Here is a 136,463-nt window from a genome sequence, read left to right as displayed (position 1 = left end):
TAAGTGCTACAACATCCTGGCTGCCATGTGGACACTGGTGCCCCCATTGCTGCTCCTTGGGCTGGTGGTGACTGGAGCGCTGCACCTATCTCGGCTGGCCAAAGACTCTGCAGCTTTCTTCACCACCAAGTTTGACGATGAGGACTATAACTGAGAGCTCCGAGCCTGTCCTGAACCAAGGACGAGGATGCCAGGTCACTGACCCCAGGTGCCTACCACAGCACCTTGATCCCTGCCCAACCATGACCCCAGAGGCCACCCTCTTGTCTACCATGTGTCATCGACACTGACCCACTCAGACCCTTAGACTTTACCTAGAGGGTCCTCGGCACCTGGCTTTGCCCCTTCCCCCTGACTTACCAGGCTGAGCCTCCATTCATGATTAAAGGTGGCAGATTCCAGAAATGTGTGTGGGTTCCTCCTTCCTGGTGGTAGTTATGTAGGAAGCCCCCTGCACGAAATCCTCTGGCCAACCCCCAGGCATCTGATTCCCTCTGCCTGGCTGCCCTTGGCGACTGCTTTTGCTTAGCTCTAGGGCAGCCTGTGGCTTCTGGGGTGGAGGAGCCTAAGTATTTTAGGATGAAGTTCGGGAACTCGGGCCTTTGATTCCTGCTGTCCTGTGGTTTGATGGCCTGTGTCCCAGAACATGTGAGGGTGTGCCCTGACTCCCCATACTCCCCAGTGGTCTTCTTCCCTCCTGGGTCAGTAAAGGCTGTGGGGAAGGTAGGCAGGGTCCATTTCCTGGACTCCATCCACACACAGACATACAAATACAGCCTTCTTTCCTCCTTCCCTCACACATAGTCGGAGGGAGACAGGCAGTGGGTATGGAGAACCTCGGAGCCACCAGTGGTACTATGGGCATGTTCTCACATTATTCTCCTCCCTATGTGTCACGTGCCCCTGGCTTCTACACCAGATCCAGCAGACACACAGACACACCCCTCATGAGGCTGCAGGGAGCCCTTCCCCCACCCCGACCCAGGTTCTTACTGCGGTCAGCTTACAGCAGAGCAGGTTAACTGCATGGGTCTTAACCAAAAGTAGGCTCCGGGGTTGAGCACCCCACCCAGGTCCCTTTCCTTCCCAGGAGCCCCCTCTTCCTGCCAGCTCTTTCTAGGCTGGAGGTCTCTGCTTAGCTGCCCTACTCAGAGAGCTGAGGCCGCTCGGCATACTGCCACGTGCCTGTAGCCAAACGCTGGCCTTGAGGAGCTCCAGGCTACTGACTTTGGCCAAGCCGATCCCTAGAGATAGGGGCACAGGCTGACCTGTGTTTGGAGATAAAGCTAGTGTTGAGTACTAGTCCTCTTGTGGACAAGGGACAAGGACAGTGTGTGGCTGTGCTTCGACAAAGATAGAAACCCTGTGCTGACATGAGCCCCTGGCCTAGTTCAAGAAAAGGTCAGCTCCTGCTGCCTACAGGGACTTATCTGTTCCTGGGTAGTTGTCCCCAAACATGGGATGTTTTGCCAGCCTCCATATATAATTTGGGACTGGATTGCCTGGTTTGTGCCCTGGTGCTGAGGACAGTGTGTGGTCAAGCCAGTGAGGCAGCAGCAGCAGCAGCAGCAGCAGCAGCAGCTTCCCCTGCCCCAGGCTGCTTAGACCCAATCAGCTGTGCCATGTTCTATCACCCCCACGGCCCCAGAAGCTTCCATGCTAAATGCACAGAAGAGACCACACGCACAGGTACTGGGCTACATCTAGTCTTTGGGTGAAGTGTCACCAACCAACCCTGGCTTTGAGGCAGCAGATGAATATCTACTTCTGCCAGATAAGCTCCTGGCCCACCATAAAGAAGGTGGAGGAAGACACAAGGGCCCCACCTTGCTCCTGAGCTTTGAAAGCACATCACCACTCAGCCCCAGGTGCAAAGGGACATGAATCCATCACACACCTGACTTCAGGAGCTTTTGCTCGCATGGACTTTAATGAGCCAACTTGGCTTGGTCCAGGGGCACAGGATTTACCAGGATCCTGGCCCTATTCTATGCACCTTGTTCTGGGGAAACACTGATAAAGCATGCCAGGAACTGAGGACCAGGAGTGAAGCCTGGGTAGCTCCTTGGCACAGATGGCCAGGACTACGGCCTGGAACCCTGCCCATTTGACTCCAGTTTCTCTGGTCACCAGCCAGGAACTCCGTGGTCTCTGACGTTCATCTACCTCGTCCTCTGGTGATAGCGCGGCCTTGCTTCTCACAGGCTGCATGGTTAAGGAGTCTTGCCCTAGCCCACTATGCTAAATGCCATTGACGTCAACAGGAGTCACAGAATAGGAAGTTCAAAGTCACAAACCAGCCCTGTCGGGTCCCAACCACATGCCACAGGAAGCTCTTGTTTGGGGCAGCTAAGCCCCTGACTCCATGACCCACCTGCTGGCCACCTTCTCAGCAGGTGGCCATTCCCTACCCAGCTTTGACCAGAGCAATCCAGAGACCAGAGGTGAGCGAGGAAGTTAAGGCCTAGGGAGACAGCAAAATGAGGAGCTGAAGGGTAGGGGGCTGGGGTCAGCCCCAAAGCAACGATTGTATGAAGCTCTAGGTAGATAGCCCAGTACTGGAGGTGGTGAGGAGAGGAAGGAGGAAGGGGAAGTGCAGAGGGAACACCCTAAGCCTTAATGGCTTAGGGCAGGATCCAGATTCAGAGACTGGGGTTGTGGGGAATGCAGCTGAGGGCCCAAAAGTGTCCCAGAGGTCCTGGAACGGGGTTCTAATGTCAAAACACTGAAGAGTTGGAATTGCTGGGCAGCTAAGGGGATGCTTTTTGTATCCGGCCAGCTGAGTGGGGAAAGGAGACTTTATGTCCTGAAAGAGAGAAGGTTAATCCTTTAGGGCATGCACCAAGACTTCTGGGTCACATGTCCAAAGGCTTTTCCTTACCTGGTGGCAAGGGGAGCCGGGCCAGGGATGGCCACAGCTCAGCTTCTAGCAGGGGTGCCCAGGGCTCTGCGCGGGCTGTGACCTCAAGTGTCACAGAGTCCTTGGAAAAGGTGAAGTTAAACTTGTTCCCCAGGTAGGAGATGCCAGAGACAGACACTCCGGAGACCAGGTCTGGACACAGGGGGTCAAAGGTCACACCTGTCTCAGTGATCCTGTGGGGGAAGAGCTGTGTGAAGAAGGTCGGGACAGGTGGGAATTGGCTGCCGGGTCACTGCACTCACCTGAATCCTGTGCACCCAAAGAGTGCTGTCTGAAGAAAGCCGCCCATGCCTGTCAAGAAGTTCACGGCCCCAGACCCATCCGCGTTCTCTGTCCACACCTGCAGGCAGTGACAGGGGGCTACCAGCCGAAGCAGGCCCCTCCCCCTGCTGAGACTACCACAGTGGGAGAAGGGAGAGGCAGTGGGGGGTGGGTGGGAGCCAGGCTGACCTTGAAGGGCTCGGTGACGTTGATGAAACTCCTGCTCAGGAGGACCTGGGCCGTGGAGGGGTCCTTCAGCTCCATCCAGCCCACAGCAAACATACTCTGGGGTCAGAATGCAGATCTGAAGCAGCGAGACTCACCACCACGTGGGGAGGTAAGTGAGGACAGAAGGGTGAGACTACCCGCCAGGCTCCTCACCCAGGTCATAGCAGGGCCCTGGGCCGATGTCACAGCCTCATAAATCTCCAAATTGTTTCTTCGGATGTCCGGTGGCAGGGGAAAGGGGATTGGGTATCCCAGGAGCACAACATCCGCCTGCTTCACTTCTTCTCCTGATTTGGGGGGCGGGGCAGCAGGATGGGGATGGGCTCTTGGGCGAAGAGATGAGGGTATGCCACGGTGAAGGGGTGGGGGGCGGGTGACCAAGCAGAAGGGCCCTTGAAGGACTCAGCACCACTCACCACGCTCATAGCCGTCAAACTCAGGGTGGAAGTTCTGCTCAGAGTCAAATGGCACCTTGATCCTGTCAGCCACCTCCAGCCACTGGTTGGGGACAGGCAGACCCAGGTCCTTGGCCAATGCGGCAGCAAAGCGCAGGCTGGGGAGAGTACAGGCTATAGTTGCATGGCTTCTGACTGGACCCCGTCTGCTGTGCTGGGTTAGGGGAGGGGAGGTCTATGTCTGACCTGTTCTGGACCACGACGTTGGTGTACACAGAGTTGTTGACTCCTGAGTGGTACTCATCAGGGGGCATGACTCCTGGTCACATGGGGCCACCATGACAGTTAGTGTAGGGGCTCAGGACACGCCTTTCCATGGTAACCGTCCACGCTGAGCTGGCCACCATGCTCCCTAGTCCTCACCTTTCAGGTGGTACATCTTCTCCTGGGGGCTCCATTCTACACGGCTGCACCAAAACTCAGCCACGGCACTGACCACATCCCAGCCACCAGCCTCTTGGAAGAGCTGCAGGTCCTGGGGAGCGAGAGCAGGGCAAAGCACCGGGCATAGAAGGGGGCCACTGCGCAGGGCCAGGGTCTACCCTTTGAACACCCAGGGAGCGATGCCTGGCTTCCAAAGACCCTCTTCACACAACTTCCCGGGGTCCCAGGGTAGAGTGTGGCCCCGAGAGGTGCATGGGCACACACGGGATATGACGGGGCCTCACCCGAGTGCAGTGGTAGTACAACTGGAAGGCCAACACCACGGCTCCATTCACATGGACCTCCTGGGTCCCATAAATGTCCTCAGGGCAGACCTCTAGGCCAGTGCGTGCGCTCTCCCAGGCAAACTTGGCTCCCTGTGAGGAAAGACGAGGGAACGGTCAGGTCTTGATCTGGAGGGGTAGCCCAGTCCTACCAGGGGTGCAGTCCTTTGTGGAGGAAAGGAAAGAGGAGGTATGGGGGTCTGGTGCTCACAGAATGGCTCTGGGAAGACCCTGGGCCAGGGGCCCTATAGGATGGTGCCCAGGCCCCATTACCTGGTAGCCTAGGTTCTGGGCATTCTTCAGGGCCCCTCCCAGTGTACGGACTCGGTACTCCAGGATGGCCCTGGCAGCCTCTGGGTGGAACATCAGGATATTTGGGAACATCCAGAGGTCCTAAGAGGATGAACCATTCTGGGGTTAAACAGAAGTCCATACTTCCTCCCTCCCTCACTGCCCACATCCCACCCCGCCACGGCTTCCAGCAAGTAAGACAGCTGGAGGCTTCCTCTCCCCTACCCTCTGGCGGTCCCTCCGCCTCTCTCTGGGGTCCTCATCTCATGCTCACCAGGCCCACCCGGGCCCTCCCCCACCTGCCCACGCCAGTGCTCTCCCTCCAGCCTAGACAGCGCAGAGTTCTGGTCCTCAGCCCAGGCAGCATCAGGAGATGCTAATGGCCTAGTTTGTCTCCATCAGGGTCCAGGCCTTGTTCTAGGCTCCCTGGCTGCCTGGCCTCCGCTTCCTTTGGCTTTAACTGCCAAGTGGGCCACAGCACAGACTTCACAATGGCCCTGAGCCTTCCCCCTCAATACTTCCCCACCCACGGCCGCTGAACGCCATACGCTACATCCTTGGCCTCTCCAGCCTTGCTTCCCATCACCCAGCTACTCCTGGCAGATCTTTCCAGACTGTATCTCCACCTGCGTCCTTCCTCTCAAAAGTCTCTACGGCTTTCTTAGTCCTCTGGCGGGCTCCAGGCTGGTACCCAGTTCACTCTGAGGCTCTGGTGGTCTTGGCCTGCTGTTCTTCCCACCTCAGTGAGGCACCTTCTGTTGCTCTAACCTGGATCACTTTTCCACCAAACTCCTACACATCTCTCTTCTGAGAAACCACCTCTTCCAGGAAGCCCTCCTGTCTGTTGCCCCTGTGCTTTCTATAGTATTGATTTCAAGTAGTTCAAAGCCACGCCCCAAACGATTCCACACAGCTCTTCCTGTGTAACCGGTGCAGGGGGTACCTGATCCCAGAAGATGTGACCCCAGTAGCACTCTTCCTGACTCCCATTAGCGAGGCCTCCGGGGCTGAGCCCATGGCTGATTGATCCTTGGGTGCCAGGCTGGGGAAGCTCACTGAGCAAGTAGTAAAGAGAACCACGAAGGGCCTGGCGCAGGGCCAGGGGCCCAGCCACATCCAGGCCACAGCCTGCCCAGAGCTGGGCCCAAGTGTCTGCATGGGCTGTATACAGAACACCCTGAGTCTGCAGCTGCAGGGCCTCAGCAAAGCAGCCCTGGGCCTCAGCCTGGCTGCCACCAACCACCGTCAGGAAGTCCCAGGTTCTGTCCTGCTCCTCTTCCCCAAGGGTCAAGGCTGGGGGAACTGGCATCCATAGCATGTGTACTTCCAGCTGAGGCTCTCCTGGCTGCTCAGGGGTGAGTGTGTGGCCATGTAGGTACCTGCAAGAGCGTAAGTGAGTCTCAGGGAAGGACTCCCCGTCTGGGCTTCCTAGATTTACCCAGGATGCTCCTTACCGGGCTCCCTGGAAGTCGGGCCCCTCATGTAGGTCCAGGTCTGGGCTTTCTGGAGTGAAGGACGACTGTAGCGGCACTGTGATAGGCTTGTTCCCTGCAGCCAAGCGTGTGATGGACACGCTGAAGGCCAGGACATGGGGTAACACACGGTGAGCATAGATGCATTGGGAAGCCCGGAAGCTGGGGCCTTCCAGGGTGTGCAGGAAGGAACCTAGGGAGGGTTGGGAGCCTCGGTCATCCTGGGGAAGGTCAGACGGACTCTAAGCTGTGGACTCCCAACACCATGGAGCACCATGACCCTTCTGGGCTGGGAGAGGGGTCCTCAGACCTCAGGTTGCCCCTCCCGACTGTGGAGTGGGCCCACCCAGATGAAAGGAAAGCAAGACAAACCAGAGGCCTCATCTTGGGAGGCAGCTTTTTACGCTTAATTTCTTTCTTAAATTAAAGGCCATGTGTTTATTATTTTTGAGATGGATCTTGTTATGTACCTGAGGCTGTCCTCCAATTCTCCACCTTCCTGCCCCAGCCTCCTCAGTGCTGAGATTACAGACTTGAGTCACATACGGGCTTTTGTGGTCCCTTTCCCTTGTGAGACTCCATGGACCAGCGAGGAGGTCCCTCTCACCCTGAGCCACAGCTTGACCAGGACTGGCGGCAGCTAACCTGTGTTAGTATCCAAGGCAAAGGTCTCAGTCAGCTGTTCTGTTCCTGCAGGGGCCTCCAGCTGGACATTGAGGGGGCTGGGCAGAACTGCCCGGTGAGTGTGCCCTCCAGCTCCATTGTACACACCGTTTACATGTATGGTGTCATGATACACACGTGTACCCAGGTATGAGTTGGTGACAGTGGCCCAGAACCTGGGGTCACTGGGCAGACAGTGGGTACTGAATATGGTCGGGTCGTCTTCAGAATTGTCCATGGACAGCTCTGTCTCAGTCCGGGAGGCCTGGAGAAGGCGAGTTGACAGTGACTAGCTGGGCTTCGCTCGGCACACTGAACAGTAAACCCCCAAGTCTCCAGGGACCTTGGACGATCCTGAGACCGGTGAGGGGAGTGAGGGGCTAGCTTAGGGTAGCAGTACTTCCAAAGCCTCCACTTAGGGGCTGCGCCGAGAACACACCCTTCACTCAAGAGGACCGCTAGGGATTCAGCTGAATCTGCAAACCGGATCCCTCAGCACCCGCAACAGGTCTCCCTCTCGCGAGGTCCCGACCCATCTTGCCGAGCTAGAAATTGCTGAGAGTGGAAACAGGGAGTTCCGCGCTGACCCTGAACCCTCCGGGAGCCGGGACGGTGGAGGCAGAGGAACTGGTGGGGGGTAGCGAGGGGAGCCGTGGGGTGGGAGAGGAGGAACCGGATGTGGTGGAGGACAGTGACGGGAGTGGTGGTGGCCGGGGACCGTAAACTGGGACTTAGTTGGGGACTGGAAAGAGGAAGCCAGTGTGTGGGCGGGGGGAGGGGCCGGAGAGGAGAGGAGCGGGGTGACAGGCAGGCTAGGAGACAAGGGTGTGAAGGGACGAAAGAGAATGTCGAGTATTTGGTGGAAGAGGGTGAGGGCCGGTTGGGAAAGGGGGGTGGGGGTGGGTGGGCGGCGGGGACGGGCAGTTTCGGCGACTCACCGCAGCCCGGCTCCAGACAGTGCGGGCCCCGGTATAAGTAGACTCGGTCGGCGCGGTGCGAGCTGCCCCTGGCGGGAGGAAGGAGAAGCGGCCCTGCCGCGTGGCGGGTGGGCGGGGCTGGGTCTAGGCGGAACCCGGGAAGTGTCTTGGTCTCTGAGGCGAGTGCCCGTGCTAAGTCGTACTGGAAGTGGGATTAGTTGAGTTTGGGCTCTAAGATGTTGTAAGGGTAGGTTGGGCTGAGATCCCACTCTACAGTGACGTTTAGTCACTAGGAGGGACACTGGCCAGTCCTCTTGGACAGTCCTTCCCTTTGCTGAGGACCCCACCCCATTGATCTCCATCTGCCCACCTTCCTGGCTGCACCTGGGGCTGTCTTGTCCCTGCCTCTCATCAGTTCCCTGGTCTGCCTCAGACTCCTTATTTGCGCACCAGTCCAGTCAGACCTGGGCTTCACCTGCTCCAGAATCTGTTTCTGCTGTCCAGCTGCCCAGATCAAAACCCTCTTTACCTTGTCTCGGTGCCACCAATGGCCAGTGTGGAGCCCAGGCTTCCTAGATCCACCGTAGAGACTGCTGCTGCTGTTTCCAGTGCCCACCCAGGGCAGCAGCCAGCAAGCAGGGAGGGTTAGGTCACACCCCCGTTTACACCCAGAGGTTTGCAGCTGGCTACCTCACCTGACTTCACCTCCCTAAATACTCTTCTGCCTGCTTTGGTTTTCCAATCCATTTTCCATCCTCTCCTATTGAACAGGCACCACCTGTTAGGCCCCAAGAAATTCCTTTTCCCAAGGTCTGGCGTTTAGACAAAAGCCAGAATTCCCTTAGGGACTTGAGAAGATAGTTTCTACCTTATCTTTGGCAAAAGGGACACATGTCACCTCTATGGCTCCTCTGTTAAGTATGCCTGGTGCCTATTGGCATCTCAAGGTCCATGCCAGCCTCTGGGCTCCCCCAGTCCCTATCCATAAGTACCTGTACAGAGACATCCTGGCTGGCATCCCTTGCCCCCACCCTAAACCTCCAGCCCCTGAGCTTCGTCTCTTTCCTATATAACCCAGACATTTTGGCTATGAGCTATCTTGGTCTCTTGGTTGTCATGTGCTCTCTCCCTCTACCCCCCCCCATCCCCCACCTCTCCTCTCATGGTCTAGTCTGCTGGCCCAGTTCAGTCTGGACCCTTCCAGAAAAAATTTTCTTCTCAATCATACCCAGGCTTCCTTAGTATTGTTTTTTTTTAAACTTATTTATTTTTATGTGCATTGGTGTTTTGCCTGCATGTATGCATGTCCATGTGAGGATGCCAGATCACCTGGAACTGGAGTTACAGACAGTTGTGAGCTGCCATGTGGGTGCTGGGAATTGAACCCAAGTCCTTTGGAAGAACAGCCAATGCTCTTAACCACTGAGCCATCTCTCCAGCGTCAACTTCCTTAGTAGTTCTGATACTTTCCAAGCTGCTCCCTTCCCTTACTATATTCCTTCTCTTTCTCTCTTCTCAAGCACCTCCTCTTTGAAAATCTCCCTGGCGGAGCCTTTGTGAGCCAGCAGTCCTTGGCTTTAGTCTCTCCAGCCCTCAGTGCACACTGCCGTCCTCTACAGCCTATAGCAGCAAGGCCTGCCCGTGTTGTAGGGAGCCAAAGCCCCGTGTTGGAGCGGTAGGCCCAGTTCCATCTTGGGGACCACCACCCAGGTAAAGTGAGGTCAAGTCCACTGCAGAAAAGAATTTCAGGACAAGTCAATGTGGAAGCACATCTGTATAAGAGAGTAAGAAGTCAGAAGAAGACATATAAAGTGACCTAATACAGCAGGAGAGGAGACTGAAAAGGACTTCATCAGAATTAACATATGAAAGAAGCCAGTTGGCTGTGAAAGACTGGATACTCTTCCCTCTTGGCTGGTTTCCCTTAGGCTGGATACAACAAATAGAGCTGCCAGGGACAGTTTGCCAAGACTGGAAGCCCTTTTCCTCACCTGACTTCATTTAAGGAACAGAACATGTGTGAAAAAAGCCTGCTACATATGAACATGAGAGAGGTAAGTGCTGTGTAAAGACCCTATAAAGGGTCACACATCTCACAAACAGCTGCTTTTTGGATTTTTCCCTTAGCCCACTGGACCTTTCCTATTTAGGGAAATGATTTTATTTTTAAAGATTTATTTATTATGTATACAGTGTTCTGTCTGCACGTATGCCTGTATGCCAGAAGAGGGCACCAGATCTCATTATAGATGGTTGTGAGCCACCATGTGGTTGCTGGGAATTGAACTCAGGACCTCTGGAAAAGCAACCAGGGCTCTTAACCTCTGAGCCATCTCTCCAGTCCTTATCTTTATTTTTTATTTTATGTTTTTGAGTGGTTGGCCTGGAACTTGCTATGAAAACCAAGCTAGCCTCAAACTCATAGAGATCCAACCTATTTCTTCTTCCTGAGTGCTGGGGTTAAAGATGTGCACCACTACACCTAGCTATCATTTATTTTTATCTAGTTAAAATATAATTACATAATTTTCACCTTCTGTCCTACTCCTCCACCTATGTCCCTCCCAAATTTTTAACCATTGTTGTTACATATACATATAAATGAATAAATATAGAAACACAACCTGCTGAGTCTGTTCAGTGTTGATGTAAATCCTACCCATTGAGAATAAATCCACTACTACAATTTAAAGCCAAATTTGAAGCTAGTTTTAATTAAATACTGCCCAGGTGGATGGGCTCTGGCTAGGTCTATCTCTGGATCTCCAGAAAATGGACCCGAATCACATTTTGCAAGGGCTTAACAAGAAAAATCCATAATTCATTACATTTCTCATCAGATCTAATCAGGGGCAAGCATACATCCTGATGTACCTCCAGCCTCCATCCAATCAGGGACAAGCACACATCCTGATGTATTTCCTGCCTGTGAACCTCCTGCCTACATGTGATCAAGCACATCAGTGCAGATGGGACAAACAAGCTTGTTTGTTTATTTATCTCCCATAAACAATAGCCTCCAGCATTTCAGGAACTATCTGTCCTTGGGCAAGGGGCTTGTAGATCAGAGACATTTTTGTTTCATGGATCTCTTAGGCATAGTAATTAAAACTTAAAGTGTGACCTTGACTCTCACATTGCCTTCCAGTATATGTTCCTAGTATATTGGAACACCAATAGGAGTGTGAAATTAAAACAGGAGCCACATTGTTGTTAAGGAGGCCTGTTGTTATACATTGTTATTAAGTCTCCATACCTTACAAGCAGAAGTTTCTGTTTCCTAAGCCTAATGGAGCCTGCAAACCTGTTTTTCTTTTCTTTTTTGGTTTTTCAAGACAAGCTTTCTCTGTGTTAACAGTCTTGGCTGTCCTAGAACTCGCTTTGTAGACCAGGCTGGCCTTGAACTCACTGAGATCCACCTGCCTCTGCCTCCCAAGTGCTGGGATTAAAGGGGTGCACCACCATGCCTCTTAACCTGGGTCTGTCACTTACGGTGGCTGTGGGGTCCCTGGAAGAAAGAGGAATTCTATTTTTGTTCTAGATTTTAATTATTCTTATTTTATGTGTCTGGAGTGTTTTGTCTGCACATATGTCTGCACACCGTGTGTGTTCAGGAGGTCAGAAGAGGGCACTGAGGTCCTCTGCCAGAGTCACATGGGCTCTTAACCGCTCAGCCATCTCTCCAGTCCTAGCTTTAGAGTTTCTTAGTCTCATTAATAAAAGAATCTGGGTACACTTTAATTCCAGCCTTGGGAAGGCAGAGGCAGGCAGATCTTTGTGAGTTTGAGGCCAGTCTGGTCTACAGAGTGAGTTCCAGGACAGCCAGGGCTGCACAGAGAAACCCTGTCTTAAAAAAACAGAGAGAGAAATATAGAGAGAGAAGACTCAAAGAGACACTCAAGGACAATTTTATTAGATTTTAAAAGAAAACCCTAGGCCAGGCCAGCTGCAAACCTCAGCAGCCCCTATCCAGAGGAGGAAGATGCAGGAGAGAAGGACAAAAGCCATGCCACTTATGCTGGCATGGAGGTTAGACACATGGCTGATAAGCGGCCACATGGCAGGTAGAAGGCTTTAGAGAAAGTCCAAAATGTTGTGTGTTTGTGTGGGAAGCCCAAAGTATTAAGGAAAACATGCTTAGAAAAGAGATGAGGAGCTGGAGAGATGGCTCAGAGGTTAAGAGCACTGGCTGCTCTTCTAGAGGTCCTGAATTCAGTTCCCAGCAACCACATGGTGGCTCGCAACCACATGGTGGCTCACAACCATCTATAATGAGATCTTGTTCCCTCTTCTGGCATGCAGGCATACATGCAGGCAGAACACTGTATACATAATAAATAAATCTTAAAAAATAAACAAATAAAAGAGGTGAAAGGAGAGGAAAAGTCATTATGCTTTTCTGGATAATTCAGAAGATTGGGTGCACTTAGACCCCCAAATGGCTGTGGCCTCTAAACTACTGCACTGGAGACAGGGATTCTGGGGAGGAAAAGCACAATATCCCACTAAATGGCTTATTATTTGGCCTATCTCATAACTTAAGGTGAGCCTGCCGTTCCGGGCCTGGCAGAGAGAATGACACAGCCCAACCGGAATGTTAGACCTCTATCCTGGTCACAGATTCTGTTCTATTGACCAGGAGGGTTTTTCTCTTTTCTCTTCTTTACTTGTTTATTTATATTTCATGTGCACTCGTGTTTTTGCCTGCATGCATGTCAGTATAAGGGTGTTGGATCCCCTGGAACTGAGTTAGCAGACAGTTGTGAGCCACCATGTGGGTGCTGGGCATTGAACCTGGGTCCTCTGGAAGAGCAGCCAGTGCTCTTAACCACTGAGCTATCTCCCCAGCCCTGATCAGGAGATTTTTTTATTCTAACAAGAGGACAACTTTTGGGAGTCAGTTCTCTCCTACTATGTGGATCCAGGGATCAAACTCAGAGCATCAGCCTTGGCAGCAAGCTTCTTCACCCACGGAGTCATTTTTCTGGCCCCATTTTTTTTCAACTAAAAATCTGTACACTGATTTATTTAGTGTATGTGTGTGGGCATGCACTTGTGTGTACTCCTGTGGCCAGAGGACTACCTGTGGGAGTTGGTTCTGTCCTTCCACCGTGTGGGGGCCAGGGATCTAACACACATGGGAAGACTTGGCAAGTGTTCGTACCCACCACGCTGTCTCGCTGGCCTTATCTCCTTCCTCGACCCTCTAGATGTTCTTACTCTTGCTGACGTCACCCGCCTCCCACCCTCTCCCATCCCCACCCTCACCTCTTCATCCATCCCCACTGTCTTTTGCCCTGCAGCTTGCTGACCTCCATTGCTGAACCTGCCTGCTTTCTTGGACCCTAAGACGAAAGAGATTGACCTTCTTTTCCCATCTCCCTTTTCCTGTAAGATTTACAGCTTGCTTGCTGAGATCGCTAATCTTGGTTGCCAACTTGACTACATCTGGAATCAACTGAAACCCAAGCAGTTAGGCACACCTGTGAGGGATTTTCTTTGTGGTGGTATATTGTGCACCCTAATAAACTTGCCTGAGGATCAGAGGACAGAGCCGGCCACTAGATTAGACATAGAGGCCAGGCAGTGGTGGCACACACTTTTAATCCCAGCATTTGAGAATTCATGCCGTTGCTTGGGAAGTACACATGCCTTTAATCCCAGGAAGTAGTATGGCAGGGCAGAGAAAGGTATATAAGGCGTGAGGAAACAGGTACTCTCTTTAGGCTGAGGATTTCTTAGAGGTAAGAACTAGTGACTGCTTCTCAGATCATTCAGCTTTCACCTTGACATCTGGCTCTGAGTTTTTTTTTTTTAATTATTATTATAGGACCATCTAAGATTCGAACAACATCTCTTGATTAGATCATTTGAGGTGGGAGCCCCATCCTAAATCAGGGATAGTTGAGGTAAGAATATCTACCTTAAATCTGAGCCACACCAACCTGTGACAGACTACATAAAAGGACATGGTAACTAGCTGGTATTAGAGCCTACTTCTTCAGGATTCCAACATAGACTGAAGACCAGCAGAGACATGCAGCCTCATGGACTGAACAACTACCAGATTCTTGGGCTTTCCACCAGGCGACAACCATTGTTGGACTAGCTGGACCATAGCCATGATACATAAAACACGGTAAATACCTATATAATATAAGTATACATGAAACATAGTAAATACTTATATGATACAGGTACCTGTATCATGCTTATACATCACACATATTTACATATTATGTACCATGTATTTACTGGATGCTCTTCATATATTATCTATGTACTTATTGTCTGTCTCTTTGCTAGGTCCAGGAAGGCAGGAGTGGTAGTTTTAATGGGAAATAGCTTCCATAGATTTGGGTATTTGAACACTTGGATCCTAGTTGGTGGCAAAGGGTCACAAACAGACTGGTTACACACCATGTGCTAAGCCGCGGGTTTGCTCCATAGCACGGCTTAAACCACACAGTGACGCTTTGTAATCACAGTGGTGTAGAGGTAGAAGGAAGATCAGAAGTTCAAGGCCATCTTCTATATATACAGTGAGCCAGAGGCCAGCCTGGGCTGTATGAGACCCTGCTTTAAAACAAAACAACTCACAAACAGTCTGGCCCTAAGAAATTACATTGCACTTGTTTATGAAATTCTTACTTGAGAGTGTAGGAGAGATGGCTCCGTGGGTAAAGTGCTTGCTGTGCAAGCCTGAGGACCTGAGTTTGAATCCCCAGCCCCCACACAGCCTGTGCTCTTAACCACTGAACCATCTATTCAGACACATTTCTAATTTGAGACGTCTCAAGAAGAGAAAAACTGTCTTTGTAGGTGAGGTTCATTTGGGCAGTTGTGTTGAAAATCTTGATTCTTTAGCCAGACATAGTGGTGCAAGTGTGGATCTCTGTGAGTTTGAGGCCAGCCTGGTCTGCCTTGTCAGTTCCAGTACGTCCAGGGTCACATACACCCTGTCTCATAAGCCAAAAAGAAAGAAGAAAGTCTTGACTTTCAACAAGCAGAAAATACAAACTAGACCGTGAGTCCTCTTTCTCTTTCAATGTCTTCTCAATTCCCCATCTTTCCATACGTACTTATTATATTCTGTCTTAATCTAGTGTGTGTGTGTGTGTGTGTGTGTGTGTGTGTGTGTGTGTGTGTGTATCACACACTGTATCTTTTTTTTTTTTTTTTTGGTTTTTTTGAGACAGGGTTTCTCTGTGCAGCTTTGTGTCTTTCCTGGAACTCACTCTGTAGACCAGGCTGGCCTCGAACTCACAGAGATCCACCTGGCTCTGCCTCCCAAGTTTTGGGATTAAGGGCGTGCACCACCCCCGCCTGGCTCACACTGTATCTTGTTTGTGTATTTCACATGCACTTGATGTATCACACACCTACTTATTGCATGTTTCAGACATACATTTAGTATATTATGTACTATATATTACTGTATTTTGTTTCTGTATTATATAGGTATTTACCATATTTTAAGTATCAATACATGATTATACATCATACATATTTACATGTTATGTATTTAGGTATCACATATTTACTGAATGATATTCATAATATCCTCTATGTACTTATTGTCTGTCTCTCTGCTAGGTCCAGCACACTAGCTCCAGGAAGGTAGGTGAGGTGGTTTTAATTAGAAATGTTCCCCAGCTAGGCGGTGGTGACATGTGCCTTTAATCCCAGCACTCGGGAGGCAGAGGCAGGTGGATCTCTGTGATTTCAAGGCCAGCCTGGTCTATAGAGTGAGATCCAGGACAGTCAGGACTGTTTCACAGAGAAACTCTGTCTCAAAACAAGACAACAACAAAACAAAACAAAAAACCCAAAAACAAACAAACAAAAAAAAGAAATGTTCCCCCACAGACTCGGGCATTTGAACACTCAGATCCTTATTGGTGGTGTCCAACACTTGAACACTTGGATCCCACTATTTAGGAAGGTTTAGGAGGTGCAGTCTTGCTGGAAGAAGTATGTCGCTGGGGGTGGGCGTTAAGGGATTATATCTTCCTCTCTCTACTTCATGCTTGCCTGTGAAGATGTGAGCTCTTAGTATTCTGTTCCTGCCACTGTGCCTGCCGGGTGCTGCTGGGCTTCCCTGCCATGAGGGACTCCTGTTCCTCTGGAACTGTAAGCAAAATGCAAAAATGAACAATATCTTCTTTTGGTTGCCTTTGGGCATGTTTTTACTCTTTTTTTTTTTTTTTTTTTTTTTTGTCACAGTAACTAATACAGAAATTGGTACCAGGAATGGGATTTTTCTTCAAAGAACCTGACCATGTTGGGTTTTAGAATGCAGAAGACTCTGGAACTTTAGACTAGAAAAATGGTTGAATGCTTTAAGTAGAGCTTAAAGGGCCATTCTAGTCAGACCCTAAAAGACAGTAGTACTGAGAGCAATTTAGATTGTAGAGGTCGGTCCAGCTCAAGCAATTTCAGAGGAGAACAATATTGCCAACTGGGCTAGAAGCCATTTGTGTGATAATTTGACAAAGAAGCTGGTTGCTTTCTGCCCTTGTCCTAAAAACTTGTCTGAGGTCAAATTTTAAAGTAATGGGCTAATTTCTCTAGTGGGGGAAATTTCAAGACAACATAATATTGAGTCTGTGCATGGTTGTTACTGATAACACTTAGGCAGGTCTACAGTGAAAAAGAGCAAGCGGGCAAAAATAAATACAAAAAGTACAGTTTGCAGAGGAAGGAGCACTGGGAAGCCTAATGCTGTAGCCAAGGCTTGTGCTGGAAGAGAGAACTGTAATTGTTAAGGAAGCTAGAGTGTCACTGAGGGTACCACTCTTTTTTTGTTGTTGTTTTGTTTTTCGAGACAGGGTTTCTCTGTGTAGCTTTGCACCTTTCCTGGAACTCACTTGGTAGACCAGGCTGGCCTCAAACTCACAGAGATCTGCCTGCCTCTGCCTCCCGAGTGCTGGGATTAAAGGTGTGCGCCGCCGCCGCCGCCGCCGCCGCCGCCGCCGCCGCCGCCGCCGCCGCCGCCGCCGCCGCCACCACCACCCGGTTTTTTTTTTTTTTTTTTTTTGAATTTTTTTCTAAGATTTATTTATTTGTTATGTATCGCCTGGCTTTTTTTTTTGTTGTTGTTGTTGTTGAAATTTTTTTCCCTAAGATTTATTTGTTATGTATACAGTGTTCTACCTGCATATATGCCTGCAGGCCAGAAGAGGGCACCAGACCTCATTACAGATGGTTGTGAGGCATCATGTGGTTGCTGGGAATTGAACTCAGGACCTCTGGAAGAGCAGCCAGTGTTCTTCACCTCTGAGGCATTTCTCCAGCCCCAAGGGTACCACTCTTGCTGGGTGGTGATGGCAAGCCTAGCCTACAAGGCCAGCCTGATCTACAGAGCAAGTTCCTGTACAGCCAGGGCTATACAGAGAAACCCTGTGTTGGAAAGCCAAAAACAAAAACCCAAAACAAACAAACAAAAAACCACCAAAACCAACCAACCAACAACAAAACAAAACAAAAAACAACCAAACAAAAACAAAACAAAACAAAACAAAACAAAAAACCCAGGAGGTAACACTGAGATGTTGTAAGGTTAAAAAATAAATTTACATGCAGGCCAAACTTACAGTCTCCCCAATAACAGGAGGCTAACGCAGTCAAGACTAAAAGCAGGGGAGCCTCTTTACAGCAGGTGAGCAAGTGATTACGGAAGTGGAATTGTGCAGTTACTTTTATTATGATGGGAAAAGAACTGTTATGGGTTTATGGCCAGACAGTTTCAGTAACATACCATGAAACAACTGGAACAGTTTACGACATGTTAATCACAAGATCATAGAAGAAGAATGAATTAAAAAACCAAACAAACAAGTTGACTGTTCGATTAATCTTTAGCTTGGGGCATGATTAAAGCAAACACTATAGGGAACAACACAGAAATAAATGAAGATTTAACTAAAAGGAAAATGGAGTAATGTGGGATATTAGTTAAAGATATGTTACATTCTTTTGTGCTGTGGAATATTTGTTTAATGATGCAAAGATGTGTTGCATTTTTTTATGTTGCATTTGTTTAACTCTGTAAAACTGTGTTACTCTGCCTGTCTAAAACACCTAACCAGTCTAATAAAGAGCTGAGTGGTCAATAGGTAGGCAGGAGAGAGAAATAGGCAGGGCTGGCAAGCAGAGAGAATAAAAAGAAGAAGAGAGGAGGAGGAGGAGAAGAATGAGTGAGAAAAGGAGATAGAGAAAGGACACCAGGGTCCAGCCACCTATCTATACAGCAAGCCGCGGAGTAAGTGGTAAAGACAGGTATACAGAACAGAGAAGGAGAAAATCCCAGAGGCAAAAGGTAGATGGGATAATTAAAAAAAAAAAATTGGCTAGAAACAAGTCAAGCTAAGGCCAGGCATTCATAAGAAAGAATAAGTCTCTGTGTGATTATTTGGGAGCTAAGTGGTGGGCCCCCAAAGAGCAAAGAGTAAAGAGAAAACAACAACAACAACAACAAAAACTACAGAGTAAGCTGTTCCTTAATGGTGAGTACCACTCTGCCCTGGAACAAGGGAGGGCTGCCCTCAGGGTAAGACCTTACACAACTAAGCTTCCAACTAAGGAGTTTTCTGTTAATTAATAAACAAACACTGTTGCTAGTATGATCCAAGGGCCCACGGTCCACACCAGTCCTGGCATTGTTGTTCACATGGTACTAGCTTTAGAGACACAAAGGATTCGAGAGTAAAGGGGTCATGATTTTTTTTTTAATTTTTATTTTGTATGAATAATTGTATGCATGTAATTTTATTTTGTTTTGCCTGCAAGTATGTCTGTGCGTGTGCGTGTGCGTGTGCGTGTGCGTGTGCGTGTGCGTGTGTGTGTATGCCTAGAACTTGCAGAGCACTGGATCCCCTGGAAAAGGAGTTATAGACAGTTGTGAGATGCTGTATGGGTGCTGGGAACAGAACCTGGATCCTCTGGAAGAGCAGCAAGTGTTCCTAACTGCTGAGACATCTCTCCAATCCTAGGGAGCATGAATTCTTACTTGGCAGTTTCAGAGAGCCACTGAGGCCAGGCAACATGTGGCAAGGAATTCCCTGCAAGGAGGCAATGAGAGATTGTGTGTAAAGCTGTGAAAGTGGAGCCTGGGCTGCAGGGGAGACCCCAAGATGTTGGAGACTGCAAAGTTGTGAGACGTCTGCCCAAGAGAGAGACATATGTCGCCGGCAGCAAAACTGGATGCGCAAAGTAAACCAAGCTCTTTAAAACTTTAGTCCTACACAGTGAACATTGAACTGCAGGATTTGATGTTTTCTCTGCTGAGTGTGGTCTCGCTTTGGTCCAGTATTTCCTGACTCTACCATATCTTCCCTGTTGCAATAGGAAGGTATATTCTGTGCCATTATATGTTGGAAGTTTGCAGTTTGGTTTGTTGTTTTTTTTTTCCCCAGGGAACTATATTATAAGAGACTGCCTTCAGTCTCAGAAGACACTTTGGATGTTTAAACAATGGTGAGACTGTAAAGGACTATGGGAATTTTGGAAATTGGACTAAAAGTATTTCGAATTATGATGTGGCCAGGAGCCTATGAAGGCCAGGGAGTGGAACGCTGTGGTTTGAATGAAAAATGTCCCCCGTAGGCTTGGACATTTGAACACTTGGTTCCAGTTGGTGGCGGTGTTTGGGGAGGTTAGGAGGTGCAGCCTTGCTGAAGAAGTGTGGAGGTAGGCTTTGAGAGATTGGAAGAAGAGAGATTGGAGAAGGGTCTCCACTTCCAGTTTGTTCTCTCTGATCCAGGCTTGCCTTTTAACACGTGAGCTCTCACCTTCTAGTTCCCACCACTATGCCTGCCAGCTGCTGCCATGCTTGCCCACCAAGGACTCTAGTCCTTCTGGGACCAGGTGGCGATTTTAATCATAAATGTCCCCCGAAGGCTTGGGTATTTGTCTTAGTTACTGTTCCATTGCAGTGAAGAGATACCATGACCAAGGCCGCTTATAGAAGGAAATGTTTAATTGGCCCTTGCTTACAGTTTCTGGGGATTTGTCCATGATCATCATGGCGGGGAGTATGGCAGCAGGCAGACAGGCATGGTGCTGGAGAAGTAACTGAGAGCTCACATCTGATCTGCAAGTTGGAGGCAGAGAGGGAGAGAACAAGGCTGGTCCTGGCATGGGCTTTTGAAATCTCACCCCCCATCCACCCCAATGACACACCTCCTCCCACAAGACCACACTTTCTAATCCTTCCCAAACAGTTCGGCCAACCGGGAACTAGACATTCAAATTACGAGCCTCTGGGGGCATTCCCATTCAAACTACCACAATATTTGCACACTTAATTTCCAGTTGGTGGCACTGTCTGGGGAGGCTTAGGGAGTGTGGCCTCTTGGAGAAAGTGTGTCACTGGAGGCGGGCTTTGAGAGTTTAGAGACAAGTGCCGTTTCCAGCTCATTCTTTGCTTTGTGCTTGTGGTTCAAGGTGTGAACCCTCAGTTTCTGCTCCGGTTGACATAGGTGCTGCATGTGGCCATGCTTCTCAGCCTTACTGGGCCCTTATCCCTCTGGAACCGTAAGCCCGGGCCAACTCTTCATTCTATAAGTTGCTTCCAGCCATGGCGTTGTATTACTCTAATAGAAAAGTAACTGGCGCAGCAGGTTCTGTGTTGCTCATTTAAGGAGATAGAGACTGTGGAGGGATTTCCCCTGGGAAGTAAACGGGCTCACTGCGGAGCGCCCCAAGCCCAGAGTGCTGAGCAGAGAAGACTCAGTTCTGGGGCATCCATGGCTTGCCCTGGCCCGCAAGGCCACACCTCTCTTGCAGGCTCTGCAGTCAGGCCAGCATGCCAAGCCCACTTCTTCAGTGGTGGACTATGGATTAAACCTTGCCCTGTACACGTGGTTGCAGGAAAGATCGTGTCAGCACCACTTTGATACCTTGACAACTGTTACAGAGATCAGTGAAAGGGAATCCAAAAGAAAATGTATTGTGGCGGAGACATCCACTGTGTTGCCCCAGCTCCCATCATCCAAGTCAGCTGTCACTCCTCTGGCTCCTTGCCTGTATCTCTCAGGCAGCAAGTGGGTCCCTCGGGGCTAAAGCCCCAAGGTTTTAGGAATGGCATTCTTCCAAAAGCCAACACCCCAAATTCCAGGTTGGAATGGTGATCCACCTACTTTCTGCCTACAGAGGGTGGTACTCTGGGGGCCCGCATCCACCCATACAACAGATGTGGGCCAGATCAAAGATGAGTAACACCATTAAACAGTATGCTCAATTATTGAATATTCTTATTACGGCTGGGATTATCTGCAAGGGACAGATTGGAGGGCCCAGAAAGGAAGGCAGCAGTAGTTGTGGGGTTGGGGAAGAGTAACCTCAGAGTGTTCAAGGCAGGGCATGTGCCAGGCCCATCCAGGAGCTATCAAGGCCCTTTATCTACCTGGGTCCTTTGCTTGCCCTTCTGTGGCTTCTTGGCTTGAGAGACTTGCCTGGACGGAGAAGCTGGCATCCTCCTGCTTTTGAATGGGGAGGCCATCTTCATAAGGGCTTTGGCTACAGCATCCTTCCCCTGTTCTGGCCTCCAGGGTCTCAGAAGACCCTGCTTCATCCCTTGAGAGGCTTTGTGTCTAGTTTTGAATGGAGGATGGTCAGATCTGGCTTTGATGTCTTCACAGCTTGAAGCTCCCTCAGTGACACGTCACTCAGCTCCACAGAGGTCAGACTGCAGCCACATGGGTAAGACAGAAGGGACAGGGGTCAATTAGGGGCAAAGGTCGATCAGCTGGGGGAAAGAACCCAGGTGAGAGTGGGGTGGTTGGAGTTGTCTGCTTAGCTATAGCAAAGACACAAGTACTAGAAGCACTGGAATCTATAAAAGTTGAGGGCCACATCAATTCCCAGCAACCACATGGTGGCTCACAACCATCTGTAACGAGATCTGGTGCCCTCTTCTGGCCCGCAGTCATACATGCTGTATACATAATAAATAAATAAATAAATAAATAAATAAATAAATAAATAAATAAATAAATAAATAAATAAATCTTAAAAAAAAAAGTTGAGGGCTGTTGAGGGAAGATAGATGAGGACTCATGGGCTCAGACTGTCTCCGTAGGCTAGGGGTATTTGTTTGAGACCCAGAGTTTTGGGTAGGACCACAGAGGGTTAGTCTTTGTAGGCTGGGTACCCAGATCTGTGTGTGAGCTTGGTCTCAGAAGGAACTTACTCTAACCTAGGGTTGATAGGCTATGTCCTCAGCACCATGCCTCCCCCGGCCTTCACCTGAGTGTCTTTAGGCAGCATGTAGGGTACTTCAGGGCTGAACACAGGCAGGACACCATGTAGCCAAGCAGCTGACAGCCACTGAGATCCAGGGTGGTCAGGGCCCGGCTCTGCTGGAGCACGATGACCAGGTACTGGATTGCTTCTTGGAGGCTAGGCAGTTGCACCCTGTGGGAAGGGCTGAGCTCAGAGGCTGCAGGAGGTGGTATCCCCTACCTCCATCCTTCCAAAACCAGGCCTCACCTGAGTGTCTGCACCTGGCACTTGGGCCAAGCCAGCCCTTCACACAGTAAACGCAGGCCTGCCTCAGTGAGCCGGTTCTGGAGGAGGCCCAGCTCCTTTAGGGCAGGCGCTACCTTCAGGGCCTCAGAGAGGTCTCGGCAAACTGTATCAGGGAGTTTGCAGTGTGACAAGCTTCGGTAAAAAAAAAAAAAAAAAAAAAGCAGGTGGATTGGTCTGTAAGCCCGTGACCACGTTTTCACCTCCAGCTGAACCAACTACCCATTCCCTCATAGCCTGATGTTTAGTCAAGAAATGTACAGTTTTTCATAATTACCCTTTATTAATTATGGCCACCACCCCCAATGGCTGTGCAAGTCTGCTGGTTCTGATTTTTTTTTTTTTCTTATTACAAATCATGAAGTGAGCACCTTCATGTACTTCGTTTTCTGGTAGAATTTCTGGGCCCAAATGTGACTATCTTTTTGGCTTCTTTTGTTTTATTTTCAGATTGCTGGACCCTGCCCTCCACAAAGCCAGTTTCCCACCTCATCCTCTATTGACCTATGATTATCTGCTTCACTGTGGCCTGCCACTATCCGTTCCTATAACTTTCCTAACTTCCCACTCAACAGTGACAGCTAAGAGGGATAGGACACCTGCCATATTCGAAGAACTCTACCCAGGGAGCCTCAGTAAATCTTACCAACCCTCTGAGGTAGGATTGCTGGCTATAGCTTACAGGGAGGAAACCAAAGCATAGGCAGGCGACTTGCTCAAGGGCACAAAGAGGCAGCTGCACCAGGGGCCACCCCCTCTGAATGCTTCCCTGCAAAGAGACGGTGTAGCGACTCCAGCAGCACTTGGGAGCTTTCTTCAAAAGGAAAACACTGTTGCTTTTTCTGTCTCTTCCCCCGAGCTGTGCTGAACTCCGTTTCCCACAAAGCCTAGCGCCAGCCTTTTCCTGCCAGCACTTAATAGTGATGGATCCGGGTTAGTCTCTCAGCCTATGTCCTCCACCTCCCCCAAAAAGCTAATTCCGTCTCTGTACAGGGCACCCAGCTCATGAATCCCCTCCATGCGGAGGCATGGTGACTCACATCAGAATACTCAGGCCACAATGTTGGGCAGTCATGGCCTCACAGAGTGGACGCAGCAGAGAGACTGGGGTTTGTTTCGTGGTGTTTTGAGAACTGCAGGGAGAGAAAGAAAGAGGTTGATGGCCATAGTGCTCCTTCTAGGCCTTTCTAGAAAGTACTCAATTTTTCCTACCTGAGGATCTGGGGTTCCAGAACTGTCCCTGCCACTTATCCCGTATCCCTTGCATTGCCTCCCCCAACAAACTTGAACAAAACCCAAGAGTGGGCCTGCAGCTCCCTAGGACCAGGTCCTGCCATCATCCTGGTGTATGTTCTCAACAGAAGGCAAGTCTTGGGATGAGTATTGAATAGAACCAGTTCATGGAAAGTAAATGTCCGTGTCCCTGCAGGAACCTAGGATCTGGTGGAGGCTGGGAGGGGAGGAGGATATGGAATAGTGTGGTCAGTGCCTTGGGGCCAGCAGTTGGACCCAAGTGGGGGAGCCAGGGTAGACTTTGAAGATAGACAGCAAATAGTGTTGGGGTGGAGGTACAAGGCTCAGCACACAGAGGACATGGCATTATTCCAGAACATATGAAAAAGTGCAACAGGGAGGGGCCTAGGCCGCTTCCTCGAACTCCGTTGGCTGTGCTGGGAAGGTTGCCTTGATCTACATGACTAAAAGTAGGTATGGTGAGGTCACTCTAGGGAAGAAGAGGGACAGCTGCTTGCAAAGGGGTGGGTAAAGCGGTCCGGAAGTCCTCTCTGCCATGTGGGTTATCGGGTGTGGATATGCTTCCCAGCCCAAGTGGGCATGGGCACATGGGTGCAAGTTGCCCTGGTGAGGACAACCTTGCCCTCTAGACTCACCCCGTCAGCCGCTTCACCAGACTCTTTTTTTTCTTTTGCTTTGCCTCCACCAGCCCACAGTTGACCAGTCTCAGAGCCTGCCCGGGCGGGCAGCACTGCACACAGTAGCTCAGGACCTCCAGGTCCATGCGAGTGAACCGAATTCGCTCCAGGACCATCTCTGGAAGGCTGCCGAGAGCCTGTCGAACGAAGGCGTCCTCTTGTGTCTCATACAGGCAGTACAACAGCTCCAGTCCAAAATCGAGATCCTCCTCTTCCTCCTCTGCTTCCTCAGTGTCCTCCAGCTCCTCCTTCTTGTCTGCCCCTACGGGTGCCACCTTGGGGTGGCCCTGTCCTTGTACCCACCGCAGGGTGTCCTGTTTCACACGCGGCGGCACTACACAGCCAAAATGTCGTTCAATGTCACGAATCCTCTCTGCACTCAGTAGTCCAAAGAGGAAGCGAGTGGTGAGTGCAAGATAACCACGCAACTCTACGTCAGAGTTCAGGAGCATCTGCACACCTCCCCCTGGTGCCCCCGGAGCCCCCTCGGCCTCCAATAGGTAGGACAAGGCAGCCAAGAACTCTTGGAAGCTCTGGTCAACGAACTGGTAGGTGACCTCCTTTTCTAGCACGCCCAGCAATTCCTTCTTGCTGAGAAACAGTGCCTGAACTTGGGAGCCCTGAAGCTTCAACCGCTCGATCTCATTTTCTGAGAACTGTGCTTGATGCTTCAAGATGCCCTCCCGGGCCAGGCGGCACAGTGTGCGCAGTTCTCCCTGTACCCGGGGTCCATTGGCGCCTGCAGATTTCAGCATGCTGGCGATGAAGAGCAGGTACACCGATGTCGTGGTCTTGGAAGTACGAGACAGATCCCGGCCCAGCTCCAGCTGCTGCTGCAGCACAGTACACACGATCCAGCACACGAAAGGCACGAAGCACAGTGCGAACAGCGTCTCGTTCTCTTTCACGAAGCGGTAAGCGCGCTCGGCCTTCCTCTCGTCCTGGAAGAACTTGAAGAAATACTTCTTCTTGTCTTTGTCTGAGAAGCCGCGCACTTCTGCGCACTGTGGCGAGCACAGTCTGCCCTGCAGCCTCCCGGAGGCGACATTGCGTGTAGTGACCAGCAAGCGAGCCAAGGGCAGCAGCTCCTGGCTCAGCAGTCCGCTCAGCACTCTCAAGCCACTCGTAGCCTCAAAAGGGTCTGTGCAGGGCGCGGCCTCCGGGGCTACTACAGCAGGCAACTCATCCGCACCGTCCAGGATAAACAGCAGGCGCTGGGGATGCGCCAGCATCTGCCGCACCGGCGCCTTGCGGTCCGGACACTGGTCCAGGATCAGGTCTGCCAAGCTGCGCGTACCCGGCCTCTCCAGCAGCTCGCCGCACGGCATGAAGAAGGCGAAGTCCACCTGGCCGTGGTAGAGCTTGCCTGACGCCCAGTCGTAGAGGATTTTCTTGGCGGCCATGGTCTTGCCAATGCCTGCCGGGCCCTGCAGCACCACGGTCAGCGGCCGCAGGCCCTGGTCATCTCCCCGGAAGAGCCGATTGAAGGTGTGAGTGTCAGAGCGCCTCGCACGCTCAGGCTCAGGCTCCTCCGACCGCCCCAGCAGCTCGTCCTCCCCGGCGCCGCTCCCCGGCGCGATGAGCAGCTTGGTGAAGCGCTTGTTGATCTTCACCGAGCGGGCGTTCCTCTCCTTCACCTTGGCGTGCTGTAGCAGCACGTGCTCGCGGTATTTCTTCTTGTACTCTGTAAGGTGTGAGACCATGGAAGGTAGGGATGGAGTTGCCGCCACCCTGGAACCAATGCCCTGCCTCACTTTCCTTTATTGTGTCACGGCCTCCTCCGGATATCTCACATCCAAGGACCCCCAAGCAACACCAGGAAATGGGCTCCCTGAGGAGTCCAATAGGACCTCTCACTTGTGTGCCCCGCGGAACTTACCGGACACGGAGAGAACTGCTGAGCTGGGGCCGAGCCCTGGAAGGAAAACCCAACGTGAGGCTCACTGAGCGTGAGCGATGGGGCAAGGCATTTCCCTGGGAGCCTCTGGAACTGCTCCTCCCCCCCCCCCCCCGTGTATGGGGGAAAGCATGCCGAGTCAACCGATTCCACCCCATCCTACCCCATCCAGCTTACGCTGCAGCTGCTGTTCCTTGAGCCGCATGGCCACATCTCGAGCATCCGCCTTCTTCAGGATCTTTCGGGTCACGTCCACCGCTGGCTCTGACCCGTAAAACTGGGTCAGCTTGTCGACGAGGTCCACGGGGTCTGAGTTCTCCAGTCGCCCCCACGGGATGCTCCGGCCCTCCAGGGGTGCATCCCGCAGCTTGTGGCGAAAGCGCTTCAGTTGCTCCTGGCTCAGATCCTCTAGTGCGGCCAGAAGCAGCTCCCTCGCCAATGCCTCCGAGCTGGGGATGGGCAGGATTATTACTGATGCCACTTGCATGGGACCTCTTCTCGGACCTCCAAAGCCCCGGGTCACACCTGGCACATGCTCCACATGGAGCCCCAGCACAGTACACCTCTAATTCCTAACTGCTTGTGGTGAGGTGAATCACGCTATAGCTAGCCTCCCCGCGTCCTTCCTTTCACACACCTGACCACACCAGATAAAGCCAGTTAAGGTCCCTCCATGGGTCTGTGCTCTCCTTTGTCTCTCCCTCTGATAGGGCTGCTCTAGCACAGCTCACCTCAGGAACAGTGAGCAGACAGGCCAGGCCCTGGCGGGGTTCCTAAATTCGCCACTCCAAGCTCATAGCACACTTGGGTAAGTCCTTTCTGGACTGCCTGCACCAGGGGCTAGGTCTGAGTCCCTTGTAAATGCCCTGGCTTGGGGAGGGGGGTGGCATAGAAGATGGGCTTGACTCAGCAGCCCAGGACAGGCTCTAGAGGGCCAGCTTAACTTGAAAGTTCTCCCTGGAAGCCACACTCACCTGGAGCAGGAGGCTCCAGCCACATCCATGGAGTCTTATCCCAGGACCTAATAATGCTCAGAGGTAGAGGCAGGGAGCAGAGGTGATCCTTCCCCAGCTAAACAGGTCTCATCCTGGGAGTGGGGGGGAGGGGGTTGCTCAGCCTTGTCCATTCCAGCTTAGCTAGAGTCTTGCCGACAGTCACAAGGCTCCCACACTTAAGCACAGTTCCCATTTAAAGTGCTCTACCAGGCGACCTTTGCTTTTTCTTCTATTTTATTCGATCGATACTCCTCCTCTTACTGGGTGTGGCATCCCATGCAGCTGTGAGAAGGTGATTCAGAATGAGTGTGTGACTCACAACTGGGTCTTCAGAAATGGCCTTAGGTGGCTGAAATTTTCAGACAGGGTGTGAGAACAAAGGGGGAGTGTGCGGGCAGGGCTTTGTGGGAAGGTTCACACCAGGGGGAGGGGGGGCAGACCCTGAGCTCTGCAGCTGGTTAATCCTCCTACACGAAGCTACGGGGCAGAGATGGGATGTTTCTGACCTTAGGACCCGCAAGTGACTACAGGGATGTGGAGTTCCAATGTCTGTGTGGGATGAATGTGCGTATAGGCACGTGTGTGTACCTCCACATGGCAAAGTTAACATGGTGTTTGAGTGCAGGTATTTGTAGTGGACTAAGTTACAGCCCTTGAAGACAGCTCATTCAGGCAAAGCTGGGCAGCCCTTTAATGCACACCTTTTCCTGCCAGTTCCTGAAAGCAGGTTTGCTTTGTCTCCCTGCCATCATATTGAAGGAAGACAACGCAAAGCTAGGATCGGTGAGGTGACCCTCTCGGGGATGGCGCTCACCCGACAACCCGAGTTCCAACCTTGGAACCTCCATAAAGATGGAAGGAGAGAACCAATGCCACGAAGCTGTCCTCTTGACCCCCACACCTAAGCTGTGGATGCATGCCCCCACCCCTGCAATAAATGTTTAAAACAGGGGAGGCCGGGGAGACAGACAGACTGGCACTTAAGAGCTGTTCCTGCAGAGACTAGTTCGGTTTCACCCAGATTGAGTGGCTAACAACCACCTATAACTTCAGCTTCAGGTCATCCACCTCCCTCCTCTGGCCTCTGCAGGTACCCACACACAACTCTCTGTGTGTGTGTGTGTGTGTGTGTGTGTGTGTGTGTGTGTGTGTGTGTGTCCACCACATGCATGCCTAAATAAAAAGAAAGAAGGGAAGAACCACAAAGCCAAGATGGTCTTCGATAAACTACTCAACAGCAGTGTGACCTTGAACAAGCTGTTTTTTGTTTTTTGTTTTTTTTCTTTCTTCCGTTTTTTCGAGACAGGGTTTCTCTGCGTAGTTTTGGTGCCTGTCCTGGATCTCGCTCTGTAGACCAGGCTGGCCTCAAACTCTTGGAGATCCACTTGCCTCTGCCTCCTGAGTGCTGGGATCAAAGGCGTGCGCCCCCACTGCCTGGTACAAATTGCTTCGCTTCTGTGCCTCCACTTCCTGTTCTGTGAAATGTGACACTCACAGGAGATTGGAGAGTTGGCTCAACAGTTAAAAACACTGACTGTGTGCTGGGCAGTGAAGGTGCACCTTTTTTTTTTTTTTTTAAATTTTTAAAACCCATTTTACATACCAACCACAGATTCCCCCTCTCATCCCTCCTCCTCCTCCCCTTCCCCATTTCTCCCCCGATCCCCCAACCTGGTGCACACTTTTAATCCTAGCACTCTGGGAGGCAGAGGCAGGTGGATCTCTGAGTTCAAGGCCAGCCTGGTCTACAGAGTTCCAGGACAGCCAGAGCTGTTATACAGAGAAACTCCGTGTGGAAACAAACGAACAAACAAAAACCACAAAAAAACAAAACAAAACAAAACAAAGATGACGACAACAAAAACTGACTGTTCTCCCAGAGGACTCAGGTTCAATTCCTAGCACCCACATGACAATGCAAAATCATCTGTAAGTCCAATTCCTGGAGTTCTGACAACCCTCTTCTGGACTCTGCAGACACCAGGAACACACAGACATACATGCATAAAATACACATACACATTTTTAAAAAAATGAGGCGGGCAGTGACGGTGCACATCTTTAATCCTAGTACTCAGAAGGCAGAGGCAGGTGGATCTCTGTGAGTTCAAGGCCATCTTGGTCTACAGAGCAAGTTCCAAGACAGCCAGGGTAGTTACAGAGAGAAACCCTGTCTCAAAAAACCAAAACCAACCAACCAACCAAACACTCATGGTACTCCTGCCTCACGGGCGTAGGGTCTGGGGTGATGGCTCAGCCCGTAAAGCACTTTCTGTGTAAGTCTGAGGATGGGTATAAGCTTGAGGACCAGGGTTTGAATCCCCAGAGCCCATGTTAAAATAAAGGCAAATTAAGTTCAAAATCATTATGGAAAAAAGAAAATAATAAAATTCAGGACAAAAATCAACGAAACTGACAGTAGAAATTAATAAAAGCCAGCTGGTTCTTTGGGAAGAATAAGTATTATCAAATCCTAGCTGAACAGAAGAAGAGAAAAAAAAAAGGAGATAAAATACAAGCTACTAACATTAGGACTGGAGAGGATTCATTACAACTGATTCCGTGAGTTCAAGAATAATCAGGGAACACTCTGAACAGCCCTGTCTATAAATGTGACATAATGTACCAGTCTTTTTGTTGTTTTGAGACAGGGTCTCACTACGAGCCTTAGTTGGCTTGGAACTTGCTATGTAGATCAGGCTAGCACTGAACTCAAGAGATCCACCTGCCTCTACCTCCCAAGTACTAGAATTAAAGATGTGTACCTCCAAGCCCAGCTATGTACCAGTTTCTTGAAAAATAAAATCTTCCAAAACCCATACAAGAAATCAACCAGAGAAATAGCCCTAACTGGTGGATTGAATGAGATGTCTGACATATTTCCTAGCTTTGAACTTGGTCTCCAGTTGGTGGTCCTGTTTGGGCAGGATTAGGAGCTGTGGCCTTAAAGGAGGGGGTGGGTTTTGAGAGCCATTTTGAGCTGGCTCTTGCCTATATCTATTGATAAATTAATTGAGTCAATACCTTGTAACTTTCCAAACATAAGCATAGGCTCTGATTGTTTCACTGATGAATTCTAAGAAACATTTAAAGAAGTGAATAAGAATTGTTTAAGTATAAGAGAAGAAACATTTCCTAAGTCACCTGATGAAGCCAGTAAAGTCTTAATATGAAAACCTAACAGAGATCCCAAAACAAGAAAACTGTAGACTAGTATCTCTCAGGAACACAGACATAATCATCTTCCATTAAGTACCAACAAGTGAAATCCACCTTGCTCTGGAACAATCGTTTTCTACACTATGAATATGTATTACTCTCATTGGTTAATAAAAAGCTGACAGGCCAGTAGCTGAGCAGGAAGTTAGGTGGGAAAACTAAACTGAGAATGATGGGAAGAAGGAGGGTGGAGTCAGAATAGATGCCAGTCAGGGGCCCGAACAAGCAGGATGTGTAAAAAATGAGGTAATAAGCTATGAGCCACATGGCAAGCATAAATAGAAATTTGGGTTAATTTAAGTGTAAGAGTTAGCTAGTAACAAGCCTGAGCTATCAGCCAAGCATTTGTAAGTAGTATTCAGCCTCTGTGTTGGTTAACTGGGAGCAGGCAGTCAGGACAGGAAATATCTGTTTATACTACCTTGTGTAAAATAAAATTATATCACGGGTAAGTGGAATTTGTTTCTAGCAATAAAGCCTGCTTTAACATTCAGATATCTGTTAATGCAGTCCATCACATTACATGATCATGTTGGCAGAGGCAGGAAAGGACTTGAAGCTGGATGTGGAATCCCAGTTCTCAGAAAGTTGAAGCAAAAAAAAAAAAAAAAGGAAGTTTGAGGCTAGCCTGGGCTACATAGCAAGACTGTCCAAAACAAAGGGCATTTGTGAAAACTTCAAAACTGTTCTTGACTTAAAAACAAACAAACAAACAAACAAACAAATGCTTAGTAAAGGGCCAGGCCTGATGATTCATGTCTTTAATTCTAGCACTTGTGAGGCAGGGGCAGGTGGATCTCACTGAGTTTGAGGCCAACTTAGTCTTCATAGTGAGTTCTAGGCCAGTCAGGGGTACATAATGAGACTTGGTCTTAAAAACAAACAAAGAAAGAAAAACTTAGTAGAGTAAGAATGAAATGGAACTTTCTCAACTTGGTGAAGAATATCTGCAAAATTCTCAGAGTTAACATCATACTTATTGGTGACAAACTGGATATATATTCCCTATAGAACTGAGAAGAAGACAAGGATTGTCTCTCACACCCCTGTCAACGTTGTACTAGAAGTCTTAAGCCTGGGCAGTAGAACAAGTAAAAGAAACACAGGACACACAGAGTGGGAAGAAAGACCTGCTGTATTTGTTTATATACAGCGTATATATGTAGAAAATGCCAGATACTGAAAACATTTCTAGAACTAGTGAACTATTACAGTGAGGTTGTAGAACACATGGATCATCTGCAAGCTGTTTGATTTCCTGTGTACTAGTAACAAATAATCAGAATTTAAAATATAACATACTCAGCTAGAGAGATGGCTCAGGAGTAAGAACATGTACTGATCTTGCCGAGGACCTGAATTTGGTGGCTAGCACCAATGTTGGAAAGCTCACAATTACCTATAACTCCAGATCCAGGGGATCTAACACCCTCTTCTAGACTCTGTGGGCACCTGCACTCACATACCACCCCTCCACATATACACATAATTACAGATAAAATAAATCTTAAAAAAAAAACTCCCCTTAAAATTTTTCCATTTACATTGGCATCAAAAAAGTGAAATACTTAGATATAAATATATCAAAATACATAAAGTTCTATGTGAGATTAACTATAAGTTGTATGAAAGAAATTAAAGATCTAAATGTTTGTGGAAACAAAATTTTAATATCATTAAGATGTTCTTTCCAACTTGACTTAAGTGTCAATGCAACCAAAATAAAAATTTCCGAAAGGAGTTTTGTAGTTACCAAAAGTTCAATTCTGCCAGGCGGTGGTGGCACACACCTTTAATCTCAGCACTTGGAAGGCAGAGGCAGGTGGATCTCTGTGAGTTGGAGGCCAGCCTGGTCTGCAGAGTGAGATCCAGGACAGGTGCTAAAACTACACAGAGAAACCCTGTCTCAAAACACACAAACAAACAAACAAACCAAAACAAAACAAAACAAAAAACCAAAAAAAATCAGTTCTAAAGTTTCTATGAAAAGGCAAAGGATTCACAGGATCATTGTCTCTGTCTCCCGGTCCCCTGAGATGTGAAGGAGCAGCTGTCACACATTCATTCCCACTGCACAGAGCTTCCCACCACATAGCCTACCTACCTCGTGATAGGTTACCTCCCCTCAAAGGATGATCTAAACAAATCTCTTCTTCAGGCTGCTTCTTGATAGGTGGTTGGGCACAGCAATGAGAAAAGTAACTGTACAGCTATAGTTTAAAATGTAGCCAACAGCCAGGTGCAGGGCACATAGCTTTAATCCCAGCACCCGGGAGGCAGAGGCAGGTGGATCTCCATGAGTTTGAGGCCAACATGGTCTAAATAGCTAGTTCCAGGCCAGCCAGGACTACATAGTAAGACTCTGCTTAAAAATAAATAAATAAGCCGGGCGGTGGTGGCACACGCCTTTAATCCCAGCACTCCGGAGGCAGAGCCAGGTGGATCTCTGTGAGTTCGAGGCCAGCCTGGTCTCCAAAGTGAGTTCCAGGAAAGGCGCAAAGCTACACAGAGAAACCCTGTCTCGAAAAAAAACAAACAAAACAAAAACAAAACAAAAAAAAAAACCCCAACAAAAACAAAACAAAACAAAAAAAAAAACCCTTCCTCTGCCAGGCGGTGGTGGCTCACGCCTTTAATCCCCGTACTCGGGAGGCAGAGCCAGGCGAATATCTGTGAGTTCGAGGCCAGCCTGGTCTCCAAAGTGAGTTCCAGGAAAGGCGCAAAGCTACACAGAGAAACCCTGTCTTGAAAAACCAAAAATAAATAAATAAATAAATAAATAAATAAATAAATAAATAAATAAATAAATAAATGAAGGAAGGAAGGGGGAAGAGAGAGAGAGAGAGAGAGAGAGAGAGAGAGAGAGAGGCAGACCTGTGGACAGTAACACATGGTGGTGAGCACGTGGGAAGTCAGTGCTCTTGCACATTACTGGTTGTGAAAATGGTGCAGCCGTCTTAGAAAACAATTTTTTTTTTTAATGTCAAATGTTGTTGAGCATAGTGGTACACGCCTTCCATCCTAGCTCTCAGGAGGTAGGGCAAGAGGATCTCCGTGGGTTCAAAGTCAGCTTGGTCTAAAGAGTTCCAAGCCAGCCAGGGCTACATAAGTGAGACCATGTCTCAAACAAACAAACAAACAAACAAAGTTAAAATTTTGCTTATGTTACCACATGATCCAGTAATTAACTCAGAGGCTCCTACCTAAGAGAAAGGGAAGTCCACAGGATGGGAGAGGACGACTCCTCGTGGGAACAGACTGAGTCCTGGAATGGAGTCAGTTCTGAGCGTCCACTGAGCTGACAGGCGCTCAGCTCTATGAATGACAAGAACAAACCAGCGAACGAACAAACCCACACCGAGCTATTCACAGAAAGTTTGCAAGTTACAGTTTTTTGAAAGATTGTTTTTGTTTTTGATTTTTCAAGACAGAGTTTCTCCGTGTAGCCCTGGCTGTCCTGAAACTCAGTCTGTAGACCAGGCTGACCTCAAAACCACAGAGATCCACCTGCCTCTGCTTCCTGAGTGCTGGGATTAAAGGCGTGCGCCACCACTGCTCGGCATTTCCCAAAAGATCTTAAAAAACACAGTCTACTTTTTGATGTGTCAACAAAGAGATCTATTAAAAAAACCCAAGACCCAAGTCGTCACTCAGACTCCTCAGATTCTTCTCTCTTTGCCTCCATGTTCTTCCCCTCAGCTGAGGCAGCGCTGGTGGAGAGGGAGGGCAGCTGGTGAGGCCCCAGTCACAGGGCTGCTCTGCCTGCTCTGATGGTGCAGATGAGGCTCCCGGTGTTGACACTGGCCAGGGCCTTTGCAAACGAGCCAGACTAAAATGGCTTAACATTGACACCAGCTGCCTTAACGCAGGCGACAATCCCACCCTCTGAGGCTCATCACTGCGGTGCAGGATGACGCAGGCGAGCTTGGAGATGGAGGCCGAGGTGAGGCCTGCTGGCTATGGTGCTCGTGTCTGGATGGAGCAGGGCCTCATCCCAGTGTGGTCTCAGCTTCCTTGGAAGAACTCAGCACCTTGGCAGCAGCTGAGGAAAACTCCCAGGGTGTTTTGAAAGGATCGTTTCCAGTCTGCAGTTTCTTGAGGGTTTCTGTTCCGCAGCTGAAATCCAGTGACCCTGGCAGCCCCAGGAAGCCTCGGTTTCCATGCAGCAGATTTCGACAGCTTGGCAGCTGGACTGTCAGTGCAGCTCTGGTGACAGCTCTGTCGCAGACATTAACCTCAACAATCAGTCCTGAGCAGTATAAGGTCAGGTACTAGCTGTCTCCATCTGGGGCACCTCCCTCTTCTGGGTGATCAGGTCTCAAGTGGGGGAGTGGGGAGACAAGGGGCATGGCACACCCTTCTCTGTAGGGTGCAACCGGAGTTCACACAGGTTGTTTCTTCTTACCTCAGACCGGAATCACTCCTGGCCCTACCAGCTGTAAAGGAGTTACATACACACGCCAGCATAAAAGTCACAGGTCCAGCTCCATCACAAATCCGTCTCTCGAAATGTCACACTTCTGACTCCTCCAGGCTTTTCATTCTTGGATGTATTAATGAACCCGCGGCTCCACTCTGGGGAATCAACAGGGTCCTGAGTCTGAGTGGTGCTGGAGACACAATGCCCTGGCTCGGGTGTAGAGAGCTGATACCAGTTCAAGAGGCAGCCAAGATCAAATTTAGGTCCCAGATCCTGGAGGACCCTCTGGTGAGACCCACATAAGCTGAACAGCCTAGAGGCTAAGGGCTACGGCCTCCTTGAGAACCCTTGGTCCAGCCTTCAGCCTCAGTGCACAGTGGCACCTGCATCCAAGCGTCTTTCAAGGCCGGAGAATGTCCCCAAGGGAAACCTTGTCCTCAGAGCTCACTTCCATGTCCCCTCAGACCATTTCTTCTGTCCCCTCTCCTATCCCCACAAGGGCTGAAAAGTAGCCTCAATGGAAGGACCAAATGTCTTCAGACAACCTTGAGCAATCACAGGCCTAGTATGTGCCTGGATTTCATCCCCTGAACCCATTTTAGCGAGGCTAAAAGTAAATTAGTAAAAAATAAAATAAAGGGCAGCATTGGAAAGGAAGGAATCCGCATTCTAACCCTGATGGCCCTTGAGGATAGTACCTTGAGGGCATGAACCAGAGGTAGGACAAGTACTGGAGAATTACTTCTAGGAGTTTCCTGGAGTCCTCACCTCAGATCTCCAGAAACAGAAAGTGAGATTGGGTGCCAGGTGCTGGGCGGATGTGTGTGCGCGCACGTGTATGTGTGTGTGTCGGGGGGGGGGGGGGGGGGAGCGGAGTGTCAGTGCTTGCTGAGGACAGGGTTCGGCTTTTGAAGATAGCAAGTTCTGGAGCCGGATGGTGGCAATGACTAACTGTACAACACTGTGATGTGCTTTCACGACACCGAGCTGTGCACTCGGATGTGGGCAAGATGGGAAAAAAAATGTGTTTTTATTTTATTGTAAAAATTTGTCCTTACATTTATTTGTGTGAGTGTGCATGTGAGTGTTGTGTATGGGCACGTGTGCCACAGTGTGTATGTGTGTAGAGGTCAGAGGATAACCTGCAGGAATCAGTTCTCTCCATCTCCTCTGTAGGTTCTAGGGATTGAATTCCGGTCGTCAGATGGCCTCAAAGGCCTTTACTCACTGAGCCATTTTGCTGGCTCCAAAACTTTGTTTTTTTTATTAGTTATAAAAAATGATGTAAGAAGTAATGGGTTTCACGAGAGGATTTTCATAGGCTCCATTCTTGTTGATCTTCTCCCCTGGCCCCCCTCTCCTGACCACAGGCCCTTCTGTTGGTCCCCCTCTGCCCCGTCTGCCCCCTCTGCCCCGTCTGCCCCCTCTGCCCCGTCTGCCCCCCTCTGCCCTGTCTGCCCCCTCTGCCCTCCTCTGGCCCCCCCTGCCCTGTCTGCCCCCTCTGCCCTGTCTGCCCCCTCTGCCCCCCTCTGCCCTTTCTGCCCCCTCTGCCCCCCCCACCCCCCCGCGTGCCAAGTGTTCTGTACTTTATTTTAACCTTCTTTTCCCTTCCTCAGCTCTCCCTTAGGATCTCTTTTCCTCTTTCCTGGCTCCCCTTCCAGTATGATGACTTATACTCTACATTCCCTCATCATCATAAGACAGACAGACAGACAGACAGACAGACAGACACACACACACACACTGAACCAGGATCCACACAAGAGAAAACACAGCATTTGTCTTTTTAAATCTAGGATACCTCAGATAATAATTACCACTTCTACCTATTTTCCTGTGCGTGTCATGATTTGTTTTTTCTTTAAGACTGGGTAAAACTTCAGCTACATGGATTTACTATAATTAGATGTGGCTCTTTGGAAGATTGCATGCTTAGGATGTTCAAGACCCTGGATCCTGTTCCAAGAACTGTCAATGAATAAATAAAAAAATACAAAGGGAGTCATTACATCCAAAGTCTGGTTAATTATTAGCTCCAGTGTTCTCCCCAGGGCCCCTGTTGCATGTATGGGAAAGGCTGAAACCAAGACCTTAGGTACAGTAATTGTGCTGTCCCCTTGGGAGAACAGGGCCATAAAAATCGACCCTTGTCACCCTCAGAAGGCAGGAACAAGTTCATGTCTGCTTCCCTCCTAATCCAGGCTGGCAAGAACCCTGAACCCTCCTCAAGGCTGAAGTAATCACCATTGCTAACAGAGCACTCTCCATCAGACTGGCACTCCTGTGGGTGGGGGTCATGGGGAGCCACACTTGAAGCTTCTAGACAGCCCTTGCTGGCCTTAGCAGGCAGACGGAAGAGAGCTTCCTTTCAAGTGCACTGGCTCAATCCTTCTATGTCTTAGGACAAAGGGTGGGAACAAATAGCCTGGTAGTGCCAGGGCAGAATGCCCTCAGGGCACACAGACTCATTCCCTGAGGTGAGGGAACAAATCCCCATGTTGTATAGCAGGACTGAGGATCTCCCAGATGCTAAGACTCTGGGGACCTTCGTGTCACACGGGGAAACCACCCCTAGGACCAAACTTCAGCCTCCCCTCCTCATAGAGCTGGGGTGCTCAGGGCCTCTGCCTTGTCCTCCACCCTTGGGGTCTTGTTGGCCTAGCAGCCCCACGCCATCCCAGGCTGGCACTCTGACTGTAGTGAAGGGTGGCGGGCATCCAGCCTTGCACACCTTAAAGTGCTGACTCCTGTGTCTTCTTCCCATGTTCACCGAGCTGCTCTGTTCCTTCCCTCTTCAGCTTACCTCATTCCTAGAGGCCTCTGGCCCTACATGTCCCCACTCCTGTACTGCTGGGTGGGCAGCTGGGTCTGACATGGGGCTCTGCTGCTCATTGGCTGATCTGTGACTCACTGTGACATGCCCCTGACCTGTCCTGGGCTGGAGTCATGAAAGTTTTCCTCTTTGGTTGTGAGTTTGAAAGAAGTAATCATGAAGCAGCTAAGACCCGTTCCTAAGTGAGAATGTCACTCACCCCACACCATATAAATCAGCTCAGCTTAGACCAATGCCCTATTTCAATAGCTACAACCACAAAACCCTTAATAAAAACATGGGAAAATCTTGTCTGGATTTGACAGTGAATCCTCAGACACAGTATTAAAAGTGTGAGTGAACAGCCCGTAAGAACCTCAGTAGGGGGGTTGGGGATTTAGCTCAGTGGGTTCGGTCCTCAGCTCTGAAAAAAAAAAAGACCCTCAGTATGTAGAAGTGCTAGTCATACAACCCTGACAGCCTGAGCTGGCTCCTCCGAAGCCACACAAAGGTGGAAGGAGCGAATCAACTCTGTATGTTTTTCTCTGACTTCCACGCGTGTGTGTGGCATGGGCATGCACATTCATGTATAAATAACAACAACAACAACAACAACAACAAATAAGTTTAAAAGTATAAGCAAAGAAAGAAAAAATAAGAATTTGAAACTGGGCATGGTGATGAAGCTACAGTTATTGGAATTGAAGTTATTGCTTGATGGGTAAAGGGTCTCTGTTTGCGGTGATAAGAATTTCATAAATAGGGCATGCCTTTGAGTCCAGCACCGTGGAGGCAGAAGCAGAAGGATCTCTGTGAAATTGAGGCCAGCTTGGTCTACAGAGTGAGTTCCAGGACAGCCAGGGCTATACAGAAAAACCTTGTCTCAAAAACAAAACAAAAATAATTTTATGAATAGGTTTTTAACAATATTTTAGGTGTAATTAATGCCACTGAACTGTGTGTACCTCCTCAATGGGAGGAAGCAATAGGGAGGATTGAGAGTTCAAGACCACCCTCAGCTACATAGCAAGTTCAAGGCTAAACTTGACTACATGAGACCCTGTCTCAAAATACATACATAAAGAGTGATGGTCTGAGTGTGAATGCTTGGTCCCTAGTTGGTGGAACTGTTTGGAAAGGATTAGGAGGTGTGGCCTTGCTGGAGGAGGTGTGTCACTGAGGGTGGGCTCTGGGTTTCACAAGTCCACACCATTCCCAGTTAGTGTCTTTCCCACCCACCCACCCTCCTCCCCACACCTCCGGCTTGTGGATCAGATGTAAGGTCTCAGCTCCTGTTCTGGAGCCATGCCTGACTGCCTGTTGCCATGCTCCCTGCCATGATGCCCATGGACTCACTCTCTGAACTGTAAGCAAGCCCCCAGTTAAATACAACTTTACAAGTTGTCTTAACAATAGACAAGTAACTAAGACATGGTATTTAGTCAGAATTAAAACACTTTGTGCATAGAAGGACACTGGAAAGGTACCAACAGCAGAGGAGGAAAGAACACTTTGAGTTGACCAATCTGTTATGGGATCAATACCTAGACTACACAAACAACACCTACAAGTCAGTAAGAAAACCCCAACCAACCCAATTAAAAACGTGTGAAAACGAGGCTGGACAGACGGCTTAGGAGATAAGAGCCCTTGTTCCCTTTGCAGAGAATGCATGTCGGTTTCCCCACACCCACATGGAGGCTTATAACCATCTGTGACTTCAGTTCCGGGGGCGGGGGGGGGGGCACTGCCTCTTCTGCCTCCTTGGGCACCAGGCACTCAATGGCATACTTGTGCACATACAGGCAAAACTCTCCTATGTTGTTTTAGTCAGGGGTTCTATTACTGTGATAAAACACCGTGACTGAAAGCAACTTGGAAAGAAGAATTTATTTCATCTTAACACTCAGGCCACACTCTCCCTACCACTGGGGGAAGTCAGGGCAGGAGCTCAAAGCAGGACCCTGAAAGCAGGACCTAACGTAGAAGCCATGAAGGGATGCTGCTTACTGGCTTGCTCCCTGAGACGTACTCAGCCTGCTTTTACAACTCAGGACTATCTACCCAGGGTTGGCACCATCCATAAAAGGCTGGGCCTTCCGTCTATCAACAATCAAAAAATACCCCACAGGCTTGCCCACAGGCCAGTCTGGTGGGAACATTTTCTCAATTGAGGCTCCCTCTTCACAAATGACTCTAGGTCAAAAAAACACTGGCCAGCACATACACATGAAACAAAAATAAAAATTCTGAGCAGTGTGTGCTCCTTAAACTGTTGGAATTATTATTATTATTATTATTGTTGTTGTTGTTGTTATTTTATGTTTTGATTGTTTTGCCTGCATATAAATCTGTGTATCATGTATGTTCCTGGTGCCATTGGAAACCAGAAGAGGGCTTCTAGTCATCTGAGAATGGAGTTATAGACATTTATGAGGTGTGAAGTAGTTATTGGGAATCAAACCCAGGTCCTCTGGAAGAGTAGCCAGTGCTCTTAACTGCTGAGCCATCTCTCCAGCCCCTAATAAAGTATTTTTTTTTAATAAGAAAAAAGAAAAAGGCAGCAGACTTAAATGGATGTATCTACTGGGGAAGGCTAACTTTAAAAAAGTAAAAGAGCTGGGCATGGTGGTGCACTCCATTAATCCTAGCACTTGCCGAGGCAGAGGCAGAGGGGCATTGAGGCAGAGAGGCAGAGGGAGATCTCTTTGAGTTAGAGGCCAGCCTGGTGTACATAGTAAAGTTCCAGGACAGCCAGGATTACATAGAGAGACCTGTTCTCAAAATAAAATAAAATAAAATAAAATAAAATAAAATAAAATAAAATAAAATAAAATAAAATAAAATAAAATAAAATAAAATAAAGTACAAATAGGAAATAAAGGAAAAGGAAAAAAAAAGACAAAAACAAAACACACACACACACACACACACACACACACACACACAAACACACTGCTGAACCCACAGAAAACAATGCAACCACTGTGGGTAATTTTTGTGTTTGTTGAAAGAAATGAAAACAGGAACTCAGTATTTGTAGTTTCTGAGTGAGGCAAACGTCTTTTACAATGAATGCATTGTCAAATATGTTCAGGACCAAAATGGGATGTTGTTCACCCACAAAAATGAAGACATTTCTGACAGGTTCCTGGATGTGGGCAAACCTTGAGCTAGATGATCCAGCACAAAGGAGCAAATGTAGGAATCTACTAATCTGCATAAGTGAAACTCACAGAACAGGCAAATTCAAAGAGACATAAAGTAGTGAAAAGCTGAGGCAGGAGGATTGATTTGATTTCGAGGCCAGCCTGGGGTACATAGTAAGACCTTGTCTCAAGCAAACAAACACCCAAAACAACTAACCTGCAACAACAAAAACCCACAAACAACACAGCAATAACAAATTCAATCAAAACAAACAAACAACCCTCCAAAATGATGGGAAGTAGGGAGAACCTGGAATTACTGCTTGATGGGTAAGGGGTCTCTGAGGTGATAAGAATTTTATAAATAGTAGTGATGATTGCATAATATTCTGGGTGCCATTAACACCACAGAACTGTCCTTAAAATGGCAAAAACAAGCCTTGCACCTTCTCTCTTACCTTCCCACACATCCTAGCTCCATCCGCCCAAACTACTCCCTCACCTCCACCCCGCCCTCCTTGCACCCTGGCGACCTCCACTTTTCGTATTATCCGTGTTTCTGCACCTCTCTATCAATTCCTCCAGCTTCCCTGAGGCATCTGTCTACAAAGAGTCCGGTCTCTGTCAACCGTCACCGCAAGGACCTGTCGCTGTCATAGTCCCAGATTCACAGGATACATATCAGCGTGCCCTCAGTGCTCTCAGGCCTGCATCCTGCACCTTGTAATTTGCCACATCCTGCAGCACACCGTGCACTGCAGATCCTGGCACTTTGAGTGCACACGTCTGCACTCTGAACTCTGAGGTTTCTCTCAACCCTGCCCACACCCTGAAGCTCTACTGGGGATCTCCAAGGTGAAGCACTGACTCAGTTCCCGCCAGGAGGCCACGCTCAGATAACAGTCCGACAGCTCCACCTGCAGGTCACAAAGGAGAATTCCTAGGTCGCCGGCAGGAGTACTAGATTCTTGGCGGCTGTGGATTTCTTCTCTCTTAGATAGCATCTTATTAATTCTATTCTCATAACAGACTCTCAGCACCTCCCGACTCTGCCTCGGCTCATGCCTCAGCTAACACCTAGGCAGAATGAGCTTGTAAAAGTGGTTGTCCCGCCACACATCTTTTCTCCTCAAGCCCCCAACCCCCCTCCAAGAGCGATGGCGTGCAAACCCTCAGGTCCTGCGAATCTCCGCTCTCCCTTCACCGCTCCTCCTGTTTTGTTTTGCTCACAGGCACAGTCCCTGGTAGGCAGTAGTAGGCAGGCTGTGCACAGGTGAGCCCGTGGTTCCAACAGTCAAGGGGTAGGTTTGCCCTTGAGACATTTAATTTCGGTTATTGTTTAACAGAAGAGTTTATCTGGCTTCCAGCTGGGAAGCAGCGGCAAGACTGGCTGGAATGGTGGCAGGACCAAGACGCTGAGCGCTTATATCTTGAACAGCAAGCACGGAGCTGAGAGCGATATTTTAAATTAAAACTATTTTTTAAAAGATTTATTTATGAGTATGATTGTTTGGTCTATATGTACATATGTGTATCACATGTGTGCCGGATGCCCATCAGAGGTCAGAAAAGGGCAGAACTCTTGGAAGTGGAGTGACAGATGGTTGTGAGCCACTGTGAGGGTGCTGGGAACGCAACCCAGGTCCTCTGTAAGAGCAACAAGTGCTTTTACCCACATAGCCATCTCCAGCCCAAAATGCAGACATTTAAAATCTTACAAGCAGTGGCTGTATCACCTTTAAGCAAGACATATGAAATAGGAAATTAAGTATTAAGCATTTTAAGAAATTAATATGAAAAATTAACATGAACCTCCCCCCCCCACATACTTGTTGATCTGATTCTGTCCATGTCAAGCCTGCCTCAGTCATCCATATCCTCTGCCTGTTTGTCTTAGAATCCACTTTTAAACTCCCAGTGACTGAAAAAATCTCTTGGAATTTTCTTAGAATTGCACTCACTAAAACCATGGTATAATTTGGAGAAACTGGCATTGGTAAAAATCACATTTTTTAAAGTTCATGAATGCAAATATTTATGGTTTCATTAACTTTCCTCCAGAATATTTTTTTACAGTTGTCACATCTTCTGATATTTCTGATGTTTGTAAGCTGTCAATGTTTGCTGTTTAGATATTTATCTTATCCAAAAATACTCTCAAGGACAAGGACTTAGAATAACAATGTTTGAATGAATGTCTGACACATAAAATGAATCATTGTACCATGTAATTTTTTTCTTGCTTGCTTTTTGTATTGCTGGCTTTCAGGCTGGGACTCTGCACACAATGGGGTAAGGTGTTGGTAATGGGAACGGTGTCGGCTGCAGGAAAACCCTTCCCTAATCACAGCTTATCTGTATGCCTAAAATCTTCTTTAAAAAAACAAAACAACAACAACATAGGCCAGGTGGTGTGGTGGACACCTTTAATCCCAGCACTCAGGAGGCAGAGGTAGGTGGATCTCTGAGTTCCAGGACAGCCTACAGCGTGAGTTCCAGGACAGCTAGGGCTACACAGAGAAACACTTTCTCAGAAAACAAAGCAAAACAAAACCCAACAACTTTTTAAGAACCCAGAGAGATCTGAAGCATGAGGGATTCACTCATTTGTCTTGAACTAGCAGCACATGGAGCCACACATGGATGGGCCCTGCCAGGAGGCCCTCAGACAGCCTTAGCAGTGAGGATGGTGTGTCAACAGCCTGCTAGAAAATGGGGCTCAGACTAGTCCTTCAATAGTGAGGGCTCTGCCAGGAAGCAGAGCTGGGAAGAGGACCTCAGGCTTAAAAGAACACGGTTTGGCTGATACTGTGAAATCACCTGGTAAGACCCAGGGAGGGACCCAGTTTACCTGGACGTGGCTTTGACCCACAGAAGCCTAGATTTTGATACGCACACTGTTTCCAGTTGCTAAGTTGGTGGCCACTTGCATGGGGACTGATACTCCCTGGTACGACAGATGCACAGGATCTTTGAAGATGAAATGTCCCGTGGCTGTGGTACATGGTGATCGGGTTACATTTGACACCATTTAATATGTCAGACAGAAATGGAGGATCAATGACTTCATTGCAGAGTGAAAGGACAGAAGAGCTACTCTTTTTTATGACTCAGTTTCCTCAACTGCGTCAGTTCAGTTGGGAGTCTGCAGGGCCATGGAACCAGCAGAAGGAAGAGCAGGAGGAGGAAGGGAGGGAAAAAGGAGAGGCAGGTGGGTTTTAGGAATTGGATTCCTTGATTGTGGGCTTGGAGGGCCCAGAGGCTGATGGGGAAGCTGGCAGGTCCAGGTCCAGGGAGAGCCAACTTTGCACCCACACCCAAAGCTGTCGGGAGGCAGAACTCTCTTGCTCAAGGAAAGTCAGACTTTGATCAATGCCTTCAAGGGACCACGAGGCCCATTCACATTATTTATGTAAGGTCATTTGCTTCACCAAAGTCCACCAGCTTGCCTGCTACTGTCACCACAAAAACATTCTCGAAGAGATAGCTAGAATAATGTTGACCAAATAGCTAGGTTTCAGAGTCCAGCCAGATTGACACATAAAGTTAACCATTATGTTAACAAAACTGTGGGGGTTTTGAAACTGTGGCTAGGTCCATAGGGCACATTCCTGTGAAGAGAATTTGAGTTAGATTGCCTTCCATGGAGGGAAATCATAGCATGGGTGTACAAAGGTTAGAAGTGCTGAAAATCACACTGACGAGCCAGTGATCCATTGTGAATAAATTCCCCAAAGACAGACGGCAGAGGTAGTTTATTAAATACACTTCAGCAGTAGAGGAGAACTAGAGTCTAAGAGCTGCTTAATTTTCTTATCTATCATCTATCTATCTATCTATCTATCTATCTATCTATCTATCTATCTATCTATCTATCTATCTATCCATCCATCCACTCACCCATCCATCTAATGAGACAGGGTTTCTCTGTGTGGCCTGGCTGTCCTGGAACTCACTCTGCAGATCAGGCTGGTCTCAAACCCAAAGATCCACTTGCCTCGCCTCCCGAGTGCTGGGATTAAAGGCATGCACCATCACTGCCTGGCTTTTTTTTTTTCCTTTAAACTTTTTAATGTTTGATTTTAATTTTTAAAAATTATTTATTTACTGGGAGGCTGCACAAACCATAGCCCGCCTGTGGAGGTCAGAGAAGAGTTGTGGGAGTCTGTGTCCTCCTTCTACCACGTGGGTTGTAGGGACTGAACTCATGTCACTACACTGATCCATCTTGCTGGCTACTGTTTTGCTGTTTCTGAAACAGGATCTTATGCATCCCCCTAGGCTGGCCTTGTGCTCTCTATGTGACTGAGGATGGCCTTGAACCTATGATCCTCCTGATATCTCCCCAGTACTGGGATAACTATATATCACCATGCCAGGTTTATGTGGTGCTGGCGATGCAACTCAGGGCTTCCGACATGAAAGTGCTCAACCGACTGTTTCTGCACCCCCACCCCGGAAAGGCTCATTTTATGGGGGGAGGGTTCCTGTAGGAGCTTTCAGCCTGTGTTTCAATGTCACGGTGCCTTGGCTGTTCAGGTTGTATCAGGTAGGGCTCGTATCTGGATGGCTGGGTGGACATCTTCGCTGAATGTATTAGTTCCTTTTCTTGGTGATTTGACAAAATACTTACCAAAACAACTTTAGGAAGAAGTGCTTATGTTGGCTCCCAGTTTGATGGTACAGTCCATCATGGTGGAGAGGCATGGCAAAAAGAAAATGAGGCGGCTCATTAAATTTTCATTACTAGGAAGCAGAGAAGACCGCTGATACTCAGCTGGCTTCCTCCTCCTTCAGTCAGGGGTTCCAGCACACTGGATGGTGCTGCCCATATTCAAGGCAGGTCTTCTTCACTTAAACCTTTTTAGAAACATCCATGTCTTAGTCGGGGTTTCTATTGCTGTGAAGAGACACCATGACCACAGCAACTCTTATAAAGGAAAACATTTAATTGGGGTGGTTCCCTTACAGTTCAAAGGTTCAGTCCATTATCATCATGGTGGGTGGGACATGGCGCTGGAGAAGGAGCAGAGTCCTATATCTTTCAGGCAACAGGAAGCGGTTTGAGTGTCACACTGAGTGTGGCTTGAGCATGTATGAGACCTCAAAGCCCACTTCCACAGTGACACACTTCCTCCAACAATGCTACACTCACCCCAACAAGGCCACACCTCCTGATAGTGCCACTCCCCTTGGGGGGCATTTTCTTTCAACTACCACAATCCACATAGACAAATCCAGAGTATGTCTCTATGGTGACTTTAAATCCAATCAGTAAGACTAACCTTCCCATCGAGGAATACATTTTTACACAGTGGACTTTCATACTGAGGCTTGCTGCCCATGCAAGGCAGCACGGGTTACTAGGAGCCAGACATGTGAGGGTCTGAGCCTGTTCATGAAAGAGGAGAAACAGCGGCCTCAATGCCCTAAGAGAAACTGCAGCCAGGGCTTGGTAAGTTATTCTCTGTGGTCTTGTAGCAAGGACCCTGCTCTGAGCTCAACCTTCTTTGAGGCCAAAGTGGCTTCCCTCATTCTGAGGTTAGCTCAGCAGTCATCCCTTCTAGAGCAGCATCCAAAACACACACACACACACACACACACACACATACACACACACACACACACCACAACCCACCACCACCACCACCAAAAGCTACACCCCGTGTAAGAACACTGCCCTTAGTTTTCTCTAATTCTAGTAAATACCTCAAGTATTCAGTGGGAGCATGACTTTGCAGATAAAGGGAAAAGACTGAGTCTCACCTGGGCAAGCCTTGAATATTTCTGAAAGTGGCTGATGTGAATAAGTGTGAAGCGCTGTTTTTATTGGTTTTAATTATGTACTTAAATGTATGCACGTGTGACTTTTTGCTGCACACGAGTGGGCACCTACAGTGTGGGTCGTTGTGCATTCACAGAGGCCAGAAGAGGGCTTCAGACCCCTTTCACCCGGAGTTACGGGCCACTGTGGAATACCAGGCTTTGTTACCTGGGATCTGAACTCCAATACTTGTGCTTGCACAGCAAGTGTTTCTAACCACAGAGCCATCTCTCCAGCCCAATCACCACAGTTCTTTCTGTGACATGAAAATGGTGATGTAAAATGTGCAACAAACCTGCAGGCCTATAATAAATCTATCTACTCTAAACACCTCCAGGAGAACCTGCTGTGCCAGAGGCTGGTCTGTCCCAGAGCGTGAGATTTCCCTCTAGCTGGTTTCCAGGGGCTGCTGGTGCAGACACCACACTCTGGGAACCTGTTTCTGAGATGTAAATAGAAGCCCAACATGGTTAGGATCCTATCCTAGAGGCGCCCGATAGGTAAAGCATCCCTTTAGAGTTTCAAGGAACACTACCTCCTCCCCCATTCTCCGCTCACTAACCCCAGCAGCAGCTGCACTTCTAAGTCTGGGCACAGGGTGGTGCCCTATGTCCACACTTATCCACTCAGATCTCCAGCGGTCCTGCAGAGGTGACCTTCAGTTTCACAGGGTGTTCAGGCTGTAGGTCCTCTCACACTTCTGAGCATAAGGACAGGGACAGGGCCGTGCCCTGTTTGAATGCTAAAGACTTGAGCAGAAGGGCAGCTTGTCCACCAGATACCCGAGAGAGACACACATGTTCAATTTGTCCACCAGACACCCAGAGAGACACTCATGTTCAGCTTGTCCACCAGACACCCAGAGAGACACTCATGTTCAGCTTGTCCACCAGACACCCAGAGAGACACTCATGTTCAGCTTGTCCACCAGACACCCAGAGAGACACTCATGTTCAGCTTGTCCACCAGACATGCAGAGAGACACGAATGTTCAATTTGTCCACCAGTTACCCGGGAGAGACACGCATGTTCAGGCCAACCCAGGGTAGGCTGGCCTGTACTGTGACTTCTCAATGGCTCCGTGTTCTTAGCAGCTCCACAGGGCCTTGACCTCTACCCTAGACTGCACTTGGCTGTCTGCTTCTTCTCCTGGCAATGCTGTTTCCTTTAAGTAAAAGGCAGACCAAGGAGGAGGGGCAGCCACTTCCCTGCTGGAGTATCAGGATAGAGACCACTTCAGGGAGGAATGAAGAGGGTTGGCTTGTGCCTGAAAAGTTCTGGAAGGTCAGAAAGTCTGGGGAGGTATGGGAAGGGAGTGGAGGGTTATAGGCCCACCTGGGCTCTAGCAGGGCCTGTGAACCCTCTTGACTGTAATTCCTTGCATTGCCCACCCACTCCAACCCTGCCCTCCCTGAGGCCTCATCCACCATGGCTAGGCTAAGAGATGCTGGGAAGCCTGAAGCTATGGAGGATGGTAGGTCTTTCTACCCCATATCCTGTCTGAAGTGCTTTTGTAGTGTTGGGTGGGCATCAAGGCCCGGACCTTCCACCTACTACTGTTAGTAATGGGAAGAGGGTGGGTCACATGGAAACACTCTGTCCCATCTTTACAACTTTTCTGTAAGCCTAAAATTTCTCCTTAAAAAATAAAGTAGCAGACAGATGGGAAACAGGAGATTCACTTGTCTCGACGTTGCTAACAGAACTTGGAGTCACTCTGAGAAGGGGGGCATGATGCGGGTCTAGGGCAGTCTTGAGAGCTGAGGACAGTCCTGCCAATGGCCAGCCAGAAAATGACCCAGGCCCAAGGAGCAGAGATGGGAATCTGTGCCAGAAGCCGGCCTGTGACAGGTTAGGGACAGGTCTTACTTGTAAGAGAAGAAATATCACTGGCAGAGCGAGCCTCTCAACAATTTGTTCAGGTCCACAACCTTATCCATGACTGGACCCCAAGGCTATAATTAAAGGTTTAGGCGGAAGAGATTATTCCAGAGGAGGGAAGCAGCTCCCCCCGCAAGCCTGAGGCTGGAATCTGGAGCTCAGTGATGGTGAAAATAATATTTAGGACACTTCCCTACCAAAGCCCTCCCTCTGACCTCCTTGGACTTGGCTCCTTGCTGAAGACTGGACTGGGGGAGCTTAAGGAGGAGTCCCACGTACACAGCAAATGTAGTTTCCAGGAAAGAATAAAAATAAAGTTCCTAGTGAAACAGATTCACATTATCATCATTTCTAAGCAAATAAGGGCACAATTGTTCCCAGCAAGGGTTGTGACCACTGCCAACTCTAGGGGCGCAGACAAAGGCCAAGGATGAGGCTGAATGCTCAGTGATCACGTCTCATCTTGGGCTTGGGCTCACACTAATATTGTCTGAAAGCAACCAAGGAACACACTGGGCTGTAGCCTTTATCAGCTGTGACAATACCCTGGAACTTCTGATAACGGAACATTTTCCCTGCAGATGACTCAACTTTGTATCCCCAAATCTAGCTCAGTGCCTGGTGGATCTATCTATACACCAGAAATACCATCTATCATTGCATCTCCTTGCCCAACTGACTACCCACCTACTCATCCATCCATCCCCATTGCCTAACACTGGCCAAACAAATCTACTAAGCCATGGTACACTTCAGATGACATTTGAACAAAGCCTCATGACCGAACAGAAGGGAAAGTGTCCAGTAAAAGGGACTAGTGTGTGTTGACAGTGTTGGGTACATCACTTGGTCTTGGGGGCTGTGGAAGAGGTAGTACATGGAGCCTGGTGCAGAATGTAGAGCATAGGTAGTAATGATGACTGCTTTCCAAGAATTGTCTGAGATAATGTAGAGAGAGGCCAAAGTAGAGATGGTTGGGGTTAGATCTTGGGAAGATGGGGGGTTTATCTCCCTGGGGTGTGGCATTATGGGTGGGTTGGGAGTGGAACATGAACCCCAGAGGGAAGAGGCTGCTGCTGGGGAAGGAACACTTGAGGGCCAGAGAACTTGTCCCTGAGGTGCAGAGAGCCAGCAGTGGTTAATTCATCTCAGATCACAACTGAGAAGCTGGCAGTGCTAACAGACTGGTCCAGGGCCAAAGGAGGTCTGAAAAGATCAGATGGAGACCTGAAGAGCTTGGAGCTAACCAGAGGTCAGGAAGAGGCCGAAGGAGCTTGGGAGGAAAACCAGCAGCCAAGCAAAGCAAGGCCGAGACCGTGCTGGAAACCTGGCCTTTGCATTTGGCAAGTCAGGTGGGGAAGAGGAGGCGGCTGCTGCCTGGGGACAGAACAGACAAGCACATGGGAGGGGGAGTTGGGTCTACACTGGGAAGAGGGTGACAGGGAGCAGGATAACATGGCACTAGTGCAAGTCTGGGCAGAAATGGACAGCACACTATCTGCAGACAGGCCTGAGTGCTGAGAGCTCACCCAGCCTGGTGCCTTGACTGCGGACAAGGCTCCTGCCCACAGACGGCACTCGGAAAGCGCCTGCTCTTTGTTGGACTTTTGTTCCTTTGCAGCACAGCTGTGAGGCCATTCACCATGCAGAGGTATATGGCTCCCTGTCAGAACTCCCCAGCGGTGCCTCGACCTACAATGAACAGACTCAAGACAACAGGGCTATTGGTTCAGTGTACCACGTGGGAATGGGAAGGCCAGTGGCTCACCCAGGAACCATGTCACAGAACGTCAATGCAGGTTCTGTATGTTACTGTTTGGCTGATACCCCAAGATTTTTTGTTGTAGCTTTGTTTTGAGACAGGGTTTCTCTTTGTATCCCTAGTCGTCCTGGAACTCTCTCTGTAGACCAGGTTGGCCTCGAACTCACAGAGATCCACCTGCCTCTGCCTTCCGAGTGCTGAGATTAAAGGTGTGCACCACCACACCACACCTAGCTGATACGACAAGAGGTAAGGTTCACTTTTAAAGTATGCCACATGTCTTGCATTTTAAGCCTGACTTTCCTGGGCCTATCCCAGTAAGGTCTTTTTTCTGCAAAGAAGTGAATCTTATTTAGAAGGGCCCATGTCATATACCTACATTTTGAGGGACTCACAGCAGGATCACAGGGCAGACTGATTCTCTCCCAGCTACCAACAGGCACTTTCTGCCAAGTCTTGTGACAGGAGACAGCTGCAGTTCCCCAGCCCAGCTATAAAAAGCCCTAACTGCCCAAGTGAGCAGAGGACGTACAGCGGGCACCCAGGGTACCTCGTTGGGGCCAAGGAAGGAGCGCAACCTGAGAATCATGCCAAGGCTTCCCCCTGTCCTGCGGCTGCTCCAAGCTCCTGTGAAGTATACAGTGGTTCCCAAAGCCCATGTCTCTGCCAAGCCAGCCCAAACCCCCACTTCCGGTATGGTGAGTAACTTCTAAGGTAGCATTTCCTGGGTTTCAGGGCAACAGGGAAGATTAAGTGATAAAGGAGAGGTGAATGCAGTGCTAGGTATCAGTGTTTTATGCCAAGATAGTGTCTGAATGCCAAGAGGGGTTCTGGCACCACCGTTTGGGGCCAGGCTCTCAAAGGGCTACAAATGGTGGGGTGGGATTTTCCTCAGGCCTTGCCTCGGGCCAAGGTCAACAGTGACAGAACTAGGGGGCAGAGTCCAAGTGGGGTGCAGGGTTCAGGTCAGAGTGTGTATTCTACTGTTACAGGGAAAGGTGGGCTGCTCTGAGTGCGGAACTACAACAGCAGCATACTCAATGGAGTCCACATATGAAGTGTGTTTATCTTAAGTATGACTCAATCGAAGAAGCAGGCCATCTGGTCACAGACATACAGCTATGACACAGTACAGACTAAGATTCCTATTCTATGCCAAATTTGCTTAAATTCAGGACCTAGGCTTGTTTCATGGGGAAACTTGGTACCATGCAGTTGGTGCCTCAGAATCTGCTTTGCTAAGTAAAGTTACTGAGGACATAGGGCTCCTAATGGGGTCACTACTGCACACATTAGACTCCCATGCAGGCAGGTCTGACTTCACCCAGCTTGGCTGCTGAGTGGAACTGCTTTCAGAGAAAGGCTCTGTGCTTGTTTCTAACAACAGAAACCTTAATTGTCCTACCACTCAGCACAGCACCTGGAACACAGGGCTGTGATCACAGGAGCCGAGTGAACCTTTGCCTTGCTGGCAGCTGCTGTAGCTAGGCAGGATCTTGGGCTCTGAAGCCCAAGGCTGTTTCTCCTGGTTTCTGAGGTCATTCTCCCCGTAAGGACTCGAGGCTGCCAAGCTCACTGACACAGCAGGGCCTGCTTGCTCACAGGACTTCCTAGAGGAGAAGACAATGGGGACTGGCTGGCCATCCTAGAGAGGGGAAGCAATGCAGTCATCTGTAGCCATGGACCATTTCTAGCTGAGGCAGAAGCTCCACGCTGCAGGAAGTTTCCCTGGCCACTGGCCAGGCCCAAGTCTTCTAATGGCCATGGATTCATGTTTGCTTGTCTTTCCACAGGAGCAGGCTGTGGGGATCCTGACCATATTCGTCGGCTTCATGGTTCCTGCAGGATGGGTCTTATCTCACTTGGAGAGCTATAAAAAAAGCTCCACAGCATAACCTGGCACAGCCCTGAAAGATTAAACTCTTCCATCCACCTAGTCTTGTGTTGACTCTGGTGCTTGCTACTTAGAACATGCAGTGTCGCAGTGATGCCAGGAGGTAAGCGTGGGTGCCTGCACCTGGGAAAGCACTGAAGAGGACTGCAAAGGAACCAGCGCCTCCCTGTCCGCCAGGACGGGACGCTCTGCCTGCTGGCAAGCCCGTGTGTGGTGGGAGGGGAGGAGTGAGGCTAAGCCCCACCAACCTGGGGCTTCAGCTGAAGTGTTCCTCTTCAGGCACAGGCCTGCCCGAGAACAGAAGTGTCCGCAGAAGAAAGCAAAGGCATTTATTATAGGAGCATTCTCAGACCACACTGGAAAAGGTCCACTCAAGTGGACTGGGTGGAGACTACTCTGTCCCTAGTCCCATTCTTGCCCTTCCTCATCACCTAGAGTTTCCCTCCCACCCCACAGAGGAGCCTTCTCCAAGCAGTCAAACCCCCATCAATGAAAGATCTCTGCTTTTATAGCAAGAACAGTTCCCACTCCTAGCAGGATCCCAAACTCCATCCCAATTCAATAGAGATCTCTGCTGACGGTCTCAGGGGCCACAGAAATGCCTTGCGAGGCGAGGCAGGGTCCGCAGGACACGGGGGCCCTAGGTGAGGATGTCTTGGGCCTGGTGTTCCACCAGCATCTCCATGCTCTTCACATCAGTGCACCACAGCTCCAGACGGTCCTTCATCCCCCTGATCTAAAGACAAACCAGGGTCACATGGGTATCAGGCTACAAGGGAGCCGCAGGCCCTAAGTGGTGGAGCTAAATCTCTAGTTCTTTCTTGGGAAAATGCTAAGGGCAACAGAGCTAAAGGTGGAGGTGTGACAGAATCACCGTGCCAATTCTTATCACAAGGACATTCTAAAAACTCACATGAAAGAAAAAGAATGGAGGAAATCACAGGATTAAATGACTAGAAAATATGAGTAAGGATATGGGATTAAGTCACAAACCAGGAACACGTTTGATCAGAGTACCAATTTTAAGATTAGAAGGCATCACCCGCACTGCCAGCACTGTTGTCCTGGTAAGCCTCTAAATGCAGGGTTCAGACCTCGGGTGTGCATTACCGAGGTCTCTACAGCAGTAATCCCATCTGCAATACCTCATGTGGACTAGTGTCTTCTTCCTACATGGCTTCTGTCCACAGGAAACAGGACAGCATTGGTATAACCCAAGTCCACACAGGTGGGCAGGAGCTCAGTCTTCTTACCTGCTGCAAATCCAGCACGCGAGGCTGCACCCAGGTCATATGAACCCGCTTGTCCACTTCGTCTATGCTGCCTCTCACCAGCCCCACTGAGAGTGCCTTCATCACCAGCAACTCCACCTGAGCAGAGGGGCTTGCATGAGACACGCCGGAGCACAGTGCTCAAGGCCAGACATCTGCCGGGGGGTGGGGGTGGGGTGGGGGGGTGGGGAAGCTCTGCTGTGTGATAACCTACGTCCAAGAACTATACCTTGTTCACAGTGATTTTGGCACTTTTGGCAATTTCTTCAAAAGTGAGTTGTCTGTGGTTGGCAGGTCGTGTGAAAGTCATCTGAAAAACAAAACCATTTTTCTAAGCAAAAGTGGTCAGAGGATTTTTTTTTTTTAAGAATTTTTTGGTCAAAAGTTGAGAGTTGTTCTGTGGGCATGGTTGCACACGCCTTTAATCCCAGTACTCAGAAGGCAGAGATGGGCAGATCTCTGTGAGTTGAGATCAGTTTGGTCTACATAGCAAATTCCACGTTGGGGTCAGGATGACATAGTGAGAGCTGTCTTTAAAAACCAACCAACCAAACAAACAAAAAAACAAACAAACAAAAAAAAACTGCTGGGTGGTGGTGGAGCATGTCTTTAATCCCAGCACTTGGGAGGCGGAGCTAGGCGGATCTCTGTGAGTTTGAGGCCAGCCTGGTCTACAGAGTGAGATCCAGGACAGGCACCAAAACAACACAGAGAAACCCTGTCTCAAAAACCAAAAACCAAAATAAACAAACAAAAAAGCTCTGAAGATACAGCAGATTATCTTATTTATTAGCCCCATACTTAAGTACTCATGTTTTCCTAACCTCGCGTCCACTACAAACAAGTTGGAAATGCTCAGGGGGGGCTAAAGGAAGAAACAAACTGTAGAGGAGTCTGACAGGAACAAATGTGCACTCCTTGACCAGGTAGGTGAGGCCACCAAGTCCCTTGTACAGGGACCACTTTAGGAAACTGGAAATGCGCGCTGCAACTCCTCCAGAAGCTCACGTGCTATGGGAGAAAACAGAAAACTACATGGACAGAAGGAGTGTGTCACAAGGTTAGCGGCAGGAAGAGACAGTGGCTTCAGGCTACACAGGCAGGATGACTTGTGAAGTGTCTAAGGGAGCCTGTCTCCCAGGCCAGGGAGATGGTTCAGTGGGTACAGGCACTTGCTGTCAACCTGACAACCCACAATTCGATCCTCAGAGGGAGAGAAGTGACTCCTGTGAGTTAGTCTCTGACAGCTCCCCCACAAAGAACAAACAAACAAACAGCCCTGTAAGGTCCAAAGTCAAACGTAAATGAGCAGAGGCAAAGGGAAGACACAGCTAAGAGCGGGGGCGTGAGGAGGGAGTACTCAGGAGAGGCGGGCAAGCTCACAGTGCGCACAGCTAGCCCACGAGCACTGTCAGGTACCAGGACAGGGACCCCTGGGTGCTTCCTTACCTCCATAAGGCACAACAACTGGATCTTCCTCAGAAGCTGGGCCTCGTTGGCTGCTAAGTCAGGCTGGGAAGCACAGAAAGACAGAAACACGGGCTCTGAAACTCCACTCTGGGTCAACAGAAGAAACCCGGCAAGCCCAAGCACTCTACAGTGTTGGAAGCTGAGGCTCACTGCTCCAACTGATACTAAATCCCTTTTTCTCTGAGAACTTAAAGAAGTAACTGACTTAGGGGTTGGGGATTTAGCTTAGTGTTAGAGCGCTTGCCTAGCAAGCTCAAGGCCCTGGGTTCGGTCCTCAGCTCCAGGGGGGAAAAATGTGGTGGTGGTGCAAGCCTTTAATCCCAAAACTTGGGAGACAGAGGCAGGTGTATCTCTGTGAGTTCGAGACAGGCCTGGTCTACAGAGTGAGTTCCAGGAAAGGCACCAAAACTACAACAGAGAAACTCTGTCTCAAAAAAAAAAAAAAAAAAGAAGTAACTGACTCTGACTCACAGGCTGTCTCCTAAGACAGGAGTGTCTGAAACAGGATTTACACTGGTGTTACAAACACCACAAACAGGAACCTCTAGACTCCTGGTGGAGGCACCACCAGCAAAGATCAAGTCTTGTGTCTCAAAAGGTTGTTGAGTGGCACTGCCTGCTGGTCAGCACAACACAAGCAGAGTCTGCTAAAGGTAGGCAAGGCCTAGTGGCTTCCGCTGAGTCAAGAGCCAGTGATAACCTCACAACAGAAAATCTTACTGCCGTGAGAATGAAAACACATTCTTTACCAAGTCTGCAGCTGACATGACATCATACCTATGGTTCCAGCACTTTGGAGCTGAGGCAGGAGGATTACTTGAGCCTAGGAGTTCAAGACAAACCCAAACAACATGGGGAGACAATGTTTCAGAATAAAAATAAAAACAGGTCATCTTCTGCCAAGGAAAGTTTCAGTAGGGACACTTCTGTAGACAGCCCTGACTCTTTTCTTCTTATAAATTGCTACAGCAAGCCAGTCTGTCTGTCTGTCTGTCTTTCCTTTTTTTGAGTTAGGGGGTCTCATTCATTATGTTGCCTAGGCTGGTCTTCAAGTCCTAGTCTCAAGCAATCCTGACCTCAGCTGGGACTAGAGGCATGAACCACAGTCCCTGGCTCCACCTTCCTTTGTCGGGGAAATGTTTTGCTGACATGTCAACCCACAATCAGACTACAGTGAAGTCTTGCTAGATCTGGTGCTATCTTCTCAAAATCCCTTCACTCATCCCCACCCCACTCTATTACACATACATTTTACAAGTTTGTTATTAAACATTAGGAAAGTTCAACGTTTCAGGAAAGTACAAGAAGAATGTAACTGTAATTCCTACCACACTTAATATTTTAGAAATATTTACTTCTAGTAACTTCATTTTAAAAGAGATGTGACTAGGCTGTGAGAAGGATCAGAGATTAGAGTGTCTGTCATATGAACAAGAGGACCAGACTTCAGATCCTCAGAAGCCCAGTGAATGCCAGGTGAGCCACCAGGGGGCATGGCTGCTTACCTGTAATCCAACCTGAATAGGCAAAGGCAGGGCTCTCCGGAACAAACTGGCTAGCAAGACTAGCCAGCCAGGCAAGTTCTGGCTAGTGACAGACCCTACTGCTGCGGAAAACTTGTTTAACTATACAAAGATGTGTTGCATTTGTGTTACTATGTGAAGATGTGCTGCTGTTTTATCTTGCCTGCCTAAGGCACCTAATTGGTCTAATAAAAAGCTGAATGGTCAACAGTGAGGGAGGAGGTGTGGTGGGACTTCCAGGCAGGGAGAGTAAGTAAGAGGAAGAATTTAGGCTCGGAAGAAGAAAAAAAGAGACACCAGGGGCCAGTCAGCCAGACATGGAGGAAGCAGGAAAAGTAAAACATACAGAATAAAAGAAAGGCAAAAAGCCCTAAGGCAAAATGTAGATGAATAGAAACCAATTAAACTGGGTTGGAGAGATGGCTCAGGGGTTAAGAGCACTGGCTGCTCTTCTAGAGGTCCTGAGTTCAATTCCCAGCAACCACATGGTGGCTCACAACCATCTATCATGAGATATGGTGCCTTTTTCTGGTCTGCAGGCATACATGCAGGCAGAACACTGTACACAAAATAAATAAATATTTTTTTTTTAAAAAAGAAATAGTTAAATTAAGTTAAAAGAGCTAGTGGGACAAGCTTAAGTTTAGGCTGACCATTCATAATTAATAATATGTCTTTGTGTCTTTATTTGGGAGCTGGTTGGCAGCCTAAAGAAAATTCCAACCACACCTTATCTCAATGAATAAGGTAGAATGTGACTGAAAAAGATTCCTGATATCAACTTTGTGCCCCACATGCACTTACACAAATATGTGAACATGCACAAACACATATGAATGCATACTACACATATAAACATAAGACAAACGCAAAATAAAGAAACAAAATAAAAAAGGCTTGACTTACTGTTAAGCACCTTTGACTAACTACTACTACTTATTTTGGCTTCTTTATTCAGTGTCTATCCCTGCTCTGCTCTCCTTGCTACACTGTGCCCCTGGGGACAGCCTACTCATGTTGATCCTACACACTTTTCAGTTCAACAAGTGTGCTAAGTTTCCTTTTCCTCTGTTTCCCCTATATCTCTTCACTCATTCAAGATCATACAGACACCACTTCCCTTGGGAGGCCTATGACGTACCTTACTCAGCACAGAGGAGCACACTGTGCCTTTCATGAGTGACTCAGACCTCTAATGCTCTGTTTATGGGAGATCCAGCCTGGCCTGCCAATGTTCTATCTATGCCTAGATTCTCCTGGGTATCTGGTGAGGCTTAGTGAATCCTTGTTGGAAAAGTAGACACAGGTGTACATAAAACCTACCTGCTGGCCCCAGGCAGACTTCAGTGTCTGGAACCTATCTACATCACCACTATTGAAAGCATATAGAGTGTCGATCAGCCACTGCCTGTCGGTGTCCCTCAGTGAATCCAGCACAGGGTGCATGAGCTGTGGGGACAGAGACAGTAAGCTAGCACAAAGTCAAATTTTCTCTTCCCACACTGTTAAGGAATCAGTGCCAGGCCAACTTACAAGTTCTCCGAAGTTAAAAACTCCCTCGCCAAGAAGTCCAGCAAGCCCCAATGTGAAGGCTCTCTCCTGTTGCTCTGACACTACAAAATGACACAGCCAGTCATGTCCCAGTCTCGTTTGGCCTTATAAAACTCACATAACCATTATCAGAATGGTTCTAGTACCAACCCCAGTATAAGCCACCTCCCTCTCAAAAGTGCTGGAATTCAGGCTATACTAGGAACCATGTATATGTAAATTTGGTAGAAATACCACTTGTATTTACTCCATAGAGACATGCAATCTATTTTTCTTTCAGCTTGCAGGATTTACTGGAGTACTAAGACCTTTTACCCCAATCCTGCCACTCAGCTGCCTCACTGTTATACCAGTCTGCAGTACTTTAGACTAGAATGAGTCTGCTTTCTCTTCTCTTGGCCACAGCAGTTGCTTTTCTAAGTATTTCTGTTGAGATACAGAAATCAAAGCTTTACCAGCATTTTTAGGAGTTGCCAGTCTTCTTACCACCACAGCACATTCAAGAAAATACTGAAAACTTCTTTCAAACACACCCTCCTTTTATTTTCATCAAAACTCTACTTTTCCTTCTCGTCTCAGATTTTCAAAAGACTCTGTAATTTACTCCCACAGTATGAACTCCTTATAGAGCAAAGGTCTCAGCTATGGGGATTTCATTTGCCCTTCACCCTGTAGAGGGTTGGAGAGGCACATCACTACAATACCTATAGGATCTGACTTAGCTACTAAGATGGACCTACGGAAGAGTGAAGGGGCTGGGAAAGTTGAGCTTGCATGGGATTTGAATTAACACCAGAGACGCACAGGATGTAAAATCTAAAATGTACACAATGCTTTCCATTTTAAAAGTGATGAGCACCTGACAGAGCTAAGACCTCCCTTCAGCACCTCATAGCCGCTATGCTCAGCCAAGGACTCCCTGAGTGCCAAGAAGTGTGAGGGCCAGCCGTGTGTTACCTGGCAGATCCCTGATGTCGACACAGCCCAGAAACCGTAGAGCATCTTTATAGTAGGAGGCGTGGTTTCCGATTGTTTGGTAGTATTTACTGGAGAGATCATAGAAACGACTGTGAACTGACGTCACACCAGGGAGATTGTTGAGCATCTCTTCAACATCTTCAATGGTTTCCTATACACAAGAAGTAGAATTGCCTTCCAGTTTAAAAGATCTTTAAAGTAACACAAAAATAAAAACTCTAAGCTACCAGGGAAGATTGATAACATTAGTTAGACCGACTACACTAAAACGAAAAACTCTGGTTCATTCAAAACGCAGAAGAAAATATGAAGACAAGCTATAGACTGATAAAAGATGCTTATAGGATGTGTAACTGCACATCCTATAGGGGTAATGAGCAAGAAAATATGAAGGACACAGTAGAAAAACAGCAAAAGACAGTAACAGGCAATTAACAGAAGCAGAGATGGGAGTGGGGTTGCAACTGAGAAATGTCAAGTTAAACCACTACCACTTGACCTCCACTGGGTCACGAAGAATTAAATAGCGTGAAAACATCCAAGACTGCAAACAGGGAGCTTCAGAGATGCCCGTAAGGTTTTGTAGAACACCTCACACAACTACCTTCAGACACATACCCAGAGGACTGCCCAAGCACAAGGAGACCAGGCAAGAAATGCTAACATGAACAGCACTTGTAATACAATAAATGGCCTAAGTCTCTTTATAGAAGAACAGATATATATGCTGTAAAACACATAGACAATGGGATACCATACAGGGGTAAAAATGAATGGCCTACACATATCAACTCACAAACCTGGCCACAAAGCCCAAGGTATTTATATGTATCTCCAGTGATGGTTAACTTATTGATTTGAGAGGACCTAGACTCACCTAGGAGACAACCTCTGAGCATGTCTATAAGGGACTTTCCAGATTGGGGTAACTGAGGAAGGAAGACCCACCCTAAATGTGGGCACCATCCCAAGAGCAGGGGTCCTGGACTGAAAGAAATGAAGAAACTGCTGAGTACCAGCATCTCTTTAACTCTTGTTTTCCGATTCTCGACTCGATGTAACGAAACACTTTTTGCTCCTGCTTCCAAGCCTTCCCTGCTACAATGGGCTGTACCCCTCAAATTATAAGACAAAATAAACTTCATCCCATAAGTTTCTTCTTGTCAGGTATGTGGTGATGGCAACAAGAACAGTAACTAGTGTACATGGGTGAGATGGGCCCACTGGGGACTAGCACAGACTGACGACATATGGTCTGCCTGTGTGCTAGTCTACTCCTGGACCGGCTGAAGTCTAAGGGTGCCCATTACGGCACTCCTCAGTGTGACATAGCTTTCAATGTGTCTTAAATACCTCAAAACAAAATGTAATCAGGATGCATGTGATCTGGAACTAGGAAGCAGTAAGTACTTTTTAGGCCAATGAAAACATAAACACTTTCAACCATCACTTCCAAAGCAAAAGTCAACCAAAACAAAAGCACTTGCAGTCTCTAGATAAACATGGTGGACTGGCAATATATGTTGGTCTCACTGCTACCTCTATTTATGCCTGTCTCTCAAACTGGACAAAAACTTAAAAAGGCATAAATGGGGCTAAAGAGATGGCCTAGCCATTAAGAGTACTCATTGCTCTTGCTGAGGACCTAGCTTCAGTTCTGGCACCCACATGGCAGCTCCCATCTGGCTATAATCTCAGTTTCAGAGGATGCAATGCTCTCTTCAAGCCTCCATTGGCACTGCATGCATGTGGTGCACAGACATACATGCAGGCACACACCAAAATACATAAAACAAACAAACAAAAAAAAAAAAAACAAAAAAAAAACCTCTCTCTTTTAAAGGCATAAATACAGACAGGAAACTTCAACAACTCAAGAGGAAGAAAGAGGACAGGGAAACATATTGTCTGGCATGATGAAAATCCACAAGGAGTCCTGACTGAATGGACACAGGGAATACTTTTTGTTTAAGAGTAAACGTCTTATCAACAGCTCAACCTTAAATGGGAAAACAAAACAAGCAACCGACAAAACAGAGGGGTGGAATATATAACACAAGGTGGCAGCAAGCAAACAATGGGGACATCTAGGTTGGAATGAGGTCTTTGGTTTCCCCTGTACTTTATTTTAAAGAACAGTCAAAGAGGAAGCATCTATATGTGCTCTCACCTTTGTAGCCTGCAGATCTCCAATGTTTAATTTCAGAGCTCCGATAGCTGTTTTACATAAGATCACTGCTTCATCACTACTTTTTACCTGAAGAGATTAAAAAAAAAGGAGGGGAGGGGACCTCAGAAATGTAGGCAGCAAACTTGCAAAGTGAGCTGCTCCTTGGGCACTGACTTGACCCTAAAACCAGAAACATGACGTCTACAAATGTAGATATAAACCACAAATCATATATATATACACCAGAAAACACTTTTCAAAGTTCATATTCACCTTCTCACGAGTCTTTTCCAGAAAAGTAAGAGCCACATTAGGATCTAGAATAGACACAAGAACAAAGTCAGACCCACCACCAGAAGCTTTTTACCAGCTAAGACATCTTTAGGCGGGATAATCAGCAACGTTTCTCTCTCTGTGACAAAAATCTCCCAATATACCCTATGCTGGCCCGGGACTATGAGATCAGGCTGTGATCACTGCTTCACCCAGTGCTGGGACATCGGTGGGCATCACTAAACCTGGCCAATTTGGTACTTTCTATTACAAAACAAACAGAGGCTTACCGGTCATCTGTCTAACCACATGAAGAATTATTTCTACCAGGGACAAAGGGTTTACCCTGAAATAAAAACCACCAGTTTTTCAGTGTTAAAAAGCACCAATGCATTAATTTTCAAAGTAAAAAACTGAAAAAGGGGATTACCTGTGTTCAAATTCACTGATGAAGTTTTCATAAAGCTGCAAAACCGAAGACGAAGAATTAGTACAGAATGAGCTTCACTCTGTGAAACCAGACTCTGAAAGCTGCTTCTGTATAGAGAGAGGTGCAGCACTAAGACTGTCAAGTGCAAGTGTGCAAACCACAATGCCCATCACATAGAAAGCACCGCCTAAACCTCTGCTGAATGATGGGAGAACCATATCAGGTCTTATTGGAGTCCACATAAATTATTGCCAATGGATTATTGAAGAAAACCAGAGCTCCTAGCTTTGAGACTCAGAACACTGGTCTATAAGTGTTTCCTACATAGCCAGGTGGTAGTGGAGCACGCCTTTAATCCCTGCACTTCGGAGGCAGAGGCAGGTGGATCTCTGATTTCGAAGCCAGCCTGGTCTATAGAGCTAGCTAGTTCCAGGTCACCCAGCGCTACATAGAGGGACTCTTGTCTTGAAAAATATTATTAAAAAATAATAAAATAAAATATAATAATCAGGGGCTGGAGAGATGGCTTAGCAGTCAAGAGCACTGGCTGCTTGTTCAGGGGTCCTGAGTTCAATTCCAGCCAACTACATAGTGGCTCACAACCATCTATAGTGGGATCTGATGCTCTTTTCTGGCATAAAGTCATACATGTAGATAAAGCACTCATTTACATAAAATAAATAAATAAATCTTTAAAAAAAGAAACTTCTAAATATCAATTCCTACATTCTTCCCCCAAGGTGCTTCAAGTACAACAGCTGGAGCAGAGGGAAGTGTTCCTAATCAAACAGAATAGAGTTCCTTCAGATTTCGGAAGGCTATAGGCCTTCTAGAGGCCTGCAATACCAAATTTCTTAGCCATTCAGTGCGCACAAGTACCCCCTCAGACATGGAGGCCAGTACCACAGACACAACATGTGTGGCAAATGCTGAGCTTCTCAGATGCTCCTGGACTACTGGAGAAGACAGAACAAATGACAATATTCTTAGTTTAAGAAACACAGAAAGGGACTGGAGAGGTGGCTCAGTGGTTAAGAGCATGTGTTGCTATTGCAGAGAACCTGGGTTAAGTTCTCCCCCACACCCCCCACATTATGGTTTCCAACCATCTGTAACACCTGTTCCAAGGATCTGATGTCCTCTTCTAACCTCTGAGGGCACCAAGCATGCCCATGGTGTACACACACACACACACACACACACACACACACACACACACAAACACACACACACACACACACACACACACACACACACACACACACGGAGACAAAACATTCTTATACATAAAAGCTTCCTCAAAAAGAAACAAAGAAGGGGGGCATATCAGCTGAAGATTAGAAAGAAAGGAATAAATATAAACTATGTAACACTATGATACAGAACATGCAATGTGTCTGATTTACCATTTTTCCATATGATCGGAAGACAGAATGCCCAGCAAAATCTTTAGGTTTACAAGTGACTACAAATTCTTAAGAGTGGTAAAATGTCAAACTGAGAAGTAAAAACCCTAAGAAAATCTTAAAACCCCAGGAGGTGAGGTAGTAAGTGGTAAGCTTCATTGTGTGCATTACAATGTATTCAGGAGAAATAACTCAAGCTACCATTACATGCTAACTATCCCTTTCAAAATCAGATGATGACAGAAAGATTTCAGAAAAGAGGCTTGTGGTGAGAAAATTCATGGGTATTCCTCAGAGAATCTGATGAAGCATGAGAAAGAGTGTGTATTTCTATCTTTTCTGCTAACAAAATTCTAAAAGTGCTCTATTACGGAGACAACATATTACGCAGTCCCCCTCCAATTCTCTCACCTTTGAATGAAGAGACATTCTCTTTTCTATACTACTCTCAATAGAAATCTCTGAGCAAGTGGAAATAGCATGCATGTATGGCTCGGAGAGCTGGGAAGTGAGAGAAGCTGTTTAAATGGTCCCTCTCCTTACTAACTTTGCTGTATAACCCAGGCTAGTCTTGAACTAATGATCTTCCTGCCTCAAGTTTCTAAGTGCTGGGATTACAGGTATGCCACCGTCCAGGTTTGTTTTTGTTTGCTTATTTTTGGTGGTGTATGTAAGGCTCAGAAGGCCTTGTGGATGTTAAGCACGTACTTCATTGAGCTATGTTCCCAGCTCCAGGCTAAATTTTTAGAAACCAAGTCTGTTTCAATGCAGTGATTTATTAGCTGTGACCTATGGTGATTCATCTATGTCTGCTATTACATTAAAGAGAGAGAGAGATAGATTAAAAGTATTTCCCCAGTGCTGTCATAAAGAGCATAGTGCTTACAATATAGTCTTTGACACAAAGTGACTGCTGAAAAGATACAGCTTACTGTGACCACCATAAAGGCCATCTTTTTTCTTTAAAAGTTCATGAGCAGAGCTCATGGTAGCACATGCCTTTAATGCCAGCACCTGGGAGGCGTAGTAGACTGTGAATTTGATCCCAGCCTGGTCTACACAGCAAGTTCCAGGCCAGTCAGAGCCTATCTCAAACAAACAAACAACCCCCAAACAAATAGAAAACTACAAGCAGGGGCTGGAGAGACAGCTCAGAGACAGTTAACAGCATTTTGAGGACTCAAACTGCACTCCTAGTACCTCTATCAGCTGGCTCACACTGCCTGCAACTCCAGATCCAGATTTCTTCTGGTCTCCTCAGGCATCAACACACATGTGCGCACACACAACTCTCTCTAACACTCTCTCTCTCTCTCTCTCTCTGATGCACACATACACATTAAAATTAAACAAATAAAAGTCTGCGACTATACCCAATATAATCTGACCTAGTATGGCAAGTTATTACCTTAATGAGACCATCTCCTTGGGCAAAGCATGGGTCCTGCACAAAATCAAGCACCTGAAGTGTGAGCTGATGCCACAATCTAAAAAATAAAAAACAAAAAGCCCTTCAGACCCATAAACTAATAGGAAATAACAGATACCTTCAGCTTTGATGGTCCCATCAAGCATCAAGTTCTATTTAGGTCCTACTCCACAGTAGAGTAGTGAAAGCCACTGTAAAGTCATTCAAGTTCATTTCTTGACTCTGATACCTCTTGGTCACTTATCCTAAGACTCAGTTTTCTTAGGTAACAACGAAGAACATTTTTTTTTCAAGACTGCTTCAACACTCACTATGAATGTCAACTGGAAGAATTTTGCAATCCTACAGCTATATTTTGAACTCCATGCTCTCTTACTTATTAGCTGAATATCTCATGGAGGACAGAAAACTGATCTTCATCTCCTCATCTGTGGATGGGATGAAGGAAGTATGAAATATACAAATCTTTAGGACACTTACATAGTACATTTCACACAAAGACTAAAGACTAATATCTAATAGTGCAGATAAAGTGCTTTGAAAAATACAAAATGTTATCCCACACAGGCAGTTACGTACTAAACACTGAAGATTTTTCTCTTGAAAACACTAATAGAAAACTGTTGAACCATCAAAACACATGAATGTCTAAGAAAGCTCTAGATCAACGTCAGCAATTTGTAACTGCACTGAAGTTCACTCTGTTTCCAATCAAACTCAAACACTAAGAACCCTCCAGTGGCAAAAAGGCCAATGTGAAATATAACAGAAAGTAGGGGCAGTGGGGGACGAATCAACGGTTGTAGAATCAAGAAGAAATTACAGGCTGTAGACAATCACACCATGGCTTAGTTCAAGTTACCAGGGCCCGTGCCTCAAATGGGGTAGCATCCTAGCCTCAAAACTCTTGCTTGTTTGAATTAAGAGCTAGCATCACAGGCCAGCCCAGGGCCCCCCTTTAATCAAGACCATACGGAAAGACAAAGCTTAGCAGCCTGTCCCAGCCGGTAAAGTTGGAAAGCGGAGAGTCTAGATTCAGAACCCCGGCAACAGCTCTGTTTCGTTGGTTGTCGCCCCTTTTCTTCCCTATCCCCGACCCTCTCGGGACTGCTCAGAGTCTTCTGGCGCTCCCAGAGCCCTCTCCCTCCCGCCCACGCCTCAGAGCTCACTTCTTCGTGTACAGCTCCTCCAAACGGTGCCAAACGGCGGCCTGGCCCGGCCCGGAGCTCTGGCTCTGCTGTAAGAAGGCCGGCACATCCTTCATGATCGCAGAGAGCTGAGAACACAAACACCAAGCAGTCGGAACCGGCAGGGATGGCGGACGGAAGTGCTCGCTCACTTCCGGCACCGCGCCGCGCGGGGCATGCCGGGAGCGTCCCAGTAGTCCCCGCCGGTCGCGGTCGTCAAGGTAACCGCGTTCTTGGCTTCGGCCGCACTTCTCCCGCGTCTTTGGCCCTGCCCTCGAGGCATTAAAGAGTAGAGGTGCCTGGGGGACAGCTGTGGTCACTGAGTGGTCACGTAGCCTCAAGCCTTCAAACGTGGCTCCTTTCAAATAGGGATGGCGTCTGGCGAGGACTAGGTGTGATGAAATTCCTGACCGCAGTCAGCGCTCAGAGCGCGTTCGCTATCAACTGCACGGACCAGAAGGTCGAGCGCAGGGTAAAATGATGAGGCCTCCGAGTTTGGCTTCCCAACCAATACACCAGAGTCCCACAGAGCGGGAAGCTGCCTGCACCGGGCATAGGCCACCCACTTCGGCACGTCGAGTTAACCTGCCGGGGGCTGGCAGGGCCGGGCCCCGCGTGAAAGGCAGAGTGCTGGTGCCGGGGCCGGGGGGCGGGACTTGACGCGAGGGGGCGGGGATAAGAGTGTCGGGCGGGGCTTGGCGCACGGGGGCGGGGACTCGGCTGGCACTTGACCCTCTAGGCGCCGTCTCCCTGCAGAGAGCATCATGGCGCTGGGCGGTCGTCTGGCCTTGGCCGCGCTCAGAGTGTGGGGCCCCGGAGGTGAGCCACGGCAGGGAAGCCACGGGGTCCCCTAGATAGGCTGTCGGAGGTGTTTTAGGGGCGGGCAGCTAAAAGCATTTGCGGTAGTGAGAACCTGGCAGGTGCGCTCTTCCACCAGGCTCTACTGATCGGCCTCATCTGTACATCTTTTTAAAGATGTTTTTTTTTATGCAGCTATTTCCATTGGAGCACAGTCTTTGAACTGCCTTGTGGAAGTTCATTGTATGGATGTCTCATATTTATGTCACCGTTTCCTTATCGAAATACTTTCTAATCTCATATTATTACAAATAACGTCGTGTTGAATAACCTTGTTTGCACCCCATTTTGAGGATGAATTCCCAAGAGACTGGCTTGTGTAAAGTCATATGGTTTGTGTTGTTTTGAGACATACTGGCCTCCAGCTGGCTGTGTGAAGAAGGATGACCTTGAACTCCCGCTCCTGCTGCTTCCACCTCCAGCTGCTGAGATTACAGTCATGTGCCACCACATACGGCTGTTATTTATGTTTTAATTGTCCCCGTAAAGGTTGTGAGATTAAAATTTCACTAACAGTCATGCTGTCTGCAAAATAGTAACATGTTTTGTATAGTCCTGAGAATGATCTAGGATAGGAATATTTTCAGTTTCAAATGAGTGAGTTTATTAAGAGAGAGAAAAATCATCACATTGTATATTCAAAAAAATCCAACAGAAATCTACTGAGGAAATCCCTTTAAGGTAACCAGGTGGAGCTTCTAGTAAAGAGAGTCTTGGGCAGAACAGAGTGACCCCTTTGGTGAGATTTTTCAGTAAAGGAACAAATAGCAATAGAGAGAGATAATATCACATTGGACACTTCCTGCATCCAACAAAAACTGACAGGGAAAGTTGAGATAGTCAGCTGGAGTTCCCAGATGGGCTTTTTCTCAGTGTCTGAGCATGTCTTCTGGCCATGCTTCCAGCTTCTCCTCCCCACCACAGATGCTTTTACATGCTGGGATAAACATAGTAACCTTTGTTGGAAATGGTTCACCTTCTAGCTGTTCTCCTGGGCACAGTGTTTTTACTCTTGGGTTGTTTTGCTGTTCTTTTTCCTTCTATTGTACAGTTAGGGGAGCCAGCCCATCCAGACCTTGGACTTTGAGACAAACTTGGGTTTGAAATGGGAGGTGTCAACCCTGCCTCCAAAGCCAGCTTCTCAGTGAGTTCAAACAACACATAACAGTTTGCCAATATGATGTAAGAGTTTGGATTTTTTTTTTTTTTTTTTTTTTTTTTTTGTGCTGGGGATCAAACTCAGGCCTTGCACTTCTCTGGTAGGCCAGCACTATACCTCCAAACCACATACCCACTCTGGAGTCCTTCCATTTTTAGGGCCCACAGTTGTTAGCAAATTAATTCAAGTGCCCAATAACAGATGAATATCTGGGTAAACGATGGTCTATCCACTTGCTGTGTGGAAGACTTTAATAAAGAGGTGTGCATTTAGGCTACTGCCACAGAACTTTCTCTGCAGCAGACTTTTGGGTGCTAAGGATAGAATAGGGATCAGGAAAGACATTCAGATTCATGGAGGCATTTCTAGTATCAGGTCATCTGTCATTAAAACCCAACACAGGAACCCCGGGGATGTCTATGAGGAGGAGTGCCTTTACAGAACATTTCCTCTCTTGATTTTAGATTTTGGGACTCGTAGGTGACTTCATCCTTTTGTCTCTTTGCGGTGTCTCGGGCATCACTCAATGCTAGCGTCTGGGTCTCTTCATCCCAGGAGCTTTCCATACCATGTAGATGTACTTTAAGTTATACCTTAAGTATGTTGTAGCTATTTGGCAAAAATTTGTTCACATGTATGTCAGTGACTTGCAAACATTTTTTGTACTAGGTGACTAAGAAATGTTCTTCATGTGCCCCGATATGGATATCTGTCAGTTTGGCAGGTTCTCAGCAATGGTCACAACTTTTCTCTTGACCTTTCTATATTCTCATATGGTTGGTATTTAAGAGGAGTTCAGGAAATATCAGGGCAAGAACTGTAAGTGAACTGTTCTCGGTGCCATGTGAGATGGGGGTATTTGATGGGAGGGGGGTGGTTTTGGAGCCAGAACTTTCTTTTTCTCATTCTTCATTGTTTTCATCAGGAGCCCCCTTGGAGAGTTTCACTGACTTAGCTCAGAAGAGGGACCTTGGTAAAGGGCTTTTATACCCTACTCTGATACAGCAGGACCTTCAGAAGCATTGGCCCATCTCTGCAGTGTGGGAGGAGATGAGGCCTTTCTCCTGGTTTTTGTTTGTTTGTTTGTTTTCTTGTGTATTTCCTGTACTCTCTGGTGAGAGGTTTATAAACATAGGTTCCTCCTAATCAGACTAAGAATTAGAGATGAGGATGTAATTCTGGAATAAAGCTCTTACCTCTCCATGCCCAGCACAACAAAACACCCCAGTCATCTTTGGCCTCTTTGCTTTGAGCTTTGTCGGCTGAGGCTCAGGGTGATGGAGGATTCCTCCTGGCTTGCTGGATAACTGAACACGGACTGTGTGGATAGGGCAGCTGTGTACTGCAGCTGCGTAGAGTGGGGAGCCCACAGGCACCCTAACAGGAGAGGGAGCCAGCACTGTTGCCTTCAAGAGGAGGGCCAAAGATTGTCCTTGGAATTAAGCAAGCATTTAACCTTGTGGGATTGTGGTACTCTGAAATGGAGATCATGCTTCTTAGGCAGAATATGCTGGATGGGAAAAGGGTTACTTAGAACCACTAGGATTTAGGACATAAAAACAAAGAAGCCTTTTGTTTGGCTAAAACGAGGTATTAAAGCTATCACTAGAATGGCAATGATGTGAGGAGAGCTTCTGGGAAAGCAGGTGAAGAAAGTGACTAGAGCAAACTGTTGAGATCGTCCTGCTAGAAGACAGCTTCTGCACTGTCCTGTCTGAAGATGTACTGCTAGCATCTTTATTTCTTGTATTATGAGTAAAAGACATACTCTTAGTTGCCTGTTTGTGTCTGTATTAACTTTAAACTGGTCATTTATTTGGGGAAGGTCAATTTGATCTGTTTAATGTGTTCCAACCAATGTGAAGAGGTCTCTATACTGGTCATTAGGGCCATCTGATGGGAGAATTGACCCAATGTCCCAGCTCTCAGGGTGTGAGGAAAAGTTTCTGTGGCCTGAGGCTTGGTCCTGAATTCAGGGCAGATTGCCGTGGTGATGGAGACATTGCAGCTTGGTTAGATACCAAGGAAGCCCTGAGTCAAGGCTGTAGACTCAGGAACCTTCCAGGGCTATGTGAAGCTGCAGTGCCCAGTGTTTCCCGGGCTGCAGAATTTAGTGGGGGCATTTTCAGACCAGGTTGCAGGTTCTGTGTTGTTTATATTGCTTTTCTTGTGTGTGCATGTGTCTCTCTGTGTGTGTGTATTCATGTGAGTGAATACATGTGTGTGTTTGTGGAGGCCATAGATTGATGTAGGAAGTCTTTGTCAATCACTTTCTGCCTTTTTAAAAAATCATTTAAAAAAGTTTATGTATTTTATGTGTATGGGTGTTTGCCTTGCATGTATGTCTATGCACCATAAGCATGCAGTGCCTGTTATGGCCAGAAGTGGGGAAGGGATCCCCTGGGACTGGAGTTACAGATGGTTGTGAATCACCTCGTAGGTACTAGAAGTTTAACCTAGGTCCTCTGGAAGAGCAGTGTATACTCTTAACTGCTGAGCCATCTCTTCAGCCTCTCTACCTTTCTTTAATTTTTAATTTTATTATTTTTAGTTATATGTGGTCTGCACATGGGTATGTTCACATGGATGCAAGTGCCGGAAAAGGACAGAAGCATCAGATCCTTTAGAGCTGGAGTTATAGATAATTGTGAGCTGCCATGTGGATGCTGGCAATTGAAACTGGGTCCTCAGGAAGAGCAGCCAGTGCTCCTAACTTTTGAGCCATCTCTCCAGCCCCCTACTTTGTTTTTTGAGACATGGTCTCCTACCAATTTGGCTAGGTTGATTGGCCAGTGAGCTCCAGGGATCTTCTTGTCTCCACTTTTCCAAAGCACACTTGGTTTTTACGTGGATGCCAGGGCTCCAGCTTTTCTTCCAGTTAAATTTCTAGGCATTGCATCATTTATATACTCTTGATGCCAATGGGAAGAGGCCAGAAATTGATAATGTGCCTGCACCTTCCAAAGCCTCCCCCTCTGTCTCTTCCCTCATAAATTATCCTGCTGTTTCTTTATATGTAAACAAAAAAGCTGGAATTGTTAAAACCCGGGCTACATACTGCTCAAGTCATGCCCATTTGTAGCTGTGTCTGTCCACCCTCATAACTGATTCTGTGTACAGGCCCCACACCACCAGATTCCAATCTATCCCAGAGTACCAAAGATACATCCTATACAATGGATATGTATTAATTAAGTGGGCCCCTCAAACCAATTCTCCCACATCCTCAAAGTCACACATTTCTTCACAATGCAATACATTCTCATCCTCCTCTGCTGCTTGGGAATAAGACTCAACCTGAATATAAGTCACATACTATTGATTCATCGACCACGTGGCATAGGACCTCCATCTTCCCCTAAAACCTGTAAGAAGGTACCCCCACTATTCTTCATGGGCAAGAATTCTCTCACAGTTCTTCCATCATCTTGTCTTTTCATGGTGTTAATAACGCTAGGATTTAATCTCCTACACAATGTCCCCTCTGAACCTCAAACCCAAGACTTTTCAGTGACTGTATTTTTGGTCTTTATTCCTTACTTAGAACTTACGTACATTTTAATATTTGATTGGGATTTTGGTGCTTTGTCTGATTCAATTTATAATAGCTCTTAATACATTAATACACTAATGCTTTCCCTTATGTAAGATATGTTTCAATTTTTTTTTTTTTATATTTTTGAGACAGGGTCTCACTGTGTAGGACTGGCTGTCCTGGAATTCCTTATATCAGCTAGGCTGACCCTGAACTCAGAGATCCACCTCTCTGCCTCATTAATTTCTCGTTTTTTGGTTGTAGAACATAGCGATAGAATAACTTTTCTTTTTTTTTTTTTCTTTTTTTTTTTTTTTGGTTTTTCGAGACAGGGTTTCTCTTGTGTAGCTTTGCGCCTTTCCTGGAACTCACTTGGTAGCCCAGGCTGGCCTCGAACTCACAGAGATCCGCCTGGCTCTGCCTCCCGAGTGCTGGGATTAAAGGCGTGCGCCACCACCGCCCGGCCAGAATAACTTTTCTTACAATTTTGATTCTTACAACTTTTTTTTTTGTTTTTTGCTTTTTGCTTTTTCTGAGACAGGGTCTCTTTACATAGCCCTGGCTGTCCTGGAACTCACTATGTAGACCAGGCTAGCCTTGAACCCTCAGAGATCTTCCTGCCTTTACCTAATGAGTGCTGAGATTAAAGGCACTGGTTAGCACACCTGACTAATTCTTTTTTTTGTTTGTTTTGTTTTGTAAGACAGGGTATTTCTGTGTAGCCTTAGCTGTCCTGGAACTTGCTTTGTAGACCAGGCTGGCCTCCAACTCACAGAGATCTGCCTGGCTCTGCCTCCTGAGTGCTGGGATTATTAAACTTGTATTTTTCCTGAATGAAAAACCTCCTGAGGCATCATTGAAGACTATCATTTGTACATTGCCTTCTGTATACTCTCCCTTTGAAAAATGAGTTCTTACTCTTCTTACTATTTTCTGGCATTTGAAGGTGACCCTAGAACCCTTTTAGAGCTGTGTGGGAAGAGTCTTGATTTGCTGGATGCCATGGTCTTGCTTGATTGTATAGGTTTGATTGCTGAGTCGTGGAAGCTGCCCTGTGTTGTTTGAATCTTAGATGGTCCTTTTTGGTTTTTTGAGACAGAGTTTCTCTGTGTAGCTTTGGAGCCTGTTCTGGAACTTGCTCTGTAGAACAGGCTGGCCTCAAACTCAGAGATCCTCCTGGCTCTGCCTCCTGAGTGCTGAGATTAAAGGTGTACACCACCACTGCCTGGCTTAGATGATCTTTTAATAAAAAACCCAGAGCACTCGGGAGGCAGAGCCAGGTGGATCTCTGTGAGTTCGAGGCCAGCCTGGTCTACAGAGCAAGATCCAGGATAGGCACCAAAACTACACAGAGAAACTCTGTCTCGAAAAAAAAACAAAACCAAAACAAAACAAAAAAACAAACAAACAAAAAAAACCAACCAAAAAAACTAAAAAACAAAACAAAACCCAGAGCCAGATAATCAGGGTGAAAGCTGAAAGATCAGAGAAGCAGAACAGCCAGCCACTAGTTCTTACATCTACAAAATCCTCAGCCTAGAGAGAGAGAGTTCCTATTGCCTCACACCTTATATACCTTTCTCTGCCCTGCCATATTACTTCCTGGGATTAGAGGCATGTGTGCTTCCCAAGCAAAGGTGTAAGATCTCAAGTGCTGGGATCAAAGGTGTGTGCTACCACTGCCTGACCTCTATGTCTAATCTAGTGGCTGGCTCTGTCCTCTGATCCTCAGACAAGTTTGTTAGGGTACATAATATATCATCACAGCCCTGATGTGCTATCTGCAGCAGTACCCCTAGCTCTCATGGTGTGGATGTTTCTTTCTGGAGTCATCTCTAGATCCTCATTTTTATCCTGGTTACATAATGGTGTAAAGTCTGAGCTTTTTAATGTTCTTTAAGCTTCATGGTATCTATCACATCCTTGTGGGAATATCTTTGATACTACAGCACACAGCACAGAGTGACTTCCTTGCTGTTAACAGGCATCCTTAGCATCAGCATCTGTCTTTCTATAGTCTTCAAAGGAGGCTTTCCCCCAATCTGCCCAATGAAGTTGTCCATCTGCCTTGTCAGTAATTGAATTAGGCAGTGATGATCTGAAATTCTTCAGAAGATCCCAGAAGTCCTGATATGTATTAGGAAACCCATAATCAAAAATTCCATTCCAGGTTTTCTTCCTCTAGGCTTTATCTTTTTATTTTTTTGAGGGGTGAACTTTATTGTTATTTTCTTATATATTTGGCAATTCTTTGCAATCCCAAGGTCATAGAGAGATTTCTCTGTGATTTTTCTTGGAACACTTTTTGTTCTACACTAATGATGCATTATCTTTTGAGATGAGATTTTGCCATATTGCTAAGGATGGCTTTGAACTCCTAGTCTTTTTTTTTTTTTTTTTTTTCCCAAGACAGGGTTTCTCCGTGTAGTTTTGGTGCCTGTTCTGGATCTCACTCTGTAGACCAGGCTGGTCTTGAACTCACAGAGATCCACCTGGCTCTGCCTCCCAAGTGCTGGGATTAAAGGCATGAGCCACTGCCGCCTGGCTGATGGCTGAACTCCTAGTCTTTTTTTTTTTTTTTTTTTTTTGGTTTTTTGAGATAGGGTTTATCTGTGTAGCTTTGCGCCTTTCCTGGAACTCACTTGGTAGACCAGACTGGCCTCGAACTCACAGAGATCCGCCTGCCTCTGCCTCTCAAGTGCTGGGATTAAAGGAGTGTGCCACCACTGCCCCGCGTTTTGTTTTGTTTTGGTTTTGGTTTTTCGAGACAGGGTTTCTCTGTGTAGCTTTGGTGCCTGTCCTGGAACTCACTCTGTAGCCCATGCTGTCCTCAAACTCACAAAGATCCGCCTGCCTCTGCCTCCCAAGTGCTGGGATTAAAGGTGTGTGCCACCGCCATCCCTGAACTCCTAGTCTTAAATGGCTCACCTGCCTCAGCCTCCTAAGTAGCCATGATTACAGGATATGCCATTGTGCTTAGCTTATTTCAAATCAGTTTTTGTATATGGTGAAGGAGGGTGTCAAATGTGATTTTTTTTCTCATATTGATATCTAATTATTCCAGCATTTAAATATAAAACAGCAGCAACACAACAGACTTTTCCCCATTGAAAAGCACTGGATACTTTGACTGTTGCAAATCAAATCACTTTGTGGGGTCTATTTCTGGATTCTGGATTCTGTTTTGTGGTATGAGTCCAACAACTCTACCCACTTTTTCCACAGTTGTCCTTTGCACACAGGCTTTATCCTAAAAGAGGCGTCTTAGTCACTGTTCTATTTCTGTGAAGAGACAACATGACCATGGCAACTCTTATAAAGGAAAGCATTTAACTGGGACTGGCTTACAGTTTCAGAGAGTTAGTCCATTATCATCATGGTAGGGAGCATGGTGGTATGTAGGTAGACACGGTGCTGGAGAAGTAGCTGAGAGTTTCATCCTGACCCGAAAACAGAGAGAGACTGGGCCTGGCATGGGCTTTTGAAACTTCAAAGCCCACCCCCAGTGACACACTTCCTGCAACAAGGCCACACCTCCTAATCTTTCTCAAGTAGTGCCACTCCTTCAAATATATGAGCCTATGGAGGCCATCCTTATTCAAACCACCACAGAGGTTATAACAATCTTTTCCTTTGATATGGAATTTTTTGCTTTCTGAGACAGTCTTTCTATTTAGTCCTGGTTGTCCTGGAACTTACTGTGTAGACTAGGCTGGCCTAGAAATAACAGGGATCTGCCTGCCTCTGCCTCCTGAGCACTGGGATTAAAGGGGTGCACTGCCATACTGGCTCTGATACAGCATTTTCTTCCTTTTGGAGGTTACTGGATAAGACAGGAAAGGGTGATAATGAAGAAGAGGCACCAGGCGATGGTGCTGCATGCCTTTAATCCCAGCCCTCGGAAGGCAGAGGCAGGAGGATCTCTGTGAGTTTGAGGCCAGCCTGGTCTATAGAGTGAGATCCAGGAAAGCCAGGAGAACCTTTTTTTGAAAAACACAAACAAACGAGACAAAGTCAGGAAGGAAGGAAGGAAGGAGACAGTGGTAGAGAGAAGACTGTGGTGGAGGAGAGGGACCAGGTTGTAATAAGCAAGAGACAGACAAATAAACAAATAAATAGAATAAACATTTTAAAAGGGTAGGAGTTCTGGGAGAAAAATTGTGAAAATGCTGGGAAACAAAGATTGTGATGAACGCTCTGTTACAGATGCCCTGCAACAGCAAGAGGCTACCCAGTCCAGTGCTCAGATAGGCCAGCGGACCATCAGTCAGTCAGCAAGAGGCTACCCAGTCCAGTGCTCAGATAGGCCAGTGGACCATCAGTCAGTCAGCAAGAGGCTACCCAGTCCAGTGCTCAGATAGGCCAGTGGACCATCAGTCAGTCAAAAGTAGGTCTAGACTCAGGACACTCTCCCATGTCTACCCGAGGAGGTGACACAGATAGTTGGGCACAGAAGGCCCAATATGGCACTTGGCGCTGATCCTGATGAGACTGGATCATGGGGGGAGGGGGTCTCACATTGAGTGCATATACTGTTGACACAAAGCACAGCTCTTGCTTCAAAGGGAATAAGGCATAGTTTATTCTGAGCCCAGTATGAGTGGCCATGCCCTGGAAATCCAGACTCAGGTTACTCCAAGTAAAATTTCTCTCATGGAAGGAATTATACAAACTTTCAATCATAGAACATTAGACAGTCAGAAATTAGTTTATTTACTGAATATACTGATGGGGACATCAGGTAGGTGGGTTACAGTAAATCTCTACTATAGGTTTCAGATACTATCTAATGACATCTTTAGCTCCTGGGATAGTGGAAGCTTGTGTTCTTTGAAGTCAATACATTCCAAAGGTCTTACTTCATAATCAAAAACATGTTAGGTATCCTACCCAAGGGTCTAAAAGATAGCCCAAGGTAAGTTTAGCTCTTGATCTGCCACATTGCAACTCTAAGGTTCTAACTTGTCAGCCAGCCTGCAGAACCGTCCAAGCTGTGGCCTTTTCAGAGCATCCCAGCTCACACCTCTGATGATGGGGCTGCTGTGGTGCTTCCCTGATGCGTGCAGTGTCTGTAAACCGGAAGGGTTCTTTGCCCCCAAAGAATCTCAATTTCTGATACAAGACGACCTTCTGCTTTAGTTGGTAGTTATGCACGGTGGGAAGGTGATTATTTGGATGACACTAGAGAAGTGCACTCGGCCTTGGATGGTGGGAAGAGTACGGCTGTGCTCACTCTTGCTAGCGTAAGACTGATGGCCCTGGCTGCCTGTCTTCTGTGCTCTTGCTGTCAGTGTTACAGGTGGGAGAAGGCCCATCTCCCTCTCTGTGGGAGCCTCAATTGGCTTTGGACGCGGGGGCAACGGTGAGAAGGTGAAGCTGTCTCTGCAGGATGTAGCTGAGCTACTTCGGACCAGAGCCTGCCAGAGGGTCGTGGTCATGGTGGGGGCCGGCATCAGCACACCCAGTGGCATCCCGGACTTCAGGTACGCCGCCTTAGGTCCCTCTGATGTCATCCCCCACTCTCCTGCAGGGCTCAGCCTTCCCCTTCTGTCTCTACAGATCCCCAGGGAGTGGCCTCTACAACAACCTCCAGCAGTATAACATCCCATACCCGGAGGCCATCTTCGAACTTGACTTTTTCTTTCATAACCCCAAGCCCTTTTTCACGTTGGCCAAGGAGCTGTACCCTGGGCACTACAGGCCTAATGTCACTCACTACTTCCTCCGACTGCTCCACGACAAGGAGCTGCTTCTGCGGCTCTACACACAGAACATCGATGGGCTTGAGAGAGGTGAGTGCGCCTTTTGCTCCTTGCATGTCTGTGCCTGCTCCTAAGGAGGACTGTCTGTGCCTGCTCCTAAGGAGGACTGTCTGTGCCTGCTCCTAAGGAGGACTGTCTGTGCCTGCTCCTAAGGAGGACTGTCTGTGCCTGCTCCTAAGGAGGACTGTCTGTGCCTGCTCCTAAGGAGGACTGTCTGTGCCTGCTCCTAAGGAGGACTGTCTGTGCCTGCTCCTAAGGAGGACTGTCTGTGCCTGCTCCTAAGGAGGACCGTCTGTGGCCCAGTGTTTATCTGCCGTCCCTGGGACTGGGGCCAGGCAGCTGGTCACGCCTTTACCGCGTCCGTGTTTGAGGCCCCAGCAGAAACCTCTCTATAGCCTGTCTCCCACACACCTTCTGGGTTTGAGTTTTGGATGGAACTAAAGTTCATATTATTTTGAGTCTGGTGTGGATCTCCTTCTCTCTCTTTACCCCTCTTCCTTTCCCCTCTACCCTTTTCTTCCCCTTTCCTTCCCTCTCTGCCTCCCTCCCTGCTAACGACCCCATGTCCTTTCCCTCAGTGTCGCTTACTGACACGTGGCCAGGCCTCGTTCTCTGTTCTCCCCACCTCCTCTCTCACCCTCAGGTTGCTTTCAGGCAGATCCTCACATCGTAGCGTTGACATAGAAACAGTGTCTAGATAGCTCTGGAAGATACAGCCTTGTTAAAGCTTAGCTCTGGTGCCCTTATGCTGAGGAACCACCAACATTTTAGTCACACAGTGACAGCAGCAATGAGGGAGAACTTGCTGGTGCTTTCCCAAGATGCACTCTGCATCCATGACAGTACCCGGTGAACAGCAGCCACTCTGCTGTCTGCAGGGATGCTGTGGTCTGAAGAACAGCAGCACCTTACTCCAGGGACAGGCTTCTTCTGAGGAGGAATCTGCAGCTCAGAAGCACAGAGAGAGCAGTGGCTACCCCACCAAGGCTGCCTTTTCCCCCAAACAGAAGGGCAGGTTTGGGGGGAAGGTAGGAATTTCCTGGCTTTGGGGTTCAGCACTGCAGTTAGCAAATAGCAGCAATGAACTTGATGAGAATCTTTGGCTGAGGAGAAGGTTCTGCTATTGCCCAGGCTGGCCCTCACTTCTTCACTACCTCAGTTACTCATTTACTAACTCTCAGTTCTTTAGCCTCAGCTGGGATTCCGGGCGGGAGCCACCACACCCGACAGAGAAGCTGCTTTGATTACCAGCCATGCAGTGTTTGGAAACCTAGTTTTGTCAAGCCCAGAGCTTGTGCTTGTGCACGTGCTTAGCCATCTCAGGGGCTGCAACACTGAGCTTTGGTTTGAATTGCAGCGTCTGGTATCCCTGCCTCAAAGCTGGTTGAAGCTCATGGGTCCTTTGCATCAGCTACATGTACGGTCTGTCGAAGGTCCTTCCCGGGGGAGGACATGTGGGTGAGTTACCTCATGAAATGGTCTCTGCCTTCTGCAGTCTTTGGGGGTGGAGATCTATAATAGTGGTATTTTATGCTTGTTCATTTGTTTGTTTTTGAAATGGGATATTCACAGTGGTCTGAAACTCACCAGGTTACCTAGGCTGGCCGGCCAGGGAACCCTAGGGACCCACCTGTGTGTGCTTCCCCAGTGCTGCGATTATGTCACCAGCCTGGCTTTTGTTTGTTTGTTTGAGACAGGGACTCACTATTTAGGCCAGGCTGGCCTGGAACTCATGGAGATCCGCCTGCTTCTTTTGGGATTAAGTGCTCCACCATGCCTGGCTCCTTTATTTTTAATAATAAAAAAAATACATGCTCGTAGAAGAACCCAGGCTGGCTGAGGCTGCAGCTCAATGGTGGAATGCTTGCCTGGCACACACAAGGCCCTGGGTCCCATCGCCAGCACTTCCTCTAGTCCCAAACTGCAAGTCAGAAACATACAGGGCGTGAATCTCCCAAGTCAGGTGTGGTGGCGCACACCTTCAATCCCAGCGCTTGGGGAGAAACAGGCAGATCTCCGAGAGGTCGAGCCCAGTCTGGTCTACACAGTGAGTTCCAGGACAGCCAGAGCTACACAGTGAGACTCAAACTCCCTCCCCCAACAAAAAAGGGAAAAAAATGAATCTCCTTTTAACTTACCTTTTGCTTACCTTTCATGATTTGATGAATAATGTGAGATATTATTTGTACATATAAGCATGCATGCACATATATAAACACCTACAAATATTAAAATTACTTCATTGACTCCTCTTAGGTTTTCTTTTCTAAGTTCTCTACACTCCAGTGCAGTTTAATGGGCGTCTAGTGTTGACGTCGGAGCCCTGTTTACTCCTTTTGATACTTAGCTTTGTTTTTGGGGACAGGGTTTTTCTGTGTAGCTTTGGAGCCTGTCCTCTTTCATTACTTATGTAAGGCACTTTCAATGTGTCTAATTTTTGCTATTAAAAAGAATACAGGAGGGTATAGGGAGAGGGATGAGTAGATAATGTGCTAGCCATATAAACGCTGGGCAGGCGTGTCAGCCCACCAGTAATCCCGAGTCCTGGAACAAGCTGAGAGCTAGACTAGCTCTGCTAAGCCCAAGGACCTGCGTTCAGATCCCCAACACCCTTGTAAAAGTTGTGGCCCCTGGGCTGAGTGGGTGGAGACATGTGTATCCGTGGAGCTCATTAGCCAGTCAGCCTAGCCTAACGGGTGAGCTGCAGCTGATAAGACTGTCTCATAACATAAGGTGGAGCCAGGTGTGGTGGTGCATGCCTTTAATCCCAGCACTTGAGGCAGAGGGAGAGGCAGGCAGATCTCTGTGAATTGAAGGCCAGTTCGGTCTACATTACTGAGCTCCAGGACAGCCAGGATTAGATAGAGACCCTGTCTCAAAACACACATGCACACATATATATGGTGGAGAGTGACTGAAGAAGGTGCTCAGCATCTCCCTCTGCCTTCCACATGCATGTGTACATGTGTGAGTCCATAGCCACAATACGTTCCTGTAAGGTCCAAAGAATCATTTACAGTAGCTGTGCTTTCTGTTTCACCAGGCCTGACAACTTGTTTGAACTGTTTTTATCATTTCTTTCCTTCATCTCTCCTTTCCTTTCTCCATTCTTCCATTCCTTTGTAGGACATCAGTTTGGAAGTTGTTACAGTTGAAAGCAAATGTCCAAACAGGGTCCACAAACACCCAGTCTGCAGTCAGTGCTGCTGTGTTAGGAGGTTGTAGAGCCTTTGGGATATGAGGCCTGGCTGACAGACATAGGTCCCTTGGGTGGGCCTTTGAAGGCTATACCAGCTTCAGGTTCTGGCCTTTGCTTTTGGCTTCCTGGTTGGCTACAATATGAAAAGCAGCAGCCATAGATTCCTATCTTCACAAATGAAGCCTGTCTTAGTTAGGGTTTTTATTGCTGTGAAGAGACACCATGACCACAGCAACTCTTATAAAGGAGAGCATTTAACTGGGGCTGGCTTATGGTTCAGAGGTTCAGCTCATTATTGTCATGGTTGGAAGCATGGTGGTACTTAGGCAGACATGGTGCTGGAGAGGTAGCTGACAGTTCTACATCTGAATCACCAGGCAGCAGGAAAAGACTGAGACACACTAGGCCTGGCTTGAGCTTCTGAAACCTCAAAGCCTACCCCCAGTGACATGCTTCCTCCAACAATGTCACACCTACTTCAACAAGGCCACACCTCCCAATAGTGCCACTCCCTATGAGCCCATGGGGCCATTTTCAAACTACCACAGAGCTAATCCTGGTACCACGATGAACTGCAATCCTGTTCAGACCGTGCGTTTTATCCCTTAAGTTGTTCTGCCAGGCATTGGTCATAGTACTGAGAAGAGTGCTGTGACCTAAGCTATAGAATCTCTTCTATAGTGTTCTTAGTAGTGACGAACAAGTACATACTTTCTTTGGTTCACATTTCAAATATTTACTAGCTGAGTTGTGGTATATACTTGTAATTCTAGCATTCAAGGGCTAGAAGCTGGAGGATTATGAGCTCAGGGGTATCCTAGACTACATAGTGAAGCTCTCTCTCTCAAAAAAAAAAAAAACTCAAACTCATAAAAATCTTCTTTAAGATGTTTCATTGTGGTAAACATATAACACAAAAGTCATTATTCAAATAATTTTAATAATATTTATTTCATATATATGTGTGTGTGTGGTTATTGAGAGTATGAATGTGGGTGTGCAGATCTCTCTCTGAGACTCTGCTTACAATTCTTTTCATTATATTCCTAGGTGTGAAATTGTATCCTGTGGTAAACCTACCTCTTAATCTTTTGGGGGTTTCATTGAGCTTTTTCACAGAGGCTGTACCACTTACGTCCTATCCATTGTCTCCTGCACTGCTGTTCCTCTGCTAACATTGTCCACCTTGCACAGAGCTTTGTGGCTTTAATGCTGTCGGGTATTTTTCCTTTGGTTGGTTATGTTTTTGGCATTTATTATAGCTTTTTTTGTGTGTTTTCTTCTAAGGGTTTAAATGTTTTAGCTCTTATATTTATGAATTTGATCCATTTTGATTAATATATATTATATATTTTGTGTAAACCATATATATATATGGTTCCAACTTGTCAGATGAGATAAAGTCAATCCAGTCTGTAACAAAGAATTACATTTATATGGAGCTTATTAGTATTGTGGTCTCAAAGACAATTTAGGAGGTCGAGAATGTCCCACAGTGGTGACTGTTTTCATAGCTTGCTCTCAGGGGGTTTACTTGGGATTGTGACTGGTGTGTAGAAGTTGAACTGTCTCAAGATGAAGCCATGGTCTGGCATAGTTCATGAGGTCTGCGTGTGCTGGGGAGTGCAAGCGACCTCAGCCTATAGTTCATCCCCACACGTGCCTGACGCCTGGCTTTACAAAGTCATATGTTCTACTTCAAGGCTCACAGCCAGTGCTGTTCAACTGTGACTTTCTTCATTGACAAAAGTCATTCTTTCCAATGTGGCCATCCACTTTTTTCAGCACTTAAAATTTTATATTATTATTTATTTTATACATATGGATGTTTTATCGACATGTATGTCTGTGCATGGTGCCCAAGGAGGCTAGAAGAGGGTGTTACAGACAGGTTGTGAGCCACCACGTGGGTGCTGGGAATCGAACGAAGGTCCTTTGGGAGAGTAGCCAGTGCTTTTAACTTCTCTATCTCTCTAGCTTCCCTCACAGACTCTCCCCTCAACCCTTTTGTGACAGGGTCTCAATATGTTGCCCTGGCTTGCTTGGAAGTTTCTATATAGACCAGGATGGCCTTGAACTTACAGAGATCCACTTTCCTCTGCCTCCTAAATTCTGAGATTAAAGGTGTGTACCACCATGCCCAGCTATCATAGTGGATGAAACTGTATTCCCTCACCCCCACAATAGGCTTGATGCCATTTAAAAAGAAAAGTATTGATTATGTATGTAAGGATTTATTTGGGGGCTGTCTTTTCTGTTCTATTGATCTGCATGTCTTTTTTTTTTTTTTTTTTTTTTTTTTTTTAATGCCAATATCACATTGCTTTTTGGTTACTGTAGCTTGTAGCAAGTTTTGAAGTCAGGAAATATGAATTGAAATTTTTTTTTTATTTCGTGTGTCTGTGTGTGTGTGTGTGTGTGTTTGCATGCATGCATGTATGTGTACCATGTGTGTGCCCTGTGCCCACAGAAGTCAGAAGAGGACATTGGATCCCCTGGAACTGAGTTCCAAACGGTTGTGAGTCACCCCTGTAAGAGCAGCAAGTGCTCTTAAGCACTGGGCCATTTCTCCAGCCCCTAAAATGTGAAGTTTAACAAGTTTTAGGATGGCCGTGTCAGCTTTCCGTCACTGCAAGAAATACCTGAGATGATAAACCCAGAAAAGGGTTACCTTGGATCCCAGTTTCAGAGATTCTGGTCCATGTCTACTGGTCCACGTCTTGGGCCTGTGGCAAGGTGGCAAATCATGGTGTGAGAGTGTCTGGTACAAAATTGCTCATCCCATGGTTAGGAAGGAAAGAAAAAAGGAAGAGGAAGGAGCCCACTATCCCTTTGAGGGCATGTTCCCATTGAAGGCACTCTAGCCAGCTTGAGCATGTTAGACACGGCTCTGGCAGGCCTTGCCCTTCCCCATTCCCTCTGCCTTGCTAAAAACTGCTAAGATTACATTCCTAAAGCGAGCCACCAAGGTCTATTCCTTTGTTTGGCCACTTCCTCCCCTGAGGTTGACTACCAAGGTCCAGCTATCAAAGTATTGAAGTCTAACAATCAAAAGCCCCCTTTTGGTTGTCCGAATTAATATGCCCAATTAAAACAAACCAACTCATCCTAACACAGGGTTTTTCATTTTACCTTTATAAATTGTCGCTTTTTTGTGTGCCACATTTGTCTCCTCTCTATCCAGAGGCAGTCCTTTGTCCCTCTGGGTCCAATATCCTTCCCCCTCCCCTTGCCCCCTTCCTCTTCTCCCTCCTCCTCTATCTTTTGTCTTTGTCTCTTATCCCCTGCCCTTTGTCCTTCTGGGAAAATAAATCTCCTTTGTGCTGAGAACTTGGTCTTGGGGTGTCTTGTGCTGAATACTGGTCCCTTGACATATGACCTGAGACTCTAGCTAGACCTACCTTCTACAGGTCTACCCCCTCCCAATAGCCCCACAATCCTCTACACATAGCCTTTGGAGATAAGTTTTTTTTTTTTTTTTTTTTTTTTTTTTTAGAGCTTTAGCAAAATTAAGTAGAAAGTACAGATAGTTACCAGATACCTGTACTCATACACATACAGCTTCCATGACTGTCAACATTACACCAAAGTCAGTTACCTGCAGCCGATGAACCCACATTGATGACACTCTTCCCAGAGGCCACAGTAACCTTAGTATGGTCTATTCTATGGGTTTGGATAAATCATTATGGCATCATACACAGTACTCCTGTCAGTCTCCTTAAGTTCCTCTGTGTTCTGCTTATCCTTCATCCACCCCAACCCCTAGCAATTTTGGTCTTACTTTCTTACTGTTCTGTAAGTACTCTGGAGTGTCATAAAATTGGGATCATGCAGTGTGCAGCCTTTCATACTGGCTTCTTTCACTTAGCAGTGTGTATTTGTTTCTTCCTTGTATTTTCCTGGCCTGGCAGCTGACTTATTTGTTCTGAGTAATGTGCAATTTGTCTAGATGTACCATGGTTTATCCACTCTGCTAGTGATATGAATGCTTAATTTCAAGGATATGAATTGCTTTTTGCAGGTTTTGTGTGGACATAAGTTTTTCAGGTTCTTTGAGTAAATATCAAACAATTTTTGGATCATAGTAACAGTGTGTTTAGTTTGATAAGAAGCACAGAACTAGGACTATATATAGCTTAGCAGTATGTGTAGTGGCTCTAGCTTAGAGAGCTTGACTAGCTCATGTGAGGCCCTGGGTTCAGTTTCTACCATCTCTCTCTCTCTCTCTCTCTCTCTCTCTCTCTCTCTCTCTCTCTCTCTCTCTCTCTCTCTCTCACACACACACACACACACACACACACACACACACACACACACACACCCCAGCTGGCTTAAGTGGCTATGATATTGTGCATTACAATCAGCAGCCAGAACTCCTACTGTTCCATGTCCTCCTCAGTATCTTTTGTTACCCATGTTCAGGATCTGGGTTAGACATCTGTTCAGGTGTGCAGTGATAGCTCATTGCTTTAATTTGCGTTCCCTTGGTGGTCTTTAATGGTGAACATCTTCTCAAGTCATTTGTCAGCTTTTATTCTTTGGGGAGGTGTCCATGTATTTTGCTATTTTCTATTGTTGTGTGTGTTTTGTTTTTGTTTCTTCGAGACAGGTTCTTTCTGTGTAGCTCTGGCTGTCCTGGAACTTGCTCTGTAAACCAGGCTGGCCTTGACCTCAGAGTCCGCCTGCTTCTGCCTCCTGAGTGCTGGGATTAAAGGTAGGTGCCACCACCATCCAGCTGTATTTTGCTCTTTTCAAAAATTGATCCTTGGGCTGGAGAGATGGCTCAGAGGATAAGAGCACTGACTGCTCTTCCAGAGGTCCTGAGTTCAATTCCCAGCAACCACATGGTGGCTCACAACCATCTATAATGAAATCTGGTGCCCTCTTCTGGCCTGCAGTCATACATGCTGTATACATAATAAATAAATAAAAAAAAAAAATTGATCCTTTTCCTTCTTTTTTTTTTTTTTTTAATTTTATGTGCATGGTGTTTTGCCTGCATGTGTGTCTGTGTGAGGGTGTTATATCCCTTAGAACTGGAGTTAGAGACAGTTGTGAGCTGCCATGTGGGTGGTGGGAATTGAACCTTGGTCCTCTGAAAGAGCAGCCAATGCTCTTAACCACTGAGCCATCTCTTCAGCTCCCAAAATTGATTTTTACTGTTGAGTTGTAGTCAAATTTTTTTTTGCGGCTACCAGCTTACAAATAATGCCATGGAGACTTATTAATTCTTAAAGCTTGGCCTTAGCTTAGGCTTGTTTTGAACTAGCTCTTATAACTTAGATCAACTCATTTCTATTCTGTGTTCTGTCATGTGCCACCCATCCTGCTTCCTCTGTCTCCTCACATCTCTCTCACGTGCCTAGATTCTTCCTCCTCCTCCTTTCTCTGCCCAGAAGTCCCGCCTATACCTCCTGCCTAGCTATTGGCTCTTCAGCTTTTTATTACACTAATCACAGCAGTACACTTTCACACAGTGTACAAATATCCCACAACACTGAGCTTTAAGAGTTCATTGTAGAGCTAGTAGGATGGTTCAGCAGGTATATTATTACTTTTATTTTGCTGTGATAAAATACTGTGACCAAGGCAAATTACAAAAGAGGAGTTTGTTTTTGCTTGTGGTCTCAGAGGGATAAGAGTCCATCGTGGTGGGGATACATGGCAGCAAGCAGCAGTCATGGCTTCAGGAATAGGAAGCTGAAAGCTCACGTCTTCAAAGACAAGCATGAAGTAGAGAGAGCAAAGTCCAAGTAGGATGAGGAGCTAGCTCTCAAAGCCTATCCCCACTGCCTTACTTCCTCCAGCCAGCCTGCACCCCCTAAACTTCCCCAAAGAGCACACCAGCTAGGGACCAGTTGTTCAAATGCCCTATGGGGGTCATTGCTTATTCAAAGTACCACAGAAGGTGGTGGTATTTGCTGCCAAGCCTGACAATCTGAGTTCAAACCTTGGGACTCACATGCTGAGGGAGAAAACCATTTCCTACAGGTTGTCCTGAGTTTCACATGACAACTGGCACCCAGCCCCATATGCACAGATAATAAAAAATGTAATAAAAGAGTTCATTATAGTTTGTTAGTATTTTCCCCAGCCCATGGCTTTTCTCCTCATTCTTTCTACAGTGTCTTTCTCAGACTAGAAACTCTTAATTTTGATAGTATATCATCCTTATTTCTTTCATGGGTTTGCCTTGGTGTTGAATCTAAAAATTCATTGCCATACTAGAGATCATGTAGGTTTTCTCCTATGTTGTCTTCTAGTTTTTCTCTTTATATGTAGGTCTCTGATCGACTTTGATTTTTATGAAGCATGTAAGTCTGTCTAGGTCCATCCTGTTGCATGTGAATGTGAGCTCCAGCACATGTGTTGAAAATGATGTTGCTTGTGTCAGTTCTGAGCTCTCTTCTCTTTCCCTGACCTCTTTATTCTCTCACCACTTCAGCGGTCTAGGTAACTTTGGCTTTAGAGTGGTAATATCTGGGAGGTCTCTGGCTTCACTTTCCTTCTTCCATGCTGTACTGGCTGTTGCGAATCCATTTGCTAACCATGTTTTCTGCATAGTTTTTAGACGTTTTCCTCAAGAACTTGCAGTTTCACTGTGTTGTGTTTCCATGTGGATCCCCTTTTATTTATGCTGTGTGAAAAGCATAGGACTGTCTTTAGCATTGCAGGGTAGTCCCCAGCCAATCTCTCTTCAGATGTTCCTCACTTCTGCCCTCTTCCTCCCGCTCTGTACGGTACTCTGAGGAGATGGGTGTCCCTGCTTCTCTGGGACAGTTGTGGTGACGCCGCAGTGTCTGCCACTGTCACTGCTCGTGTTGCATTCTGGGTGATTTCTTCTGATCTGCTTCAAACTCAACACCCTGTTCTGTTACAGAGAATAAAGTCCTTTCGTTGATTTTACTTTTGCTTTTTACTTCTAGAAGTTCTATTTGGTAATTTTTAAAAAATCCATGACATTTAAAATTTTTATATTTTTAATAGGTATTTCAAGCTGGTAATTTTTCCCTATTAATTTAAACACCATAGTTTTATTATCTGTAGCTGATAATTTCTGGCCTATTTTGGCAGTTGTTTCTACTTATTCTTGCTGAATTTATTCCACTAAAATCTACTCAGTTAGTTATAAAGATTTATTTTACAAGGATGCTTCTGTGTGCCTTATCAGAAAGTGACATTGCCTCCTTTTCTGTTTGTGGCGAGACATGGTAGGTGTGGTTATTAGTAATTGCCATCTACTTTACCTTATCCTGCACAGAGGCTATGTTTGGCAGCTGTGGTCACTCCTGACAATGCCAGCAGTGAGCTGAAGCTGACCTGAATGCCTCCTAGGGTGGAAGTAGCACCCTGGTCACTTCAGCTCAAACTGGGAACCAGCTTATGCTGCCTTTCTCACTGTATGCAGGACGCCCACAGAACACTGTCTGGGGGCTGGGAACCTACAGGAGAACTGTGGGTAAAATTGGGTGACATCTAGGTCATGATTTAAAATATTTCACCCCTCTCCAATGTTGAGAGTTGTAAGAAACAGTTGACAAAAATTGCTAAAGCCACCTGGGGTCTATTACATAGTTCAGCTTTTGGACATGACAGTTTTTTCGAGAAGCTGTTGCCTTTTCCCCTTTTTAAAGTCACCTTCCTTGGTTCTTCCTCTCTGATTCCCTAGGCGGATGTGATGGCAGACAGGCTGCCCTGCTGCCCTGTCTGTACTGGCATTGTGAAACCTGACATCGTGTTCTTTGGGGAGCCGCTGCCTGCAAGGTTCTTATTACACGTGGCTGATTTCGCCTTGGCGGACCTGCTACTCATTCTCGGGACCTCCCTGGAGGTTTGTTCCAAGGCATGTGGGGATGGGTGGGAGGGTGGAGGCCATGGAGGGGTAGGGCCTGGTTGATGATACCAACTTTTCAGGTAAGTAGAGTCAATGGTGGTGACATCTCAGGGTTTGGAGCAATGGCTGTTGTAGGAGGACATAAGGGTATAGAAGGTTAGCTATGGCGCAGGACTGAAGGGACTGATCCAGATACAGAGCTGCACTTCGGGATGAAGAGCAGATGGCAGTCCTGAAGTGACCTTTGGTGGGAGAAGGTTGGCTGCAGCATCATCAGCTTAGCTGGTAGGGTGCAGTCAGAGGACCAGTGGGGTTGGGGTCTGCATGTGAGTATGAGGTTCTGGGAGATGATCACTGGAGGTGTACAAGGAGTTGGTCTGCACCTGAGTCTGGATGCCAGGACATTTCCAAAAGGTGTAAAGAGGTTAGACCATGGGCTGGGACCCAACTGTATGTAGCCATAATCCCATAGTTGTTAGTGGATGGTGTGCACACCAACCTGGAACAGCCTTGCTAGTATCGTGTTAGTGGTGTGCCCTGTGAATGTGAGGCCCCAGCCAGGAGAGGCCTGAATCCCTTACCAGTGTGAGCTGACAAATCTGCAGTGTCCAGCATTCTGTGTCTGTGGAAAATAGTAATGTGCTAGATTATATACCATCATTACAAGATACAGTGCTAGATACACTGTATCTTGTAATGATGGTATATAAAACCATATGATCATTTCTAAAATCTGAAATATCCTGAGGTCTGAAACATTTCCATTCATAAGGGTTGTAAGACAAGGAATTGTGGAGCTATAAGAAAAATTATGTAGGCAGTTCTTATTGATGGACAGTAGAGACAAACAGTGATTTTCATATTAAGTCTGCCTGTGGTGGCTATCCTTGGGTGTGCCTACACACACGCAGATACTTCTGCAGGACAAATGATGATATTTAGTGCATGAGGGCCTATTTTCTCCTATCTTCACCAATACCAAATGACCTGTTTTACTTTGCTGCCAGTGTGAATAGTTAGAAATAGGTTTGATGGGGCTGCTGATGGGGCTCAGTGGGTTGCCAGCTTAGCCTGTACGGAACCTGGGTTAGTTCCCCACCACCAATAGGGTGAGATCTTCTGTTTCTGCTCATGTTTATTGACCATTTGTTTCCTTTGCATAGTTCTTATCACTCACCGATTTTCCTTTGCGTTTTCCATTAGCAGCATAGTTAATGTTGTATGAAGTGTCGCACTGTGAACGTTTCCCACAGTAGTTTTAGGTAGACACCAAGGCGGCAGTGCTGACAGCCACTCTCTTTCCTTCGTCTCACTTATCAGTTCAAAACATCTTTCCTGGCCCTCACCTCTAAACCCTAATGTCTTTTTAGAACCATTTTTTTTTTATATTTGTTTATGTGTGTGCCAGAGGACAATTTGTGGGCGTCAGTTCTCCCCTCTACCAAGTGGGTCCTGGGGATCAAACTCAGGTTGTCAGGTTTGGTGGCAAGCTTCTAATCCATTGAGCTATCAACGCCTTCCCTTACATTTTCTTCAAGAACTGTTTGTTATTGAGGCCTTTTGGCCTGTTTGCTTATTTTAAAAAATTTATTTTTATGTGTATGAGCATTCACCTGTATGTATGTATGTATATACACCCCATGGTATCCGTGGACAGGGTACCCTGGAACTGGAGTTACAGAGGTCTGAAACATTTCCATTCATTAGGGTTGTACAAGGAATTGTGGACCTATAAGAGAAATTCACAGTTGTGAACTGCCGTGCCCTCAGGTCCTCTGCAAGAGCAGCAAATGCTCTTAGCTGCTGAGCTGTCTTTCTAGTCCCTTATTTTGCTTTTTTGAGGCGAGGGTCTTATGTAGCCCCAGTTGACCTTAAATGTACTGTGTAGTTTAAGATGACTTTGAACACCTGACCCTCCTGTCTCCACTTCTGACTGCTGGGATTACAGGTTTGCCACTACCATACCTGCTCAACAACTGTTTTGTTTACATTTAAATCCATAATACATTTGAAACTTCTTTAGTAAAAGGTGAGAACTGGGCCAGGCGGTGGTGGCGCATGCCTTTAATCCCAGCACTTGGGAGGCGGAGGCAGGCGGATCTCTGTGAGTTTGAGGCCAGCCTGGACTACAGAGGGAGTTTCAGGAAAGGCGCAAAACTACACAGAGAAACCCTGTCTTGAAAAACAAAACAAAACAAAACAAAACAAACAAACAAAAAAAAGGTTAGAACTGATCTTTTTCCTCTTAGGTAAGAGCCAGGCTTGATCTCACCCCTTAATGATACATTTCCTATACTGTTATTCTGGGTGCAGAAATATGACGGTAGCATTGCCCTTTAGGAGACCGAGGGATCCCAGGAGGGGGACAGTAGCACGATGGTAAAGGGTGCTTGCTCTTCTATGTCAGGCAAGTTTTCTCTGCATAGTTGTATCGCTCACCCATTTCTGTGTTTTATATTAGCAGCATAATTAATGCGTATAACGTGTCACACTATCAATGTTCCCACAGTAGTTTTATGTAGATATCAATGTGGATAGGAGAGGCTCAGAGCAAGGCCCAGGTCATAGAGTGGACAGAGCAGGTGGAAGGAAGATGCTCAAAGGCAGAACACACAAACCGGGAGGAAGGACAGAGTGGGGAGAAGTCAGGATTTGTGTTAGCACACTGAGCAGAAGAGAGGCAGGCTGTAGATGGGAAAGAGGTCACCCAGACCTGAGGACAGAAGCCTTAAGAAACAAAGTGGCAAGCTCTCGTGTCAGTGTCTTCTGCCTTGTCTCCTGCCCCAAGGTACCAGTGGCTGTGGTGCTCAATATCCTGATGGTGTGGACATGCTGCCTTTCGCTTTGGGTTGTCTTTCAGGTGGAGCCTTTTGCTAGCTTGTCTGAAGCAGTACAGAAGTCAGTGCCCCGACTGCTCATCAATCGAGACTTGGTGGGGTCCTTTGCTTGGAGTTCTCGTAGCAAGGATGTGGCCCAGCTAGGTGATGTAGTTCAGGGTGTGGAAAGACTGGTGGACCTCCTGGGCTGGACACAAGAGCTGCAGGATCTCATCCAGAAGGAAACTGGAAAGGTACAAACACTCATCTTTGGGCCCAGTCCAAGAGTACACATCCTCTTCTGGGCACTGACCTCAATGCATTGCTGGCATTTAGGAGGGTGGTGCTACTACAGACTTGCTTTTTGCTTCCTACTCCACAACTCACTGCTGGGACATGTTTCTGTGACCTATGTGGGAGGGAGGGGGGCTGAGAAGCTGACATTCTCCGCACCCTGCACGGGACAGAGCTAACCAGGGATGATTTATTAATCAACGCCATTATTCATTACAGCCAGTGGTAATAGGAAGCCAGGGAACACTATGCTTTTGAGACTCTACAGTACCTGTGACTCACAGAACATAATTTCCTAGGAGAATGATATTATATGTGTTTATTTTCTATAGTGGAGCACTAGCATTCATCTCCAAATTCTATGATTATAGACAGGTACAGAACTGCCCAGAGGACTTCACCAGAATATATCACAATTGATGTTCTGTTGTTGCCAAGATAGAATCTCAGGAAAATTCCAGCCCCTCATCTGTCTTGTGGCTCTGGGCCATGGCCAGCAGTCTCCTCACCTTCACTGGCAAAAGCTCCCAGCCTCTAGTGTTTAGTCTGAGCTCTTAATGAAATGGACCAAAAAGAAGCAAGGTATATTAAGGACGAGCCTTGGCATTTAATGCTTCCACAGATGAGATGTAACCACCAGTATTATTTTTATCTTTTTGTTCCAAAATTTGGCTCTTAGGCTGAATGTGTACTGGTGCATTTCTTGGAAAACAGTCTTTATTTAGCCACTTATGTTGTGCTAGGTCTTATGGGATCCCTTTTCTTGTTCACTTTAAACAGAAAAGCTTGTTCCATAAACTATTTTGCTTGACTTCAATGAGTGATCTGGTCTAGGATGTTAGCCTGTCTGGGTGTGAAGTTAACTGACCTCCTGTCTGTTCCAGCTGGATGGACAGGACAGATAAGACACTGGCTTCGACACCTGTGGGAAAGTCACACAGGAGATCCTCTTTCCAGGGAGACCTCATGCCTGAAAACAGCTCGGACAGGTTTACAAATCTGGACCAAACCACGTGGGACCTGGTTAGTGGTCTTCTGAGGCTGCCTTTGTAAAGACTGGCCAGGGATGTGTACCCTTGGGGCCATGCCATCAGAATGCAAAGGAGTCCATGTGTGCTCTGTCCCATCACTGCGGAGGCTTGTAGTGCAGAATGCTTCTTTCTGGCAGTGGTCCTTACGGTTATCTGGAGGGCAGCACAGCACGTCCATCATCACCAGACCCAGGCGATGCACTAGGGTAATCTACCATGTCGGTCTCTACAGAGGCATCTTTGACTAAAAAACAACTTCATTTCTCCCATGAAATAAATTTTAGTATAAAAACTTGGTATCCTCTCATTTGTCTCTTTAGGACAGTAAGGGTTAACATATTTCAGGTTATGTGGGTGTCCTCCTCTTGGATGACCAGACTGAGCCCATCTGTCCCTTGACTCACCCTGGTATTAACTCAGCTCCTTTTCCGCAGTCCCTTAGGAATACCCATGTCTTTCAGAATGCCATCTGCCCAGCCCTTCCTAAGCCACTTCCCACTGGTCCACCCAGGCACGGCCAGTTATGATGTTAAAACCAGTGGCAGGCATTGCTCTGGAAATCCCATGGGTCCCTTATTTTTCCTGTCCTGTGTGTAGTTATGATTAAGCGCAGGCTGCTTCGCTTCCTCCTTGACTGCTACCCAGGACATACAGTTTGGGCTGTTGCCCAGGTAGAAGTACCTTCTGATACTGCACCCATTCTGACTTGGGCTGACAATAGATTCCAGGGAATGGGGGGGGGGGTCTCCTAATTTTGTTCTCCAATGACAGCAGATGCACAGTGATCTAGGATATCTTGAATTCCACAAAGAATGAAATTAGTTTCTATTTAATAAACTCTCATCTGGCTACTTCACAGATATACAATCTTGTCCCAAACTCTTCTTTATCCTGTGCTTCAGAAATGTCAGATTTTACCTTGTCTTACAACTTTTGCCTTCATACAGCTACTAAACCAGAGGTTGTGACTCAGCTTTCATAACCAGTGAGGCTTGGGTATGTGGATAATGCAGTGGTGGCTGAGCCAGGACCAAGAAGAATTCAAAAGAGGCCACTGGCCCTGTGCTCAGTGGGGCCACAAATAGGAATTGTGATGCTCTGTGTTTTTGACATATTTAAACCATTCCAATAGATTCTTCCATGTGTGGAACACAGCATATGCCCCACATATGGGCTCTGGGCTCCCATGCCAGCCCACACTTGCTTATACAATCAATGTACACCTACTCAGTCACCACCCTCATACATGCATGTTCATTGATGTGCCAAGGCCATATGTGTCTGCAGCCATGGCATATGCTTGGCAAACATTCAAAGAAACAACTTCGCTTGTGGAAATTAAGGGTGGTTTCCCAGTCTTCACAGAGAGTAAGACTACCACAGTCCTAAAGACAAGAAACTGGACCAAAGGCAAATCATGGATAGTGTGGGGAGTCAAGAGAAAGGCTCCCCTGCTGGAGGGGAGTGTGGCTTCTCTAGGCAGCACCCCAAGGACACGTCTGGAAGCAGCACCAGTTCTGAAGGGGAGCAAAGCCGCTGCCATCTTCAGTCGGGGTCTGAGTCGGGGTCTGAGGAGAGCTGCCCCTCCATGGTCTCACACATGGCATCTTGCAGAGAAGTGAGGTGACCCCGGGGACTCATCCCCATGGGCTGGATGACTCGGTGCCTGCAGGGAAAATACATGTGGGTGGGGAAGAGACCTGGTGGGCAGGGCAGGGGGTCTGGCTCATTCTTGGCTGCTACCTGGACTAGGGTAACTGCTAATCAGGCCCAGATCCTAACTGCCACCTAATTAGCTTTGAGATAGTAGGCAGTCCTTTACTTTCTTGTCCTCATTTTCATCATCTATAAACAGGACTCAATGCTAACCATAGCCTCTTTTCTGGAGGGTTACCTCTAGGGCAGGTTATCTCAAATGTCTAATGCAGCCTCATCAGGATCCCAATCTCTGCTAAGCCAGTCCTCCTGGGCTCACAAAACAGCCATTCCCATGTCCCTTAGCTCCAAGCCTTCCTCATAACACATACCTGGAGAGCTTGTCAAACATGTTCACTAGCTTCATGGCCTCATGTTCCTTCTGCTCCTCTGTCATGCCTTCCATAGGATTGGGTGGCTTCTCCTCCACCCTTCCGGTCACAGGGTTGATGCTACTTTCCAGGAACGGAGCATGGGAAATGGGTTAGTGATGCTGTAGGAAAAGCGGGACTATGTGGGGCAGGTAGTCTCCATCTTCATGCTTAGGGCTGGGTTAGCAAGAACCCACCTTCTTGGTTTTGGTAGTAGGACTTCAGAAGGGAGATCCTCCCCCCTCCCCCTGACCCCTGGGACACCTGCCAGACAACTCTTGCCCAGGACCTCCTGGTTCTCAGAGGAGAACCACTTGCTGGGCCTCAGTACACTCAGGACACAACTTGTCATCAGAACCCAAGTGCCTGATTTTAGGTCTTCATAGTCCTCATCCTGTCCTATGTACTACTGTACTGGTTCTGATTGGAGGTAAGGACAGGGGAGTGGGGGATATGGGGGACCCAAGTGTATATGAGGGGCACACACCTGGCCTTAGCTTCTCTGTACTCCTCTGTGTCGGTGTCTCCATCCTCTGAGTACTGGCCCTCGGGCCGGCCCCCAGCCATGAGGCCCCTGGCAGCCAGGAGGCCAGCAGCATTTCCGTAGCCTGTGTACTTGATGAATCGGGGCACTGAAGACCAGGGCAGAGGTCAATGTGTGAATATGGCTGAGGCAGGCAGGGAAGGCCTGGGGCTTGGGCTCCCCCAACTCACCACTCTCAGAGCATAAGACAAAGAGGAACTCAGCAGCTACCCTCTTCACATCTGTATCCAGGTGTGTCATGAGGCGGACAAGCTTGTTTCGAAGCAGGTCCCCCACCTCGGGCCGAGTCCTCACATCCCTCAGAGGGGGCAGGACCTGGGGAGGCAGCTGTCTCTAAGTGTTGGCTTGGAGCAGCCAGGGGCCTATAAAGAGGATCCAACCTGTGTTCCCCAGCTCCGTCTCCTTTTCCAAGTACCTGGGCCTTCAGGAACTTCCTGGCAGGACGGTGCATGCGGGCGCATTCTGTCAACACGCTCAGCACAGGTGCCACGCACTCCTTCAGCCTGTGGGTCTGCGGAAGGGCTTCTGTCACTGTGACATGCTCCCCATGTTGGATGGGGGTACACTGCACACTTCACCAGATGGTTCTGGTGACAGACTCTTGTAAAGAGACCATGCTGCAGTAAGTCAGCTAGGGGCCAAAGGTAGCGGTGGGTATATTTACCAGCTTAAAAAAGCATGAAAACACTAAACCAGCCACGGTGGCACATGCCTACATTCCCAGCATTGGGAGGCAGGCAGATGAGATGTTCCAGGTCATCCCTGGCTACACAGGGTATATGAAACCCTTAAAAAGAAAGAATAATGGAGCCGGGCGTGGTGGCGCACGCCTTTAATCCCAGCACTCGGGAGACAGAGGCAGGCGGATCTTTGTGAGTTCGAGGCCAGCCTGGGCTACCAAGTGAGCTCCAGGAAAGGCGCAAAGCTACACAGAGAAACCCTGTCTCGAAAAAACCAAAAAAAAAAAAAAAAAAAAAAAAAAAAAAAAAAAAAAAAAAAGAAAGAATAATGGAAACAGGACCTCCTTCTGGAAATGACTGAAAAGCTTTGGGACTTAGGTCAAACAACTCACTTCTTTAAGACTAGCTGCTGCAACTATAAACCAGGGCCATGAACAAAACAAAAAGCATCTGAAGCTGTCTGCACACAAGGACTGAACTCTATCCTTGATAGATGCACACTATCCTCGAGAAACAGCAAAAACAAACAATAGAATCCTTATTTAGAGTGCCTCATGGACAACAAGCAGTGTACCTAGCCTAGCCCTTCCCGTCATCTCCCTGGAGCCCGATACCAGCAGGTGCAGCCATAGGGGCAGGCAGTCCCAGCTAGGATGTTCAGCGCCAGCTCCTTTGTCCTCACCCAGCCCATAGGTACTGAGTACCCTATGGCTCCTCAGAGATCTCATGAACCTCTATGGCTTTCCTCTGTGTGAGCTCCACAAGGATGGGCTGGATTGCCAGCTATCTGGATGTCCTATGTGCAGTCATAGGAGTGAGGTAACCTTTGGTTATGTCTCCTTAAGATGCAGAGGGACAGCCAGGGGCGGGGTGAGGGGGTGGGATGTCACTCCTTTAATCTGAGCTCAGAGACAGGTGGATCTCTAAGTTCGAGGCCAGAGCGAGTTCCAGGACAGCTAGGACTACACAGAGAAACCCTGTCTCGAAAAACCAAAATAAAAAACAAAAAGATGCAGAAGGACAACAGATGCTGTCATCTATGACTGTCCATGTATGGGGTCATTAGGAGCCTGAGGGTCACAAGTAGGAACCAAAGGCTTCCGAGAACCACTGAACAAGGACCAAGTTACACCATCAAGCTGACCTCTACCTGCCAGGGTCAATGGTGCAGAAACAGTAGCCACAATTGGGGTCAAAGCCCGTGGGTGCCCACATAGCAGGTCCTCCACCTACCTGGTGCAGACGCTTCTCTAGGAAGGCAAGAAGGGCACTGATCACTTCCATATTGACTCCCATAAACTCTAAGGATCCTTCATGTAGCTCCAGGGCGAGAAGAACATCCAAACATTTGAGGGGCAAGTTCCCCAGGAGATTCACAGTGTGGCTGGGGACAGACAGAGGCCTTGACTGAGTAACTCTTTAGCACAGATGTAATCCCTGGCTCCTCTCCTGGGGTACACATGATATGCAGGACTGAAGGACAGCACCGAGGACTAGAGGCATGGACAGGTGGTACCCCCACTCAAGTTTGATGGGAAGACAGTAGACACTCCCCACTGTCTGAGCTGAGATACCAAGCAATCTCTGGAAACAAAGGTCAGCTGAGGTACTTATTGGTCACCACCAGCAGGAACAGGAGACCACATTGCCTTACAATGCCATGGCCACCACTGCCTCCCCCTTAGCTCTTCTAGTCAGATCCTGAGTTCCTGGGGCTCTCTGGTGTCCCATCCCCCTGACAAAGTGATACTCTTCGTTGGGACCTGGGCTCCCAGGTGCTTCTGATTCACAGCTAGGGTTGAGAACTACTGTACCCATGCCTAAGCACTCTCCCCACCACCAACATAGTAAGTCATGGCCCTCACCCATGGAACTCCTCTGTGCGGTCTCCAGCAGCAGCAACCATCACACAGTGCCGCAGAAGGGTCCCCAGGTACCGGTAAAGGGCAGCGTCTTCCTAACCAAAGACAGAAAGGGGCTTCTGTAAGAAGGAGGCCCTGTGCTCCAGGGCCACAGGGAGCTGCTCACTAGGCTTTGTTCACATCACACTTGGTGACCTCTGGCCACCTGAAGCCTGGTGGAGAACGCGCTCCCACCCCATGCACCACACAGCACAGAAACCTTCCTTGATTCCCTGCCTAGACTGTCTTACAGTCCTTGCCACATCTGACACCCTGGAACTTGAGGCACAAAGGAAGCCAAACCAACTCACCTCATCCACCTCCCTCTTGACAGAGTCAAAGGTGATGTTAAAGAGCACTTTGAGGATCTCCATGGCCCGCTCTGTCTCTTGGGCCGGAAGTACCGCCGGGGGGCTTTCTTGGGGGGCCACCCCCAGTGTCAGTTCCAGTGCATCGGTCAGCAGGCGCACACCATGCAGCTCCTGAAACAGCTGCTGGCGCACATCGGTGCGAAGGGCCGTTAGCAGGAAAAGGAGCCTCAAGTCAAAGAACTGGACTTCGTGGGGATAGCTCCTTTTGCGGTACAGTCCCACGCGCTCTGCTAGCCTCACCACCAGGCGCGCCTCTGCTGCCAGCATCTGTGCTGTAGGACTGCTGAGCACGAGATTGCACAGGCATTTGAGAGACTCGAGGAGGACATCCATGTCTGGGGGCTGTGGGATGGGCTCCTCTGAGATGGTGATGTCAGCATAGCAGGCTAGCGCGTGTAGGCTCTGGCGGCTGGCAAAGGAGTCCAGGCAGCTGCGGTCCCGGGACAGGATTCGGATGGTCTGCAGCCAGGTGACACGGTGTGATGGTGACAAGCCCTGCTCTAGTACGGAGACCAGCAGCTTTGCGAGTCTCTGTGGGGAGGGGCAAAAGTGGTTCCACCAGGCCCTCTTCTTGGGGCAGCCCATGCCTGCCCTAGGAGCCCCCTTGGGCCGACACCTACCTTCCTGTCCTCCTGTTGGGCATCATCGAAGGTGAAGCTCTGGGAGTGCTGCAGGGAGACCCAGTAGGCTCAGGTCCACACGCAGGTAGGACCTGTGCTCCTCGAGTCGAGTCAAGAGATCCGAGGCAGCAGCCATCGCCCTGAACGTAAGGCAAAGCCCACCCTCGCCTCCCATACACCTGCCCCACCACTTAAACACCCGCGGCCCAGCCCGCCACCCACCGCCGTGCTCCCGGCCACACTCGCACGCACACCCCAGCCGCGTTGCGCGCACACTGCTGCTTCCTCTCTCCATGAAATTTCCTGGGCAGCCGGGTGCCTCTTACCTCCCGGTTGAACGACTGCAGAGCTTCTGCCGCTGTGTCTTCCTCTCCCGTCTCCAAAGCATCCACAACTGCCCGGGGCTCCATGGCCCCTGGCACCGGGTGCTTGGAAGGCTTGGGCCGGGAAAACGCAATCGGCCAAACCCGCGGGCTCCGCCCAGGTCCGGAAGCCCAGCGTCCACGCGTGAGGGATGCCGGGAGCGCAGCCGAGCCGAAAGGGTGTGTACAGTCGTGGGGCGGGCCTCTGGCTTAAGGTGGAGCCCACCTGGCCGCTGTGGCCGAGCGCCTTGTCCTGGAGTGGGAATGCTAGCTAACCAAGCAGCGTCCTCCTTTTGTCCCCTCCTCTCTCGCCGGAGTTTCTGGCAGGCGTGGGGCGTGGAGGTGGGGGATTCGGCCCGCGCGTGGACCGCCCTCCTTATGCACTCGTCGCGGAACAGGGAGAGGGATGGGGGAGCGCTGTCTCCCGGGCCGCTTAGTCAGCTGGGGTCGCACGGCGATTCTCACGCTCCAGACCCCGAAGCTCATGCTCCACGGGGGAACAGGGAAAGACAAGCACAATGACTCGAGTGGTCAAAAGAAGGTGGCTAGCTCGGCGAGGTGGCCCACGCCTTTATCCCAACACTCGAGAGGCACAAGCAGGCAGATCTGTGAGTTCTAGGCCAGACAGGGATACATAGCGAGACGGGTCTCAAAACAAAAGACCAAACCATCAAAATAATGTGGTTATCAGAGGAAAAAGAAAGTTGCAGGGTGTGTGAGGAAGGATCGGAGAAGTGAAAAACACCCGACGAAAGCCACTCCCATGGGAGGAGCAATTGGAGGGGCGGCCAGCCGCGGCTTGTCCGACGTTAGGAGCGTTCCGGCGCTGGGCAGTGAGTGGGGAGCCAGGTCCGCACGCCACGGAGCTGAAGGCAGGGTCGGTGAACGTGTACCTCACGGTGACACACACAAGCAATGCTCCAGTGGATGACCTGTCACCCGCTGAGCTAGCCGGCGCTTGCCCCGCACCTATTCGGTGTCTGGCCCTGGCGTCTCCTCCGCCAGTCTCCTTCAGTTCTGTCTGTCCTTCCCATCCTGAAGTTCGCACACCTGGGCTTCGCAGCGCCCGAGGCACCCGACAGCTTTACAGAGCCGGTTCCTAGCCTCAGCTCCAGGTTTGTGCCTGAGCTCATGCTCCGGGTAACACCCACATCTCGGGACTAACATTGCTGGTCAATGCTGGTGGCCTGCCCTTCCCTTATTTACATTCCATAGAACTTCATTTCTGTTTCTTCCGCTCCAGTCCCTTCTCCCGGAAGTTATTGGACCTGAAGCGGAACCGGAAGCCCCTTCCAAGTGCTGGTGCCACGTCCGTCGCTGTGTTGCGGAGTCCCCGAGTGGGTCCCTGGAGGGCGCGATGGCTGATTGGACTCGCGGTGAGCGCATCGAGGGTAGTTAGGATAGAAGGCGAGGTCCGGAGCCGGAGCCATCGCTCAGTTCTCGGTGGAGGGACCTGCGTGGGATGGAGTTTACATATTCCAGGAAAGGCGCTGCCTTGGGACCCAAGCCTGGGCATGGCATCAGTTATGTGTGTGGTTGGTGCCAGGAGCTGGAAGCAGAGGGTCCAAATAAGGCTTTCCTGATGAGGGGGCTGAGTGCCTCGGTTCACCTCTCGGTGCCTGTGTTCAGTGTGCCAGTTGTGATACTAATGCCTGGGCCATACTAGTGACTATGAGGTGGTTGGCAGGACACAGAAACCCTTTCTTTTAGGTCTAATCTCATGTGTTCGCTGGTGCTGCTGGCCTTCCCCATAGTGGGTCACATTGAGGCTGGTTTTTATGCTTCAGACCGGTGCCTGTCTCACTTAGGGAGGTGATTCTCACCTACATACTCTGACTGGCATTTTTCATGTGTAGCCCCCGTCCATCAGAGTCAGGTTTCTACAGGCACAGTGCTCTAGGGTTGCAAAAGGTCCGCAGGGGTTGCAGAAATGGGCTCCGTAGTTTCTACAGTAAAAGACCTTTCTTACACTTTTCCTGGACCTGATCCTCAGGTCATCCCCACACAGTCTTCCTGTGACCGGTTTGGGTGTTCTGTCTTTCCTATGTCCCTACCAGAATTTACTCTTTTCTCTTGAGACCAGTCCCACACCCACAGGTGGTGATTTCAGCTAAAGCAATGTTCATTCAGGTTCCGGAACAGTATGCAGCAGGGTAGTGCAGATTGAGCCTGCTGGTGCCCTCTGTCTATCCTTGCTTGGGCATGCACACAGGATGATGTGCTCACATGACCCATGCTACATGTCTGATGTATAGGTGGTCCACCTGTTGGAGCTCAGGGTGGGACTTGCTAAATTAGCAGACATATGTCTGCTTCCATGTCTCACTCCGGATCTCCTTTGCTGTCTCACTAGGCCATCTGCCACTGGAGTGACGAGTCAGGGGCCACACTCATGACTGAATACTACCCTCCAGTCTCTTTTTCTTACAGCTCAGAGCTCTGGTGCTGTGGAGGAGATTCTAGACCGAGAGAACAAGCGGATGGCCGACAGCCTGGCCTCCAAAGTTACCAGGCTCAAATCGGTCAGTGATGGCCCTTTTCCCCTCTGTGTGGTACCTTGGTGAGTGGGCCTAAGAGGGTAGGAAGGAAGCGTGTGTTGTCTGTGGATATGCTGTCTTGAGTGATGCTTCAGGTAATACCTTGACCTTTGTAGCTTTTTCTGGTGATGGGTACCTGGCAGGGTTGTGGGTAAAGTCTGGCGGGTCTGAAGGGAAGATGGGTGCTGCCTTCCTTGTTTGTCCTTGCCTGACTGGGCCCTCTCTGTCTCCTAACCAGCTGGCCTTAGACATCGACAGGGACACAGAAGACCAGAACCGGTACCTAGATGGCATGGTAAGCATCTTACAGCCCATGCAGATTCCAGTCAGCTCTGTCCCCATGCTGTCTGCTCTGTGCGGTTGGGTAGTCAGGGGTAGTCCCACCTCTGTGTGATCTTGTTGGGTCCCTCCTGCAGGACTCAGATTTCACGAGTGTGACTGGCCTACTCACAGGGAGTGTGAAGCGCTTTTCCACAATGGCACGGTCTGGGCGAGACAACCGGAAGCTTCTGTGTGGTATGGCCCTAGTCTTAATTGTGGCCTTCTTCATCCTCTCCTACCTCTTGTCGAGGACAAGGACGTGAGCCAGTGGACACCAAAGGCAGCCAGCTCTCCTGCACCTGGCAGCCTGGTTTCCCGAGGACCTGGCTACAAAATAGATTCCTTTGAAATTATCATCATGGGTCATTCGTCTTCCTAAGTCAGGACAGCTGCAGCCGCCTCAGTCCTAAGGAGCTCTTGTCCTGGGTATGAAGGAGGAAGAAAAAAGCAAAACCCAACCCTACTCCCTGGTGCTAGAGATGCTGTTAGAGCCAGAGACACGTCGTATGAGAATGAACCAGGTCTAAGCAAAGCATCTGTGAGTCCTGAATGTACCCACGGTGGCCAATGGCCTCAGAAGCCAATATCTTCGTCTTGCTCTAACCTGTCTGTGCCTGGGTAAGACCATGTCTGTGTTCTTGAGGAGTCTGGAGCTGACACTACAAGGAGATATGGCGGCCGTGAGCCCTCTTCAAATGATGATCATCATGATGGGTATGGCAGTAACTCCAGGCTGAGGCTGCCAATCAGGACCAGATCTGTGCAGGCCAAGAGTCACAGGCGCACCCCCCGGCCACTGGCTGAAGTCAGACCCCAGGGAAGAGGCAGAGCTGTAGATAGAGGAGTGGACTGCAGCCCTTGTTATCGGCATTGGACTAAGGTCCTTCTGGGCCACGAGACCATGTGTCCAGGAGCAGAGACGAGTGTCCTCAGGATTGAGAATCTTCTCAGTGCCAAAGATGTACCCATCCCCACGCAAACAGACTGAGAAATAATGTAGTGTGGCTTTTCCAAGGCAGGCAGTACTGGGTGGTCTTTCTGCTGGGGATCCTTATGGGGCTGAAGGCCACTGATGAAAGAATTTGTAACAGGAGCATTTGACCTTGAACCAAACCTTGCTCTGCCCTGTACAGCCAGTCTCCCTCGGTGTGGGGGAGCCTGAGCCACCTCCTCGTTGCATAACTCCACAGACTTGCATCTCCCTGCTCTCCCGGTCCCCCCTTCCTCCTTGGCCAGTCCCATTTGCACACTAACTGACCTGTGGAGCTGACAGGGCCAGCAGTTTATGAGAGCCCAGCACTTTTCGTCTTCACATAAAATGTCTTTAAGAAACGAACCCTGAAGTTCTGTGCCCTTCTCTGACCTTACTCATGTCTCTGTCTCTGTCTCTGTCTCTGTCTCTGTCTCTGTCTCTCTCTCTCTCTCTCTCTGAACTGGCTCACTGCCCACCCATGTGGCCACACCATCAGGCCCATCTGCCTAAGAACCACTGCCTGTAGGTTCCAGGTTGAGCCGGATTCTGCCACAGCCTCGCCTCTTGCCTGTAGCAATGCCTTCCCGTTGATGCTTTGAGGATACACTGGGCACCCTCTCCTCTTCCTCTTACCGAGCAGCCTTTCTCTGCACACATTGACTTGAGGCTTATTTGGCCCTTCCATTGTGTCTCCCTGAGCCCTAAGCCTGGCGGAGAAGGGCCCATCCTAGCGCATCCTTTGTTTTGGCTACTCTCCTGACCAGGTACAGCTCACTCCACACTGCTGCGCTGTAGCTTTGCTGTTTGCCCCGCACACTTCCCACTGGGCTCATCCAGCTTGTGCCTCATTCTTAGGTCTCCCATTGCAGACACTCCATCCTTGTCTCCCGGCATCCGTCCGTGGGCCGGTGCTGAGCTCTGCCCTCTGCTTGTCACCAAACATGGTAATAGCTGCCTGCATCCTTGTGTCTGGACCCACAGCAGGAAAGTGCATGCTTCAGCGCTGTCTCCCTGGAACCATGTACTGCTGACTTCTACTCTCTGGGAATGTTGGTAAACCCCAGGGTGCTTTGTTTTGCTTTTGTAAGACAGTGGCTGGCTGTGTATCCCAGGCTGCTTTTAAACCAGGTAGCCTAGGCCGGTCTCCAACCCATGATCCTCTGGCCTTAGCCTCCTGAATGATGGCATTACAGGCATGTGCATTCACACCTGGCTTCCCTAAGACACTTGGAACAGCCAGCACCTGCTCATCTTGCAGGTGCAAACTAAGTCTAAATATCTGCATTTGGGGGGTGACTTCCTTTGGGGCATTGTCCTTGCCATCCCTCTATGAGATGCACCGCCCCCCCCTTCAACATGGCTAGTTTTCTCCTCAGGTCTCCACCCTGCTCCACCAACCTCCATGACCATTTGTAGTTCTTCAGCTACTTTGGGGATCAGGATTGTAGCTCTTGTGACATTTAGATGTTGTTCTTTCTTGCATTAATCATGTGAAGGGAGGGGGATACCAACCCCACAGCCCCTGGGTCAGACCAACTTCCTGAAGGTCGTAACCATAGCCTCCAGCTCAGGCCTGTCAACATCTGGCACTTCCCCTAATGGGTGGGTGGGTGCTCCACACCAGCAAGTCATAAGAAGCCTTTGGTGCCCAGTGTGAGGGGCTGTGAGTACGAGATACCAGGTTCATCCTACAGTTCAAGGCCTCTCACCAATAAAAACCTGGTCTCCCTTGGGCAGGACAGCCACAGACCCACCCACTTCCTTTTGTGTGGCCCCTCTGCCAGTCTGAGAGGAGTGTGTTAGCGTGACGTCCTAAGGGATGAGGGAGTAAGGGCAAGTTGGCTGGGACACACAGGCTTGTGCAGGAAAAGATCCCCAGGGGCCACCTGCTCTGCACTGCCCTACCCTGAAGTTGAGGTGATACTGCATCCTTGCTTCCTGAAGCTGGGCCTTGGACCCCTGAGAGCCTCTGTAGACACTATCCTCAGGCCCAGCTGAGACGCCAGCTCTTGCACACAATCCTCCTACTGGCTGTGGGAGAAAACAAGCTCCCCAAGATTTGTACTGAATAAGGAGGACATGTCTTGTTACATTGTTCCGGTGGAGGCGGCCTGGTGAAAATGGCTGTGTGTTCTGCCATGTGCAGACCTTCCTGGCAGGCTGGCTGGAGGTGTGTCACCTTGAAAGCCTGCAGGCCAGTGCTGACGAGAGCTGAGATTCTGGCTGCTATCCCTGTGTGGGGTGGTTGCATAACCTTGCATGTATGGAGCTTCTTCCCAACGTGCACAGGGGCTTGCATGCTTGCGCGCGCGCGCGCGCGCGCGCGCACACACACACACACACACACACACACACACACACACACACACACAGAGCACACTTTCGTTGTACTCTGCTGTCATGGTGTTCTGGATCCCTGGTTCTCAGAGAGCCTGAGTGTAAGGAGGAGAACCTGTGAAGGACAGCTCAGGTGTCGGGTGGAACTCTGAGCTCCCCCAGCCCTTCTCTGTAAGACCGCCAGGCCAGGAAGCCAAGACAGCTGCCAACCCCCGTCAAACTTTGTCTTTTCTCCAAGATAAACCCGTACAAATGCCATCTGTGGTTTATTAAATAATTTGGACATGGCAGGAAACAAGGTTAACAAACATGAGATAGTATAGAAAAAAATAACTTGTCAAAACCGTCCAAACTATCGTGCTCTGTGGTGCAGGGCCAGGCTGGTAGCGGCCCCGTTGGTGAAGCGCCCAGTTCGTCAGCCCAGCACATTTCCGTCGGAGGGTCGTGGTCACAGGCTGCTGGGGTGGAGAGTGGGAGCTATTCCACATCGACAACCAGGGGCGTCATGTAGTCGGAGTGCTTGATGCCAAAGGTGACGATGGGGGCACAAGGCTTGTTCATGGTCACCTAGGAGGAGCAGGAGGACTGTGAGGAGCATTCTCGGCTTGGGGCTGGAGTGAGGGGCTCAGTCCCTCCTGAACTTGGGGCCAAGGTTGCCAAGTGTGAAGGCCATGCTGTGCTCAGGAACCTTAACTGTCACTGGGGACAGTGGGCTAGCCTCTGGGGATGAGGCTAGAACCCAGGTTTCCTGTAACTGAAAGGTGACCATCAGGGCCACTGATGGAAATGCACAAGATCCTAAGGGTGCATGCATGGTCCTCACTCACCCTTGCAGGGTGCAGGCCCTCCCTACACATCCTGAATCCTTTCCCTTGACCCCTATCTGACCCCTCTAGTTCCTGGACCTTCTCAGGACTGTGAGCTCCTGGCCCTGGCTTCAGGGTCTTATCCCCTGGGGGCTCCACCCGGGCAGCCATGGTGTACTGTGGAGCCTTGAACTTGGTCACTTGAACATCAGTCTGACGGTACGCTGCAGGGCCTGGAGTCTGGAAGATGAGAGGGCTCAGTCAGGCTTGGCTTTCCCAGGGCATGTGGCCCCAGAGGGTAGGGTTAGGTGTGGGACCTTGATTCACCAAAGACACTCTTAAGCTGTCTGCCAGCCATGGGAACAGCACCCCATTGTTTATGGGGTGGGGTGTTACTATCAATCTCAGCCTCACTGAGATTGGCAGTGGCATTCCCAATGTGCTAATCTTGTGCCCACTCCTCTGGGGTTATATGCAGGCCCCTTTTTCATGTTGGGCCACTATCCTCTTGGTCTTGGGGGCAGAGGTCAGGGGCTAGTGAGGTCAACAAACTCCTGTAGTGCTACTAAGGTTGTGTGTCTACTCCAGGGCCTTTGCACCAGCTGTTAATACAGGTAGACATTTCCTTCCCTAAGTAGCTCAAGGCCCCCCCACTTCCCCGTTCTTCCTTGTTTCCATGTCCTCTATCTAAAATTAGTGTTTGCCCTCCAGGCAGTACCCCACAAACACCTTAGCTTGTTCTCAGTACCATCCCATCACCCACGTTGGTCTTCTGGCCCCTCCCCACCACTGAATGTAGCCCAAGCATGTGGCAGGCACCCAGAGGTGGAGAGGATGCAGGAGCTTCCACAGGGCAGTAGTCGTCTGGGGATTCGTGGGTCTTGGGGGAGAGGATCAGACAGGTCATTGGGGCCAGGCTTTGTACCCAGCTGGGGTGACCCTTGCCTTGTGCAGGTCGTCGCTGAAGCTGCCCAGCTTGCTGCGGCCCTTGATGGAGAAGGAGGGCTGGGAGACCTTGCCCACCGTGTGCGGCCCCATCACCATAGGCAACATGTACGCAGCAGGGCCTGTGGGTAATGAGGGAGCCTCAGGCTGGGACAGACCCATTACCTCTTATCTGGGATACCCTCTACCTTTTGGAATCCTAGGTTGGGCAACCCCCTCCTCCACCCCATGCTGGAACCCCAGCTCCACCCCACCAGTTGGCTGGGATGCAGCAGACCACCCCATGCTGGAACCCCAGCTCCACCCCACCAGTTGGCTGGCACACAGCAGACCTGGAGTGCTGTCCACCCGGAAGGTCTTGGTCCGGGCAGAAATGGAATGACTGGGTGCTGAGTCGAACACATGCCTGGTAGATTTCTCTGGAAAGTAATCGCCTGGAGAGGAGGGAGGGGTGTGCAGGAACAACAAGCATCTGGGGTTCCCCACCCCACCCCCAACACCTGGGTGCCTACGAAGGATGTCCCAACAGTTAAGACACAGGGCCCCTGGGCCCCAACATTGTGGTTGAACAGATTTGGTCAGGGATGTCCACAGTAGAAACACTGGCGTCAGGGCTGTTTTCAAGCACTGGTGTGGGCCTCGTCCCTGGACTCCAGGCACAGTAGGACTGGTAGGTTTCAGGCTCTGCTGTTCAGGCCTGACGTTGTCCCCAGGAGCAGGAGAAATGAGGCTATCTGGCCTTCACATATCAGAGCATGCATATTAGGGCCTGGAGCAGAAGACAGGGGTCACTCACCCGGGCCAGGGGTCAGCGTGGTCTTGGTACGGTAGCGCCCCAGGATGGAGTAGGCAGGGCCAAGGTCCTTGCCAGTCCTCAGTATCTTGGGGTTCACACTGTAGCGGGGCCCTGGGGAGCAATTCTCCGCCAAGAGCATGGGGGCCCCACGGAAGCTGTAGGCTGGTGCTCGAAGTTTGGTGGGTGTGTGCTTCACAAAGCCTGTGGGCACAGGGGCTCAGGGCTGCTGGAGCCGGACATCCTTCTCTCCACTGGGAGTCAAGGACTGAGCCCAGACCCATCCCAGGCCACACCATTCCTGCCTCCTTCCCCTCGTCCCCACCAAGCCCCAGGCCCTTAGACAATCTTACCCGTGGTGGGTGGAATCAGGTACTTGGGTCCAGGACTGCTGTAGAGGGCCATGATGGGCCCCCTGGGGCGATGGGGCCTCCAGGCACCCACCCATACCTCCTCTGCCATGGTTGGCTCTGTCCATGGACAAGAGGGTGACCAGGTGCTGGGATGCCCTGTCCCATCTCATTCCTGGCCCTCGTGTCCCATTCCTGGCCCTGCTAATACTGCACCTTGCAGACCCAGTCCTTGCCCCATGGAGACATGGGGGGCTCTAGCGTTTACAAGCAGAGGGAGCTCCCCATTCAGTGTGGTGAGCTCACCCCTACCCAGCTCCAAGATAGGGGTGGGTGTTATGCCTTCAGGATAGGCCTAGAGGAGCTGCCCACATTGGCCCTGCACTGACTATTCTCTTGGTTCTGGGGGAGCATGGGCTGGTCAGAGAACCCTGGGTGCATCTTTGCAAAGAGCTGGATGGCAAGGGTTGAGAACTTCTTGGCTGAGCTGTGTCATGGGCGAGAGGGGAGCAATCGGGAGGCCTCACCTCCTCCGTGCAGGAATGGGCTTAGAGCAGCTTGGGACCCGGCCTCCTCACCGGTGGCCTGTCCCCCTGGCGTCTGTGCCAGGCAGTTCCCTAAAAAGGAGCATGGAGAGAAAGCTTCTCTCTTTCCCCCAGTTTTGAGAATTGGGGAGGGGTCCCTGCCCCTGAGCTCTAGAATGTGGCTTTGTCCCACAAGGAATTCTACATCACAATGTGTGTGATGCAGACAATGGCCTCTGCACAAGACCTCTCATCAGAGCTTATTACCCTTTCCAGAGACCCTGTCTTCAGGGAACCACCACCCTCTCCAGGGACCTCCCCTCTTGGGTGTACCTACATCTCCTATCAGGACCCCTATCAGGGGTCTCCTATCAGGGACCACATGCCTATCCAGGAGCCCTCACCTCTTTAGGGACTCCTGTCTCTCCAAGGAGCCCTTACCCTCTCTAGAGAACACCCTCTTGCAGAGACACCTCCCACCTCTCCAGGGACCCCCTTACTTTCCAGGTTCTTTAACTCTTTGTAGTGGCTGGGACAGATGTAGTGAGGGTGAGGTTGCAGGTTTTTCCTGAGCTTTGGTCCACTAGTGATTTGGGGAAACTGGGAGACAGGTAGGCTCTGGCTGTTGGACGTCTGGGAGTACAGGGTTGGGCTGGAGACTGTGGTGGGCTTCCCTAGCGAGGCTGCTTTCTCCCTGCACCTCCTCAGACCCTGCCGTCCTTTCAGCTTCCCAGCTGGCAAAGCCTACCTCTCAGGGCCCTGGGTGTCCTTGGAAGCCATCAGGGCTTCCCTTCTTGACCTCACTAAGGCTCCTCGCTAAGGTTCTGGCTCAGGTTGGGGCTCTCTTTCCTGGGGTGCTTTGGAGAAGAGAGATTGTTTTCAAAGCTTCCAGTGCCTATGTGTCAGCTGGCTGCACCAGTGACTGATTTTTTTTTATGCATAGCCCCTGTGAGGAACCCCCAGTCCCATAGAGCCCTCAGCCTAACCCAGCCCTGCCTTTCTGGGTTAGGCTCCTCCATCTTGCCACTGTAGACCCCATCCATCCTCATGTTTCACGTGGTGTCCTGAGGCTGCACTCTCACATTGCTTCTGGAAAGTGACCCCACATAGGAGTCTGTGTCTTTGGTGTATCCCTCAGTGTGCCCTTGACAGGACTTTTTTTTTGTGGATCCCTGTGTTGCAGGGAGAGAGAGGAGCCAGTGCCTGGGCTGCAGGAGGCTTTATTGATTTAACAGTTCGAGGGTGAATTTACTCGTGAGGAAGCAGTGGTCTTGGCTCATCCATGGCTGCTTGTGTGGCTGGTCCTGTCGCTCATGGAAGTCAAGCCATGTCTCAGGCCTGCTTATGCGTCCTCTTTATCATCTAGCACTTGCACCTGAAAGGGAAATGTATGGGGATCAGGAGGGCAGGTAACCAGCAGCCAGAGCCACCAGGGCCAGAGGCAGACAGGTCTATGCATACCATCGGAGCAGACAGGTTCTGCACATGGTGGTCCACCCCTCCTATCACCTTGGGGAGTTGTGTGCATGTGCACTGCCTTTGTGGGACATAGTCCGTGGGGGAAGCAGGACTAAGGTATTCTGGAGGCTTCTCTGTGAGGTCCCCATCTCAGCTTGCTGATGTAGGTCTGCCCGGGGGTGGGGGTGGGGGTGGGGGAGTAGATTGGTGATCAGGTGCCATGCATGGGGGGTCTTGGAAGAACTGCAGACATTTGGGGATGGGAACCCCAGCCCAATTACCAGCAGCTTGACCAGTTGCTCCTTATGCACAGGCTGCAGGCCATCAATGCAGGACTTGAGCTCTCCCAGTGCTGACTTGGCCATGTCATTGACATTGTACTTGCCCAGGGGTCCTTCATAGAGCTCTTCTGTGGTTCCCACCAGCAGCGTTTGCAGGAATTCCATGAAAAACTCATTGTCATCATCTGCTGCGGTCAGCCCTGTTTTGCAAGGGAGATATAATGCCATGGGAGAGACTTGATCTCCTTCCCTGTCCCACATCTTCCTATCACTCCCAGGACAGCCACCTGCAGATCCCTTCCCCCTTACCACTAGTGGGAGCTGCTGTGGTGTCCCCTCTGAGTTACTGACCTCACCAGGGAAGAAAAGCCATGCCCCGATATAGGGGCATTTCTTCTCCTAGGCTAGCTGGATTCAGGGGGGTCTGGTCAAGTTGGGTTGAGCCAGGGTGGGTGGCAGTGTCCTCGGTGGTTGGTGTTAGGTCAGGGTGGGTTGGGCTGGGACTGGAGTCAACAGATTCCCTGTACTTTGGGGATGGGGGTCTGTGATTTAGGTAGGCACTGTCTACCCGATCCCAGGATTTTGGCCTCTTGGGGCCCCCTCATCTCCTGAAAGTGGCAGCAGAAGTAAGGCCCAGACTTACCACAGATGCAGAGCAGGGTCAGCGCCACCAGCAGAAGAGTGCTGCTCCCCTTCATGGCGACAGTCTCAAGAACTGCTTGGGGGACACCAGGCTTTTATGCTTTAGCAGGTGGCACCTTGCCCAGGGGCGGGCCATACCTATCAGGACCTGGCAGACCAACTGAGCCAGGCATGTCACTGTGCTCCACCAGGTGCCAAGAAGTGCCAGACTTGAGTGGATCATAAGGGGGCTGTTGGCAGACAAGTCGGGGTAAGTGGAATAAATCCCACTCAGGGTGAACCAAGTGTCAGCTAGTTAACGGAGAGAGTGCCAAAGGCCGTGGGTGGCCTCCAGGATGCAGTGACAGGTTCTGGGACGGGTCCAGATCTTTCTTTGGGGTTGGGATCCCCACCTCTGCTTAATGAGCTCCCTGGTCCTAGTCTGCACTTGGAGAGGGGTAGGCTGAGGCCACCCTACAACTACAGGCAGGAGAGGAGCCTGGGCACATGAGGTCCGAGGGGTGGGGGCTTCCTAGGTTGGGGGTGGGGGGCCCGGGGCCACAGGAGGTCTGCAGGTGGAGGCAGTGTCCAGGGGAGGTAGGGTGGCGGGAGGAGCTGCAGTTGGGCGTGTCCTGCCTCTCTCCTATCCTCTGCTGCCACCTGGTGGCTTGATGGTCTCTCCTACACAGTGCTGGTTGCAGACCCTGCTCAGACACAGAATTCTCCCTCCGCCCACTGTCAGAAGGAGCCCTGTTATCCCATGTCTGAGCAGGGTATCATGGTGTCCCTCATTACCCCACCCTTCACTTGCTTATCCTTAGCCTTGTGTAGTGTATGCTTTGCCTGACATAACCCCCAGAGCATTACTTTATGCCCCTCAAGCACTGTCCCAATGCCAGTAGTTCTTGCCTTCTTAGACTCCTGTTTATAACGAATATTTGCTAACCTCCTTTGCTGGTATGAAATTAATCTACAGCGATGGAACCTACTTATGTGCATAAGTCTAAAAATGTGGGAGTGAGCTCCTCCCCTCACGCACACCCCCCATACCCAGGTCCACTACAATTGTTCTGGATGTTCATTCAGCCCATGAACCTGAACTTGCAGACATGGCGAACCAGATGATCAGCTGCAAGGCTGCACAGAGGAGACAGAAGCAGTACCTCCAGAGGCTTATGAAGTTCAAATTAAGATCATTGCCATTGCTGTTTGCATAGATGCCTATACCCCGAGTGATACCTATACCCTGAGTGGAGCTGATCCTAAGGGGTGTTTCCTGGTGATCTTGGGACAGGAAGGTGCTGGTATTGTGGAGAGCGTTGGTGAAGGGGTTACTAAGCTGAAAGCAGGTGATACTGTCATCCTGATTTACATCCTACAACATGGAGAATGTAAATTTTGTCTGAATCCTAAAACAAACCTTTGCCAGAAGACAAGAGTCATTCAGGAGAAAGGATTAATGCCAGGGGGTACTAGCATATTTACCCGCAAAGTAAAGTCTATTTTTCTTTTTTTTAAAATTCTATTTCCACAGCTTTTTTTTTTTTTTTTTTTTTTAAGCTCATTTATTTATTATGGATACAGTGTTTTGCTTGCATGTATCCCTGCATGCCAGTAGAGGGCACCAGATCTCATTACAGATGGTTATGAGCTGCCATGTGGTTGCTGGGAATTGAACTCAGGACCTCTGGAAGAGCAGCTTTTAACCGCTGAGCCATCTCTCTAGCCTGGAAAGTCTATTTTTCATTTCATGGGAACCAGCACATTTTCCAAGTACACCGTTGTGACTGGCATCTCTGTTGCTAAAATTGATCCTTCACTGCCTTTGGATAGAATCTGCCTTCTTGGCTGTAGCATTTCAACTGGTTATGGTGCTGCTGTGAACACGGCCGAGGTGCAACCTGCTTCTACTGTGCGGTCTTTGGTATGGGAGGCGTTGGATTGGCAGTGATCATGGGCTGTAAAGTGGCTAGTGCATCCTGGATCATGGTATTGACATCAATAAAGATGAGTTTGCAAAGGCCGAGGAATTTGGAGCCTTTGAGTGAATAAACCCATTCAGGAAGTACTCACTGAGATGACAGACGGGCGATGCTGACAAGATACTTGAGGTACTGGCAAGATGAAGGTCATGAGAGTGGCCCGTGAGGGGCCCACAGAGGCTGGGGAGTCAGTGTGGTGTTTAACATAGCGGCTTCAGGTGAGGAAATCACCACTCGTCATTCCAGCTGGTGCCAGGACACATGTGGGAAGGCACTGCCTTTGGAGGACAGAGAAGTGTGGAGTGTCCCAAAGCTGGTGTCTGAATATATGTCCAAAAAGAGAAACGTTGACTTCGTGACTGGAAATGAGTCCTTCGACCAAATTGACAAAGCCTTTGACCTGAGGCACTGGGCGGGGTGTGTGTGTGGGGGGGAGCATTTGAACTCTTCTAAAGATATAAATTGAGACAAGAACACTGTCCATCCCATACTTTTTCCTGTGATCAGATAGGAACAGACTGACAGAAGATTTACAAGCTAACAGCCTTTTAGACTTCAGAAACTTCTAGAAGAAATGTGTGGAAGTAATTATGGCTCCAATCAAGGCAAATAGTCACAAGTCGGTTTTCTGAACTCTCCACATAAATAATTGCTGCTCGCTAAGGAATATTTTAACACGATAAAAGTACTTTTGGAAAAACAAATATGGGAGTGATTGTGCCATGCAGCCTCTGCCAGCGGAGTTACTGGGAGAGCTGACTGGGCTCTTGCCTTGCTGTGGAGCTCACTGGGGGTCATCTTTAAATTGTGGCTCTGAGAGCTGCGTAGATAGCTTAGTGAGGGAGCTGATGCCAATCTTGGCAACCCGAGTTTGACCCTCAGAACTCACATGATGGAAGAAGAGAACTGACTCCTGTAAGTAGCATTTCCAGGGGCTTGACCTGGACGTCTGTTTTGAGACACTCGCCCCGCCCCCCCAGATCTGACACACAACTGGCACTTTTAAAGACTCTCTGGCTCAGCCTCTGTCACTTTACATTGGCCTCGACTGGGGTTACAAGTGGAATAAGTGGTCCCTGGCCTCCCTTTGTGGTATCCGGTTTGCAGTTATTCCCCTCACATACCTTAGACCCTCAGCAGCACAGCTGGCTGACATCACCCTGCAGGCTAGCTTGCTTGGGCTGAACATTTGAGAGTCTCCCAGCTGCCTGGCCCTGTTGACTCCTCTTGTCTTACTGTAGGTGACAACATTGCCCTTATCAGTCACCTCATACCCTAAACACTTGTCCCTTGTCCTCTCCCCTCCTGTGGACTCGTCCTCTACCTCTTCCGGTACCACTTCAAGGTTGTTCTCTTGTCGTGGACACTGTTTTCAGAGGTAGTCCCTCTTCACATTCCATTTCATGCACCCTCTGACCATCTAGTCTCACTCCCTTGAGTACCTGAGCTCTGAAGTTGTTTGGGATCACACTTCCTGGCCCACATCATGTCCAGACACTTGTAATTTGTTATATCGCCATTACAGTGACTTCTTGGCCTGTGCCCCTCCCCTCTGGTAGTGTCTTGTGCTGGTTGGTTTTTTGTCAACTTCACCCAAACCTAGACATATCTGGGAAGAAGGAATCTCATTTGAAGAATTGTTCCTATCAGATTGGCCTATGGAAAAGCCTGTGGGGAATTTTCTTGATTAGTTATTGATTGGGGAAGAATCAGTAGTTCTCTGCGGGCTGTGCAATTCTTGGTTAAATGGTCCTGGGTGGTATATGAAAACAGGTTGAGTAGCCACGAGGAGCAAGCCAGTAAATAACATTTCTCCATGGCCTCTGCTTCAGTTCCTGCCTCCAGGTTCCTGCCCTGACTTGCCTCCATGACGGACTGTGATATGGAAGTGTAAGCCAAAGCTTTCCTTCCCATGTTGCTTCTGGTCACTGCGTTTTAGTCCAGCGACAGAAAGCTAACTAGAACATGTGCCTTCTGAAAAAGCCCCAACACAGGATGAATTCATACCACTGTGCAGAATGTGGCTAGGAAACTACCTTGTACCTCACAAGACCACAGCCTTGTCCTACGTGCCAACAGCTTCAGAGGACTGCTACAGTGCTGTGTTCTCACACCCTGGAGATGGCTCCTGCCATACTACCTCCTAGTCACAGTGCCTCGGCTCTTATTTCACAGACATGGAGTAATCGGAAACAACAACCCAAGCAAACAAAAACAAAACCCTGTAAACCAATCACCTGACCTACTACCCTGCCTTCATTAAAGATTCTACCGCTTCATGTTCACTCATGTCTCTGTATAGATCTCCAGCCAATTCTCTCATGGCTACATTTTTATCACTTCTCCCTGAGGCCTTTGCCACAGCTTTGTGCAATCTCAGCAACATTGGCTGTGCTGAGTCTCTATAATCAGCACAGGTTTTGCTTCCACACATCCACATTCAGGCAGAACCTAGGCTGGGTGTCCATCGGCTCCCTACCATCCACCCCTGCTCTTTTTGAGAGAATCTGGACTCTGTGAATTGGGTTTGTCTGTTGAGCACCAATGGATCCCAGGCAAGGCAGATAGATTTGGATGTAAGTTTAGTTTTTAGTTTTTATTATGTGTGTGCATGAGTGCATTTTTGTCAATGTCTCTGTGAGTGCATACACACACACACACACACACACACACACACACACACACACACACACACACCACAGACCATAAGAGGGTAGTTGATCCCTTGGAGCTGGAGTTACAGGTGGTTGTGAGCCACCTGATGTGGGTGTTAGGACCCAAATTCTGCTCCTCATGATTGAGCAGAAAATACTCTTACTACCGAGCAGTGTCTCCAACACCAGCTCTAAGTTTTTATGCTTGAATTTTCTTCTTTTTCTATTTTTTTTTTATTTTTTTGAGGGAGGGTTTCTCTGTGTAGCCCTGGCTCTCCTGGTCTTGCTTTGTAGACCAGGCTGGCCTCTAACTCACAGAGATCCGCCTGCCTCTGCTCCCTCTCCCAAGTGCTGGGATTAAAGATGTGTGCCACTATGCCCAGCTTTGAATCTTTGATTGAAAGTAAAAGCAAAGTGCTCCATATTGATCTGTGTTGTATCTGATTACAATTTTTGCAGGTGTACAAGTATGCTATATTTGTTAAATTATAGAATTCATTGTAGCAATCTGCACAAAGTCTGATGACTTTTCTAACATTTATTTGTGTCCTCTGACTTTATCTGCCTGAATGAAACAATGTTGCATTGAAAACTCTTGTGGAAGTTTTTTTTTTGTTTGTTTAGGGACAGGATCTCTCTAGGTAGTCATAGCTGTCCTAGAAGCTTGCTATGCAGGTGATCTGGTCTCAAACTCATAGAGATCCTCCTACCTCTGCCTCCTGGGTGCTAGGATTAAAGGCATGCACCACCATACCCAGTGTCTTATGGAAATTTTAACACCTTTAAAATACTGAGGATATGAACCAAGTAAGTTGCTCTTAATAAGCTGGGAGGAAACTGGCTTTGTTCACAGGAACACTCCCTCTACAGTTGCCTGGTCATCTTGTAGAATGCTGTCCTCTGAGCATCAGAGTCATCATCACCTTCGTGGGAAGCAGCTATGACTGCTCATGAGTGATCCTCCAGGTTGGTCCTGTTGGCATTCCCTCCTAGAAGGAGGGGGGCGAGGGTCCTCAATCCCTCACCCGAGGTCTCAGCTACTCCTTCCCGTACTTCCCTGCAGCCTTATGTAACTGTCCCAATTACATGTGGTCTTGTAGTCTAGAATATACAGAAAGCAGGTTAACCGAATGGGCAACTCCATCTATTCAGCTGTAGGGAAGTCAGGGTCCATGCTGGGCAGTGCCCTGTTGGTGAAACAGCTGTTTGAGTCACCCACACTCCGGTAAGTAACTCCTTGCCCATGCTCTGTACGTAGGCCCGGTACACTCACTGGTTTGCCAAGTTGAGCAAGGGTGGAATCGGACTTTGGTCTGTCGTTGGCACCCTCCTTGGGTGCGTAGGTGTAGGAAAAGTTCATGTAACAAGTCCTAACAGAACTTCTCTGGTAGCCAGCGCAGCTAAAAGTCCACTGGCAGTTGTTTAAAGCTAGCTTTCAGATTATTGTAACGCTTCATCTCTGATGCAAGTCATTGCTTTCTGTGCCAGCCGCAGTTCTGGTACATTATGGGCCACAGTTCTAACCAGCTGGTGCCACACTCGTAACAGTGCACTGACTTAGAGCTCAAGAGTCCCTCCACGGCGGCTGTGCCACCAGAGAACACAACACAAGGCTAAGCTGCAAACTACATCTTTTAGGAATGGAATTCTGCTGAGGTTCATACATCCCAGAGCCACTAGTTTCAGTGGCAATGAAGCTGAAAGCGAATTTATTTCCAGTCAACATTACAGTCAGCTAATATACATGATAGGACTGGGCATGCTATTAAGAACAGTATTATATTGCAGGGAAAGGCTGGCTAGTGTTCGGTGAGCAAGTGGTCTCAGTAGCCATGTTCTTGGTCTGTTGAGCTAAGGCTTCCCCCTACCCCTCCTGAGACAGGTTTTCTCTATAGAGCCCTGGCTGTCTTGGAACTTACTCTGTAGACCAGGCTGGTCTCAAACTTACAAATCCACCTGCCTCTGTCTCCTGAGTGCTGGGATTAAAGGCGTGTGCCACCACTCCCCAGCTAGCTGTGATGTTTTTACAGAAAGGTGCCTGAACTAGTTTCTGTGCTATGGGTTACCCAGTATTTAATACTTGGAGGCTTTAGCACAGGCTTCCATGGGTGTTTCAGCTATGTGTGTTGTTTGGTCTCAGCAATCTGAAATCCTACTTTATAGGAAGCTTGTAAAAGACACTTTATATGTAAAATACTGAAACTGCTTTGATAACGTTTTGGAGTAGATTTAACACAGACTTATTAAGGAAAGCTGAGAAAGTACTCCTTAGAGTCTGTGTGTGGGGTGTTTCCAAGGGAGGAATGCCTTCTTTACCAACTTGTAAACAGTGTCCTTTCTTCCAAAGAACTCCTTGGGACAAAGAATGCCACAGAAGGAAGTGGTAAGGAGCTGGAGTGCTTTCAGAACCCCATTTCTAAATAAATTATTGCACGGCACATCTGGGGACACCCTGGAAGATCTACAGTAAGGCTGTTCAGAGCAGATCTAGGCCAGTATTTTCCCAGTGTGGAAAGCTATCCAGCTGGTGGGAAGGGGATGCATTAAAAAAATAGTCACAGGTCAATGTATTAACTTAAAAAACCAATTTAATTTAATTATTTTTAATTGTGTGTGTGTGTGTGTGTGTGTGTGTGTGTGTAGCTATGTGTACATAAATGCTGGCCCCTGCAGCGGTCAGAGATGTTGGATCCCCCATCCTCCTGGCATTGAAGTTACAGTTGTGAGTCACCTGACATGAATGCTTGGAACCAAGCTACGGTCCTCTGCAAGCGGCTAAGTGGTTAAGAATACTCTTACCCCCTGGCCATCTCTCTAGCCCAAGATGATTAACTTTTGATGTCTGAGGTTAGGGCTTGGTGTTTTGAGTCTAGGGGTAGTGGTTGGTGTGGTGGTTGAATGAGAATGGCCCACACAGGCTCATATGTCTTAATGCTTTGTCCCTGGTTGGTGGAACTGTTTGGGAAGGATTAGGAGGTGTGGCCTTGTTGGAGGCAGTGTGTTACTGGGAGTGGGCTTTGAGGTTTCAGAAGCCCATGCCAGGCCCAGTCTCTCTCTCTGCCTTCAACTTTCAGGTAAGATGTGAGCTCCCAGCAACTGCTTCAGCACCATGCCTGTCTGCCTTCTGCCACACTCCCCACCAAGATGGTCGTGGACCGCCCCCTTCTGAAACTGTAAGCAATCCCCCAGTCAAATGCTTTCTTTTGCCCTGTGTGATGTCTCATCACAGCATTAGAAAAGTGACTAAGACAGTTGGGGTCAGGGGTTGCACTTGAGGCATGCTTTAACGGTTGAGGATGGGGTAGGGCTAGTTTTAAAGAAAGGATGTCGCAGTGAGGTGGCCCAGAGCATGGAAGAAGAGAGTAGAAGGCTAGAGGGACAGGTTAGAGCTTGGGGGCCAGGAAGCTATCGCAAGAGTGGGGGGCTTTGATCTGGGGTGAGTCTGGAGCCCTCTGAGACTCTGGAGGAGGAAGAATGCATGAGTCTACCTTTAGCTTTGAAGGGTCTTCCTGGGAGCTGGGTTAGGAAGACTTTCTCAACATGTTTGCCTCATGCTCGGGAGCCGTCAGCCTCAGCTGACGGGATTTACCTCGGTGACATGGGAGACTACGGTGAAGCATGAGGGTGCTGAGGGCTTGAGCTGGCTGGTTGGGCTGAGGAGGACAGAATGGTTGTTTTAAGATGAACTCAGTGATCAAGAGCTGCCATGTAACCTGAGACCTGCATATGGTGGGACAGAACCCGAAGGCTCTGAAAAATGAACAAAACATTTACTCCCAATTGAAATGTGTAATTGCTTATTAAAATAAACTTTTTAGAATTAAAAAAAATAAAAAGATCTGGACATGGGGGCTCACAACTTTCCCAGTACTCAGGAGGTAGAGGCAAGCAGATCTCTTTGAGTTCAAGGCCAGCCTGGTCTACAAAGTGAGTTCCAGAACAGCTAGGGCTATTACACAGAGAAACCCTGTCTCAAAAAACCAAAACCAAACAAAACAAAAAAGCACAAACAAAAACACAACTCCCCCAATTTTTTTTTAAAAATGGGCTAGAGAGTGAACTTAGTAGCTAAGAGCACTTGTTGCTCTTGCAGAAGACCTGGGTTCGATTCCCAGAACAGACATAGCAGCAACCATCTGTAACTCCAGTCCCAGGGATCTGACACCTCTTCTGACCTCCTTGGGCACCAGGCACACCATGTGGTTCACATACATGTAAGCAAAACACCGATAGACATAAAATGATAAAATAAATAAAACGTAAAACAAATTAAAAATAAAAATCCAAAAATAATAAACATAAAAATTGAAATTAAGTTTATTCAGCAACAATGATACATTTTAGAATTATAACATCTAAGGGGCTGGAGAGACTGCCCAGTGTTTAAGAGCAGAGGTTGCTCTTGCAGAGGACCGAGGTTTGATTCCCAGAACCTACATGGCAGCTCACAACCATCCATAACTCAAGTTCCAAGGGATGCAATGCCCTCTTCTGGCTTTTGTGGGTCCCAGGGACACCTGTGGCAGACAGACACAACAGCTAACCACCCATACACATTAAATTAAAAACTTTAAAGAATTATACAAAGAAAAGAAAGCAAGTTCCTCAGTGTTAAATCTTTGGGAAAAAAATCGCGGAGGACTAGGGAGATGGGTCCGTGGGTAAGGCACTTGCTATGTGAGCGTGAAGGCCTGGGTTTGTACTTCCATCGCTCACGCAAAAGCTGGACAAGGCCCTGTCTGTGACTGCAGTGTGGGGAGATAGAGACAGGCAGATCCTGGGGACTCCCTTGCCAACAGCCTAACCAAAATGGCAAGTCCCAGGTTCAGTGAGGGAGACCTGTCACCAAAAATAAGATGCAGAACAATGGGAAGATATCACACATGCAAGTACACACATCGACACAAAGATAATATCTGAATGCTGCCCTAAGCTGCTCTGTGGAGAGCTGGCTGCTGCTTTCTGGAGTTGGGTGAGGAAATCAAGCCACATTCACGTCTATTACTCATGTCTATTACTGTCTCTCAGGCTCCGAAGTGACCTTATTGAGACAAGTGAGTTATGAAATGTGGAGGCTGCTAAAATCCATGTCATCCTGCACGTTCCCTGAACAAGAGGTGAGGGGGAACCCAGCAACCACCAGCAGCAAGCAGCAGACAGGGTTTTCTGAGCTGAGTTTTCCCAGGGGAGAAGGAACAGGCTCAGCCTAAGGGGAGTGGGCCTCTCTGTCTGCTGTCAGGGATGCCATGGAGATCTCCACAGAGATCACTAAGGTGAGAAACAACTTTGAGAAGCAGGTTAGAGGCCAGTTTCTCACATTCACAGCATGTAAGATAGTGTTAGTAACTCCTTCCATTAGAAGGAATTGGCATCTAGAATTTGGTAACTCTGGGACCACATGCAGTGGGTCAGGGACATTTCTGAAATCAATGGACCCTACTCAGAATTCAAGAACAGTTCTGGAAGCTACAGTTAGTACACACTTACTTCCCCACTCCTGTCTAAAGCAGGCAGTTAACAGGTAGCACTTAGTCTCCTGGACAACAGTCTCTAGAACTCTGTTGCAGGATGGCCACACGGGCCATGTTAATGCCCACTAGGATCAGTGTCGGGAGCCATAGTGCAGGCACTGATTGGCTCTGGCTGTAGTGTGTGCAATATGCCATCTGTGAGCACCAACAGGGAAAACTCCACCGAAGCCATCCTGCTCTTCGGCAAGGTCGTCCTTGGTTCTGGCCCTGGTGCACATTCCTAGGCACTGTGAGCAGTGTCCATACACTCTCGTAGCCCAGAGTATCTGTTCTTCCTCTCCTATGGTGCGGTGTGTGCTGATGCCTTTCAGAAATCAAGGCCAGGCATGGCGAGAAGATGAAGATACTGAGATGTGGGCTTGACCTGTGCGGAAAGACTACCATCCACAAAGTAAGAGTAGGCAATCCACTGATGCAGTGTCACAAGGAGACTTACTTGTATCACAAACTACAACGACAGCCAGCTCAATAATGTGACCCTCGTCAATTCTCTCAAAGTACTCATGTGGACTGGAGGCCCTCAGCCCACCAAATCCAACAGACCTTTCTGGAAGAACATCGAGCCAGGACCCTCTGCCTCCTTTGCCTGGTATTTTGTAAAGTAATGTAACTTATCCACAGTCCAAACTGAAAATCATCGGACAAACGTGTGTGTGTGGGGAGCAAATAAGAGTTATTTTGACATGTGTGTGTCCAGCTAGAGCTGCAGTGGGCCCCAGACCATGGCAGCAAATGTCACCCAAGTGGGCGCTTGCCATTGTCTCTCGTTTTATATGATCCAGAGAATGATCTATGAAAACGAAATTTCCAGTTTTGAATAATAAGATTATTAAGCAATAAGTAGTGTGTGTGTGTGTGTGTGTGTGTGTGTGAGAGAGAGAGAGAGAGAGAGAGAGAGAGAGAGAGAGAGAGAGAGACAGAGACAGAGACAGAGATAGAGAAAGATCATTAAAGTGGATACTCAAAACACCAAGAAGAAACTGACTAGAGAAGCCCTTTTAAGGCAAACAGCTGGAGTTCCCCAATAGAGAAGTGCTGGGCAGAGCAAAATGCCCCGCCCCGCGCCCCCCCCCAAAGGTTTCCAATTAAAAGAACAAACGAGGACCGAGATATTGAGGACGAGATAATCAAGGAAGTCACAGTTGAACTGCTGCTCCCTGAGCTTCGAGGGCAAGCTTCCCCTGGGGGAGCTTCCAGCTTCTTCTTCCCACAGCAGGAACTTTTGATAAACAATGGTAACATCTGTTGGATGTTATCTTCCAGCTGTTCTCAGGGGCACAGGGTTGTTTTCACTTTTAAACTCTTGAACTCTCTTTGCTGTTCTCTCCCCTTCCTGTCAGTCAGCAGAGCCGGCCCATCCGCACCCCTGGGAGGACACTTTGAGACAGACATGGGTCCTTAAGGGAGAAGGAGTCAAGCCCACTTCCAGAGCCAGCTTCTCGACACGTGACGATTTATAAATATAATGTACAGTACATCCCTCCGCCAGTATCTTCCATCTCCAGAATCTTGCTTCCTCCCTCTGGGGCCTGACTTTTCCCTCAGGGCTCCACGTCCACGCCACTACCCCTTCTCTTCCTTTGGAGCCTCCCCTTCTCCCTCAGACCCCATCTTCTCCTGTGGGCCCCATTTGCCCCCTTAGCGCCCCCTCCTGCCGCTATCAGGCCTTGCTTCTTCCCTAGGACCTGGTCCTCTTTTCCTCAGGGTTCTGCTTCTTCCTACCGGGCTCCAGCCTGTGATGTGCTGGTTTCTGAGGTGTGGTTTCTGAGGGCCTTGCACTCCTCTCTTGAGAGGCAGGTGCGGCATGGCTGAAGCGGAGGGGCAGAGCAGCCCCAGGGGCTTCGGCCTGCATCTGGCCGGAATCACTCAGCCTGGCATGGGCCGGTGCCTGATGCTGGCCTCTTTCCTGCCGTCCCTTACTGGTTTGCCTGTTGCAGTACGGTACGCTTATGGCTCTGCTCCCCGCTGTGTCCCAGTCTGTCCCTCCCTCACTCTGAAAGAAACCTTAAATATTATTTAAAAACTGTAAAGCTTTTTATGACGAGCAATTTAGATCTTTTAATCTCCCCCAGCTTGTAAGAATTTTATGCAAAATTTTAAATCTCTATCTTACAAGATTTTTACAAAAAAATTTAAAAACGTTTTCCCACCTGGTTAACCCCCTACCCCCAAACCTGGTAAACCTTTTGTTTATACAAAGGCCATGCTTGGAATGGATATGAAAATAGGATCCATCCTTCTGCCGCATACAAGAAACACATCTCAACTTCAAAGTCAGACGTTACCTCAGACTAAAGGGTTGGGAAAAGATTAATAAACTAATCTGGGGTCGGAGAACAGAACAACCACTAGATATAGAGGCCAGAAAACGGTGGCACACACGCCTTTAATCCTATCACTTGGGAGGCAGAGATCTCTGTGAGTTTAAAGCCACACTGGAAACAGCCAGGCATGGTGACTCACATTTTTTTTTTCTTTTGAATGCGCTCGGCTTATTCACACAATCATTCCTTACACTGTCACGCTAATATAAGAGTTGAGTGGTGGTGGCGCATGCCTTTAATCCTAGCACTCGGGAGGCAGAGGTAGGTGGATCTCTGTGAGTTTGAGGCCAGCCTGAACTACCAAGTGAGTTCCAGGAAAGGCGCAAAGCTATACAGAGAAACCCTGTCTCGAAAAAACAAAAACAACAACAACAACAACAAAAAAAACCAACCAACCAAACAAACAAACAAAAGAGTTGAACAGACATCTCACCAAGTGGGGACCGTTGTTTGAGCAGAAATGCTGCAAGATTCCACTGGGAAATCTTCTCCAGGGAGGATGCTTCAGAAGCCTGCGGGCTCTACCCAAGTCTGCAAGTCATTCAGGCATTGCAAGTGGGAGGATGGCACTGATGGAGGTTCAGGAGGTCCCTGAGAGTGTAGGCCAATGGTTAGTGCTGTTAGGTGAGACTGTGTGGGCCCAGCAACAGTGCCTCAAGTCCAATGGTCACTGAAGCTATGGCCACACACAGAGTCTCAAGTTCTCTTGCCGATGTATATCAACCTAGAGGCTAGAGAAGCCATAGTTTGGAGCACAGCATGGGCAGTGCCATCCTAGAGACTATTGCCAAAATTCCATTTTCTGCATCGTATCACTGGGCAATAGCTTTGTGCTCTCAGGAGATGACTCACATCTTTAATCCCAGGAAGTGAGCCTTTAATCCCAGGAAGTGATAGCAGAAAGCAGAAAGGTATATAAAGTGTGAGGACCAGGAACTAGAGCTGGTTAAGCTTTTGTACTGGTTAAGCTTTTAGCAGCAGTTCAGCTGAGATTCATACTGGATAAGGACTCAAAGGCATCCAGTCTGGGGAAACAGGATCAGCTGAGGAATTGGCAGGGTGATGTGGTTGTGGCTTGTTCTGCTTCTCTGATCTTCCAGCATTCACCCCAATAACTGTCCTTAGGTTTGATTTTATTAATAAGACCTGTTAAGATTCATGCTATAGACATTTCATATTCATCACAGGAGAAATCCATCAAGATGAAGTCTCAATTCTGAAAATTTATGTCCCCAAATACAATGGCATCCACATTTGTAAAAGAAACATTACTAAAGCTTTAATCACATCAAGCCCCACATACTAATAGTGGGGAGACTTCAACACCCCACTCACCAGGGGACAGGTCTGCCAGATAGAAACTTAACAGAGAAACAAGGAATCTAACAGATTTTATGATTCAAATGGTCTTAACAGACATCTATCTACAGAACATTTCACCCAAACACAAAAGAATACACCTTCTTTTCAGCACCTCATGGAACTTTCTCTAAAACTGACCACATACCTGGACACAAAGCAAATCTCAACAGATACAAAGAATTGGAATAAACCCCTGTATCTTATTGGATTACTGTGGCTTAAAGTTAGAATTCAACAACACAAATTACAGAAAGCCTACAAACTCACAGAAACTGAACAGTGCTGAACAGAACCACCACTGGGTCAAGGAAGAAATAAAGAAATTAAAGACTTCCTAGAATTCAATGAAAATGAATTTGGAGAAATCTCACACTAGTGAAAGCTTTCACACCTGAAAGCTTGAAAACAAAAAGAAGTAAACTCACCCAGGAGGAGTAGATGGCAGGAAATAATCAAACTCAGGGCTAAAATCAACAAAATAGAAACAAAGAGAATAATATAAAGAATCAATGAAACTAAGAGTTGGTTCTTTGAGAAAATCAACAAGATAGACAAACCCTTATCTAAACTAACTAAAAGGCAGAGAGAGAATTTTCAAATTAATAATATTAGAAATGAAGAGGGGGAACATAACAACAGACACTGAGGAAATCCAGAGAATCATTAAGTCATACTTCAAAAACCTGTACTCCATAAAATTGGAAAATCTAAAAGAAATGACAATGTTCTGGATAGGTACCATGCACCCAAATTAAATCAAGACCAGATAAACAATTTAAGTAGACCTGTAACACCTATGAAAATAGAAGCAGTCAGCCGGGCGGTGGTGGCGCACGCCTTTAATCCCAGCACTCGGGAGGCAGAGCCAGGCGGATCTCTGTGAGTTCGAGGCCAGCCTGGGCTACCAAGTGAGCTCCAGGAAAGGCGCAAAGCTACGCAGAGAAACCCTGTCTCGAAAAACCAAAAAAAAAAAAAAAAAAAAAAAAAAAAAAAAAAAAAAAAAAAAAAAAAAAAAGAAAATAGAAGCAGTCATCAAAAGTGTCAAAAAAAAAAAAAAAAAAAAAGCCCAGGGCCAGATGGTTTCAGTGCAGAATTCTACAAGAATTTCAAAGAAGAGCTAATATCAACACTCACCAAATTGTTCCACACAATAGAAACAGAAGGAACATTGCCAAACTCTTTTTATGAGGCTACAGCTACCCTGATACTCAAACCACACAAAGATGCAACAAAGAAAGAGAATTACAGACAAATCTCCCTCATGAACATTGATGCAAAAATACTCAATAACATACTGGCAAACCGAATCCAAGAACATATCAAGAAAATCATCCATCATGATCAAGTAGGCCTCATCCCTGAGATGCATGGATGGTTCAACATACAAAAATCTGTCAATGTAATCTATCATATTAAACAAACTGAAAGAAAAAAACCCCATATAATCATCTCATTAGATATGGAAAAAGCCTTTGGCAAAATCCAACACTTCTTCATGATAAAAGCCTTGGAGAGATCAGGGATATAAGGAGCATACCTAAACACAATAAAAGCAATATACAGCAAGCCAACAGCCAACATCAAATTAAATTGAGAGAAACTCAAAGCGATTCCACTAAGGCTGTCCATTCATTCTCTCCATATCTATTTAATATAGTACTGGAAGTTCTAGCTAGAGCAATAAGACACCAAAAAGAGACCAAGGGGATACAAATTGGAAAGGAAGAAGTCAGACTTTCACTATTTGCAGATGATATGATAGTACACATAAGTGACCTCAAAAATTCTACCGGAGAACTCCTACAGCTGATAAACATCTTCAGTAATGTGGCAGGATACAAGATTAACTAAAAAAAAAAAATCAGTAGCCCTCCTATATACAAATGATAAACAGGCTGAGAAAGAAATCAGAGAAAGAACACCTTTTACAACAGCAACAAATAATATAAAATATCTTGGGGTAACTCTAACCAAATAAGTGAAAGACCTGTATGACAAGAACTTTAAGTCTTTGAAGAAAGGAATTGAAGAAATTATCAAAAAAATAGAAAGATCTCCCATGTTCATGAATAGGCAGGATTAACATAGTAAAAAATGGCAATCTGACCAAAAGCAATCTACAGATTCAATGCAATCCCTATCAAAACCCCAACACAGACTTTGAAAGAATGATACTCAACTTCATATGGAAAAACAAAAAATCCAGAATAGCTAAAACAATCCTGTACAATAAAGGAACTTCCAGAGGCATCACCATGCCTGACTTCAAGCTCTACTATAGAGCTATAGTAATAAAACCTGTTTGGTATTGGCATAAAAGCAGACACATGGATCAATGGACTTGAAGATCCTGACACAAATCCACATGCCTATGAACACCAGATTTTTGACAAAGAAGTAAAAAACATACAAGGGAAAAAAGAAAGCATCTTCAACAAATGATGTTGGCATAACTGGATGGAGGCATGTAGGAAAATGCAAATAGAACCATATTTATTGTTCTGCACAAAACTCACGTCCAAGTGGATCAAAGACCTCAACATAAATCCAGTTACACTGAACCTGATAGGAGAGGAAGTGGGAAGCAGCTTTTTCCTGAGGTGGCTGCTCAGTCTGTGCTTTGCCCAGTGTCTGCCAAAGGATTTACCAAGAGCTGTAACAACCTCAAAGGATGGCTTAAACGCACCTTTAATTCTGTGGAGTGGAGTCCCATATTTGGGGCCATGTCTAGACATTCCATCACCCTCATTTTTAAGGGTTCCGGATACAGGCAATCTCTTCCATTGGTTTCCAGGATCCATGCTGCCCAAACAGCCCCAGCCTCTCAGCTCTCAACATGCCAGTTTGGGCCCTGGCTCTCTCACTGTACCTGTCCCTCAGATGCTGGTACCTGTCCACAAAAAGTAGGGCCATCGGCTGTGTATATGCTTCTTAGGGGTGTCCATGACGTTTAGCTGATTCTTGGGGGTCTGGGCATAGGAAGGGTGAGAACCAGAGCTGAGTCTCCAAGTTTTATTAAAGCCTATCCTTACATACCCTTTAACTGTTGGCTTCCAAGCCCTGGCTGAGAAAAAGGAGCGTCTTGAGCATTTCCTCAGAGTCTGGCCAGGCTCCAAGTGCTCCACACATATCAATTCATCAAACCTTTCTCCTACCCATTGAAATTCACCCCTTTAAAAAGGTGCATAGGGCTGGGTGTGGTGGTGTATTTAATCCCAGCACTCGGGAGGCAGAGGCAGGCAGTTCTTTGTGAGTTCAAGGCCAGCCTGGTCTACAGAGTGAGTTCCAGAACAGCCAGAGCTACACAGTGAGACTCTGTCTCAACAATCAATCAATCAATCAAGCAAGCAAGCAAGCAGACAAACAAACAAAAACAGGGTGCTTTTTCCAGAGGGGATCAGAGACCCTAGTGTGGGCCAGGAAGGCACTTGAATGTTAGTACCAGTATTGTCACCTCAGATCTTGCTCTTGGGATAGATCAAAATGACCTGGGTCCTTCCCAAGGCAGGCCTTAGAGAAGATGCAAAGTCACTGAGGAGTCAGGGGAGGCTGTGTCCACTAGGGAAAAGGGGTGAGATGTGGCTTGATGCCAGGTGTGGTGGCCCATGCCTTGATCTCTGCACTTGGGAGGCAGAAGCAGGTGGGTCTCTGAGTTTGAGGGCAGCCTGGTCATTCTCCCTGAGAAGTGTCTGGTATCATGCAGGCCAGTTCTGCTCCAAGTTCGTTCCCTCTGTGAGCTCCATGAATGAGTATATACAAAGGTGTTAGCACTGGTCTCTGTAAACTCTTAAGGAACATTTAACTTTATTTATTTGCACATGAGGCTGGGCTCATTCCTTTCTCCCTGCCCCCGAAAGGAGTGGAACCTGAATCTTCGTGGGCCACAGCATGTCTGACACAGTGCCCAGACCCAGATGGACTCCTTCCCTTCCTGCACTGCCGTCCCTACAGGCCTACTACTTCTTGAACATCTGAGGTAAAACTGTTGGCCCTGAACAATGTGGAATCAAACCCCTAGGGGTGGCTGTGATCAGACAGATGCTAGGCTATGTATTCAGTCACATGCAGGCCTCTTCATAGAGCCTCACTGCTTCCTATCTGTACCATTCCCACCTCTACATTCTGCCTGTGACCTCAGTGGCCTCTTCTCAGAGGCCTCCTTCATCATCTGGTGTGATGGTAAGAGTTGTCAACTTGACCAAATTTAGAATGACCTGAGAGAAGGGCCTCTGGGCATGCCTGTGGGGGCTAGCTTGTGTTAACTGATGTGGAAAGACACATGTTAATTGTGGGAAGGACCATTCCCTGGGCAGGGGATCCTGAACTGTATGAAGTGGGGAGAGGAGTTGAGTATCAGCAGTGCACTGCTCTCCTCCTCCTCCTCCTCCTCCTCCTCCTCCTGTTTTCCCAGACAGGGTTTCTCTGTGTAGCCCTGGCTGTCTTTAACTTGCTCTGAAGACCAGGTTGACCTTGAACTCCCTTTGCCTCCCAAGCACTGGGACTAATGGCATTTGCCACCGTCTAGCATTGCTCTCTGCCTCTTGACTGCAGCCACAATGTGACCAGCTCTGTCACTCAGCCTTCCTTCACTGTGACTTCCCTGCCTCAGAGAACTGTAACTTGAACGGAGCCAGAATAACACCCTTTCTCAAATCGCTTTTGTCAGAAGTATTTTATCACAGTAACAGGAGAAAAAAAACTAAGGTACTTGGAGCAGGGGCAGGGCTAGCAGATCTCTGGCTGATTGCCCTTGTCCCAATGATAGGTTCAGATTTACAGGTGTTGGAACTCACTTTATTGACACCCAACTCACAGCCGCCGGCTAGAAAACTCCAGGGCAGCTAGAATCTCTTCAGCAAGCAGCAACTTCATGTCCCTTGATGGCGACAAAGCCCATACCGTTGACTTGTGTGGGTGGCTAAGTCAGGGAAAGGGACAGGCGGCTAGATGGCGCTCCTCAGGTAACGCATCCCTCTAACTCCCCCGGTAGGTGGTGTAGGACCATGGACTCAGCAGCAGAGGTACATGGAACTTCTGGGTCTCCTTTGCAATAGTGAAAACAACCTGTGAGGAGCAGAGAAGGCACTTGAAGACACTAAAGGTGGTGAGTCCTTCCTGCAACAGCCCCTCGGCCTTCCAGATGAGCAGGAGATGCTTTGGTGGCTGCCTAGAAACAGAAGACACTTAGGTAAAGCTGATGTTAGGGTTTGAATAGTGTTTCCAACAGGAGATGTAGTGGTCTTGGTTGCTGGTTGGTGGGCTTTGGGGAAGTGATTTGATCCTGAGAGCTCTGATCTGATCAACTGGTTAATCTCTTGTGATGAACTGATTCATCATGGGATGACATCATTAGTAGGTACTGAAACTTGGAGGGGGCTCCACTGGAGGAAGGTCCCTGGGCAGTGTCCTAGGGATCTGTGTCTTTCTTTGTGTTCGTTTCTGCTCCTTGTCTGCCATGAGGTGACAGCTCTCCAATTCCACATGCTCCCACCGCCATGCTGAGTGCATGGAGTCGAGCAATCATGGGCTGAAATTACAAACCCAAATAAATAATTTGCCCTTAAGTTGTATCAGTGATGCAGAAGTAATACACCGAGTGCTCTGGAGTCTGGGTTCCGATGAGAACCTGTCTACAAAGGAAGATGAGACAAGATGAGACACTTTCAGCCTGGCCTCTCCCTCTCACGCACCTGATCCAGGGGTAGCTCAGTGTGTCATCATGAAGTGTAATGGTGCCTCAGGTCCCTGGACACCTTCTGAGAGCACACTTGCTGCCACCCAGTCTGTCCCTGGCCTGGAGGAGGCCTGGCTGTAGGACCTGGTTGTGGTCAAAGTGAGTCAGGGCCCAGCTACTCCGCTCCGCGCCCCCCCCCCCCCCCCCCCCCGGCCCTCACCTCTACATATGGGTAAAAGCTCTCCTGACCCCTCTCTTTCCAGTAGCGCTCTGTGTCGAAGGACAGTTTATAGGTGCCTGGCTTTATCTGGCCTGGTGTCAGGAGCCCAGGACAGCGACCATCCAGGTTTGTATAGCTGTGAAGACAAAGTGGAGAGAAGAGCTGAGAAACCTCCTTCCCCTAGCTTTCCTGATTCCCAACCTCAGATGATTCCCACACTTCACACATGGAGCGCAGATGCGGGACAATTTCCAAGGATATCGGCACACTGCCTATTTAGGAAATCTTAAGGCAGAGAAACAAAAGGAAAACCTCTCCAGCTATTGTGAAAGACTGAACTAGGAGCAGACAAGCCACACCTTGTTACTGCAGGCAGGCCAGAGGGAGGAGATGGGTGAACCAGTCTCCCTTAAATAGAACCTGCTCTCAAGGGCACATCTCCGCAAGCTTTGGCTGGCTAACCCTGAAACAGGAAGATCCCGGCTCCCAGCAGAGCATGTTCCAGGGGCATGGCCAGGGCCAGGCCCTGAGCCTGGCTCACCGAGGAGGACCAGAGTACTAGACCAGAGTGGAGTCTTGGCTTTTCCCTCATGCCTATGATCTCATCTCCCTTCTGTAAACAAGGTTAATTACACTCCCAGTTCACAGCTCTTGAGAACAGAGAAAAGAAACACAGTGCTTGGCATTCAGTCTGGCCTTTATTTTCTCCCAGGCCTTTCTAGCTGGCTCTCCTCCCAGCAGGCCCCCTGGGCTGCACCTGACAGGCAAGGACCCTACAAAGCTGTCTCAGACATTCCATGACCTTGTCCCAGGTATGTGTGTCTGGTGAAAAGGTTATTGTCACTGTCCTTGTTATCTCAGACTAGGAAAAGGAAGCTCAGGGGTCAGTTGGGCAGTGGTCAGTTCTGCCTTCCTGCCCCAGTGTCCACACCAGACTCAGTCCCACTCAGTGTTCCCCTGGTCACACCATTCCACCTCAACACCGCTGCCTAAGATCTTCCCCCACGTGGGGCCCAGGAAGGACCCTGCTGCTGGAGCTGGTACTACTCACAGATGCCAGCCCGGAAACTGCCTCCTACCTTGTCCTCAGCTCCATCCACTGCTGGCCAGGGGCCTCCAGGCGTGACAAACGGAGGCAGAGGCCTTGGGCAGGGAGCCCCGAGGCAGTGTCTAGTACATGAGTAGTCAGCGGACTGCTCTCCGTAGCCATGACACCAGCCTGAGCGGACAGAGTCAGCGTGATCACCGCGGAGCCTGTGTGCACAGGCCCAACTGGGTCTTCGATTCACTTGTGAGGAGAGCAAACAGCCCTATTGCCCGGGGCCAGGCTGGATTGCTGAGTTGCAGGATGAGGTGCCAAGTGCTAAACAAAGCTGACCTGTGCCCTCCATTGCCCCTACCTGGGCACTACCCTCTCTCCTTTTGTATGAGCCCTTTAGTTTTTGCTGCTCAGTGGCCTTAGCTTCCCAGAACCCAGCTCTCCCGCGCCCTGGCTCATTGGGTTTCCTAGGAGCAACCCCACCCGCAACCTCCCACACCTGGCTCCCTCCCTGTCTCCTTACACCCGAGACAGGAATTCTGAGGGTACAGGCCAGCTCCTTACCTGTGGCCAGCCCAGGTGTCTCTGGAGCGTCATCAGCCGCGGGGCGGTCCTGGAGCTCATGTCCTGCCCTGGAGCTCCGGGCTGTGCAACACCCACAGGCAGTCACCCAGCCAGCCCCAACAAGCTCCTCCGGTCAGCCCGTGCACGCTCGACCCGAGGCCCCGCCCCAACGCCTGGGGCCACCTATTCCATCACGTCTAGGGAAGCCGCCTCCCGCTGGACCAGCCCTGGCGGCCACCCGGGGGTTGGGACCTAAGGGGCGGTGACTTTAGGGAAAAGAGTAGAAGTGGTGGACAGCGTCCCTTGGGGAGGAGGTGGGAGGGTCGGTAGGCGATTGGGCAATAATCGGTGGCTGGGGGGAGGACCGGTCCTGAGAGAGGCGTGGCCAGGGGGGGCTAACGAGAAGAGTTCAATTCCTGGGACCCAGGTAAAGGTGAAAGTTGAGAAATGATTCCACAAAGTTGTCCTTGACTTCCACATGAGTGCTGTTGCACCCTCGCCCCCACCACACATACAATGATAAACTAAGTTTTTGTAAAGATCGAGGCATTAGTTGGCTCAGGTCTCCAGCCTCCCGGCTAACATTTTGATAAAGCCACACTGAAGAGGGCAGGAAAGATTCCGGTCCTGGCTACTGATAGGTCATGTGACCTTGCTTCAGTTTCCTCTTGGGTACAGTGGAGCAGTAAGCTATGGCTGAGACGTCAAGCAAAGCACCCCCACTCCTCAAGGCCCTCCGACCACTCCACCTTTTGGTGCTTACCCGTGGGAGGGCCAGGCTCTGTAGGTCGAAGCTGTGTGTACCCTGGGACTTCACCTTAACTCCTCTGTGTTAGTGCTGCAAGCCGCAAAAATATACAAAGCAGGATCTCAGCTGATTATGACAAAGCTAGACCTGGAAGAAGCCAAAGGCCTTCCAGAGGTCAAGCTGAGGCCCAAGGAGCCTTGGTGATATTGGCTTTGATTATCAGCCGTTTCCTGCAGTGAGTTTCTTGTGTGCTATTGTAGCTTTTCCATCATTTATTGGACACCATTTCCCCTCTACTAAAGGAATATTTAGATAACCTTGTGTGCTGACAGCTCTGCTCAGCCAGAACCCCAGTTCAAGCCTCCCTGTAATTATCGTCATCGACAGCAGAGTATAAGTTTGTAGAGAGAAAAGTGACAGAATAATAAAATGTATTGGACTAAGGAATTTTGTGTACATAGATTAATTTCTTCTCATCAAAGATTAATTATCAGCTGGTTGTATATTCTTCCCGGACCCTGGGAGGGGACTATCGAGGGGCTGGACCCTCATAGTCCATGGTATGTTAGGATTATATAGTATATATAGAGAACATAGCCTGAAGGTATCATGTGATCTATAAAAAACAAAGGTGGGCTGGTGCCATCACTTAGGAGGCAGAGGCCTTCGCTGGCAGGCCTGATGACAGGATTTGATCAGGATCCTCCAAGGCTGCAGGAAAGAAGGGACTCCCCAGAGCTGTCATCCTGTCTCCCAGTTATCCTTGCTGTCCAGAGGAAGAAGCAGAGAGACCATCCTCAGAATAGTCCCTGGAAAAATGCATAGAAAGTTGGAAGTGGTGGCCACTGCCCAAGATGAGAATTTGTGGATTGTGGGGACCTGCCCCACTGGGAACTTAGGTCACCTGTGAAGAGGTGGCCTGGAACCGAGGAAAGGCAAGTGTGCGCCGCTGGCCCATTTCCCAGCCTCCCTCTTACCCAGAGACAATCAGACACAGCGGGAATCAAGTCAAGCAAGAACTCTTTATTGACAGGCAGTAAGCCTCTTTTATACCAAAAAACCTCAGAACCCTAGGAGGGGGTGAAGGAACCAACCAATCATTTTAAAGGGCACCTATTTACAAGTTGTTTATGTCCTGACACTATCTCTTGTTTTTTAGTATCTTAGCATAAATAACTTGAGCTAACTTTCTTTCTCACCATTTGTATCCATTCTCTGCGTAAATACCTTAAAGCTTAAGCTCTATTATCTGAATTTCTCTTGGCACCCTCTTTGCAGCCTATGTATGCCCCACAGTGGATGAGGACTCTTATTTTCCCTCTTTACCTCTGGTGCCCAGGCACTTTTTTCTTTTCTCTTAGATTATTTTTATTTTATGTGTATAGGTATTTTGCCTGCGCTGTTATGTCCCTTTCACAGAGTTGAGTTGAAAAAGACTCAATTTAGCAAACTATTCCATTAAAAAGAAGGTTTTGGTCTATAACCCAATGTATTATTATCTGCCATTCAGAGATGATGGTGACTTCTAGACCAGGTTTATAACTGTTAACCCAAACGGCAAGTGGAATGATTTAATACCACATGTTTGCAGTGCCAGCAGAGGCCAGAGCAGGGTGACTGAGCCTCTGGATCTGGGGTTACAGACTACTGTTAGCTGCCATATGGGTGCTCTCTCTGGAAGAGCAGCCAGTGCTTTTAACCTGCGCCATTTCTCCAGTCCCTCTGGGCACTTTTGCAACATGGACTCAGATCACTTCTTCGAAAGCCTCAAATGTAAATAAACTGACAAACAGAAGTCAACCCTTTTTGAAAGTTCTCTTTAAACCCTCCCTAGAAGAAGCCGGGTGCTGTCTGCTTGGAGGGAGGACTAGGTGGCGTAGGATGGGGGTGTGAACGGGTCGTCAGGATGCTGCAGTTGTGAGGGCCTCCTGGAACCTGTCGTGTGATATTTTGATTTCATTCTGAAGATAAAGCTTGCTTTGAGTCAGAGGGTGGTCAGCCACTAGCTGACCAAAATTAACCACAGAGGTATGGAGGACTGTGGACAGATAGGAGGCAGGAAGTAATAAGGCAGGTGAGAGAGGATCTCAGCTCTTGTGGAGGAAGGAGCAGGAGAGGTAGGAAGTCACTGGTGGCTGCTGCCCTGCTTCTCTGATCTTTCAGGTTCTTACCTCAATATCTGACTCCTGATTTTTTATTGATAAAGAATAATTAGTTAAATGCTTCAGGCACCTTGCCCTTTTCAAGAACCAGGTCCATTACACTGAAACCTTCCAAAACTTCCCCAAAGAAGGCTCTGCATGTCAGGGCCCTATGGTGCCTTTAGGCAAATTTGAAAAGGGGTCCATATTATGTATTAACTTTATTGTGATTCTGGGTATTGAACCCACAGTCTTGTACATCAAAGCAAAGGCTCAACCACTGAGCTTCACTCCCCAGCCCCCAGGTCTCATTGTGAAGGGAATTAGCTCCCCAAAATTTGTCATAATAAATACTTGACCTATCTTTAGATTCAAACAAAGCATAATAAAACGTGAAAACTTCAAAATTATAAAGATAGCTGCAGCATAGATGTAAGATGTCTAGTTACAGAATTTTGTCAGATATAGGTCTTATAAACAAAGAGATACTTGGAGTTGACGATTCCTCTCCCGTAACTTATTGTGGTATAATTACTTATCAAAGGGCTAGGGAACTAACTTGATAGTAGAACACTTGCCTAACAAGAGCAAGGTCCCAGAAAGACCCCAAAACATATACAAAAAGGTAAAATACATATATATGGAATTTTTTCATCTTTTTAAATTGAAACCAAGTAGGAGCTTGTTATTAGGGACAATTTTCAGACTTACACAAACAGAACCAATACTGTAACATGAATTGCTAAAATGGTCTTATAATAATAAATCCTGGGGCCAAATATTGGAGTAAATGCTGAAAGATCAGAGAGACAAAGGAACAAGCCACCTCTTACCTCTAGGACTCCTCAGCCTGAAAAGCTTTCCTTAGCCGAAAGACTTTAGTTCCTGTCTCCTCAAGCCTTATATACCTTTCTCTGCCCAGCAATCACTCCCTGGGATTAAAGGAGTGTGTGCTTCCCAGTACTGGGATTAAAGGTGTGTGCCACCACTGCCTGGCTCTGTTTTCTCTCCTAGATTTGAGTCAATCTCATGTAGTCCAGGGTGGCTTTGAACTCACAGAGATCCAGACAGATCTCTGCCTTCTGAGTGCTAGGATTGATTAAAGGTGTGTGCCACCACTGCCTGGCCTCTATGTTTTATCTAGTGGCTTGTTCTGTCCTCTGATCTTCAGGCAAATTTTATTGGGGTACACAATATATCACCACACAATACTGTGATGAGCATGGATCCCTACCACATATGTTCACTAGAGTTAACATATTTGTCTGTTCATCCATCTCTGCAACTATCAGTATTAGTTTGCTATTACTGTATGTCTTAGTTAGGGT

General features: G+C 48.2%; 11 protein-coding genes, 2 long non-coding RNA genes and 1 pseudogene across 23 annotated transcripts in view; 7 read left to right on the top strand and 7 right to left on the bottom strand.

The window, feature by feature from the left end:
- Ifitm5 (interferon induced transmembrane protein 5) overlaps positions 1-555 on the top strand; it is a 2,826-nt gene extending 2,271 nt beyond the window's left edge. The window contains exon 2 of the mRNA XM_006977192.4: positions 1-555. This exon is cut by the window's left edge and continues 59 nt beyond it. Within this exon, the coding sequence (XP_006977254.1) occupies positions 1-154 (154 nt within the window). The 3' untranslated portion in view covers positions 155-555.
- A 1,110-nt stretch (positions 556-1,665) lies between these two features.
- Positions 1,666-24,517, top strand: LOC121832725 (uncharacterized). 2 transcript variants are annotated; one of them, XR_013046032.1, is made up of 5 exons: positions 1,666-2,444; positions 9,435-9,968; positions 21,558-21,618; positions 22,894-23,101; positions 24,386-24,517. It is a non-coding gene; the product is annotated as an uncharacterized LOC121832725 (long non-coding RNA). The 2 variants fall into 2 exon arrangements; XR_006076419.2 differs by lacking the exon at positions 21,558-21,618 and having other exon boundaries at positions 1,669-2,444.
- On the bottom strand, positions 1,899-8,065 carry Pgghg (protein-glucosylgalactosylhydroxylysine glucosidase). 3 transcript variants are annotated; one of them, XM_076554953.1, is made up of 16 exons: positions 7,936-8,061; positions 7,437-7,552; positions 7,106-7,262; positions 6,805-6,979; positions 6,317-6,527; positions 5,806-6,241; positions 4,845-4,964; positions 4,533-4,664; positions 4,228-4,339; positions 4,051-4,123; positions 3,826-3,962; positions 3,563-3,696; positions 3,371-3,466; positions 3,163-3,260; positions 2,882-3,093; positions 1,899-2,806 (listed from the first exon to the last, which is right to left on the bottom strand). In XM_076554953.1, exons 6-16 carry the CDS (start codon positions 6,178-6,180, stop codon positions 2,751-2,753), a joined length of 1,545 nt encoding a protein of 514 aa, XP_076411068.1. In that variant the 5' UTR covers positions 6,181-6,241; positions 6,317-6,527; positions 6,805-6,979; positions 7,106-7,262; positions 7,437-7,552; positions 7,936-8,061; the 3' UTR covers positions 1,899-2,750. The 3 variants fall into 3 exon arrangements, 2 of the variants coding, with proteins under 2 accessions (XP_076411068.1, XP_076411058.1); XM_076554943.1 differs by lacking the exons at positions 6,805-6,979; positions 7,437-7,552 and having other exon boundaries at positions 6,980-7,262; positions 7,936-8,065; XR_013046024.1 differs by lacking the exons at positions 3,563-3,696; positions 6,805-6,979; positions 7,437-7,552 and having other exon boundaries at positions 6,980-7,262; positions 7,936-8,065.
- Positions 18,759-28,095, bottom strand: Nlrp6 (NLR family pyrin domain containing 6). The gene is made up of 8 exons (XM_006977190.4): positions 27,246-28,095; positions 26,449-26,720; positions 26,254-26,289; positions 24,333-26,058; positions 23,484-23,576; positions 22,408-22,578; positions 22,165-22,332; positions 18,759-21,604 (listed from the first exon to the last, which is right to left on the bottom strand). Exons 1-8 carry the CDS (start codon positions 27,272-27,274, stop codon positions 21,487-21,489), a joined length of 2,613 nt encoding a protein of 870 aa, XP_006977252.2. The 5' UTR covers positions 27,275-28,095; the 3' UTR covers positions 18,759-21,486.
- A 22,745-nt stretch (positions 28,096-50,840) lies between these two features.
- On the top strand, positions 50,841-52,269 carry LOC102927404 (cytochrome c oxidase subunit 8B, mitochondrial). Its single transcript, XM_006977189.4, has 2 exons — positions 50,841-51,031; positions 52,127-52,269. The coding sequence occupies exons 1-2, from the start codon at positions 50,921-50,923 to the stop codon at positions 52,226-52,228; spliced, it is 213 nt and encodes a 70-aa protein (XP_006977251.1). The 5' UTR covers positions 50,841-50,920; the 3' UTR covers positions 52,229-52,269.
- Positions 52,270-52,542: 273 nt separating this feature from the next.
- Psmd13 (proteasome 26S subunit, non-ATPase 13) lies at positions 52,543-66,135 on the bottom strand. The gene is made up of 13 exons (XM_006977188.4): positions 65,898-66,135; positions 64,708-64,786; positions 61,894-61,928; positions 61,754-61,809; positions 61,464-61,507; positions 61,191-61,277; positions 59,000-59,171; positions 58,025-58,104; positions 57,815-57,940; positions 54,948-55,010; positions 53,728-53,808; positions 53,481-53,597; positions 52,543-52,963 (listed from the first exon to the last, which is right to left on the bottom strand). The coding sequence occupies exons 1-13, from the start codon at positions 65,990-65,992 to the stop codon at positions 52,868-52,870; spliced, it is 1,131 nt and encodes a 376-aa protein (XP_006977250.1). The 5' UTR covers positions 65,993-66,135; the 3' UTR covers positions 52,543-52,867.
- A 34-nt stretch (positions 66,136-66,169) lies between these two features.
- On the top strand, positions 66,170-92,698 carry Sirt3 (sirtuin 3). 7 transcript variants are annotated; one of them, XM_006977185.4, is made up of 7 exons: positions 66,170-66,307; positions 76,759-76,950; positions 77,027-77,259; positions 78,587-78,687; positions 88,101-88,262; positions 91,126-91,335; positions 92,260-92,698. In XM_006977185.4, exons 2-7 carry the CDS (start codon positions 76,904-76,906, stop codon positions 92,278-92,280), a joined length of 774 nt encoding a protein of 257 aa, XP_006977247.2. In that variant the 5' UTR covers positions 66,170-66,307; positions 76,759-76,903; the 3' UTR covers positions 92,281-92,698. The 7 variants fall into 7 exon arrangements, with proteins under 7 accessions (XP_006977247.2, XP_042141671.2, XP_042141663.2 ...); XM_042285737.2 differs by having other exon boundaries at positions 66,174-66,307; positions 76,767-76,950; XM_042285729.2 differs by having other exon boundaries at positions 66,247-66,387.
- A 521-nt stretch (positions 92,699-93,219) lies between these two features.
- Ric8a (RIC8 guanine nucleotide exchange factor A) lies at positions 93,220-99,352 on the bottom strand. Its single transcript, XM_006977186.4, has 10 exons — positions 98,915-99,352; positions 98,589-98,636; positions 97,909-98,499; positions 97,562-97,653; positions 96,930-97,080; positions 95,432-95,527; positions 95,187-95,331; positions 94,960-95,104; positions 94,434-94,553; positions 93,220-94,072 (listed from the first exon to the last, which is right to left on the bottom strand). Exons 1-10 carry the CDS (start codon positions 98,996-98,998, stop codon positions 93,952-93,954), a joined length of 1,593 nt encoding a protein of 530 aa, XP_006977248.2. The 5' UTR covers positions 98,999-99,352; the 3' UTR covers positions 93,220-93,951.
- A 570-nt stretch (positions 99,353-99,922) lies between these two features.
- Bet1l (Bet1 golgi vesicular membrane trafficking protein like) lies at positions 99,923-103,144 on the top strand. Its single transcript, XM_006977187.4, has 5 exons — positions 99,923-100,065; positions 100,194-100,326; positions 101,381-101,472; positions 101,726-101,782; positions 101,904-103,144. The coding sequence occupies exons 2-5, from the start codon at positions 100,308-100,310 to the stop codon at positions 102,069-102,071; spliced, it is 336 nt and encodes a 111-aa protein (XP_006977249.1). The 5' UTR covers positions 99,923-100,065; positions 100,194-100,307; the 3' UTR covers positions 102,072-103,144.
- Positions 103,145-105,371: 2,227 nt separating this feature from the next.
- On the bottom strand, positions 105,372-108,672 carry Cimap1a (ciliary microtubule associated protein 1A). The gene is made up of 7 exons (XM_006977183.4): positions 108,540-108,672; positions 108,016-108,132; positions 107,666-107,866; positions 107,202-107,303; positions 106,870-106,991; positions 106,024-106,164; positions 105,372-105,685 (listed from the first exon to the last, which is right to left on the bottom strand). The coding sequence occupies exons 2-7, from the start codon at positions 108,122-108,124 to the stop codon at positions 105,596-105,598; spliced, it is 765 nt and encodes a 254-aa protein (XP_006977245.1). The 5' UTR covers positions 108,125-108,132; positions 108,540-108,672; the 3' UTR covers positions 105,372-105,595.
- Positions 108,673-109,745: 1,073 nt separating this feature from the next.
- Scgb1c1 (secretoglobin family 1C member 1) lies at positions 109,746-111,073 on the bottom strand. The gene is made up of 3 exons (XM_006977182.4): positions 110,919-111,073; positions 110,276-110,475; positions 109,746-109,911 (listed from the first exon to the last, which is right to left on the bottom strand). Exons 1-3 carry the CDS (start codon positions 110,971-110,973, stop codon positions 109,879-109,881), a joined length of 288 nt encoding a protein of 95 aa, XP_006977244.2. The 5' UTR covers positions 110,974-111,073; the 3' UTR covers positions 109,746-109,878.
- Positions 111,074-111,905: 832 nt separating this feature from the next.
- LOC102918156 (alcohol dehydrogenase class-3 pseudogene) lies at positions 111,906-113,491 on the top strand (annotated as a pseudogene).
- A 15,144-nt stretch (positions 113,492-128,635) lies between these two features.
- LOC143269543 (uncharacterized) lies at positions 128,636-129,402 on the top strand. The gene is made up of 2 exons (XR_013046022.1): positions 128,636-128,725; positions 129,301-129,402. It is a non-coding gene; the product is annotated as an uncharacterized LOC143269543 (long non-coding RNA).
- Positions 129,403-129,521: 119 nt separating this feature from the next.
- LOC102924845 (5-hydroxyisourate hydrolase) lies at positions 129,522-132,405 on the bottom strand. Of its 2 annotated transcripts, none has more exons than XM_006977180.4 (4): positions 132,247-132,405; positions 131,723-131,862; positions 130,644-130,779; positions 129,522-129,813 (listed from the first exon to the last, which is right to left on the bottom strand). In XM_006977180.4, the coding sequence occupies exons 1-4, from the start codon at positions 132,304-132,306 to the stop codon at positions 129,724-129,726; spliced, it is 426 nt and encodes a 141-aa protein (XP_006977242.1). In that variant the 5' UTR covers positions 132,307-132,405; the 3' UTR covers positions 129,522-129,723. The 2 variants fall into 2 exon arrangements, with proteins under 2 accessions (XP_006977242.1, XP_042141695.1); XM_042285761.2 differs by having other exon boundaries at positions 131,723-131,897; positions 132,247-132,368.
- Positions 132,406-136,463: the final 4,058 nt, after the last annotated feature.

This window comes from Peromyscus maniculatus, chromosome 1 (genome assembly GCF_049852395.1).
Source record: "Peromyscus maniculatus bairdii isolate BWxNUB_F1_BW_parent chromosome 1, HU_Pman_BW_mat_3.1, whole genome shotgun sequence".
In the NCBI taxonomy this organism is placed as follows: domain Eukaryota; kingdom Metazoa; phylum Chordata; class Mammalia; order Rodentia; family Cricetidae; genus Peromyscus; species Peromyscus maniculatus.
Note: the sequence above shows the minus strand (reverse complement) of the source record. Positions and strands in the feature narration are given on the sequence as shown.

Coding starts and splice junctions, on each gene's coding strand:
- LOC102924845 (XM_006977180.4), bottom strand. CDS start 132,306: ATGAGCTCCAGGACCGCCCCGCGGCTGATGACGCTCCAGAGACACCTG. Junction 130,780..131,722: donor TGGATGGAGCTGAGGACAAG/GTAGGAGGCAGT, acceptor TTGTCTTCACAG/CTATACAAACCTGGATGGTC. Junction 129,814..130,643: donor GCTTTTACCCATATGTAGAG/GTGAGGGCCGGG, acceptor TGCTCCTCACAG/GTTGTTTTCACTATTGCAAA.
- LOC102927404 (XM_006977189.4), top strand. CDS start 50,921: ATGCCAAGGCTTCCCCCTGTCCTGCGGCTGCTCCAAGCTCCTGTGAAG. Junction 51,032..52,126: donor AAACCCCCACTTCCGGTATG/GTGAGTAACTTC, acceptor GTCTTTCCACAG/GAGCAGGCTGTGGGGATCCT.
- Pgghg (XM_076554943.1), bottom strand. CDS start 7,235: ATGGACAATTCTGAAGACGACCCGACCATATTCAGTACCCACTGTCTG. Junction 6,528..6,979: donor TGCCTTGGATACTAACACAG/GTTAGCTGCCGC, acceptor AACCCTCCCTAG/GTTCCTTCCTGCACACCCTG. Junction 3,697..3,825: donor GTTTGACGGCTATGAGCGTG/GTGAGTGGTGCT, acceptor CCCCCAAATCAG/GAGAAGAAGTGAAGCAGGCG.
- Bet1l (XM_006977187.4), top strand. Junction 101,473..101,725: donor AAGTTACCAGGCTCAAATCG/GTCAGTGATGGC, acceptor TCTCCTAACCAG/CTGGCCTTAGACATCGACAG. Junction 101,783..101,903: donor ACCGGTACCTAGATGGCATG/GTAAGCATCTTA, acceptor TCCCTCCTGCAG/GACTCAGATTTCACGAGTGT.
- Scgb1c1 (XM_006977182.4), bottom strand. CDS start 110,973: ATGAAGGGGAGCAGCACTCTTCTGCTGGTGGCGCTGACCCTGCTCTGC. Junction 110,476..110,918: donor GACCCTGCTCTGCATCTGTG/GTAAGTCTGGGC, acceptor CTTGCAAAACAG/GGCTGACCGCAGCAGATGAT. Junction 109,912..110,275: donor AGCAACTGGTCAAGCTGCTG/GTAATTGGGCTG, acceptor TTTCCCTTTCAG/GTGCAAGTGCTAGATGATAA.
- Cimap1a (XM_006977183.4), bottom strand. CDS start 108,124: ATGGCAGAGGAGGTATGGGTGGGTGCCTGGAGGCCCCATCGCCCCAGG. Junction 107,304..107,665: donor CACGCTGACCCCTGGCCCGG/GTGAGTGACCCC, acceptor CCTCCTCTCCAG/GCGATTACTTTCCAGAGAAA. Junction 105,686..106,023: donor GAGCTCACAGTCCTGAGAAG/GTCCAGGAACTA, acceptor TGCTCCTCCTAG/GTGACCATGAACAAGCCTTG.
- Sirt3 (XM_006977184.4), top strand. CDS start 66,680: ATGGCGCTGGGCGGTCGTCTGGCCTTGGCCGCGCTCAGAGTGTGGGGC. Junction 66,735..76,766: donor CAGAGTGTGGGGCCCCGGAG/GTGAGCCACGGC, acceptor TCAGTGTTACAG/GTGGGAGAAGGCCCATCTCC. Junction 77,260..78,586: donor CATCGATGGGCTTGAGAGAG/GTGAGTGCGCCT, acceptor TTTGAATTGCAG/CGTCTGGTATCCCTGCCTCA.
- Nlrp6 (XM_006977190.4), bottom strand. CDS start 27,274: ATGGATGTGGCTGGAGCCTCCTGCTCCAG. Junction 22,333..22,407: donor TGCCAGGTGCAGACACTCAG/GTGAGGCCTGGT, acceptor CCCTTCCCACAG/GGTGCAACTGCCTAGCCTCC. Junction 21,605..22,164: donor TGCTGCCTAAAGACACTCAG/GTGAAGGCCGGG, acceptor ATGTGGCTGCAG/TCTGACCTCTGTGGAGCTGA.
- Psmd13 (XM_006977188.4), bottom strand. CDS start 65,992: ATGAAGGATGTGCCGGCCTTCTTACAGCAGAGCCAGAGCTCCGGGCCG. Junction 58,105..58,999: donor CGACATCAGGGATCTGCCAG/GTAACACACGGC, acceptor GTCATTTTGTAG/TGTCAGAGCAACAGGAGAGA. Junction 55,011..57,814: donor AGTCTGCCTGGGGCCAGCAG/GTAGGTTTTATG, acceptor TGTGCTTCCCAG/CCTGACTTAGCAGCCAACGA.
- Ric8a (XM_006977186.4), bottom strand. CDS start 98,998: ATGGAGCCCCGGGCAGTTGTGGATGCTTTGGAGACGGGAGAGGAAGAC. Junction 97,081..97,561: donor CGCACAGAGGAGTTCCATGG/GTGAGGGCCATG, acceptor GTCTGTCCCCAG/CCACACTGTGAATCTCCTGG. Junction 94,554..94,959: donor TACAGAGAAGCTAAGGCCAG/GTGTGTGCCCCT, acceptor CCTGGAAAGTAG/CATCAACCCTGTGACCGGAA.